Here is a 142,557-nt window from a genome sequence, read left to right as displayed (position 1 = left end):
TTTACTCATCAAATCCCATGTTATATCCATATGGATAACCAAAATTATAAACTTAAATTAAGTATTCATAAATAATTTTACTCTTCATTCCAATCTTACAAATAAAGGGTATATCTAATTATATATTAATTCACCATTCCTCTTCAAACAAGCTTCTTTTATTTCTTTGATCTATATATATCATTTTGCTTTTATATGAATCTCTTGTGACGACATAAAGATTTAATTAATAATAATTATGATAAAAAAATAACAAGATTAATCTTATTTTAAGACACATCTCTCTTGAGTTGGTGAGAAAATATTAGCTAAATACATATTTTACTTCACATACTTGTATGTTTTTTTATTTAAACATTCAAATTAATTTTTATTATTTTAATTACATATCTAAACTATATAATTTCGATTTCACTCTTGAATTTTTTATTATTTATTTACATCCTTGAACAATGTAATTTTGAATTAATTGCACATTTCGATAAATATATAATTTAATAATATAATTAAAATAATAAAAATTTTAAAAATATAATTAAATTGAAATTACATAATTGAGATGTATAATTAAAATAATACAAGAAATTTGAGTGTTATATATATATAAAAGTACAGAGGGGTTAAATATGTATTTTGTTGAAAATATTTGTTGGTTAATGATAATAATTGAAAGGGGATGATAAATAAAGTAATTATAGTCGTTATGCGTTGCAGAGGTTGCAATAATTAGAAGTCCGTACAAGGGGGGGCGACAGGCATTAGCCGAAAAGCAGATACATCGAAGTCTCCAATGGATATTAAGGTGGGCGGTCAGTGACACGTGTCGATTGTAAGGAGCACAACCAAAAAGTTGCGGAGGCTGCCCTCGCTGGCTGTGAAGGAAGATTGATTTTTGGGCCACTCATATCTCGACACGTAACTGACGTCTGTGACAAACACTGGCGTTGAAGATCCTGCTGATGAGCTGCCATTTTCGCAGTCCTGCCCCTGCCTGCGTGTGGGACGTTAATTGACTTTATTATTAATTAATTAATTACTTCATTAATGGCCCTTCCAATCCTCCAATGCAAGGCAAATTCATCAACAAGTTACCCACAAAAATAAAAATAAAAAAATGGATACTATATGGAATAAAAATTAAAAAGTAATATTTTTGAGAAAAATATAAAACTTGTAAATAAAAAATATAATATTTTTTGAATATAAAAATTATAAAAATAATTATTCAATTAAGCATATAAATATAAATTTCTTCATTGATTCAAGTAAAAATAAATACAAGTTCTTTTATTTATAAATATTGACTTAATAACTAAAAATAATAATAAATTTAAAGAAAAAACAATCAAACATTTCATCATCATTCTTTTTTTTTCATGATATGTAAACTTTATTTTTTTTTTAATAATAGTAACCGTAACACATAGACAGAAATCAATCAAACCTATAATACCAAAATTCAAAAAAATTATTTAGATTCCAAGAACATAACAAGAGAGCACTTATCAAATTACTCAAACACATATATTCATTCATAAATATACTTCCAATTATATATATATATATATCCTTAAAGATGGTAGTTCTTTATGGTCGGTAGTTGAAAATAAGAAGATGAATGGAGTTGTGATCATAAGTCAAAGAGCTTGAAAATGGTGATTGTTATAGTTTTCAGTCATTGACTAAGAAGATGGACAGATGATGGAACGACGAGAAGATAGAAGAGTGACGATAAACGATAGAATGATAATGAGAAGATAGAAGGAACGGTGATGACAGAGGAAGGTTAGGGCTATAAATTTTCCAAAAATAAGGAAGGAAGAATAATATTCGAGTTTAAACTCGAATCTTAATTAAAAATGAAATTTTTGCCATCTCTAACATGGTTACTAAATATAAGAAACTATTTTTTTTTTCAAAAATTGCCAAACAATCTCAAAATATTTTTAAAATTACGAAAATAGCTCAACACATTTTTGTTTTTGTTTCTTGAGGTTTAGGGTATGAAATGTTTCGAGAACATTGAAAAACATTGTTTTAGTGTTTTCGTGTATCAAAGACTGCAATAAAAATAAAAGGGTACGGATCTAGTATAAAATTGAAGAGATTTGTTGCAAAAGTAATTAATTAGAATATAGTGTAATTTGGATGTAAGAGATATTAGTATTCTTGTTATATCTTAGAATTATTCCATCAAAAAGCACAAATAAATTATAGATTATACATGGGTAATGATAATTGTTGTTTTAAGAATAATGATTATAAAGTATGGATAAATATATATATATATATATATTGTGCTTTGACAACTAACAAAATTGTTACAATCATTATTACATGCACATTATCTAAAAATAAGGTATATTTTTAGGATAACAATTAATATCATCTTTAAAAATAAATATAATGCATTTTATTTTTAAATAATATGTATTTATTACGAGTTTATTTTTAATCTCGAGACACCCCTATTAATTATTTTCTAATCATGGCTTATCTTGCTCTAATCAAATAACAAACAATGGTTGAAAGTACAAAGTTGGTCGCTTGTGTTTGTATCCTTTTTTAAGATCGCATGGTATAGTAGTTAAGTAATCCCATTTGTGATTACTCACTTAAACAACTTATATTTAGGGTAACTTGCACAGAAAAAGAAACAGTCAAACGGTACTAAACAAAAACTAAGATTGGTTGAAAGTGATGCATGGAAGTTTCATCCCATTAATTATTATTCATACAGGAACTAAATTCACACAAATTAAGCCTAGACATTGGTATATGTATACATTCTCTCTTTCTTTCTTATTTGCTGATATATATATATATATATTCACATTATATTATAAGAAGAAAGAACTTTTTTTTCCTTTTGCAGGAATATGTAGAAAGAACTTTCTCACAAAAACAAAGTGCCCCGGGAAGAATTTTATCTGATTCCAATTATGTCTTTATATGTATAATTGTGATTAAAAACTCGTAATTTTAAATCAGAGTTTAGGTTTGAAGGTACTGTCTTTATTTTATTCATTTAAAGTTGGTATAAAAGGTTAGAACTACTTCACTTCAAACTAAACAGGTGATAATTATCCAAATCATGAGCTCAATATGGGACTTTGAAAAATTAATTATCTTCACTATCAGTTCAGTTTTAAAGATAAAAAAGAAGAAGAAGAAGAAGAAGAAGAAGAAGAAGAAGGAGGAGGAGGAGGAGGAGAAATACAAAAGAATTAGCAACACCCCCACCCACCCCATATATATGTATAAAACGTGCACGGGTGTGGAAGCGACACGTGTGGCTATCCAAAAGCCTCAGTATTTAAGGTTTTAGCTGACATCCAGTAATCCAGTAGACATTACGATGTCTGTGTACAGAAGCAAGCAATACACATATATTAATTAACAAGTAAAATTATTATGTTCTGTTCGTGTGTGTGTATATGTATATATATATTCACCTTTGCTTTTGTTGCAATAAGGATTTCAGGTGATTGTACCGTAAGGCCTTTGCACTTAGTGGAAAACCTAAGCTGGTGTTTTTCAAGTGAACGATTGATTATATATACCCAAAACATATATAAATAGCATAGCATATATAGGACCAGGTAGAAGAAGGTAACCAAAGATACTCCACTGTCCACCTCATGGCCCTTTCCATTTCTCTCCCTAGCTAATATTTTTCCTTTTTTTTTCTTGTTTCCACTGCTCTTCACCCAGACACTTCTAAAAGTGGGTTCACTTGGTAACCTAGAGTGGGATAAATAGCAGGAGGGAAATAAAGAAACGAAGGACTAGCTTTTACTATTTTCTTGTGTGTGTGTGAGAGAGAGAGAGAGAGAGAGGAGAGAGAGAGAACATGGGAAGAGGGAAAGTAGAGCTGAAGAGGATAGAGAACAAGATTAACAGGCAAGTCACATTTGCCAAGAGGAGGAATGGGCTTCTCAAGAAGGCCTATGAACTCTCGGTTCTCTGTGATGCTGAGGTTGCCCTCATCATCTTCTCCAATCGTGGCAAGCTCTTTGAGTTCTGTAGCAGCTCTAGGTATCCCCCTCTCTCTTTTTCTAAAATTCGTGTTTGTTTAATCCGGCAAATTTTGCGCTGTCTGTTTTATTCGGGCTTGGGACCGAGGCAGATTTCTTTCTCTTATGAATACACACAAAAAAGAAACCCATGTGTAAATTTGTGTTGTTTGTGTATATGGATGTATTGTGAGTGTAATATATATATATATGTGGATATGTATGCGTGTGAAGCTTTGCTTCTGTACATCTTCTCTCCTAATTTGGTCCATCAAGTTAGGTTTCCACCATGTGCAGTTTTTGTTGTCATGTTTTCCTGCAAGATCTGTGCACTTTCCATCCTTCCAAATTTTTAGTGAATTTTCTTAGCCTATGCGTACATGTACTACAAATAGATCTGTTTCTATAGAAGCAGGTTTTGTAAGTTACCATCGGCATAGAAATAGAGCTTTTTGTGGTTGTTATTCGGAAGATCTACCTTTTCTTTCCCATTTCTTTTCACAATAATTAGAATTAATTAATTATTTCTATATCTTCTTTTGTGGAGTGTTTGCATCCATCTTGCTGAGGTTTTTTGTTGCCTGTTAAGTCCTAAATAAGATTTAGAGAAGCGTAAATCAGCGAACATTTTTTCCAATTATTTCTTCAATGAAATCTGCGTTAAGTTGATCCCTTCGTTAGATGATATGATGAAAGTAGATATAGTTAAAACACCACCAGAGTGTTTGAATGCTAAGATTTGATTTCCAGTGATCTAACCTTTTGCAGTGCAAGTCTGCGGAACTTAGGTGTTTAATAATTTAAAGATTAGTTTTCAAAAGGAGTGCAGGGAGAGAGACAGAGACAGACAGAAAATAGTACTGCTTGTTGGGTTCTAAAGCTGCAAATCTAACCCCCCAAAAAAGAAGAAAAAATACTTAAAAAAATTAGTATAAAATAATTTCATATGGCACTCATCTTTCCAGATCTAAATTATGACTGTTAGAGTAATTATCATATTCAGTTTCATATGAACGAAGCCATAAGAAAGGACTGCAGATAGTAGTAACAGGCAGTATATATTTTATTTTTGAAGAGTTAATGTCTGGGTGCATGAATCAGATTTCATGAATCATTTCTATCTTAGATATGCTTTTTCTTGTCTTAAATATATATATATATATATATATATCTAGGACTTTTTTCTATTTTTAATGTTTGTAATGACCTATTATAGAAATAAGGACTTCTTACCACTTTACAAAAAGAAAAAAAGAAATAATGGCATCTTATCTTCCTTGAGTACTATATATTACAGGTTTTAAAACATTTCAAGTCTATTTAGCAATATATGTGATGGCGTGGGTTTCTTATTGTTTGAGATAGGTCTAGCACTACTAATACACAATAGCATATTGCCTTTAGGTTTGCTGGAAAATACTGCATTGTTTAGGTCATCTTCTGTTGTCTTTCTTAGAGAATTGCAGACAAAGAATGCATAGGTATATGTGTGTGCGTTTGTGTGTGTGTTTGTATTTAGATAGTATACTGTTGGGGATGTGTTTCCCTGGTTAAAATAATAGATGGAAACATATAAAGAAAAATTAAGAACTGGAGATTTTCTAAACATGCTTTATTATTGTTTTAAGCTAATTGTTTAATTAATTGATAAACACTATGCTTGTTTACTTTGGAAAGGCAAACTATATACCGATCGGTTTTTCTTGTTCTTTATATGCATCTCAATTGAATGCATGCATTTCAAAGAAGATAATACGTGGAGTCATCTCAATCTGAACTGTCATAGCTAGGCAGTCTTGAATTGGTTTTAACCTTCTAAATCTCATAAATATTTGTGATGCTGATTTGTTTTCCTTTTTTTTTTCTTTTTCTGTGAGCCTAAGAAAGGCAGATTATTTTTTCTATTCTGAGAGCTGTATCATCTGTTTGAGTTATTATTTTTGTTGTATTTATATTTTTCTTGGACTCTGTAGGATGCTCTTGTGTGGGGGTTTGTGTAGAATTTAATTGAAATTATATTCCTATATAAGGTTGTATACTTTGATGCATAAATACATTAATTCCTATATTTAAAAAAATTATGATCTGTAGTTTTTTTTTTTTTTCTTGTGGCTTGATAGAGGTGCAGTTATTTAGTGTGAGAGGCTTATGTGAAGATATGTTTTCTTATACTTGTATAGTTTCTTCCCTTCAACAATTAGCATCCCAAATTATAGCAAATAGACTATATATAAACCCTAGATTGCACAAGTGGGAGTGGCTGCTCAAAAACCCTAGATTGCACACGTGATACCATGTTCAGTTTCTGCCTTTTAGTTTGATTTCTCTGTGGGGTTGTGGTATATTTGTGTTTTGTGTTTCGTTTATGCAATCCCCCATATGGTCTTCGGGGTTGTTAATGAGCGATGTCATGTTTTGGCTCTCTGAAACTTTTTCCTAAGTTAGTCTCAGTACATGTAATGATTGTAATCCCAATTAAAAATAAGGTATAGCTAATGTCTCAAAGTACAGTCGTCTTCTTCAATTCAGGTAGATATTGTCTTCCTGCTGAGTTTGTGGACTTGCAGTGTGCTTGTCTTCAGGTGATCTTTTACATGGTGCTTGTTTCTTGTTTTCATGTGTATTGGACTTAAAAGAGTTATCTGCTTGGTTTACCCTATTTGCTTGCTCTTTGAGTTGCTTTGTTTCTCTCTAGAGAAGTTTTGGCAGAAGCATTGGGTACTGTTGCTTCCTTTTTGAATTTGCATTTTAGGCATCTCCTACATTTTATAACCCCTAAAAGGGAAAACAGAAAACAAAACAGTAACCTATGATGATGATGATGATGCTTATATCTTCCTCCAAATTCAGCATGCCGAAAACTCTTGAAAGGTACCGAAAGTGCAGCTATGGTTCACTGGATCCCAGCCAACCTCTCAATGAGAACCAGGTATCCTATTATTATTATTATTATTATTATTATTATTATTATTATTATTATCTCTCGTAAGCATAATTAGATCAGAGCATGTCTAGTTCTGTTAAGTGCTATAATTATATATATATATATATATAATAAGGATATTTCTCTCTTTCTCATTTCCTTCAATCTTAGCCCCTTTTTGGTTCCATGAAACCGAGTGATGACAATTTATGTTGTATGGTTGTCATGTCCTGAAGCAAAATAGCTATCATGAATACCTGCGGCTTAAGACAAGAGTTGAGATCCTTCAGCGATCTCAGAGGTATTGATACCCTTTGCACTTGAACTGATGAAGTAAACTTCTTGTCTGCAATTTGATGTTTATATACTCAAAGAGTTAATTATATATATATTTGCCTAAGGGCATTTACCCACAAATTTTTTTTTAAAAAAAAGGTGAAGGCATTCAAGTCAATTATTCTTTATCTGCTATTGGTTGACGCAGAAACCTTCTTGGGGATGATTTGGCTCCATTGAGCACAAAGGAGCTTGAGCAGCTTGAGCACCAGCTGGAGACCTCCTTGAAGCAGATCAGATCAAAAAAGGTTAATTACTTCATATCTCTTAACATTGCATTGGGGGTATAGCTGTTGAACAGCCGTTGCTAATGTCAATATTAATTTGAAGTTGCTGTTATACATATACATATATTTATATATATATATATATATATGAATATGATTCTCCCTTTTGATACCTGTATATAGTGAAAGATTAAATTTGGTAAGTAATTAACATGAGACTAATAGAATATATACAGCGCTTAGCTGCTTCTCTTTTTTGTTTTTCATCTTCAAGTTGATCACGTTGCACCACTAAGAAGTACGAAAATGGTTTGAAAAAGTCATTTTGATGTTTCTAAACCGTTTTTCATTTTAAAAATGGTGAAGATGACCCGAAACGATTTTCAAGTCATTTCTATATTTTTTAAATTTATAATTTACTCTACAGTTCTACTTTTGAACTTTTTAAAAAAAATATTATTTTTACATTTTCATTTCGTATCGAAGACATACATGAAGAGATTCAAATACATGGAATGTGTCTTGGACATACTCTTCTTATAAGAACCCCTATTATTGGTGCATTCATGTTCAATCTAGGGGGTCTAGACCTAGCAAGCTTAGGGCTCAGCCTTGCACTGGCAATGACCTTTTCATGCCATCTTTCTCCTTTCAGTAGGACTTTAAAGCAGTTAATTCAATTAAGTCCATTTGTCCTGCGATGATTCTGAACCCACATATCTGTTTTGGATGCCTTCTCAGTTTCTATCCTTAATCTAGTTGGCCTCTTATATGTCTGGCCTTTACTTATGTGGGTTCTGGGTTATATTTTTTAATTGCTTTCTTAATGTTTTTAATAAAAAAAAATGTGAGAATTTATTTTTCCTTGGCATCCTTGTACATTAAACCTTAATTTACTTCAGAAAAAATAAGGAAAATCTAGAGGCTTTGTTTATATATATTTATACATATAATGTGCGTTTATTTCTTATATAAATGTGATGTAAATGACTTATGAGTTGCCATTTTCTTCAAAAAAAAATTGTTGCTGAGGTAAATATGGAACTTACAATCATCATAAACCTAGCCACATATAGGTATACATGTACAAGCACTTCAATGCATGGACCAAAAAAAAAAAGCATGCCTCATTCTAGGTATCATCTTTCTACAATATATTAATTCTTAGAAGATAGATAGAAAGCCTATCTTTTATATATCAATGAAATGAATAGATGGTTTTTAAATGATAAATTTAATTTAATAATAATACACACAATAAACTATAGAGTTGTTAAAATTTTTGTAGGTTTACACATAAAATTATACGTTCATTAAAAGGGTGAAATCCCACAAAATAAAATTGTTACAAATAAAAATCAGGGATTCGATGCATTCAAACCCTTTGAAATTGAGATTAGGGCCGAAGGGAAATCCCACAAAAAGAAATCAATACAAACAACAAACATAGTGTTACCATTCTTTATTTTTTTTTTTTTCCCTTTTTTACAGATGTGGAATTACCCACCAATATTAATTTTGTTCTTTGCTTGCAGACTCAGTTTATGCTTGATCAACTTGCTGAACTCCAGAGGAGGGTATGCATATATATTAACAAAAATAATTATATATATATATATAATTTGCACATGAAGTGATGGGCACATGTATAAAATTAAGCTTTGCTTCTTGCAGGAACAGATGCTTGCTGAGGCTAACAAAGCTTTGAGAAGGAAGGTACCATCTTCAATTAATTCCACACAAACATAAGTAGAGCTAATTTTCTGGCTAATTGATTAAAAAAAAAAAAACTCACCCACATTTGGAAATAATCTACGGTAAAGGTCTCCTATCATTTCTTTAGGATTACATGAATTTTAGACCTCTTAACAATCTTTTAATGTTTAATTGGTAGCATTAATTTCTTTGATGATGTGTTTCAGTCGCATTACATGATTGAGATCGGCTATATGAATACCTCTGCACCTTCTACTTTTCCTTAATTTGATAGTTTAAATTTCTTTGATGATATATGCTTGTAACCAGCTTCTATACCTGAATATCTGATCATTAACCAGCTAATTAAGTAATTTAAACCCGCAGTTTATGTTATATAATCCTGGATTTTAGATCATTTTTTACAGATTGGGATTAAACTAGAACATTTGGATTTCTGTTTAGTTGGAGGAAAGTGCCGTGGCAATGCCTCATCAACCACCATGGGAGGCTGCCGGCGGGCAACACATTACTTACAGCCACCACCTTCCTCCCCAGTCCGAGGGTTTCTTCCATCATCTCCCTTTGGGGCTCAACTCCACGCTGCAAATCGGGTATTTTTCTCAGGCTAAGTTTTAAAAATTATTGAACTCTTGTTGATTCCTACTATCACGACCCAATCCCGAATCAATAGTTTATTAATTACTTGATCCCATGCATCCACTCATAAGTCACCTTTTTAACTACTACTTTTGAGCGAGGAGGGAATGACTTGCTAATAAACACGATCGAGGTCTTTGGTTTCAGATACAATCCAGCTGTGGGAGCCGATGAGATGAATGCGATGGCGCCTCCACAAAATGCCGGCGCATTCATCCCCGAGTGGATGCTTTAATGGAAATTAAGATTCACATTTCCTTTCGGAATCTTCATCTACCATACATAAATAGCCTTCTTCTTCTTCTTCTTCTTCTTCTTCTTCTTCTTTTGTTGTTTTGGATGGCTGTAATGTATGTATTAAGCTACCTGCTGTATAAGACAATAAGAACTAGATTTGTACAAGTCCTTTTGGAGGAGGGCATCAACTCTTTTAACATATATGTAATGTGGGAAATTAAGCCCTACCCATGAATGTTTTGGCCCTGTAATTACAATTTAATCTTAATTGATTCCCTTAATTGCATGAATAATTAATATAAATCACCAAAAAGTATAAATGACATTTACCTATGGACAAAATGTTCACTTGGTCACATATATATCCATTGGAGTGTATATCATGATATATGCACCGATGTGTAATTATTGTAACAAATAATTGAAGTTGGAAATGACCTTGAACGACTTGGGCCCATGGTGTAACGAGTGAGTGGTGAATAGGTAACCTAACCCAAATAATAGCCAAGCCTAGCCCATTTTATTGGCCCAACTCCCGGCCCTGGGCTAGCTCATTAAGCATTGTTTGGTTGTCCCCATCATTATCAACCTAAATCCGAATTAAAGAATGGGATTTTTAAGTATTAATTATAGATTAATTAAAGCATAATAAACTCATTTAAAGGTCTAGCTAGTTACTGAGTGAGAAACCATGTCAAATCCAGCGCAAATGATTATCAAATAGAAATTAATATTTGTCTTTTGAAATGCCACTAAACCATCATTAATTGTTAACCTTACTCTTAATCCTAACAATTTCACTACCAGTGCAGGGGACGGTTTACAGATGAGTTGGCAGTTTTTGAAATGACTATTTTGCCCTTGTCCCCTTTTTCTCCCCATTTGTTATTGGAATTGTAGATTCATAAAATCTCTCTCTCTCTCTCTCACCAAAACAATAGCCACTCAAGAATCAAAATCTAATCTCCACTCACTCTCTCTCTCTCTCTCTCTCTCTCTCTCTCTCTCTCTCTCACACACACACACACACACACGATGGCTTCTCCTTTGAATTTTGTTCACAAATTTTGTATCGATTTTCCTTGCATTTTCGATAAGACAATTTCATATGATTTTGGTAATGGTTAGATATTGTTTAAGAGTGAATTTCATCTATATTCTGCATTTAATTCAAAGTTTTTATGACCCATAATTCATTTCTTTCACTTCTTGAAAGTTTTTCAGGTTCAGTATTAATTTTTTGTTTGTCTTTTTATTTACATGTAGTTCTTCAATCTGGGTATCACTTTTTTTTTCTTGAAATTTTAATTTTATATGCTTGTTTGAGATGAATATGACATTTCTAACCTTTGTCGATCATCTTGAACGCCAAATATTGCTAATTGCGCCATCGATTATGAGTTTATGTGCGTTGATGAAAAACACAGTGATTGACAGTGGCCGATTGGTTTGGGTAGAGCAAAAAAAAACAAATCACATTTTTTCACTTTTTGAACAATGTCCATACTTTCTATCTCCAACTTTTAATTTTAGATCTAAAATATCACCAGTTTATTTGGAGAATTTATTTCAATTTATCACATCTAATTAAGTGTGTGGATAATATATATATTTAAATTTGTTAGTTATGTAGTTAGCTATTTAATTATTGAAATAAAACTTATATGGTATTAGAATACATCAAAATGACCACCAAAAAAAGACCTATTGTTTATTTTAATATGTAAAAATTATTCAAATGCAATATTTACATTAAAAATTTAAGTGTATTTTGTAACAAATTATAGCATATACTAACTAATTGTATAATAAATTTGATAACAAAAATATTAAATTTATGTCTAATTAATAAATATATAAGTTCGAAAACACACCCACAGAGATATATATATATATAACTATATATAAAAAAATTAAAAACAAATTTGACAAATACAGGATCTGGACTAAGCCTGTCATTACGATGCGTTCTGGGTAGATGCTAGAATCTATCGTTGCAACCATTAATTCCAACAATCTGGAACCTAGAAAATAGCTAGGAGGAGAGCGAGGGAGGGGTGGTGACAAAACCTGGTTTAATATGGGGAGTCGTTCTACGGAGCCCGACGGGCCTACCAAACGAATCACAGAAAAGGGCAAAAAAGACGATTTTGTCGTCTCCCACTTTGCAAATTTGCAAAGCGGGCCACTACCCCCCTATCTGGTGTGCCTCCCCTGCTATGGCCGCCACCTCGCCTCGCCTCGCCGTCACGCCTCGTTGTCGTTGCCTCGCCTCGTATCCGTCGCCTCTCTACTATGGTCGCCTCGCCTCGCCCTCGCCGACAGTTGCCCCCTTTCAGTAAACCCGTCGATAAGCCCATTAGACTTTCTAGCATTTTTTTAATTTGGGTTTCAAATTGTTAAAACCCATCACTATAACAGTTGATTCCGGGAGTTTGAAACCTAGAGAGAGAAAAAGGCAAATCTTTTTGTGGTGTTGGACAACACTAGAAAAGACAATGATATCAAGCACTTGGACAATAAAGGACACTTCTTGGCGATGATATATAGCTACATTGATTAGAATTGTTATATATTAATATTATCTAATAATAATAATTTTATGATATATAAATTATAATTTATTTTTGATTTATTTTATTTAAATAAAGTAATAGTTATGAGATGAAAAAACATATCATTTGATTTAAATTTAAAAGGATATATTTTTAATTTTTAAAATTTATGTCTTTTATATATTAAAGAGTTATGACATTTTCAAAGGATAAGTGTATTCCTAAAAGAAATAATCTTTCAATAGGTCATGTTCTTTAGTTTTTGTGTCTATTAGTAGCATCCATTCAATATCTATAAATAGTGTAGACATTTGAGATGCAAAAACAAACAATAATCCATCTATTCTTTTTATTTCAATTGTTATTATCTATCTCTTTATTTGCTCTTTATTTTCTCTCATTGTTGGGTTGAGTTTTTGGTGGTAGAAGAGATCAAAGAGTGTAATTTTGACTTCTTAAAGTTAGGCATTGTATTCTAGGATTAGAGTTTTCATAAATCATTTGCACTTAATGGGGAAATTACTATCTTAAAGATAACTTTTTGGAAACGTGTTGCCTAACATATTCCAAATTCTTATTTTGTCTTTCCTCTATTATTATTATTTTTTATCATTTTCCTTAATTACTATAATAAATTTAGGATAGTAAGTTTTTCCTATAGAGTCTTCTTGCAAGCCACAAGTTCAAGAAGTGGATAGACTAGAGAAATTCAATGGCATGAATTACAAACGTTTGGAGCATGAAGATCATGTATCAATTGACCCCGACCAAAGTTCTATATGTCCTAACATATCCATATCCACAAGATGAGAGCAATGAAAGACCACTCACCCCGACACAACACAAATGGGTGGAAGATTATTTTATATGTTATTCTATGATCCTCAATACAATGAGTAATGCGCTATTCAACGTCTTCCACGAATGCTTCCATGCCTATGAATTAGACTGCAATTGGGTGGAGGTATATCAATGAAGATGCTAGTAACAAATCATTTTTAATTAACAAGTACATTGACTTTTAAAATGAGTGATTCTAAACTTGTTATATATCAAATCAATGAACTTAATTATATTGCCTCTCAATGTGATGATATTGGTGAACCAATTTTTGAGACTTTTCAAGTGTCTACTATAATTGGTAAACTTCCAATTTTATAGAGAGATTAAGTTAAAGCATAAAACAAAGTCTATAAATTTGGCCCCCAAGGCATAGGTCGTCAGTTAAGTGATATGTCAGTGTCAGTCGAGTGGGTCGTGAGTTTGATTCTTGCCCTACAAAGTGAGGTGAAGCCTCACACCTGCGATTTACCTCCCCTAGCGTAATCAATTGCATGAGCACGGAGGGCCGTGAAAAGATAATCATCCTAAGTCTCTAAATTTGGATCAACTAGTTCAACATATACAAATTGAGAATGAGGCTACAATGAGTGTAACACCTTGTTTTCCAGGCGTGTTATAACTTAGGACAATTCTAGAATAATAATTTTTTTTCTTTCAAACTAATGTTAAACCATATCATTCCTCTTATCTATCTCAAAATTTTCATACATCTATATTGAAAGAGAATTGTCATAAACATCAAATGCAGGAGCTAGAATCGAACATTAACTTTAGCATTAACCAAAAATAAGGTTATACATTATAATTCTTTAAAACATTCAGAATTCAAAATAGCAAAACCTTAAATACATAGGAACATGAACGCATAACCATTACATCATGCACTTTAATTAAGCGACATTACATGCCTCTTTCATCCTCATTCCTGCTACAATCTCCATCTGAAACGTTTGAATATTTTAGGGGCAAAACTCACATTAGATGTTGAATCATTTAAGTAAGGGTACATCATTTAATGCACATGTATGTATGCAATGCACATATCATCATTACTCTATATTTGGGTCAACCGTACCCAACTGTTGCCCGTTATTTTTACAGTATCCCTACTAGACCGAGGTGTATGGATGCACCTTTGGCAAAGCAACGATGCCAGTTCCTAATCCCAAACCCATGCGAAGTATGACAAAAAATCTCATCGTGCACATATGCATATTTCATCATCAGAAAATGTAAATGCATTCTATGTGATACATAATATATCAAGACATGATAACAAAACATTTGCATGCATGAAACAAAGTTTTTGGGTTAAACCACTTACCTTGAACGTATCTCATAACATCTTGATTCTCGTGTCAGGCTTCTAACTTACTCAATTTGGATCCTTAACGTACCTTGGTTATCATATTTATTCAAAAACATCAATATCTTATTTTTCCTAAATTTCTCATAATTTTCCTTTATTTCTTCATATTTTCCCTTAATAAATCCAAACTAAATATTTTTCAAATATTTTCTCAAATATTTCTATACAATAATTCAAAATAATTTTCCTGAATTTTTAAAATTTTCTAAAAAAATTTACTCACCTTAATTTAGCCTCTCAGTCTTCCTCAGTATGCGTGTCATGACCTCGAAACGTGTGCTCAAACAATTTCTTGGCTCATTCTTTGGCCCCAAATTAATGTCTAAAATATTCTGGAATTTCTCAAAAAAAAAATATTTTTTTATTTTTTTATTTTCTTTTTTTCTTTTTCTTTCTTTTTTTCTTTTCTTCTTCCTCCCCTACTCTTGCGCGACCAGCTTTGTAGCCACCCGCCACTTGTCTCCGTTGACCATTGTTTAGGCCTCCGTTGCCTGCCACCGGCCTCATTGGTCTTCGGGCCACCGCCGTCGTTGTTGCGTGCCTCGCCGGCAGTCCTTATCGTCACCCCTACTTCACTGCTCGCAACCATGGCCGCCCACTCATCTCTCTTTCTTTCTCTCATGCTTCTTCATCTCTTTTGCAATTGCTCCCATCCCCTTCCCTTTTATAGCCATTTACATCGCCTCTCCCTAGCTCATCCCTCTGGCAGCCCACTTGCAGGTACTTGGCCATCAAGTTGTAGGACATGGCTTCACACGTGTACTACATATATATATATATATATTACCCCTCACATTTAATTAATCAAGCCCTCAAATTTAATTAATCAAGCCCTCAAATCTTCCTACCTTACTCCATGATTCTTTCATATTGATTCCTCAAATCACGCTGCCCACGATTGCCTTGTGCTTCCAATTTGCACGATTTGCAGCCATTATTTCTCGCACATATATATTCACTTATATATATAACATATTTATATATAAATAAAAAAATTACACATTTTAAATCACACATTCCTATTTATTACATTTGAAAAATCCTCAAATCCCAAATACATCTTCAATCATCAAATTAATTCACATTAGGATATTGAAAATCCAAAATTAATAATTCAATACTTACTCGATAAGGATGATTTCATCTTTGTGGCCTCACGGGACTTTTGTTTCATCCCGAAACCACTTTAAGGTTGATCCTTACTCAAAACTAAAGCCCCCTCAGGGTTTCGCTGACTTCCTGGGAGTCCCCTACGATAATTTAGTTTTTCAGCCTGAATCGAAATTGTACCGAAAATTGTCTCAATTCTAATTTTTTTTAATACTATAAATCCTATATCGAGACGCTCATTAAGACCATATCATTTTCCTTAGACAATTACACTTCAGGGTATTCCCTGTAGACGCTTTGGTACTTATAACTGTAAGAAATTATACTTAAGTCTCAAACAGAGAGTTTGTCGACCCATCTGTGGGCTTGCCATTACACTACAAAAAATCAAGAATTTAGTGATTGAAAAATCCATCGCTAAAATTGGCGTCACTAAATTTTAGCGACGAAGCAATTTAGTAACGGAATCAACGACGGAATTGTCCTTGTCACTGTTCAACGACAGAATTTTTGTTGCTGAATCAGCCATGGAAAAAAAATAAAAGCAACACTTGCACTCTGTGCGGGTGATTAGTGGTTAATTTTGTAAAAATTTTGTTATAATTATACCCTTCTTTCGATCTTAAATATGGTTTAAATTAGATATTAATATATATTTTATGATTATATGCAAGTTTAAATTGAAAAATGAATGAAATGAAATTTTAAAGTAAAATTTAATAATAATAATAATAATATATAAAATTATATATAATACATATACATCATTATATGCATGCATGTAATATATATATATAATATAATCTAATATATATATGTTCCATGTGTAATACATATATATAATATATAATTTATTAATAACATTAAATTATTACTTTTTTTTAGGCATGAAGAATTCAAGCCCATGAAGAAATCAAGTCCATGAAGAATTCAAATCCATGAAGAAATCAAATCTATGAAGAAATCAAACCTATGAAGAAATCAAGCCCATGAAAAATTAAAGTCCATGAAGAATTCAAGCCCATGAAGAATTAAGGCCCAATTTGAGCAACCCATGGAAGATATTATTTGGAGAAGGCCCAAGGATTATTTTTAATCCTAATAAAGATTAAAAACCAATTTATAGAAATCTATTTTTATTTTTTATGTGAGAGCTTTATTAGGTGTGTTTTTTAGCTAAAATCCATTTAACTATTAGGTGGATATTATAGCTAAAATCCATTTAACTTTATGAGTGCTTTATTAGCTATGTATTTTAGCTAAAATCCATTTAATATTAGGTGTGTATTATAGCTAAAATCCATTTAACTTTAAGTGTGTGAGTGCCCATTAGATATAATTATGTCTAGTTGAATAATTGAAATTGTGTGGTTTGTATTGCATCTTGTGGCCTATAAATAGATCACTTGATTGCATTTGTAAGTGTGATTATTATTCTTGAATAAAAGTTTAGTTGCTTCCTTATAATTCTCTCTTTGAGAATTGTTCTTGTTCTTTCTCATTTTCTTTAGTACTTTCTCTTATAATTTTACTTTTTTCTTTCTTCTTTTAAATTCTTATGTCATTTATTATTACTTTATTATTCACCGCCTAAATGGCCGGTTAATTTGTGCCTTTAAATTCTTGCAATTTTAATTCTTGTATTTTAATTATCTACCGCCTAAATGGCTGGTTAGTTTCTTCTATTTTAATTCCTGTCATTTAAATTCTGTTATTTAAATTACGTCATTTAAATTTCTGTCAATTAACTTTCAAATAAAAATGAGTAGTTAAATCTAATCTTGGGTTAAGGCAAGGACAGTGTCCAACGCCAATGATTCCCAAAGAAAGCTGCGTTTTAAATAAGTAACATTAATTTAAATTTCAGTATGAGTGTGTATTAATTATTGAAAAATCACTAGGTTTGGATTGGAGCGTAAGCCTAACTTAGAGCTTTCATGCCATGTATGAGAGTTACTAGAACTGGAAACGCTATCATACCCAAACCCGGATGATTAATTTAGTTGTTTTGTATATTAATTGTAATTGGATTTATGGTAGTTGCTTAAATTAGAATCCCGCATATCATGTATGGGGATTGCTTAACCTAGAACTATCATCATCTCTAATTGCATTTAATAACAAACCCTCATATCTGAAATTAAATTAATGTTGCTAATCTTTTATGCTAAAATTTGGGAATCAACGGGTTGGTACTGAAATTGTCTTAACTCAAGCACTATCCAAATTCATATTTTTACGTTTAATGTTTATTTTAATTTTTGCCTTACTTTATTTTCTAGTATCTGTTGTCTAAAAACAAAACCATAAAAAATCTTGTTGTCAATTTGTCCAAATGCGTGTGCGTGTGTGTGACATTCTTTTTCTTTTGCCATAAATAAATCTCTCAGTGGACGACCTGGATTCATCCAGAAAATATAAATATAAATTTGGACTACAACTGCACTCGTACACTGGCGAGTATAAACCTCTCACTAAAATAAAAAAAATATAAAAGTTTTATTATGATTTGTTTTTATTGTGTTTTAATTGCAGGGTGAGAGTGCAGTCAGCGGGCGCTACGTGGCATCGCCTCTGCCAGCACTTAGCAAGCCCACCAACAGCCATGTGATGGCGTTGGAATTATTTTCTAGCGTGAGGATTTTTTTTGCCTTTCCAAGGATTGAACCCTAGACTTCCAATCTCCCCCTTCCATGCGCAACCAGCTGATCAAGTGCATAAAATATTTTTATAGTATTTTTGTTTAAACTTTTCATAATTATATTTGCACCCCAAAATTTTTCAAACTTATTTTTAAAACATTCCATCACTCATTTTGAATTTTATTTTAATTTTTTTCAGCAACTAGAATTTTTTATTTATTTTTTTTTTATTTCTTAGCAACATGAGTGCCCCGTCACTAAATTTTATATTTTATTTTTTTTATTTGTTAGCGATGGGTTTTACCCTGTCGTTAAATTTTTTATTTTTTATTTAATTTTTCTTATTTTTTAGCTACGGGTGTGACCTTGTGGCTAAATTTTATATTATTTATTTATTTTTTATTTTTATTTTTTAGCGATGGGTGTTACTCGTCGCTAAATTTTATTTTTTAATTTTTTAATTTTTTTATTTGTTAGCGACGAGTGTGACCCCGTCTCTAAATTTTATTTTTTTATTTTTTAGCGACGGGTGTGACCTCACAGCTAAAATTTAATTTTTTATTTATTTATTTTAATTTTTTAGGTACAAGTGTGACCCGTTGCTAAATTTTAAAATTTTATTTATTTTGTTTTATTTTTTAGCGATGAGACCCGTCGCTAAAATTTAATTTTTATTTTATTTATTTTTTATTTTTTAGTGAATGGTGTGACCTCGTCGCTAAATTTTATATTTTTTAATTACGAGATTTCTGTTGCTAATTCCATCGCTAAATTTAGTGATCGCTAATTCTATCGTTAAATTAAAAAAATATTTAAAAAAATTAGTAACGAAAATTTTGTCACTAATTAGCAACAGAATTCCGTCGCTAATTAGCAACGGAATAAATCTGTCGCTAAAAATTATTTTTCTTGTAGTGTTAAAGACGACAAGTCAGTAGCCAATGTCACTGATAATGAAGGGAAAGAAGGCAGCCGATGGCGAAGAAGAGGAAGATGGCAGGTGGCGGTGAAGGAAGATGTGGTGGCATAAATTATATTAATATAAAATATTATCCAAGTAGTGTATATGTAACACCCGAGAATAATTTTGACTATAAAAATGATATTTGATAAATGACATAATTGGAATTTTGAGAAAAATAAGACTATAGGGCACACTAACACAGCTTTGGACGACCGAATTAGTCAAATGGAGTACCTCGGACCCTAGATAGTCAAGGAAAATGGCATAGTATCGACGAGCAATTAAAATTATGATTTTTAGTAATAAAAGAAATAACATCGGGAACAGTTTTCGGTACAGCAAAAATACAGCTGCTAATTAGGTCATATTACCGAATTACTGTAAACGACGTCCAAAAAGTCAACGGAGAGTGCCAAGGACTAGTATTCGATGTATAGAACAACCCTTAAGTGGTTTTAGGTTGAATCGAGTAGATTTGAGGTCAAATAAATCAGTCGGGCCTAAGTGTAATTTCCAAAAATTGCTGGGAGGGCTAAACGGTAATTTTTCAAAAGTTTCAAGGGAGAAATGAGAAGTACTAATCTTGATGGTCTTAGTGAGGGTGTTAGAAAGATCAGGGGCTTGAGGTTAAGGGCCAAAATGCAAAAGAAAAATTTCAGGGGGCTAAAGTGTAATTTTCAGAAAATTGCTCAGAGATGGCAGATCTAGCCGAGATTTTGGCCAAAAAATTCAGCCATTTGGACAGCCTAGGACCGTCAGGGAATGGCCTAGGGAGGCCTAGAAGGTGTGGGGAAGAAGGCTTAGCCGGAAATCGGCCACGTGGGGGTTGTTTTTGGCTATAAATACCGAAGGTATTCGACCGAGAATGAAGCACCAAATCGAGCTCGTTTTTGAATGATTTTTGGAGCTTTGATAGAGGGCTTTTGGTCTCTAGGCATCAAGGATCATTTTGGGAGTATTTTGAAGCATTTTGGTGAGCGTTTGAGGGGGTTTCGAGTTTGGCCGAGGGTTTGAGGAGGTCTGCCTAGCCAGACCTGTAACCGACCATTTGAGCCATTTTTCGGTGGCCTTTCGGCCTGATTTTTGTGGCATCATGATCGATTCTCAAAGAGCTTTCGAACGGCACCGGTTTCATGGCCATCAGAGCAACCGCTGGCGACCGGCTAGAGGTAGAAGACGGTGGCGCGTGACTGCCACGCCCCAACAAATTTTGTCCAGCCACTCGCCCGCACGTGAGGGCGCGTGAGGTCTCAGGTAATTTTGAAATTTTTTATTTATTTTAAGAAAAATAAAATAAAAATTATGGTGGAAGAAAATTTTGAAAAATGTTGGAGAAAATGGTCATTTTGAAATTTTCAAGATAAATAAGGCTTATGAAAAATAGGAGGAGATATTGAAAAAAAATTTAGAAAATTCCAGAAGTTAGGAAATATTTATTTATGAATTGTTATGAAGAGAAATCGAGGAAAAATCTTGAGTAGGCATTTATTAGAATTTTTGAGGAGAAATATAAATAAAATAGGAAGAAATTATGGAAAAATTGAAAAAATAGATATTGATATGATTTTGAACAAACGTGATGACTAGGGTATCGTTGAAGCTCGAGGTTGAAGTATAAGAGCGTCGAGCGCAAGAATCGAGGTCAGGCACGCAAATCGAGGCGGGCACGCAAATTGAGGCGACTCGCGCTCTTCAAGAAAGTTGAGTTACAAGGTGAGTGTTCACCCCCAACTTTGTTTTGACTTGTGAGTGGTTCTACCCAAAAGGACCTTAAGTGATGATTAGTGGTTAATTTTATAAAAATTTTGTTATAATTATATCCTTCTTTTGATCTTAAAAATAGTTTAAATTAGATATTAATATATATTTTATGGTTATATGCAAGTTTAAATTGAAAAATGAATGAAATGAAATTTTAAAGTAAAATTTAATAATAATAATAATAATATATATAAAATTATATATAATACATATACATCATTATATGCATTCATGTAATATATATAATATAATATAATATATATATATATGTGCCATGTGTAATACATATATATAATATATAATTTATTAATAATATTAAATTATTTTTATTTTTTTTTAGGCATGAAGAATTAAAGCCCATGAAGACTTAAAGTCCATGAAGAATTCAAGTCCATGAAGAAATCAAACCCATGGAGAAATCAAGCCCATGAAGAATTCAAGTCCATGAAGAAATCAAGCACATGAAAAATTAAAGTCCATGAAGAATTTAAGCCCATGAAGAATTAAGGCCCAATTTGAGCAACCCATGGAAGATATTATTTGGAGAAGGCCCAAGAATTATTTTTAATCCTAATGAAGATTAAAAACCAATTTATAGAAATCTATTTTTATTTTTTATGTGAGAGCTTTATTAGGTGTGTTTTTTAGCTAAAATCCATTTAATTATTAGGTGGATATTATAGCTAAAATTCATTTAACTTTATGAGTGTTTTATTAGGTATGTATTTTAGCTAAAATCCATTTAATATTAGGTGTGTATTATAGCTAAAATCCATTTAACTTTAAGTGTGTGAGTGCCCATTAGATATAATTATGTCTAATTGAATAATTAAAATTGTGTGATTTGTATTGCATCTTGTGGCCTATAAATAGCTCACTTGATTGCATTTGTAAGTGTGATTATTATTCTTGAATCAAAGTTTAGTTGTTTCCTTATAATTCTCTCTTTAAGAATTGTTCTTGTTCTTTCCCCTTTTCTTTAGTATTCTCTCTTGTGATCTTACTTCCTTCCTTTCTTCTTTTAAATTCTTATGTCATTTATTATTACTTTATTATTCACCGCCTAAATGGACGGTTAGTTTCTTGCCTTTAAATTCTTGCAATTTTAATTCTTGTATTTTAATTATCTACCGCCTAAATGGCCGGTTAATTTCTTCTATTTTAATTCCTGTCATTTAAATTCTGTTATTTAAATTATGTCATTTAAATTGTTGTCAATTAATTTAATAGAGATGAGTAGCTAAATCTAATCTTGGGTTAAGGCAAGGACAGTGTCTAACGCCAATGATTCCCAAAGAAAGCTACGCTTTAAATGAGTAACATTGGTTTAAACTTCAATATGAGTGTGTTTTGATTATTGAAAAATCACTAGGTTTGGATTGGAGCGTAAGCCTAACTTAGAGCTTTCATGTCACGCATGAGAGTTACTAGAACTGGAAACGCTATCATACCCAAACCCGGATGATTAATTTAGTTATTTTGTGTATTAATTGTAATTGAATTTATGGTAGTTTCTTAAATTAGAATCCCGCATATCATGTATGGGGATTGCTTAAACTAGAGCTATCATTATCTTTAATTGCATTTAATAACAAATCCTCATATCTGAAATTAAATTAATGTTGCTAATCTTTTATGCTAATATTTGGGAATCAACGGGTTGGCACTGAAATTGTCTTAACTCAAGTACTTTCCAATTTCATATTCTCACGTTTAGTATTTATTTCAACTTCTATCTTGCTTTATTTTCTAGTATTTGTTATCTAAAAAAATCATAAAAAATCATGTTATCAATCCATCTAAATGCGTGTGCGTATGTGTGACATTCTTTTTTTTCTTTTGCCATAAATAAATCTCTCAGTGGACGACCTGGACTTATCCAGAAAGTATAAATTTAAATTTGAACTACAACTGCACTCGTACACTGACGAGTATAAACCTCTCGCCTAAATAAATAAATAAAATATAAAATTTTTATTGTGTTTTGTTTTGTGTTTTAATTGCAGGGTGAGAGTGCAGTCAAATTTTGGCGCCGTTGCCGGGGAGATTGAGGCAAAAACAAAAAGGAAAAACAAAATATAAGAAGAAGCATCTCCTGATAAATTCGGTAACTTTGTTTCTTTTTACTTTATTTTTGCATAGTGTATGATACTTAGGTCAGGTAAAACTGTAGAAAATCAGTCACTCATGTCTCAACACAATGAGAACATGCCACTTCCACAGAACATGTCTGCACGTGGTAGTGACCACGGTGACCCTGATCCCATTGATCAGGAGATGATCAGACCCCTTAAGGAGTATCTTCATCCTCCTAGGCAGACAACCCCATAATGCATTATTCTTCCCATCAATCATCATAGGTTTAACTTCAAACCTGGCACAATCTAATTGTTGCCAACTTTTCATGGCATGGATTCTGAAAATCCATATACTCATATGAAAGAATTTGAGGAAGTATGTAGCACTTGCATGGACCATACAACAAATGAGGATGTCATAAGATTAAAACTCTTTCCATTCTCACTGAAAGATAAGGCAAAAATATGGTTAAGCACTCTCCCACCTAGATCTATAGGAACTTGGAGAGAAATGCAAACAACTTTCTTAAAAAAATACTTCCCTGCCAACAGAACTGCTACTCTTCAAAGACAAATCATGAACTTTGCCTGTAAACCAAATGAGAATTTTGCGCAAGCGTGAGAAAGGTTTAAAGACCTTCTTCACACTTGTCCGCACCATGCTTTTGAGCAATGGAGAGTGGTCAGTTTCTTTCATGATTCACTCACTCCCCAATTGAAAATACTAGTTTCTACAATGTGCAATGGAGAATTCTATGAGAAGACTCCAGAAGAAGCTTTCCACTTCTTTGACACATTGGCTGAGAATACAAGGAACTGGGAAGTTGGTCCAACATCTGCTCTTGATTCAAGAGAAAATCCACAACCTAGAGGGAGATACCAACTGAGTGAGAGTGACGATTTAAATGCAAGACTAACTTCTTTAACAAAGAAAGTTGAAAACATGCAACCCAAAAAGGTGCAATCTGTTAATCAAGTGGAAGTAAAGTGTGCTGTGTGTGATGCAACAGATCATTCAACTGAAGAATGTCCTACCCTACCTGCTTTCAAGGAGGTATTGTATGGACAGACTAATAACAATCATTCACACAACTTTGAGGGGAGACAAAATCAAAATCAGAGTGGAGCCTATTATGGGAATAATCAGAACTACAATTCATACCATCCCAATAATAGAAATCACCCCAATTTTTCTTGGAGAAATGATTCTGGAAATCATTCTCAACCTCCCTTCCCTACACAACAACATACCTTCCAACAAAATCAAGGTTCTTCATCCAATACTTACCAACCTCCTCATAGGAGATCTTTGGAAGATACCTTGCACCAGTTCATCCAAAGTCAAACAGGTATCAATAATCAGGTTGCTCAGCTTGTCAAAAATCAAGACCAAACAAACAGAGCCATAGAAGACATTAGGAGCCAGTTGACCAAGATAACACAAACATTGAGTGTGAGAGAACCCGGGAGGTTTCCATCCCAAACTAATCCTAACCCAATTAGGCAAACCAACCAGGTAGAAGCTTCAAATAGTGAAACCAACACTCATGAACAAGTGCAAGCAGTGACTGCCCTAAGAAGTGGAAGAATAATTGAGAAACCAACTGATCCTAGGATAAACCAACATGTTGATGAAGAAAAAGAACCAAAAGATCATGAATCCACCGTGGAAAAAAATGAAAAAAATGAGAAAAATGAGAAAAATGAAAAAAATAAAAAAAATGAAAAACAAAAAGAAGATGAGAAAGAAATTCAATACAGGCCCAAACCACCTTTTCCACAAAGGTTGAATCATTTGAAAAAAGAGCAACAAAATGCAGATATATATGAAGTGTTTAAGCAAGTGAGAATCAACATCCCGCTGTTGGATGCAATCAAACAAACACCTTCATATGCAAAGTTTTTGAAAGATCTGTGCACTGTCAAAAGGAAAACAAATGTGCATGAAAAGGCATTCTTGACTGAACAAGTCAGCGCCATTCTCCAATTGAAAACTCCTCCCAAATACAAAGATCCAGGCTGTCCAACCATTACATGCATCATAGGAAGTCAAAAGGTTGATCGGGCACTCTTGGATTTAGGAGCTAGTGTCAATTTGTTGCCATACAGTGTGTATCAACAGTTGGGATTAGGTGAGCTTAAACCCACTAGAGTGACCCTTCAGCTGGCTGATCGATCAGTCAAAGTTCCACGAGGAATTGTGGAGGATGTTCTGGTACAAATCGATAAGTTCTACTTTCCAGTGGACTTCATCGTTTTGGACACCCAGCCGCATCAGGGGCCTCAACCTCCTGTGCCAGTCATCTTAGGTCGACCATTCCTTGCCACATCAAATGCCATCATCAACTGTAGGAATGGTGTGTTAAAGCTATCTTTTGGGAACATGACTGTAGAAATGAATATCTTTAGGGTAGCCAAACATCAGGACACTGAGAGTGAAGTGGAGGAGGTAGACTTGATCCAAACACTGACCAATGACTGTTTTGAAGAGTTCATGAGAAGACCCAAAGAAGGAAATCAAGATCTCGAAGAAATAAAATAAGTGGAAGTCATAAGCAAAGAAAGTGAGAAGCCTACATGGATGCCTGGTTTAGAGCCATTAAGGAACTTGGACAGTAAGCTCATGGCTCCTGATAGCCATTAGTCCACGCCTGAGAGAAAGCCATTGCCCAGTGATTTGAAATATGTCTTTCTAGGAGAAGGGGAAGCATTCCCAGTGGTGATCTCTTCAAGTTTGACACCTCAGCAAGAGCAACAACTGATAGAAGTTCTAAAAGCACACAGGAAGTCATTAGGATGGACCATTTCAGATTTGCAAGGTATTAGCCCTTTGATCTGTACTCATAAGATATTCTTGGAAGAAGGAGCAAAACCAGTTAGGCAAATGCAAAGGAGATTAAATCCCAACATGAAAGAAGTTGTCAGAAAAGAAGTGCTTAAGCTATTGGATGCTGAAATAATTTACCCAATCTCTGATTCTAAGTGGGTAAGTCCAACACAGGTAGTACCCAAAAAGTCTGGAGTCACTGTTGTAAAAAATGAGAACAATGAACTGATTCCCACGCGCATCCAGACAGGATGGCGTATGTGCATTGATTATAGAAAGCTCAATTCTGTGACAAGGAAAGATCATTTTCCTTTGCCTTTCTTGGATCAAGTTCTGGAGAGAATAGCAGGCCAAGCCTACTATTGTTTCTTAGATGGCTACTCAGGGTACAATCAGATAGAAATTGCACTAGAAGATCAAGAGAAGACAACTTTCACATGTCCATTTGGGACATTTGCATACAGGCGCATGCCATTTGGGTTATGCAATGCTCCAGCCACCTTTCAAAGGTGTATGATGAGCATTTTCAGTGAAATGGTTGAGCAGATTGTTGAAGTATTTATGGATGGCTTTTCTGTTTATGGAAGTAACTTTGAGGCCTGTTTGGAGAATCTGAAAAAGGTTTTAGCAAGATGTGAGGAAACAAATCTGATACTCAATTGGGAAAAATGTCACTTCATGGTGAAACAGGGCATAGTCTTGGGGCACATCGTTTCATCTAGGGGGATGGAGGTAGACAGGTCAAAAATTGAAACAATTCAAAAACTCCCCATCCCTAGGAATGTGAAAGACATCAGAAGTTTTTTGGGACATGCAGGGTTTTATAGGAGATTCATTACTTCCTTTAGCACCATAACAAGACCCTTGTGCCATTTGTTGTCTCAAGATGTTCCGTTTGAATGGAGTCCTGCCTGTCAAAATGCTTTTGATAAATTGAAAGATGCACTCATTTCAGCACCTATCATTCAGTCCCCTGATTGGTCCCTCCCGTTTGAACTTATGTGCGATGCTAGTGATTAGGCGGTAGGAGCTGTGTTGGGGCAGAGGAAGGATAAGAAACCTCATGTGATATATTATGCTAGCAAAACTCTTAATGAGGCACAAAAGAATTACACCACTACAGAGAAAGAGTTACTAGCAGTTGTCTTTGCCCTGGACAAGTTTCGATCTTACCTCGTAGGGTCACTAGTGATCATTTTTACTGATCACGCTGCTCTGAAGTATTTGTTCACAAAGCAAGATGCAAAACCCCGTTTGCTCCGATGGATCTTACTCCTGCAAGAGTTCAACATTGAAATCAGAGACAAGAAGGGAGTAGAAAATGTGGTGGCTGACCATTTGTCAAGGATTCCAAGTCAAGATCTCACACAATTTGATGAACCAATTCATGACAATTTCCCTGATGAGCAACTGTTTAAAGTGAATGTTATTCGTGCATCATCTGTTGTCCCTTGGTATGCCGACATTGCGAACTACCTGGCAACTGGTCTGATCCCAGACCATTGGAGTAAGCAAGATAGGCATAAATTCTTCAGAAAAGTCAGAACATTCTTTTGGGATGAGCCCTACCTCTTCAAGTATTGTCCTGACCAAATCATCCGTAGATGCATACCCGATCATGAGCAACAAAGTGTCATCAATTTCAGTCATACTCTTGCATGTGGAGGCCATTTTTCTGTCAAGAAAACAGTTGCAAAAATTTTTCAGAGTGGATTTTATTGGCCGACACTGTTCAAGGATGTATACAAGTTCTGTTCAAATTGTGATCGATGTCAAAGGTTAGGAAGTCTGTCAAGGAGAAACATGATGCCATTACATCCGATCCAAGTGTTAGAAGTTTTTGACTGTTGGGGTATGGATTTTATGGGCCCATTTGTCAATTCATTTGGTCATGAATACATCTTACTTGCTGTTGACTATGTGTCCAAATGGGTAGAAGCAATCCCGGCCAGAACAAATGACCATAGGACTGTCGTGAAATTTTTGAAAGAAACATATTCAGTCGATTTGGGATGCCACGAGCAATCATCAGTGATGGGGGTTCCCATTTTTGTAATAAAGTTGTGGCAGGATTAATGAAGAAATATGGTGTACTGCATAAGGTTGCAACACCATACCATCCCCAAACCAATGGTCAAGCCGAGCTAGCCAATAGGGAGATTAAGCGCATATTGGAAAAGACTGTTGCTGCTAATCGTAAGGATTGGTCCTTAAGACTAGTAGACGCTCTTTGGGCATACAGAACAGCTTACAAAACAATTTTGGGAATGTCTCCCTATAGGCTAGTATACGGTAAATCTTGTCATCTGCCGGTGGAAATTGAGCATAAAGTATATTGGGCAATTCATAAGATCAACAAGAGTCTAACTGAAGCAGGCTTATCCAGGAAGCTCCAATTGAATGAACTTGAGGAAATTCGGAATGAAGCATTTGAAAATGCACGATTGGCCAAGGTTCGCATGAAAGAGTTACATGATCGGCACATCATTCGAAAAAGCTTTCAGGTAGGGCAACGGGTACTCTTGTATGATTCTCGATTGCATCTATTCCCAGGAAAATTGAAGTCTCGATGGGTCGGCCCCTTTGTAATCAAGTCCATCTCAGGATATGGGGCATTTGAGATAGAAAATCCGGAGTCAGGACAGCTTCTAACAGTCAATGGTCATAGGTTGAAACCATACCAGGATAGTGTTGAGGAGAATGAAGGAGTTGTGGATTTAGATGATCCATCATCATCTGATGAGTAGGGAAAGTTTTTTATCGTCTGGGAATCTGACGTTAAAAGACCACATTTCCATTTAGGTTAAATGGATGTTTATAGATCTGAAAAAAAAAATAATAATAATAAAATTAAATAAAAAAAAGAAAAAAATAAAATAAAATAATAAAGAATTATATATATAAGTTGTTCATTTTCTGCATTACTTAATTAACTTTGATTCAAATAGTGTTTCTCTGTGTGCAGTCTAAATAAAATTTTTTTTTGCATACAAGTTCATGCATTGAAGACCACCAGGTATGCCTATCTTCTATCCTTTTATTGTCGATTGAGGACAATGCGCAATTTAAGTTGGGGGGTAAGGTGTACTTGATTTTATTGGTGTTTGAAACTGATCTATTGTGCAAATAATTTTGTTAGACTCGATAATATTGTCTTGTGTGGTATGTATGATTTTATTGGGCCCCTAAAACAAAACATTTATTAAAAAAAAAATCAAAAAAAAATAATAATAATAATAAGAATAAGAATAAAAAAAAATTAAAAAAATAATAAAATAATAATAAAAAAAAAATTTGAATTGAGAGAGACAGAATTGACGCTGGTGGTAGCTATCTTTTCTTGGGCAGTGCAATCACACTACCCTATAAAGGATAAGGCACACTGCCAAATGTTGAAAAATGAGGCACCAAGCGTTGAAAAAGAGACGCCAAGCATAACCCTGTAATTATGGCATGCCTCGAGCCGAGTGTAAAATAGTGATGGTCATTGCTCTATAAGAGACTCCATATCTGTATAAGGCAAGCCACCCTTCTTGAGCTCAGTCTTCTCTCTTTTGTGTTATTCTCCGATCAGGTACTCTCATCCCTTTTGTAAAGTTTATAGTTCTTTACTTTCTTCTTAGTATAATTTTTTTTTTTAAAAAAAAAAAAAATGGATCTTTATCTCTCAAAAATTCACAAGTACTATCCATCTCTCCCGCAGAATGATTTGAAAAAAATTTATGTTGCTAGGTGTGAAAGACTTAGGTTGTTGATGCTTAATAACATCCCTGAAGATATTCGTTGGCTGATCGAAGCAAAAGTTCGATTAGCTGGTGAAACTTCACCTAGTTTTAAGCATTTTCCAGGCTTAGGGAAGAGTAGTTTTGCGAAGAAAAGAAGAGCGAAAAGAGTGAATGGTTGTTACAAATGTGCTCGATGGACCTGTAACACACGATGCAAATCTGTGGGGTTTACGTCCATAAATCGAGAAGATAAAATTAGTTTCATAAAGGATGGACTGAGTAAGGAGTCTCTGGATGATATCCGATTGACTCTTGAGACGCATCCGTGTGGAATAGTGCAAAGAGAACTTTTTGCTTTATGGACCCAGTTCAGAAGTGACCACCAACGCTATAGTCTTAGGAATCTGACTAAAAACGACCATGTTTGCCAATCTATAAGAAAATTGGATGGGAAGCTTATCCCCACTTCATAGAAAGTGTTTAAGCCGTTTCTGGACGTAAAACCAGAGGAAGATGTGAGCCACAATCACAACTACTTATATATACGCAAGATTTTTGTTTGTATTTATTTCTTGTTGAATTGTTGTATAGCTACTTTTGATCTCCAAACTTCTTTTCAGGACATACAAAAGAAACAAACATGGAAGGGCAGTTCGTTCGTCAAATTAAAACCATATGTGTACTTTGTGGCTCTCAACTTGGGAGTGATATTTGTTACGCACTTGCAGCGAACGAACTTGGTAAAAAATTAGGAGAGAAAAAAATTAATTTGGTATATGGAGGGAGAAGTCGTGGATTGAATGGTTATGTTTCACAAGCTGTACATCTTGAAAATTCATCTGTGGTAGGTATAATGCCAATTCCTTTAGCTGAACCACATATTTCCGGGATTACACGCGGTCAACTTATAGAAACAACTTCTATGTCTGAGCGCATGGCTTGTAAGATTTATCAGTCAGATGCCTTCATTGCTTTACCAGGAGGTTTTGGAACACTTGAAGAAATCTTTTGTATAATCTCCTGGGCCAAGAGTAATCTCCATACCAAACCCATTGGACTTTTAAATGTTAACCATTTTTTCGATGGGTTACTCTCTTTTCTTGATCAGGCTGTGGACCAACAGTTCATTTCTCGTTCAGCAAGAAAGATTCTCATTTCTGCATCCACCATTGATAAGCTGTTAGAGAAATTACATGCTTATGTTCCACAGTACGATCCTCATGAGCCTCGGATAGACTGGTCTAAGGCAATTAGTAACAAGCGCCCAAGGGGTCCGATTAATTTAGATTTATCACTGTGAGAAATGCTCTTTATTAAGATGGCTGAGTAAGGAGTACTTTTTGTACTCTTGAGACGCATCTAGTTATTGTACAACTTGCAGGATTTTTTTGGTTGTGTTCTTGAAAAAAAAAAAAAAAAAAAAAAAAAAACAAAACTGTGGAATGTTGTTAGCAAAGTCTTTGATAAGATGGCTGAGTAAGGAGTACTTTTTGTACTCTTGAGACGCATTTTGCTTATCTTATGACTTGCATGAAATTTTTATTTTGGTGTGAAAATATAAATATATATCTATATGGTGTGCTCATTTGTTGTTTAAGTTTTAGCAGTTCACAGCAAATCTATGGACTTGTGGAGTTACAGGTATTCCTAACAACCCTGATTTATTACTGCAATTCAAGTTGGGGGGTGTAAGGTCTAGTCATGAATCATCTGGTTTATATTTAACTGTGAGTTTGTAATTACTAGTTTGTAGTCTTGTGGGAATTGATTATCTTTATCTGCTCTTATAAAAAAATAAAAAAATAAATTATTATGTGTTTTAAATAATGCTATTCCTAAAGCTTTAAAGTTATGCACTGAAAGCCGGTTAAGTTTGCAATACGAAACATGGATGCATTGATTTCTTATTTGAAAACGTATGTGCATTAGAATAAGTAATTTACATTCATCAGGGATTCAAAATTTAGAAATTGGTTATCGGTCATAAAGTCAAAGGTAACAGTAATTAGCTGATTAGTACATTGTATGATCCCTCAACAGAAGTGGAGACTATTACCCAAGCAAGTGTTTGAGCCTAATAACCGTTAATTCTGAGTGAAATAACACTTACTCTAAATATGCTCTCTTGTTTATCTTATCTTTTCAATGGCTTCAAAATATCAATTCGCTTTGAATGTCTAGTATGATAGCGGATGAATTTGACTGGTTTCAAACTATGAAATAGATGACTGAGAAGCATGATAGGGGGATCAATTTCTTTCATTTTGAGCCTATTTTTTTCTTTAAATCAACCTCTTATTAGCCCATTTGAGCCATTTGTAGTACAACTTCTTTCGTTACCCTTGTTTAACCCATAACCATATGAATTTTATCCAATCTGGTGTGATTTTGGGAATTAGTCTGTTTATCTATTTTCATATTTAAAAAGAAAAAGAAAAAAAAAGAAAAAAAAAAGAAAAAAAAAGTGAAAAAAAAGGGGGGCAAATTCTCTTAGTTATTCAGCATAACTGTTTCAAAATGAATGCTAAAAAAAAAAAAAAAAAAAATTCCCGACACACCCTTTGCACACTCTACCTTTTCTTTGACAACCCGTATTAACCTTATAGCCCCATTACAATCCAGTCTGGTCCCTTTTGATGCTATAAATCATGTGATCTCAGAATTCGAGTTTGGAGTAGGGAATCATGTTTAAATTCAGAAGTTACTCATCTAGAGCATTATTCCAATCATGAAGCTATGTCAATTTCCTTATTCTTTCATGAAAATACGTTCCTTGTATTTGGGATGGCACCGAGTTTTGAACTTGTTCTGCATTTACTCTTATAACGGTGCACCCCCTTGTGTGTACACCTGAGGAATCCTTTTTATTGGAGAGAAAATCCATAGTAAGATTTGAAGTCAAAACTTCGAGAGAGTAAGTCTGTGTGTTGGTTATCCTAATTTCCATTCCTGAGATTGTATGACCTTTAACCAAAAATCTGATTTAGAATACTAAATTATTTATTTAATTTTATGCATTTCGGTTTCGAATTTGAAATTTTTACATTCATACAGTTATTGTGAATAAAGTTTGGCAGGTGTATAATCTGATTGCTAAGGGACTAGCAATGTTTAAGTTGGGGGGTATGATTAGTGGTTAATTTTATAAAAATTTTGTTATAATTATATCCTTCTTTTGATCTTAAAAATAGTTTAAATTAGATATTAATATATATTTTATGGTTATATGCAAGTTTAAATTGAAAAATGAATGAAATGAAATTTTAAAGTAAAATTTAATAATAATAATAATAATATATAAAATTATATATAATACATATACATCATTATATGCATTCATGTAATATATATAATATAATATAATATATATATATATGTGCCATGTGTAATACATATATATAATATATAATTTATTAATAATATTAAATTATTTTTATTTTTTTTTAGGCATGAAGAATTAAAACCCATGAAGACTTAAAGTCCATGAAGAATTCAAGCCCATGAAGACTTAAAGTCCATGAAGAATTCAAGTCCATGAAGAAATCAAACCCATGGAGAAATCAAGCCCATGAAGAATTCAAGTCCATAAAGAAATCAAGCACATGAAAAATTAAAGTCCATGAAGATTTTAAGCCCATGAAGAATTAAGGCCCAATTTGAGCAACCCATGGAAGATATTATTTGGAGAAGGCCCAAGGATTATTTTTAATCCTAATGAAGATTAAAAACCAATTTATAGAAATCTATTTTTATTTTTTATGTGAGAGCTTTATTAGGTGTGTTTTTTAGCTAAAATCTATTTAACTATTAGGTGGATATTATAGCTAAAATCCATTTAACTTTATGAGTGCTTTATTAGGTATGTATTTTAGCTAAAATCCATTTAATATTAGGTGTGTATTATAGCTAAAATCCATTTAACTTTAAGTGTGTGAGTGCCCATTAGATATAATTATGTCTAATTGAATAATTAAAATTGTGTGATTTGTATTGCATCTTGTGGCCTATAAATAGCTCACTTGATTGCATTTGTAAGTGTGATTATTATTCTTGAATCAAAGTTTAGTTGTTTCCTTATAATTCTCTCTTTAAGAATTGTTCTTGTTCTTTCCCCTTTTCTTTAGTATTCTCTCTTGTGATCTTACTTCCTTCCTTTCTTCTTTTAAATTCTTATGTCATTTATTATTACTTTATTATTCACCGTCTAAATGGCCGGTTAATTTGTGCCTTTAAATTTCTGCAATTTTCATTCTTGTCATTTAATTGTTCACCGCCTAAATGGACGGTTAGTTTCTTGCCTTTAAATTCTTGCAATTTTAATTCTTGTATTTTAATTATCTACCGCCTAAATGGCCGGTTAGTTTCTTCTATTTTAATTCCTGTCATTTAAATTCTGTTATTTAAATTATGTCATTTAAATTGTTGTCAATTAATTTAATAGAGATGAGTAGCTAAATCTAATCTTGGGTTAAGGCAAGGACAGTGTCTAACGCCAATGATTCCCAAAGAAAGCTACGCTTTAAATGAGTAACATTGGTTTAAACTTCAATATGAGTGTGTTTTGATTATTGAAAAATCACTAGGTTTGGATTGGAGCGTAAGCCTAACTTAGAGCTTTCATGTCACGCTGACTGCACTCTCACCCTGCATTTAAAACACAAAACAAAACACAATAAAAATTTTATATTTTTTTTTATTTATTTAGGCGAGAGGTTTATACTCGTCAGTGTACGAGTGCAGTTGTAGTCCAAATTTAAATTTATACTGTCTGGATAAGTCCAGGTCGTCCACTGAGAGATTTATTTATGGAAAAGAAAAAGAATGTCACACACACACACACGCATTTAGAGGATGGATAACATGATTTTTTATGATTTTTTTTAGATAACAAATACTAGAAAATAAAACAAGACAGAAGTTGAAATAAATACTGAACGTGAGAATATGAAATTGGATAGTACTTGAGTTAAGACAATTTCAGTGCCAACCCGTTGATTCCCAAATTTAAGCATAAAAGATTAGCAACATTAATTTAATTTCAGATATGAGGGTTTGTTATTAAATGCAATTAAAGATAATGATAGCTCTAGTTTCAGCAATCCCCATACATGATATGCGGGATTCTAAGTTAAGAAACTACCATAAATTCAATTACAATTAATACACAAAACAACTAAATTAATCATCCGGGTTTGGGTATGATAGCGTTTCCAGTTCTAGTAACTCTCATGCATGACATGAAAGCTCTAAGTTAGGCTTACGCTCCAATCCAAACCTAGTGATTTTTCAATAATCAAAACACACTCATATTGAAGTTTAAACTAATGTTACTCATTTAAAGCGTAACTTTATTTGGGAATCATTAGCGTTGGACACTGTCCTTGCCTTAACCCAAGATTAGATTTAGCTACTCATCTCCATTAAATTAATTGACAGGAATTTAAATGACATAATTTAAATGACAGGAATTAAAATAGAAGAAACTAACCGGCCATTTAGGCGGTAGATAATTAAAATACAAGAATTAAAATTGCAAGAATTTAAAGGCATAAACTAACCGTCCATTTAGGCGGTGAACAATTAAAATACAAGAATAAAAATTACAGAAATTTAAAGGCATAAACTAACCGTCCATTTAGGCGGTGAATAATAAAGTAATAATAAATGACATAAGAATTTAAAAGAAGAAAGAAATGAAGGTAGTAAGATCACAAGAGAAAATACTAAAGAAAATGAGAGAGAACAAAAGCAATTCTCAAAGAGAGAATTCTAAGGAAATAACTAAACTTTGATTCAAGAATAATAATCACACTTACAAATGCAATCAAGTGAGCTATTTATAGGCCACAAGATGCAATACAAACCACACAATTTCAATTATTCAATTAGACATAATTATATCTAATGGGCACTCACACACTTAAAGTTAAATGGATTTTAGCTATAATACACACCTAATATTAAATGGATTTTAGCTAAAATACATACCTAATAAAGCACTCATAAAGTTAAATGGATTTTAGCTATAATATCCACCTAATAGTTAAATGGATTTTAGCTAAAAAACATACCTAATAAAGCTCTCACATAAAAAATAAAAATAGATTTCTATAAATTGGTTTTTTAATCTTTATTAGGATTAAAAATAATCCTTGGGCCTTCTCCAAATAATATCTTCCATGGGTTGCTTCAAATTGGGCCTTAATTCTTCATGGGCTTGAATTCTTCATGGATTTGAATTTTTCATGGGCTTGATTTCTTCATGGATTTGATGTCTTCATGGACTTTAAATCTTCATGGGCTTGAATTCTTCATGCCTAAAAAAATAATTTAATGTTATTAATAAATTATATATTATATATATGTATTACACATGGCACACATATATATATATTAGATTATATTATATATATATATTACATGCATGCATATAATGATGTATATGTATTATATATAATTTTATATATTATTATTATTATTATTAAATTTTACTTTAAAATTTCATTTCATTCATTTTTCAATTTAAACTTGCATATAACCATAAAATATATATTAATATCTAATTTAAACCATTTTTAAGATCAAAAGAAGGGTATAATTATAACAAAATTTTTACAAAATTAACCACTAATCATACCCCCCAACTTAAACATTGCTAGTCCCTTAGCAATCAGACTATACACATGCCAAGTTTTAATAACTGTATGAATGTAAAAATTTCAAATTTGAAATCGAAATGCATAAAATTGAATAAATAATTTAGCATTCTAAATCAGATTTTTGGTTAAAGATCATACAATCTCAGGAATAGCAATTAGGATGACCAACACACAGACTTACTCTCTTGAAGTTTTGACTCAAATCTCACTATGGATTTTCCCTCCAATAAAAAGGATTTCTCAGGTGTACACACAAGGGGGTGCACCGTTATAAGAGTAAATGCAGAACAAGTTCAAAACTCAGTGTCATCCCAAATACAAGGAACGTATTTTCATGAAAGAACAAGGAAATTGATATAGCTTCATGATTGGAATAATGCTCTAGATGAGTAACTTCTGAATTTAAACATGATTCCCTACTCCAAACTCGAATTCTGAGATCACATGATTTATAGCATAAAATGGGACCAGACTGGGTTGTAATGGGGCTATGAGGTTAATACGGGTTGTCAAAGAAAAGGTAGATTATGGAAAGTGTGTGTGTCGGGATTTTTTTTTTTTTTTTTTTAAGCAGTTATGCTGAATAGCTAAGAGAAGTTGCCCCATTTTTTTTCACTTTTTTTTTTTTTCTTTCTTTTTTTTTTCTCTCTTTTTTTTTTTTTCTCTCTTTTTCTCTTTTTCTTTCTCTTTAAATATGAAAATAGATAGACAGATTAATTCCCAAAAACACACCAGGTTGGTCAAAATTCATATTGTTTTGGGTAAAACGAAGGTAGCGAAGAAAGTTGTACTACAAATGGCTCAAAAGGGCTACCAAAGGAGGTTAATTTAAAGAAAGAAAAAGGTTTAATAAGCTCAAAATGAAAGAAATTGATCCCCCTATCATGCTTCTACAAAACGATGATACTCAGTCATCTAATTCAGAGTTTGAAACCAGTCAAACTTATCCGTTATCATACTAGACATTCAATGCGAATTGATGTTTTGAAGCCATTGAAAAGATAAGATAAACAATAAAGCATATTTAGAGTAAGTGTTATTTCACTCAAAATTAACGGTTATTAGGCTCAAACACTCACTTGGGTAATAGTCTCCACTTTTGTTGAGAGATCATACAGTGTACTAATCAGCTAATTACTGTTACCTTTGACTTTATGACCGATAACTAATTTTTAAATTTTGAATCCCCGATGAATGCAAATTACTTATTCTAATGCATATACGTTTTCAAATAAGAAATCAATGCATTCATGTTTTGTATTGCAAACTTAACCGGCTATCAGTGCATAACTTCAAGCTTTAGGAATAGCATTATTTAAAACACATAATTTTTTTTTTTTTTATTATTATTATTTTTTATTTTTTTAATAAGAGCAGATAAAAATAATCAAAATCACACAATACTACAAACTAGCAATAGCAAACTCACAGTTAAATATGAACCAGATAATTCATAATTAGACCTTACACCCCCCAACTTGAATTGCAGTAATAAACTAGGGTTGTTAGGAATACCTGTAACTCCACAAGTCCATAGATTTGCTGTGAACTGCTAAAACTTAAACAACAAATGAGCATACCATATATATATATTTATATTTTCACACCAAAATAAAAATTCCATGCAAGTCATAAGATAAAAAAAATGCGTCTCAAGAGTACAAAAAGTACTCCTTACTCAGCCATCTTATCAAAGACTTTGCCTAACAACATTCCACAGTTTTTTTTTTTTTTTTTTTTTTTTTAAGAACACAACCAAGAAAAATCCTGCAAGTTGTTCAATACTTAAAATGCGTCTCAAGAGTACAAAAAGTACTCCTTACTCAGCCATCTTAATAAAGAGCATTTCTCACAGTGATAAATCTAAATTAATCGGACCCCTTTGGCGCTTGTTACTAATTGCCTTAGACCAGTCTATCCAAGGCTCATAAGGATCGTGCTGTGGAACATAAGTGTGTAATTTTTCTAGCAGCTCATCAATGGTGGATGCGGAAATGAGAATCTTTCTTGCTGAAAGAGAAATGAACTTTTGATCCACAGCCTGATCAAGAAAAGAGAGCAACCTATCAAAAAAATAGTTAACATTTAAAAGTCCAATGGGTTTGGTATGGAGATTACTCTTGGCCCAGGAGATTATACAAAACATTTCTTCAAGTGTTCCAAAACCTCCTGGTAAAGCAATGAAGGCGTCTGACTGATAAATCTTACAAGCCATACGCTCAGACATAGAAGTCGTTTCTATAAGTTGACCGCGTGTAATCCCAGAAATATGTGGTTCAGCTAAAGGGAATGGCATTACACCTACCACAGATGAATTTCCAAGATGTACAGCTTGTGAAACATAACCATTCAATCCACGACTTCCCCCTCCATATACCAAATTAATTTTTTTCTCTCCTAATTTTTTGCCTAGTTCGCTTACTGCAAGTGCGTAACAAATATCACTCCCAAGTTGAGAGCCACAAAGTACACATATGGTTTTGATTCGACGAACTAACTGACCTTCCATGTTTGTTCCTTTTGTATGCCCTGGAAAGAGATTTAGCGATCAAAAGTAGCTATACAACAATTCAACAAGAAATAAATACAAACAAAAATCATGCGTATGTATAAGTAGTTGTGATTGTGGCTCACATCTTCCTCTGGTTTTACGTCCAGAAACGGCTTAAACACTTTCTATGAAGCGGGGATAAGCTTCCCATCCAATTTTCTTATAGATTGGCAAACAGGGTCGTTTTTAGTCAGATTCCCAAGACTATAGCGTTGGTGGTCACTTCTGAACTGGGTCCATAAAGCAAGAAGTTCTCTTTGCACTATTCCACATGGATGCGTCTCAAGAGTCAATCGGATATCATCCAAAGACTCCTTACTCAGTCCATCCTTTATGAAACTAATTTTATCTTCTCGATTTATGGACGTAAACCCCACAGATTTGCATCGTGTGTTACAGGTCCATCGAGCACATTTGTAACAACCATTCACTCTTTTCGCTCTTCTTTTCTTCGAAAAACTACTCTTCCCTAAACCTGGAAAGTGCTTAAAACTCGGTGAAGTTTCACCAGCTAATCGAACTTTTGCTTCGATCAGCCAACGAATATCTTCAGGAATGTTATTATGCATCAACAGCCTAAGTCTTTCACACCTAGCAGCATAAATCTTTTTCAAATCATTCTGTGGGAGAGATGGATAGTATTTGTGAATTTTTGAGAGATAAAAATCCATTTTTTTTTTTTTTTTTAAATAACTATACTGAAAAGAAAGTAAAGAACTATAAACTTTGCAAAAGGGATGAGAGTACCTGATCGGAGGATAACACAAAGGAGAGAAGATTGAGCTCAAGAAGGGTGACTTGCCTCATACAGATATGGAGTCTCTTATAGAGCAACGGTCATCACTATTCTACACTCGAGTCGAGACATGTCACAATTACAGGGTCAGGCTTGGCGTCTCTTTTTCAACGCTTGGTGCCTCATTTTTCAACATTTGGCAGTGTGCCTTATCCTTTATAGGGCAGTGTGATTGCACTGCCCAAGAAAAGATAGCTACCACCAGCGTCAATTCTGTCTCTCTCAATTCAAATTTTTTTTTTTTTAATTTTTTTTTTTTTTTTTTGGTAAATTTTTATTTTATTTATTTATTTTTTTTTTTTTAGTAGGGGCCCAATAAAATCATATATATCACACAAGACAATATTATCAAGTCAATCAAAATTATTTCACTAATAAATCAATAAGTACACCTTACCCCCCAACTTAAATTGCGCATTGTCCTCAATCGGCAATAAAAGGATAGAAGATAGGCATACCTGACGGTCTTCAATACATGAACTCGTATGGAAAAATTTTTATTTAGACTGCATACAGAGAAACACTATTTGAATCAAAGTTAATTAAGTAATGCAGAAAATGAACAACTTATATATATACTTCTTTATTATTATTATTATTATTTTTTTTTTTTATTTTTTTATTTTTTTATTTTTTTTTATTTTTTTTTTTTTCAGATCTATAAACATCCATTTAACCTAAATGGAAAGGTGGTCTTTTAACGTCAGATTCCCAGACGACATGAAACTTCCCTTATTCATCAGATGATGGTGGATCATCCAAATCCACAACTCCTTCATTCTCCTCAACACTACCCTGGTATGGTTTCAACCTATGACCATTGACTGTTAGAAGCTGTCCTGACTCCGGATTTTCTATCTCAAATGACCCATATCCTGAGATGAACTTGATTACAAAAGGGCCGACCCATCGAGACTTCAATTTTCCTGGGAATAGATGCAATCGAGAATCGTACAAGAGTACCTGTTGCCCTACCTGAAAGCTTTTTCGAATGATGTGCCGATCATGTAACTCTTTCATGCGAACCTTGGCCAATCGTGCATTTTCAAATGCTTCATTCCGAATTTCCTCAAGTTCATTCAATTGGAGCTTCCTGGATAAGCCTGCTTCAGTTAGACTCTTGTTGATCTTATGAATTGCCCAATATGCTTTATGCTCAATTTCCACCGGCAGATGACAAGATTTACCGTATACTAGCCTATAGGGAGACATTCCCAAAATTGTTTTGTAAGCTGTCCTGTATGCCCAAAGAGCGTCTACTAGTCTTAAGGACCAATCCTTACGATTAGCAGCAACAGTCTTTTCCAATATGCGCTTAATCTCCCTATTGGCTAGCTCGGCTTGACCATTGGTTTGGGGATGGTATGGTGTTGCAACCTTATGCAGTACACCATATTTCTTCATTAATCCTGCCACAACTTTATTACAAAAATGGGAACCCCCATCACTGATGATTGCTCGTGGCATCCCAAATCGACTGAATATGTTTTCTTTCAAAAATTTCACGACAGTCCTATGGTCATTTGTTCTGGCCGGGATTGCTTCTACCCATTTGGACACATAGTCAACAGCAAGTAAGATATATTCATGACCAAATGAATTGACAAATGGGCCCATAAAATCCATACCCCAACAGTCAAAAACTTCTAACACTTGGATCGGATGTAATGGCATCATGTTTCTCCTTGACAGACTTCCTAACCTTTGACATCGATCACAATTTGAACAGAACTTGTACACATCCTTGAACAATGTCGGCCAATAAAATCCACTCTGAAAAATTTTTGCAACTGTTTTCTTGACAGAAAAATGGCCTCCACATGCAAGAGTATGACAGAAATTGATGACACTTTGTTGCTCATGATCGGGTATGCATCTACGGATGATTTGATCAGGACAATACTTGAAGAGGTAGGGCTCATCCCAAAAGAAGGTTCTGACTTTTCTGAAAAATTTATGCCTATCTTGCTTACTCCAATGGTCTGGGATCAGACCAGTTGCCAGGTAGTTCGCAATGTCAGCATACCAAGGGACAACAGATGATGCACGAATAACATTCACTTCAAACAGTTGCTCATCAGGGAAATTGTCATGAATTGGTTCATCAAATTGTGTGAGATCTTGACTTGGAATCCTTGACAAATGGTCAGCCACCACATTTTCTACTCCCTTCTTGTCTCTGATTTCAATGTTGAACTCTTGCAGGAGTAAGATCCATCGGAGCAGACGGGGTTTTGCATCTTGCTTTGTGAACAAATACTTCAGAGCAGCGTGATCAGTAAAAATGATCACTAGTGACCCTACGAGGTAAGATCGGAACTTGTCCAGGGCAAAGACAACTGCTAGTAACTCTTTCTCTGTAGTGGTGTAATTCTTTTGTGCCTCATTAAGAGTTTTGCTAGCATAGTATATCACATGAGGTTTCTTATCCTTCCTCTGCCCTAACACAGCTCCTACCGCGTAATCACTAGCATCGCACATAAGTTCAAACGGGAGGGACCAATCAGGGGACTGAATGATAGGTGCTGAAATGAGTGCATCTTTCAATTTATCAAAAGCATTTTGACAGGCAGGACTCCATTCAAACGGAACATCTTGAGACAACAAATGGCACAAGGGTCTTGTTATGGTGCTAAAGGAAGCAATGAATCTCCTATAAAACCCTGCATGTCCCAAAAAACTTCTGATGTCTTTCACATTCCTAGGGATGGGGAGTTTTTGAATTGTTTCAATTTTTGATCTGTCTACCTCCATCCCCCTAGATGAAACGATGTGCCCCAAGACTATGCCCTGTTTCACCATGAAGTGACATTTTTCCCAATTGAGTATCAGATTTGTTTCCTCACATCTTGCTAAAACCTTTTTCAAATTCTCCAAACAGGCCTCAAAGTTACTTCCATAAACAGAAAAGTCATCCATAAATACTTCAACAATCTGCTCAACCATTTCACTGAAAATGCTCATCATACACCTTTGAAAGGTGGCTGGAGCATTGCATAACCCAAATGGCATGCGCCTGTATGCAAATGTCCCAAATGGACATGTGAAAGTTGTCTTCTCTTGATCTTCTAGTGCAATTTCTATCTGATTGTACCCTGAGTACCCATCTAAGAAACAATAGTAGGCTTGGCCTGCTATTCTCTCCAGAACTTGATCCAAGAAAGGCAAAGGAAAATGATCTTTCCTTGTCACAGAATTGAGCTTTCTATAATCAATGCACATACGCCATCCTGTCTGGATGCGTGTGGGAATCAGTTCATTGTTCTCATTTTTTACAACAGTGACTCCAGACTTTTTGGGTACTACTTGTGTTGGACTTACCCACTTAGAATCAGAGATTGGGTAAATTATTCCAGCATCCAATAGCTTCAGCACTTCTTTTCTGACAACTTCTTTCATGTTGGGATTTAATCTCCTTTGCATTTGCCTAACTGGTTTTGCTCCTTCTTCCAAGAATATCTTATGAGTACAGATCAAAGGGCTAATACCTTGCAAATCTGAAATGGTCCATCCTAATGACTTCCTGTGTGCTTTTAGAACTTTTATCAGTTGTTGCTCTTGCTGAGGTGTCAAACTTGAAGAGATCACTACTGGGAATGCTTCCCCTTCTCCTAGAAAGACATACTTCAAATCACTGGGCAATGGCTTTCTCTCAGGCGTGGACTGATGGCTATCAGGAGCCATGAGCTTACTGTCCAAGTTCCTTAATGGCTCTAAACCAGGCATCCATGTAGGCTTCTCACTTTCTTTGCTTATGACTTCCATTTCTTTTATTTCTTCAAAATCTTGACTTCCTTCTTTGGGTCTTCTCATGAACTCTTCAAAATAGTCATTGGTCAGTGTTTGGATCAAGTCTACCTCCTCCACTTCACTCTCAGTGTCCTGATGTTTGGCTACCCTGAAGATATTCATTTCTACAGTCATGTTCCCAAAAGATAGCTTTAACACACCATTCCTACAGTTGATGATGACATTTGATGTGGCAAGGAATGGTCGACCTAAGATGACTGGCACAGGAGGTTGAGGCCCCTGATGCGGCTGGGTGTCCAAAACGATGAAGTCTACTGGAAAGTAGAACTTATCGATTTGTACCAGAACATCCTCCACAATTCCTCGTGGAACTTTGACTGATCGATCAGCCAGCTGAAGGGTCACTCTAGTAGGTTTAAGCTCACCTAATCCCAACTGTTGATACACACTGTATGGCAACAAATTGACACTAGCTCCTAAATCCAAGAGTGCTCGATCAACCTTTTGACTTCCTATGATGCATGTAATGGTTGGACAGCCTGGGTCTTTGTATTTGGGAGGTGTTTTCAATTGGAGAATGGCGCTGACTTGTTCAGTCAAGAATGCCTTTTCATGCACATTTGTTTTTCTTTTGACAGTGCACAAATCTTTCAAAAATTTTGCATATGAAGGTGTTTGTTTGATTGCATCTAACAGCGGGATGTTGATTCTCACTTGCTTAAACACTTCATATATATCTGTATTTTGTTGCTCTTTTTTCAAATGATTCAACCTTTGTGGAAAAGGTGGTTTGGGCCTGTATTGAATTTCTTTCTCATTTTCTTTTTGTTTTTCATTTTTTTCATTTTTTTCATTTTTTTCCACGGTGGATTCATAATCTTTTGGTTCTTTTTCTTCATCAACATGTTGGTTTATCCTAGGATCAGTTGGTTTCTCAATTATTCTTCCACTTCTTAGGGTAGTCACTGCTTGCACTTGTTCATGAGTGTTGGTTTCACTATTTGAAGCTTCTACCTGGTTGGTTTGTCTAATTGGGTTAGGATTAGTTTGGGATGGAAACCTTCCGGGTTCTCTCACACTCAATGTTTGTGTTATCTTGGTCAACTGGCTCCTAATGTCTTCTACAGCTCTATTTGTTTGGTCTTGATTTTTGACAAGCTGAGCAACCTGATTATTGATACCTGTTTGACTTTGGATGAACTGGTGCAAGGTATCTTCCAAAGATCTCCTATGAGGAGGTTGATAAGTATTGGATGAAGAACCTTGATTTTGTTGGAAAGTGTGCTGTTGTGCAGGGAAGGGAGGTTGAGAATGATTTCCAAAATCATTTCTCCAAGAAAAATTGGGGTGATTTCTATTATTGGGATGGTATGAATTGTAGTTCTGATTATTCCCATAATAGGCTCCACTCTGATTTTGATTTTGTCTCCCCTCAAAGTTGTGTGAATGATTGTTATTAGTCTGCCCATACAATACCTCCTTGAAAGCAGGTAGGGTAGGACATTCTTCAGTTGAATGATCTATTGCATCACACACAACACACTTTACTTCCACTTGATTAACAGATTGCACCTTTTTGGGTTGCATGTTTTCAACTTTCTTTGTTAAAGCAGTTAGTCTTGCATTTAAATCATCACTCTCACTTAGTTGGTATCTCCCTCTAGGTTGTGGATTTTCTCTTGAATCAAGAGCAGATGTTGGACCAACTTCCCAGTTTCTTGTATTCTCAGCCAATGTGTCAAAGAAGTGGAAAGCTTCTTCTGGAGTCTTCTCATAGAATTCTCCATTGCACATTGTAGAAACTAGCATTTTCAATTGTGGAGTGAGTGAATCATGAAAGAAACTGACCACTCTCCATTGCTCAAAAGCATGGTGCGGACAAGTGTGAAGAAGGTCTTTAAACCTTTCCCACGCTTGAGCAAAATTCTCATTTGGTTTACAGGCAAAGTTCATGATTTGTCTTTGAAGAGTAGCAGTTCTGTTGGCAGGGAAGTATTTTTTTAAGAAAGTTGTTTGCATTTCTCTCCAAGTTCCTATAGATCTAGGTGAGAGAGTGCTTAACCATATTTTTGCCTTATCTTTCAGTGAGAATGGAAAGAGTTTTAATCTGATGACATCCTCATTTACTGTATGGTCCATGCAAGTGCTACATACTTCCTCAAATTCTTTCATATGAGTATATGGATTTTCAGAATCCATGCCATGAAAAGTTGGCAACAATTGGATTGTGCCAGGTTTGAAGTTAAACCTATGGTGGTTGATGGGAAGAATAATACAAGAGGGGGTTGTCTGCCTAGGAGGATGAAGATACTCTCTGAGGGGTCTGATCATCTCCTGATCAATGGGATCAGGGTCACCGTGGTCACTACCACGTGCAGACATGTTGTGTGCAAGTGGTATGTTCTCATTGTGTTGAGACATGAGCGATTGATTTTCTACAGTTCTACCAGACCTAAGTATCATACACAATGGACAAACAAAAATAAAGTAAAAAGAAACAGAGTTACCGAATTTATCAGGAGATGCTTCTTCTTTCTCTTTTTTTTTTCTTTTTGTTTTTGCCTCAATCTCCCCGGCAACGGCGCCAAAATTTGACTGCACTCTCACCCTGCATTTAAAACACAAAACAAAACACAATAAAAATTTTATATTTTTTTTTATTTATTTAGGCGAGAGGTTTATACTCGTCAGTGTACGAGTGCAGTTGTAGTCCAAATTTAAATTTATACTTTCTGGATAAGTCCAGGTCGTCCACTGAGAGATTTATTTATGGCAAAAGAAAAAGAATGTCACACACACACACACGCATTTAGAGGATGGATAACATGATTTTTTATGATTTTTTTTAGATAACAAATACTAGAAAATAAAACAAGACAGAAGTTGAAATAAATACTGAACGTGAGAATATGAAATTGGATAGTACTTGAGTTAAAACAATTTCAGTGCCAACCCGTTGATTCCCAAATTTAAGCATAAAAGATTAGCAACATTAATTTAATTTCAGATATGAGGGTTTGTTATTAAATGCAATTAAAGATAATGATAGCTCTAGTTTCAGCAATCCCCATACATGATATGCGGGATTCTAAGTTAAGAAACTACCATAAATTCAATTACAATTAATACACAAAACAACTAAATTAATCATCCGGGTTTGGGTATGATAGCGTTTCCAGTTCTAGTAACTCTCATGCATGACATGAAAGCTCTAAGTTAGGCTTACGCTCCAATCCAAACCTAGTGATTTTTCAATAATCAAAACACACTCATATTGAAGTTTAAACTAATGTTACTCATTTAAAGCGTAACTTTATTTGGGAATCATTAGCGTTGGACACTGTCCTTGCCTTAACCCAAGATTAGATTTAGCTACTCATCTCCATTAAATTAATTGACAGGAATTTAAATGACATAATTTAAATGACAGAATTTAAATGACAGGAATTAAAATAGAAGAAACTAACCGGCCATTTAGGCGGTAGATAATTAAAATACAAGAATTAAAATTGCAAGAATTTAAAGGCATAAACTAACCGTCCATTTAGGCGGTGAACAATTAAAATACAAGAATAAAAATTACAGAAATTTAAAGGCATAAACTAACCGTCCATTTAGGCGGTGAATAATAAAGTAATAATAAATGACATAAGAATTTAAAAGAAGAAAGAAATGAAGGTAGTAAGATCACAAGAGAAAATACTAAAGAAAATGAGAGAGAACAAAAGCAATTCTCAAAGAGAGAATTCTAAGGAAATAACTAAACTTTGATTCAAGAATAATAATCACACTTACAAATGCAATCAAGTGAGCTATTTATAGGCCACAAGATGCAATACAAACCACACAATTTCAATTATTCAATTAGACATAATTATATCTAATGGGCACTCACACACTTAAAGTTAAATGGATTTTAGCTATAATACACACCTAATATTAAATGGATTTTAGCTAAAATACATACCTAATAAAGCACTCATAAAGTTAAATGGATTTTAGCTATAATATCCACCTAATAGTTAAATGGATTTTAGCTAAAAAACATACCTAATAAAGCTCTCACATAAAAAATAAAAATAGATTTCTATAAATTGGTTTTTTAATCTTTATTAGGATTAAAAATAATCCTTGGGCCTTCTCCAAATAATATCTTCCATGGGTTGCTTCAAATTGGGCCTTAATTCTTCATGGGCTTGAATTCTTCATGGATTTGAATTTTTCATGGGCTTGATTTCTTCATGGATTTGATGTCTTCATGGACTTTAAATCTTCATGGGCTTGAATTCTTCATGCCTAAAAAAATAATTTAATGTTATTAATAAATTATATATTATATATATGTATTACACATGGCACACATATATATATATTAGATTATATTATATATATATATTACATGCATGCATATAATGATGTATATGTATTATATATAATTTTATATATTATTATTATTATTATTAAATTTTACTTTAAAATTTCATTTCATTCATTTTTCAATTTAAACTTGCATATAACCATAAAATATATATTAATATCTAATTTAAACCATTTTTAAGATCAAAAGAAGGGTATAATTATAACAAAAGTTTTACAAAATTAACCACTAATCACACGCATGAGAGTTACTAGAACTGGAAACGCTATCATACCCAAACCCGGATGATTAATTTAGTTGTTTTGTGTATTAATTGTAATTGAATTTATGGTAGTTTCTTAAATTAGAATCCTGCATATCATGTATGGGGATTGCTTAAACTGGAGCTATCATTATCTTTAATTGCATTTAATAACAAATCCTCATATCTGAAATTAAATTAATGTTGCTAATCTTTTATGCTAATATTTGGGAATCAACGGGTTGGCACTGAAATTGTCTTAACTCAAGTACTTTCCAATTTCATATTCTCACGTTTAGTATTTATTTCAACTTCTATCTTGCTTTATTTTCTAGTATTTGTTATCTAAAAAAATCATAAAAAATCATGTTATCAATCCATCTAAATGCGTGTGCGTGTGTGTGACATTCTTTTTTTTCTTTTGCCATAAATAAATCTCTCAGTGGACGACCTGGACTTATCCAGAAAGTATAAATTTAAATTTGAACTACAACTGCACTCGTACACTGACGAGTATAAACCTCTCGCCTAAATAAATAAATAAAATATAAAATTTTTATTGTGTTTTGTTTTGTGTTTTAATTGCAGGGTGAGAGTGCAGTCAAGTGACATGTGAATGGTTTACTGTGAATGTTCATCCCTATGGTTTGGTTTATTATGGTTGTCCAAACAGTTATTTACACATGCATTAAATTTCGTACGGTAAGTTACATACATTGAGATGTTGATTTTTATGCATGTTATGATTTTTCGGCATTGGCTTGTTTGTGTCGTCCATGTGGGGCGTGGGTTGGTAACTTGTGATGTAGCCCAGAGCGACAGCACTCGGGATGCGTACCTAGGATTAATGCTAGGTGACCCACTTGAGATGGGGCTGTGACAGACTTCACCCTACGGGACCCAAGTGGCGGGGCTGAGAGTGGACACCACCCCGGTTGTTGGCTCAAGTGGCGGGGCTGCGAGTGGACACCACCCCAGGTTCCTTTGAGCAATAGCATTAATGCCGTGGTGACGTTGATTCCGAGGATAGTGCTGATGTGGCACTCTTGGGGCTAGGGTTGCGTTGGGTTTTGGAATGCTTTTGAGTTGGAGCGTAAAGCCTAACAATGACAATGGGGTGATTCTCGGGTTCGTGTGTCGAGGTTGTCCCTCTTAAGCAGGATTGTGTTTGCCAATGGGCCGATGGGGTCGGGTCGCCTTTAGAGAGATTGCATTTTCCCCGATTAGGGTTAAGTGCTATGTGGGATTCTCTTAGGCTAGTGCATGTCGGGATTTATCGATTTTATATATGATTTTTCATATCTGCATGAAAACGTTTTTGAACTCTCACTTAGATGATTTAGCATCTAATTTGGACTATGTCCCTGGAATATTCAAACGTTCCAGGTGAAAGCAGTGGCGCCAAGGAAAAGAATGTCGTCGAGATGTAGCTGCTATGTTTAGTTTTCGTAGGGTTTGACTGTGATTACGATGTTCAGAGGTTATGTAATATTTTGATATTTTCATGTGAAACATCTATTTGGTTATTGTAAAGGAATTGTCGGTTATATATCATTGAGGTTTCGATCTTGCTTCCGCTGATATGATTGTTAATACCTGTCTTAGTTTATTTATTATTAAATTTGATATGCTAAGAAGGTACGATCGGGATTGACGGGAAATGATTATGATGAAGGTATATGTATCGAGAGACTTATGTTGTGTGTTTAAAAATATATATATATATATCCCCGAAATTTCGAATTAACGCTCGCTTGGGAAAAGTGGGGCATTACAGTATACACACAAGATTTTGAGGTTTGAGAGGTATAATAAGTTTTTTTATAACTTGAGGGACACAATAGATCCCCCACAAATTAATAGGCATAAGTGATTAAATAGGGTAGGGAGAGTCTAAGGACAAAAATATGTTTTTAACCTTTTTTAAAAAAAAAGCTAATGAACCATGTAACAATGAGGGTTTTAGAACTCACATAGACAGTGTCGGACCTAAGTTTTTGGGGCCCTGAGGCAAGATGTGAAAATGGGCCCCAAATTGTATAATAAAATATAAAAAATAAATAAATATTTATACCATAAGAATAAAATTAATTTTTTTTTAAATTATCAATTAAAAATTACCATAAACGAAACGAATGATACTACTATAAACGAAACGAAATAAAGAAGCAACTAATCGCTGAAAGTTGAAGTAGATCTGGAGTTAGAGCATCTGAGAAGCAGATCTAATCTGATGACCCAATCGGCAATCAAGAGGTAGCGAGCCACCGGCCACAACCCACAAGGGCGAGTGATGAAGGGCGATGGCGAGCCAGCGACCGAGCAGAACAGCGAGAGGCGATGCTTGCTGGGCGAGCGCTCGAGCAACGAGCCACCGACCACGAGGGCGAGACAAGTCGCTGAGGACGAGCCATCACCGATCGAGCAGCGAGAGGCGAGAAAGCGAGGGCGAGGAGCATCAAGAAGAGAGAGAGGTAGCGAGCTACCGGTGACGGAGCAGCAACGAGAGAGGAGAGCGAGGGCGAGGCGCGACGGAGCCAAAAAGGTAGGGCTAGGGCAGCGAGCGAAAGAAAGAGAGGGAGAAGGGTCACGAGAAGGGGATGGGCGGGCAGAAAAAGCATGGGGCCTTAAGTTGTGAAATTTTCATGAGCCCCTAGTTGTGAAATTTGCATGGACCATTTTCAATTTATGGGCCCCTAAATTGTGAAATTTCCATGGGCCCTGAGGTAGCTGTCTCATGGGCCTCATGGAAGGTCCGGCCCCGCACATAGATAGTTAATGATTTGTTCTTCTTGTATTACCTCCGACCCATTATTTTTCTTCTCTTGTGTTTCATCACATGGTTATAAGGGTTAAATTAATTAAAAAATACGTGTCTCACCACCATGTAATCAAATAATAAAAAATTTCAATAATTTATAAAAAAAAAATATAAGTTCAGAGTATAACAAATCGAAAATACCAACAACATGAGATAGCAACAGAGGCATGCTAGCCACACAAACCTTAGCTTCTGATCCTGAAAGCAACAAAGCAGAATGTAGTAGCTAGCTGGTAACAACAACAATAATATCACCACAACCAAATCCAAACAACTCAAAACTCAAAAGATGGAACATCTTAAACCCATGTATTGGAGGGTATATTTTGAAAAGAAAACGAATAAACAATGGAAAAGAAAAAAAGAAGCTAAAAAGTGGAGTGGTGCGGTGCGGCTTGGCTTGGCTTGGCTTGGCTGACCCAATAATAATGCATACATACATACATACAAGAACGAGATGTCTGGACCATGCTATTGGTTGTTGCGTCAGATTCTCTTACCATATTTGGCAATCGCCTAACCCCTGGCTTTGACATTTTTATAGTAATCCACTTGGTGGTGCGCAATCATCAATGCTAATAATATTTCCTTACATTTACATATCCTTAATTAATCCATCATATTATATACATTTGTCACGGAGGTTATTTTTACACATTTCTTACTGTTTACTTTCTATATGTCAAGTCTTTATTATTTGTGACTTTTCAAACGAACTCTTATCCCATCGGTTAAGAGTTTAAATGGAATGAATATGTTTAATTTTAAATTTTGAATTAAAAAAAAAAAGTAAAAATAGACCGAGTGGGCCCGATAAAGACTTTTAAACAGACAAAATATGAGAATATAGTGACCCAAAATATCAAAAATAAAGCTGCATAAAGTGCTGCAAAAATGACCTTAATTAGAAGGTCATTCGTGAACTACGAGATACAGCTAACCATAATAACAGCTACAAGACATTAATACTATCTGAATAAATTTACTTGTAAACTGTTCATTTCTTGTGTCTATTGTCTTAAAAAGACCCGTCCAAAAGATATACAGTGGGGGGCAAGTACGTACTCAAATTATCAGAAAAGATATTATTGTTATTTGATCTACTTTTCTTAGATACCACTTGAAGGTATCGTACTGACGGATCTACGTACCATTCAAAAGATTTATATTTTTATTAATATTTTTTTATATATTTGTGTTAATTTACCACTACAAATTATTAATCTCAAATTTAAATGTCTAAATAAATTTATCATTTGAAATATATTGAGAAATGAAATATCTTTTTTGTTAGACTTAATGTTAATTATTATCTTAAAAGATAAATAATTCAAAATGTGATGCATCTATCATTAATTAATAATTAATATTTAATATTTTTTTATTTATATTAACGAATAAAATTGGGCACGTGTTCAATTCAATTGCTTAACCCAATGTCATTTGGGTAAACAAAATGAGATTAAAACCAAATGAAATTAAAAAAGATCCAAATCAAATAAGATTAAATATTCTTAATTGTTTCTCATATATACAAAAAGTGTCATTAATATATCTATGAATTTTAAATCATAATAAGACAAGAGTAACTTTATCAATATTGTATTAAAATTTATTTTTATTTAAAATTTTTCTAAAAAACTAAAATTGTAGTCACCCGATAAACAAGTCCTTCATCTAGAATTTGAGAGGTTGAGAATGGCCCACGACAGGGCGAAGGAAAAGCCCGGGAACCCGACCCGGTAAGAACATTGAACAGTAACATCGTCCAATCAAAACTCGCCAGCGTTTTTGACGAAACCACCCCGGTTTTACAAAACCGCCTACGCTCCCCTCGTAGCGGCTTTCGAACTTTCCATACTCATGACTCACACAGTGCAAGCTCTCACAACGTTCTCTCTCGCTTTTCATCTCATGGCAATGTCGTGAAAAGTCCTCCCACTCGGAACCTCAGCGGACAGGAGATACACCCGGGTGAAAGCCTAGGCGGATTGCTTGGTTTTCTTTGCCGTGCTTGGGTTCCCAGAAAGGGAGGGAAAATGGGGAGGGGAAGGGTGCAGCTCCGGAGAATCGAGAACAAGATCAACCGCCAAGTCAGCTTCTCGAAGCGCCGTTCTGGGCTGCTGAAGAAAGCCCACGAGATCTCCGTTTTGTGCGATGCCGAGGTTGGGCTCATCATCTTCTCCACCAAAGGCAAGCTCTTTGAGTACGCCACTGATTCCCGGTTAGATTCCCCATTTCCCTCAACTCATTGTATTCTTCTTCCATTCACCCAAATACACACACACACTGTTGGTTTCTTTTGGACATCTTTTTTTTATAGTTTGGGTTGGCTTCTCGATGTGGCTTCATGCAGAAGCTATATTAACTTATATTATATTATATTATATTATTAAATTTGGAAAACGTGGAGACTGACCCGCATGTAGAGGTGAATCATATGCATATATTTTTGTAAACAGCCGTAAAGACATCGAGTGATGAGTGAATTAATGATTTCGAATTCTGAGATGAAATCTGCAGTGTGAGGTTGTGAACGAAATATCTGATTGGAACATGCCCCTTAAAAGGGGGACTATTGAAGCTTGCCAATATGTCGAATAGCGTGGCCACCAGTGATTGGGGTTTCTTTTTAGGGAAATTTATTCTAAACCTCTCTCTTTTTTGCCTCTTTTCGTTTCTTCCCTCTAAAACGTTGTGCTTTTTCTTTTTGGTTACATTTGTAGATTGAAAGTAATTTGGTTCAGTTGATTCAAAGTTTGGTTCTGTATCTACTTTGAATTGCGACCCTTTTCCGGGGTTTACTTAAAGAGTGAAATATACAAAATTTGTGAAGTAGATTTACAGATGGGTTTTCTCTTTCTCGATTTTCTCTTCAATGGATCGATAGAAAATTCTTCTTCATGGTTATTTGGAGAGAGGATGGTGTAAGAGGGGCATTCAACTAGCAGCAAATGCTCAAATACGGAAAAGCAAGAAAAGTCATACTCCCGTAGTACGACCGGTTGTGTGATTGGTTCATAATTATATGTTTTTCAGGCCTAAATTCTAAAGCAGCCATTTTTATGGAAAATTATAAACATTACCACCAGGTATTTTATATTTATAGGAACATACTACATACTACACACACACACACCTGTAGAACTGTTAAAACACTCTCACATTATACAAAACACAAATACATATAAAAAAGTGGAGAAATTATTTTGTCTCTGATGCACCATGTCTTGCAATTCTTGATAAAATTTGCAAATATAAATTATTAAAAAAATAATGACATGAATTTCCTTACTTTTTGTATGTGATAATAAATTATTAATTTAAAATACCAAAATTTATTTGGTGTCTCAAAAATATAAAATATTTTTTTTTTTATAGAAAACGATATGAACTATGTGATATATGTAACGCTTCCACTCTTAGCTTCTTTTTTTTTTTTTTTTTTGGATTCTTTGAATCCAGTCTCAGAGTTAAGCTTATACATTTCCAGTAAGGGGCTGGAAAGTTTTCAATGAACAGTTGCTTAAACATTGTCCCTGGCCAATAGTATCTGCCGCCGCAAAGAATCCAACGCTTGGACCTATTGGAAGTCTACACTTTCACTGTAGAATGTACATCAATATAAACTATTGGTTGCTCAATCTTTGTTATACGCTGAAAGATACACTTGATTCTTGTGGGGGATGGGATGGGATAAAGCTGGGAGGGAACGCATGATATATAGGCAAGGTGCAGTATTTGATATATATAAGGTGGGTGGGTGGGTGTACAAAGCTAAAGATAATTATATAAGGATATGTTTATAATTATGGGTTTTCTGCAAATCATGTTCTATTTAGTGGGCTTAAGAAAAATTTCAAGATTATACTGCACTTTCTTTTTTCATGTAGGACATGATCATCAGTTGACTAGTCATGTTGCTCAATTATTCAATTTTCTTTAGTCAGTCATTTTAAAAATATTTTGTGGAGAAATCTTGGCAATCATTGTAGCCAAACAAAGGTCGCGAATTAGAGACTTGGGAATTGCCATGGAAACAAGCTGTATGAAGAGTTTCTAAATCGACATATTATCCATTTCATTGCAAGTTATTGCTGATATTTTTTTCCTTTCACTTCTTTGACAGCATGGATAGAATCCTTGAACGATATGATAGATGCTCATATGCAGAAAATCAGCTTACTGCAGCTAACCATGAATCACCGGTTTGTCTCACTCTAGACTAAACAAGCAAGTGTTGGTGGCAATAAGTACTATTTGGCAATATATGGTAAGTGATGATTTTTGCAGGGAAGCTGGGCTCTGCAACATGCAAAGCTTAAGGCCAGGCTGGAGGTTTTGCAAAGAGATCAGAGGTATCAGGTTGCCCTTTCCGATTATATGCAGAATATTAGAATGTAAAAAGCAGCAAGAAGACAAATTTTGATGAATTTTGCAGGCATTTACTGGGTGAAGACATTGAGCATTTGAGTCTCAAAGAGCTGCAGACTTTGGAGAATCAGCTTGAGACTGCGCTTAGACACACAAGGTCGAGAAAGGTGAGTTAAGAAAACCATCTTAATGTACTTTTAGTGTGACAGCGCAAAACAAACTGAACGTTTTTCCTGCAGAACCATCTAATGAATGAATGCATCACCGAGCTTCAGAAAAAGGTGAGATCGATGCCGGTCCATGTATTTTTGTGTTGATTGTCTAACCAACCTGTCACGAATAAGCATTTGGTATGTTCGATCACTGATAATGATCATGATGTGTGTGTTTCTAAACGATTCTAATGACTCGAACACAAGTTTTCTCATTCATAACTAAAGCACTTGGCCATAAATTTAAACTTGGAAGCAAGATACTCAGTTATTTCCTCTCTTTTGTTTGTCATGTTCGATATATATAGGACAAGGCATTGAGGGAACAAATTATCTTGCTTGCGAAGAAGGTACTCCTTATATTCATGCTGTTTTGAAGATTATATTATCTGTGTTCTAATCATACTGGATAATGGTTCCAAGAACTCTTACATTTCATGCCAAAATAGATCAAGGAGAAGGAGAAGGAACAGGCGCAACAGGCTCCATCTGATGAGCAGCCAAACCCCGAACCGAGTTCCTCATCCTCTGGAGGCCAACCACTACCATTCCACTCCTTAAACATTGGGTTAGCCCTTGATCTGCCTCTTACATTGTGCAATGATGCCAATATAAAAGACTTGCCTTAACAAAAGAAGAAAATAATAGCAATACTATGATGAAAGGACAAGACTCCCCTATGGTATCAATTTGATAGATGGTGGAGGCAAACTTTAGCACTGATATTTCTTGGTTATAGAAGGCAAATATTAGATAAGAGGAAGGTTAATATATGAGGATGAGAAGAAAAAAAGACTTTCTACTGAATCTTTTATCTTAACTTGTATCAAGATGGTTGTGCATATAGATAATTGAAACTCTAGAATTCATATAGGTGATCTAACCTGTTGAAATTATGATTTGTTATTGTATCAAAATAAGAGAAGTATTCTAAATAACTATCCCAATTATAAACATTAAACTTAACTTCTACCTATCTTAATGCTATCAATCAATCACATTAATTAATGCCTTTATTTTTTAACAATTCATCTATATATTTAATTAAAATAGTATTTGTTAACCAACATATAGATCGAAAAATATAATATATGGAAAGCATTTCAAACTAAGGTAGTCACGTGACTTCTTATCTGGTATTTTTTAGATATGTTTATCTCTCTCTCTTTCTAAATAAATATATTTTAGACCTTGTAGATAAAAACAAATAACACATGTCCTCCAATGCATTCTAAACAATTTAACAAACAATTTGAAAAAAATCTTTAAATACTTTCTTAACCTTATCTTGATCATTTTATATTTTGATTTGAAAAATATTCTAATTTTATCTTACTCATTTTAATAAACACTATCTAAATATATACTTCTAAATATATATTCCTTCTAGAATTTGAGTTATGCCATTAGCAAAGAGAACAAAAACCCAATATCCAAAAGATCAAAACAAGGCAAAATCAAGTTCATAATCCAGCAAAAAGGCGCCATGGTTGGCTGTCAAACTAAATCTCTTTTCTCCACCTAGGAGAGCCTCTAATTCATTCTACCAAACCCTATTTTCCAAAAGCTTTTAACCTGGAAAGCTTAGTACGTTGGATATTGCTTCTTATTTTATGGCAAGGGTACTGAATTATGTCATCAAGTTGTTGCAGCGGCGCTTACCAGCAGGCGGCTGAAGAAAATGGAGGAGACGTTGAAGTAGCTCCAGTTTTTCAAATTCAACTGCCGCCATGGATGCTTCCCCATGTTAGTGGGTAAAGCAAGCAGTGTCTTCTGGCAACTACGCATTTTTTATCTTTATTGCTATATATATACATATATGTTGGAAGGTACTCCTTCCCTCTTCCTCAACCACTGCGTGTGGTATTGTGTGTGAGACCAAATAAACAGGGAAGAGCCTTTTCTTTGTTGTAAAAAAAAATCCTTGAAATATTTGGATAGAAGGCCTATTTATAGACAAAAGGTTAAACAAAAAATAAGTACAATGTATTAAATATTTTTATCAAAATTCTAAAAAAACTCTCTCAATTTTCGTGTTTCATGGGCTTCTATTAACTTCTTCTTCCATATCCATTCTGCCTTAATTTTCGTGCAAGTTTAAATAACATTCCTCTCCCCCCCCCCCCCCCCCCCCCCAAACTTGCATTTTCAAAATCTTGAGGTTTGCTTCGAGTAGTCACTCCGACCTTGTTTGAGATGCTTGAATGTTTCAAGTTTTAATGGCTTTGTTAAGATATCTGTTACTTGTTTAACAGTCTTCACATGTACCAACTCAATTTCATTTGACTTGATTTGTTCTCGAATATAGTTATAATACCTTGAGAGCCCAATATTAAGTTCAAGAAGGGACTCTAGAGAAGTTAGTATATATATCAAGAATAATAAGGAAATAAATAACACCAACTATATACCTTTTGAGCTGAATGTGAATAAAAAACTCTCGAATTAAGCGTGCTTGAGCTAGGGTAGCTCAAAGATAGGTGACCTCTAGGAAGTTCACGTAAACCCATTAGGGTAAATTGATTTGGTCTTTCCTATCGCTCGATGCAGGATGTTACAGGTGGTATTAGAACCGACCCTTGGAGAAGGCGATCCGATGAAGGCAAGGAGTGGCGCTGAGGCGCGAAGGCCTGAATAAGCAGCGGCTCCTGATAGGCTTCTAAGATGGCAGCCCTTTGGGGGAGAAAATCTAGGATCAGTTGTAAGGTCACATAATTAATAAGAACGTCATGTGCTCAAGGGGGGAGAATGTAATACCTCGAGAGCCCAATATCAGGTCTAAGAAATGACTCTAGAGAAGCTAGTATATATATCGATGATAGTAAGAAATGAAACAATACTAGTTGGATACCTTTTGGGCTGAATGTAGATAAAGAACTCACGAGTTAAGTGTGCTTGAGCTAAGGTAGTTCAAAGATGGGTGACTCTTGGGAAGTTCGCGTAGGCCTATTAGGATAAGTTAATTCGATTTTTCCTATCACTCGATGCAGAATGTTACAATAGTGAAATCTGAGTGTCAATATGCTTCGACCGTTGATGATGAATTGGATTTTTATTAAAGCAATGGTCAACTTGTTATCCAGATATAACTTTGTTGGATTAGTCTACTCTAATTTTAGCTCCTTCAATGATCTTCGTAACCATACTGCATGTCAAGCACATGATGCAGTTGCGATATACTCGGCCTTACAAGTTGAAAGTGCAACTATGGATTGCTTCTTCGATAACCATGTGAATGTTGTTACTTTAAAGTATAATACGTACCCTATCATGCTTTTCTAGTCATTAGGACTTCAGCCCAGTCATTATCATTGTATCCGATCAATTACAGATTTCATGATCCATAGAACAAGCCATGTTGCATTGTCTCTTTAATATAATAAAACACCTTATTTGTTACCATTAGGTGTGAGCCCTTTGGCTCCTCCATAACCGGTTTCCTAAGCCAACTCCAAATAGAATATTCGGCTTTGTGCAAACGAAATACCTCAAATTGCCAATCAAGCTCTTGTAGTATGTTGGATTCACTAATCTTCCTCCTTCTTCTTTGTTTAACTTGACTCCACATTCCACTAGGGTATCTATTCCACATTCCACTAAGGTGTCTACTAGATCATGTCAAATTTCTCCGAGACCTTATAGGCCCATCTTGTTTGAGATACAAATATTCCATTCCAAGACCTTGGTTTTGTTTTACCTTTAAGACCAAGAAATGTGCCATGAGTCCCAAATTTGTCATCTCAAACTCATTCTCCATCAATCTATTCAACTTGTGGATCATGACCAGATTGTCATCAGTGAAGACTAAATCATCCACATACAGGCAGACTAGTAATGTGTCATCTTTGGGGTTTGTCTTCTTGTATAGAGCATGTTCATATGGGCACTTTGTGAATCTAGATTGAGTGAAGTAGACATTGATCTTTACATTCCATGTTATTGGATCTTGCTTTAACACATAAAAAGCTTTTCTCAATTGACATATTTTGCTTTTTTTCCCTTTTTATCTAAATCTAGAGGGTTGATTCACATAAATCTCCTCCTCGAGGTACCCATTTAAGAAGGCTAACTTAACATCCATTTGGTATAGTTTTCATTTATTTTGAACAGTTGCTAAGATCATTAATTTGATTATCTCTAGGTGGGCTATTAGAGCGAACACCTCGTCATAGTCGGCTCCATGCTTTTGTTTGTAGCCTTTCACTACAACATTTGCCTTATGTTTTTTCACCTCTCCTTCTGCATTCTTTTTTGTCTTGAACACCCATTTAACATCAATTGCCTTGTGCCCTTGTGGTATCTCAACTAGCTCACAAGTTTGATTTTTGTTTATTATTCAAATCTCTTCTCCATTTCTTATATTGAGATGTCTCCTCGAATGTCAATGAATCAAAATATGCAAACAAACAAACAAAGATAAGTCTTCATCTTCTTCAATTCATAGGCCAGTGTTGTAGATGTCTTGTAGACTTCTTATTTTTCTCGTGGGTTGACTGCTTGATTCTTCAGTCTCGAGATGGACTTTAAGATGATCCTCAATTTGGGGTAGAGACTCATCATCTTTCTCTTCCACCACAACCTGTTTTTCTTTCCCATCAATCCAATTTCAGAATCATTTTTCATCAAATTTGACATTTATTGACCATACAACCTTCTTCACAATTGGATTGTAGAGTTTTATAGCCTCTCAAATTTTCTCCATATCCAAGGAAGATGCACTTTTAACTCTTGTTTTTGAGCTTTGTTCTCCTCTCTTCGAGCACTTTGGCATATGCCACACAGGTGTTGGAAGGTACTCCTTCTCTCTTCCTCAACTAGTATGTGTGTGGGTGTTATGTGTGAGATCAAATAAACAGGGAAGAGCCTTTGTTGTCGGAAAAAATCCTTGAAATATTTGGATACAAACCTTACTTATAGGAAAAAGTTTAAACATAAAATAAATACAATACATAAATTTTTTTTATCAACATTTTAAAAAAGTCCTCTCGCTTTTCGTGTTGTGTTCATGGGCTACTATCAGATCAGATCCATTATTCTTAGTTTTCGTGCAAGTTTAAACTCCAACAATATTTTATATATATACCTTGACATGGCCAACTCGTTTCTGTAAAAAATATCTTGTGACAACTATATTATATATATTTATATGTCGTAACTTTGTCTGCTTTTAGAATCCGAGGCACAGTGAAGTAGAAATAATGTTCATTTATATATAAGGAAAGGGGATCAACAAAGCAACCAATGTGTTTGTTATGTATCTAGAGATTTTGTGGAGTGTGATAATCCCTCCCCTTCTGCTTGGAGCTGTCTTCCTGATCAATTCTTCTGCTAGGCTCAGCTCTCGTTGGGTAGGATTGCTCCTGGCCATTAGAATGTCCCAAGAATTTTAAAGCTATTGACAATATATATATATATAGTTATAGTTATAGTTATTTTTCAGAAGTGGGTATTTGGAGATTAATTTTCTAAAGACAGCTTTAGAACCTAGTTCATAAATAAAAGTGTTTTCTTTTAAGGTTACCTCCTCATTTCAAAATTAAAAAGATGAATTTTCGATCTTCCAACCATAACCAAACCGTCTTAAAGGGTGCTAGAAAGTAGCACTGAAGACCACAATGCCCTCGCAAATTGACTTTTCCTTGATGGTCTTATGTTATGCCTTATCAAGTGGAACCTTTTCTGTGAGGTGCCAATCATCCAGAAATTCCCATCAAGTCCTGGGGTTACCCAAAGGTCAAGCTGCACTTTTTCTTTCACATTAATGAATTTTTGGACTCTTGTAACCAAAATATCAATCGGGTTTCAAAGAAATGGTTGGCTGTTGGGCACTTCCTCTACATGATATTGTTTTAGATTCACATTACAAACACGGCCCAAACATTTCCCAATAATCTTCAGACCCCATTCTGTTTTGGGCCCCATCTTTACCTAATGTGAAAAGATGATTAGTTTCAAAGCATGGCATAACACCCATCAAAAAGCCCAATCATGGGCTGTGAGACAAAGTCAAATGATTTGCATCTAAGTCGTCCAAATTCTTCTCTCATTCGTGAAGTTGGCCAAAACCAGTACTCAAATGGGATTTTAATCCACTTTGTAACGATCTTATCACTCAAACCTGCTGTGACCTACTACTTATAACAAAAGAAAGAAAAACCCAACCATTATTTGAATAGGATAAAAAAAAAGTTAAAAGGAGTAGTGTGAGAGGTGACTGAGGGTAGAAGAATATTGCCAGCGGGAAGGAGTATTTAATTCTGTCCGGCCAAGCACAGAGAGAGAGAGGGGGGGGGGGGGGGGGGGGGGGGGGGGCTTCCAATTTCAACCAATAGTCTAAGCATGGCCCTACACCTTCATGGTGGGCACGATGAAGCGCCCGCCCCCCCTCCCCAAAACCCCACGTTGAAAGACAATAGAAACAAACAAGAAACTGGTCGGCATGATCTCTTTTTGTCATACCAGAGAATTCCTATATGAAGTCCTATATCCCCAACCCCAGTGGCAACCAAAACCAGCATTCTCTGTCCCTTATAGCTAGCAAGTATAATGGTTCAAGGAAGTACCAGAATTTTGCCAGGTTTCTGCATCAGCCGGATGGCGGTTCGAGTTCGGGTCAGAGTCCGTGCCCAGCCTGCTGAGCAGTACAAGCAGAGCTATAACTCCATCTACAGAGATGAGTCTTCCAGTAACAGCATTGAGGCTAACTTCGACTGCAACATGTTGACATCACCGGAGTCAGAAGGGCGAAACAGAGTCATGGTTGTGGCTGATTCGAGCCACAAAGCAAAGGGTGCGCTCCAGTGGGCGCTTTCCCACGCTGTCCAGAGTCAGGACACAATCGTCCTCCTCCATGTAACCACCAAGCCCTCCAAACAATGTTTGCCTTCCAGTATGTGCTCAACTCTTAACAACAACAAAACATGCTTGCTGTATGAAGCTACAATGCTAGTGAATATCCAACAAAAACAAAATATTAAACTTTTATCCTATTATGTATATTCGGCTACTTGAATTCTAGTTTGCTAATTATTTCTATCCGTGGACTTAGCCGTGAATACAATTTGCTCTTTTGATTCCAGGAAGAAACCTCAATAGGAAGAAGGCTTATCAGCTACTTTATTCTATGAGAGAACACTGTCAAAGAACAGTGCCTGGGGTGAGTAAGACTATCGGTTTTACTTATTAGCTTTATAGATACCATATCTGCCCCTTTGGTCATGGTTTCACAAAATGTGTTCTGGTCTTAGAATCAAATAAACTTAGAAATGCGTTTGGTTCCAAAACTGTTTTCAAAAAGTTTGTCTCAAAACACTTCAGTTTTACACAATAATCGAAGTTATTATTTTTGGTTTGAAAACTAACAAAATAAAGAAAACAAAAGGACAGAAACAATAGATAAATGGGCTCTACAATTATCCCTTATTTGTTCAGGGCATTGAATCGTATGGTGTTCTCTATCAACAATAGGTGCATGTTGAGATAGCAGTGGTGGAAGGGAAAGAAAAAGGACCAACAATTGTGGAAGAGGCAAAGCAGCAACGGCTCTCGCTACTGGTTCTTGGGCAAAGGAAACGATCCATGGTTTGGCGGCTGCGGACAGTGTGGATGAGGAAGAGGAAGCGAATTAGGGATGTCGAGTATTGCATTCAGAACTCTAATTGCATGACCATTGCAGTGAGGAGGAAGAGCAGGAAATGTGGTGGCTATTTAATCACCACCAAGAGTCACAAGAACTTCTGGCTTTTGGCTTAGTGGAAATCAAGGCAATTCCTACAGCTTAGTTTGTAACTCCTGAAGCAGTTTCAAGATAGAAGTTAACTGAAACTTATACCAATCAAGTAAATACATAACAAATCTACTGAGCAGGCAAAGGAGAAAATTATTGTAAAAGAATTCTTACGATCCAAGTAGCTTGCTCGTTGGTTCTGATACTCCCAAGGACTTGCAATGCCATCCACAGAAACTGGTCCTCAGTTGGTCGATGGAATGAAAAATCTTTCGCCATCTTCTTTGGTTGATACTTCTTCTCCATCCCTATCTTCATATGGTATTACCATGTCATACCCACAAGCAATAGCAATTACAGGACTCGACATTAAAAGAATATATAAACCAGTTGTCACCATGCAGAAATTTTAGTGAGTAATGAACATGCCAAACAAAGCACAGGTTTTCATCATGGACGTGCAACAGATCTAGTTCAGTAGGCAAAAATTGAAATCATATTCACAAATCAAAGTCCATGTTGCTTACATAAAATTTCCTACTCATACTACATAACTGTCTTAGTCCCTTCCCAAACAACTCATCAATTACCACCAGACACATACAATGGCATAGTGCTTAGATGCCTAAGCGTTCTCGTTTTTCTTAGCCTTTGAAGCCATGGCTTCAGATGCCAAATTCTGTTAAAAGGAGAAAAGAAAGATTTCACTTACATAATCTTGTATGCAAATGCTATTCTTTTAATCCAAGCTGGCTGAAACCACCCATTACCATTGATGTCCACTGCCCACTGTATCCAGCCTTCGAGCATCAACCAAGCCACATTTTAGCTCACTGCAACAGAACACAATCAAACTTCACCTACTGAACTGTTCAGAAGGAACAAAATTTCGTGAGTGCCTGTGGAAAGTGATCAACTCCGAACACCAATGTCTTTTGCAATGAACCAGTTGACAATCTAAATTATGAAAGGGACACTCAACAAACTATGATTATTTGCATTCCATACACTAAAACTATAGAAGAAATAAATTGAGCATAATGCTTCTACTGCTTGACGGTTTGTCACAATTTAAAATCAAACCAGCAAATACCGCCGGTGGCCAAATAAATGAATATGTACAAATTAATCAACTATACAGACAAGATACGAGGAGCTTTCTCCTAATCTTTGTTTTATTCTTATTTTGGCACAATCAACTTTTAAGCAATGAATCAATCCACTGCCAAATCCTCCCGCGTGCACAGTCCCAAGCTGATCCATGGTGCATACACTTTAATTTCCATGTGATACAGATGAACCAGTTGAAGGTGGAAAAAAGAATCCGCCTACTTGCCACCTCTGCTTGTTTTGCATTTCATCTAACATCCCGAAATAATCAACCAATCACAGAGACCAATTTTTTAATTGTCAATTGATAACTATCCTTTCAGAGGGTAGAATCAATTTCAAGATGTACCAGCAAAAAATTTGTTATGCTATGCAAGGGTTTCACTTTGCCTTATGCTGCTCAAAACTGCGACCTCGTCTACAGCTTATTCGGTACAGCTGATCATAACCAGCAAGTACTCCAGCCCCTGCTACACCAAGAAGCATGTTTGCAGTAACTCCACGAAACAGTGCACTAAAGCCCTCATGATGAATAATTTCACGGAAGGCATGAATGGCACTGCGATACTTCAAAGGTTGTCCTGAAGTTAGCATCATTCTTCGTCGGAGGGTATCAAAGGGATAGGCACATACCCCAGAAACTGTTGTCACACTCCAACCCAACAAGAAACTAGCAAGGAAATTATCCTGCAAAATCAAATTGATAAGGAAAAGTCTACCTTGGACTAATCTGCAACATGTCAGTGAAAAGAACACTACAGAATTTTTTTACAGATTATGCCTCCACCAACAAGGATCAACATTGTCAGTGACAGCGATGAGTGTTCCCTCTAAATTTCAGAATGGTATATCATATTCATTTTTTTAAAAAGAAATGAAAATAAAAACAAAAGCAGAAAACATAATGGAAATACAAGAAAGTTCAGTAGACATGAACTTGCTCAAATGATATTTTTCCTCTTACCATTTTCCCCTAAAAACATGTGCAAAATCCTTAATCAGATGTTCAAACTAAAATCCACATTTTTGGGAAATTAAGCACATTTAGTTGGGAATTACATTGTGGGATATACAACATCAGACATATAGTGCATCCTTGGGGACTAATGCTTCATGTAAAGGAGCTTACCTGAAAAGGCCCCACTGACACTGCCAGAAAGTAAAGAGTACAAGTTAAATCCTCTTAATGGGGAAAAAACTGCCAGAACAGGAAGTGAAGGAGCATACCTGAAAAGGCCCCACCAAAACAATAGGTTTCATGGTGTCATAGATCCCAAAATACATGCCCCTATAGAGAGTAATTCCTATGATTGATGCCCCAAATCCACGATAAAGGCCCATAACCCCGTCAGTGGACAAGGTTTTACGGTAAACATCCAGTAACCCTTTAAACTGGCGTTGATCATTAAGTGGGCACTCCTTTGCATCTGTGCCCAAACGAGTACGGGCATAATCCAAGTGATAAAGAAGTACTGAAGTGATTGCTCCAGCAGCACTACCTGAAACAACATTTCCAGCGAACCACTTTATGTAGCCATCTTTCTCTTTTGAGCATCCAAATTGGCTCTTGAAGTAACCTTTAAATGCAAAGTTGAAAGCCTGCAGAGAAAACAATTTCCCTTCCATTATACCATTAGGCAGAAAGCCCGCAGAATAAAAATTGTGCACCACAAACAATTAATCTATGTTTTTGTCTGATTTCTCTTCTCATTTTCTCCACCAAGGGAGTAAATGTCTTAATCAATTGCAAATAATTACAAAACCCAACGTTTAGAACATACATCATACAATGCCATGCCCTGAAGAGGTAGGGTTGTGGCTCCCACATTATTATTATTTTCTTTTCAATGAGACCTGTTATGCATGTAGACAATGAGAATGCATGTTAAGATACATGGATAACTTAACTCAGAATAATTTGACTACATGATGTTGGCTTCATGGATCCATTTCCTCCAATTCATTTTTTTTAATTAATAAGTGAAATAAATGCATTAAGAAAGACACCAAGGTTGTAGTACGACTAACAAAAATCATAGACTCAAAGCATAAGATACTGTGCCCTTTCTCATTGTCTCGACTCACATTCTCTTTGGTCTTCACCTATTTCTTTTACTACCTCTTGTGCTAAACTAATTACTATTCTGTAGGATTGTTAACTGGTCTAATACGCACATGGCAACGCCACCTCCAAATCTCAGGTTGTTTTCCCTCATCAATCTCCAATCTATCTTATTATGAGATGATTCAGTTCTTTTTTTTTTTTTTTTCTCTCTTGTAACACAACTCATACAAAATATTCTTATCTCAGCTAAAACTCATTTCTTGAACATAACAGCTCAACACTAAAACATACATCATAATAGGTTTTATATAGCAGTACAATAAACTTCTCCATCAAACATTCACAACACTCCTGATGCAGTCATACCCACACTCCTCTGCATCAGGGGATCATATCCTCCTCAATCACTGCACCTTCATGAATAATTGAACCACAAAATCTCCATCATGATGAGGATGCAATTCCCTCTCTCTCTCTCTCACACACACACTCTCTCTCTTGGATCTATTAAAAAAACTGAACTTGTCTGCCCTGTAGTTGGCTATAGATTCCATCATTCTCATTTGTTTAAGGCAAGACTCCAAATTGTACAATAACATGAGTTAATTGCCTAGAGAACCATTTAAACACGAGCACAACTAGTCAAGTACTTCTACAGGACTTGTCTCCTTATTTTTCCTTTACTTCTTTCCATGTCTCTTTTCTTTACATCTTCTTCCTTAAGTCTACCTAGAGCAATATAAAGATTCTGTTTGGATAGAGAAATTACTTTAAAAAATGTATTTTCCCTGACCTCTTGAAGCCCATGTGAGTTCACATGATGTCAAGCTAGCCTGGCATATGATACCTAAGGGTCTTATGAGTGACATCTTCCCAGTAATTTTTTGTAATTTTCTGCCCTTTGGCCATTTATACCTCAATAACTCAAATGTGAAGCCCCTTAAACCCTGAAATATCACAATTCTCCAGTCCTAAAGCCTCTTTTTAATCAATCAACCCGAAAAACCTTTGCTGTTGCCCTAAACTAATTTATACTTTACCATTGCTACAATAATTTTGGCACATTATGGGTAGCCAGTAGGAGACTTTTCTCTAGCAGCAAAAATACACACACTAACTGAACCTTCAAAAAGACACAAAATAGAAATACTGGGAAAGAATTATTTCATCTGAAATGACTAAAGATGTAGCATATAACTCACTGAAAACAAAAAAGAAAGCTCACCAAAAACAAAATTTAAGTTTCTCCCTTCATCTAAAAAGACAATATTATCCAGGAGTGTAGAATTCTTTTTGTTCACCCATGGAACCTTCTAATCATTTTCCATTTCCTCGATGGAATGCCATGATAATTGCCACTTTCTTTGTCAGATATATTAATGATTACTAGGGAAGAGCACTACAGTTGAATGTTTCAGGACTTCGGGAAAATGCTCCCATTTACTAAGTTAAAGGCATCTCATAAGTTTTTATTACAAACATATGCTCTCTGCAAACAGTAAAGGAATTAGGAAAGGGTCCATTCCATTGAACTTCTTGTTTTTGTAACCCAAAAGATATTCTAAACCAATAAATGCTATTATGTGTTAAAAGCTACCAAGTCCCCCTATCACTGTTTGGAGAAAGAATATGTATTGCCTGCCCAAAAGAATGTGATCAAACAGACATGGAGGAAAACTACTGTACATGTTTCAGTAACTTCTAAAGGTTCTACAGGGAAGAACTGGATCATATCTCAAGGGAAATAGAAACGATATTATTACAACTTCTTTGGAGGTTTTTTTTTTTTTTTCCTAATTCTTTTTTACTTCAACCAATAAAAGCAAATAATGAATCACCAAAATGCACCAAATGCAATCAAATATGCATGATGAACACAAAACTAGCAACAAAAGCAGTAGTCCCTGCTGGCCAGAATCCCCAAAGGAATCAGCCAACATCAAGCCTCTAATTTGTGAAGACCAAACTAAAGGCTAAGGCAGTGTCACTTACATGTGCTTTCTACACTACACAAACTTTTTCTAACACAATTGTACACAAAACACAAATAATTCATGTCCAGGCAACCACGTAAACTGTCATCACGACTTTCCTTTTTATTTGGAAAAGTTCAAAGGAGTAGCTTTGTAAGGCAAGTTCTAACGTCTTTGTTGATTCTAAAACCCTTGGATCCTTGAATCTTTGGGTGTGTTTAGGGAAAAACCCTATTTTTGTGTAAAAGGTTATTATTTGTGACCTATGTTGAAAGTATTGTAAATCTCCTTTGTTTCTTATTGACTTGTATTGGATTCCTTTGGAGCTTCAAATAGGGTCTCTTCCACCCTATGATTTGTAAGGAATGATGATTTCCTTGTTATGGTTAAGGTCATGCAAGATTTGTTGTGGCTTGCTTGGTTTGTGAGTTTTTGAAAGTCATGTTTTTCGGGCTGCAGGATGCATTGGCAGTCGACAGTTTGTCTAGAGACTGTCGACCTTTTGAGGCGTTTGCGGGAGGGAATTGTCGATTGGTTCCTAAAAGTTGTTGACCATTTTCCAAACTGTCGATCGTCCCTGCCAACCCAACGATACAAAACCATGTTAATACTAAATGGTTTCCTTTTTTATTCTACATCATGGTTGGATGTTTCGAGGGGAAAATGTACATGCATGACATGATATTGAACTATCGTATACCCATGGGTGAGTTGATGCTTGAGGCATACATTATGCATATGGTTGAGTTAAATGGGCCCCAAGGATCGTGGATTGTATGGTATGAGTACATAGGGCCTTGGGTTGAGCAAGTTATAACTAGGCCCCAAGAGCTGCGAATGTGCACCTATGTGTATGAGTATATTCTTATAACTGGCATGGGCATATGAGCATATATGCATGTGTTGGTTTGTTATTATGCATGACATGGACATGTAGGCATATATGCATGTAATCTTCTTCGTGTTCATAATAAGGTAAGCTTGGTTGGATGAACATAATCTTATCAATGAGTTTTTATATTGTTAAAATCTATTACCTCATGTTATTCTATGTTACACTTGTTGGGCTTTACGGCTCGTCCTTGTTTTGCATCATTTCAGGTAAAGGCAAGGCTAAAGATGAGGGTGGTCCTAATACTACTTGATCTTTTGGGGTAGATGTGTATAGAGTTCTCTTGAAAAAAAAATCTTAGGTGTCATTGTGTTGATGTAGGAGAAGTTAGCTGGACTTTTGTAATTTAGGCATTGTGTATATCTTTTCGGAAGCTTAACATAATGTAAAGCAAAATGTATCTTTTGTATGCGAATGTTAAATGAATGTTAATGCAAGAAAATGGCTATGGATTTTATTGTTTATGAAGATGAAGTGGATGTTTTTAATTGAATTACATTTCGTGTTCATTCTTTTGGCACTCCCTCTTGATTTCCTTAGTTTTGGGGATTCCGAGAGTTGGATCGTCACACAAAATCAACTGTTAACGGAAGTTGCAGATGCGGCGAGAGTAGATCCAGCAAAGATGTGCTAAACGATTGGTTGAAGTGGCAATGGCCACCAGCAAAAGAACAATCTGCAAAAGCGACGAAGACCACCAGCAGAAGTGCCATTGGTGGCAAGGAGCAGAACAACAACGAGTCTTCATCAGTGATTTTAGGGAATTTTTTGGCATCTTCCTCTAGTAGACTGAGGAGTAGATCGAGCAGAGCTTTGTTGTGATTTTAGAAAAAAAATATTTATTTTTGTATTAGATGATTGATATTGTGTATATGGTTATAGATTTGTGTATTTAATTATTGGTTTTGTGTATGTGTGTATTGATTATTAATTTTGTTTAAGCGTGTATCTGATTATTTTGTGTATTTGATTATTAATTTATATATTTGATTAGTGATTTTGTGTATGTATAAAAAATTATATATAAAATAAAATAAATAGAATTAAAGCTTATTAATAAATAAATGAAATATGGAGTGAAATAGATAAGAGAATAAAAAGTGTGATTGAAGTACCCACAGTTTTCAAGATAAAATTATAATAGGGGTGAATTGTTTATAATATAATAGGGATTGAGATAGGGAAGTAGGTTGGATATGACCTAAGGCTGACTCTAACAATGATCAAGGATCCCTATCCACTCCCTACTATATTATAAATAAGACACGATGTGCTCACAAACAAGTCCTAGACAACTGGTAAATCTGAAGTTTGCAGCGGAGAGAAAGATAAGACTGAAGAGACTGTCAGTTAACTGTGTCATCTAGGCAGTTAAAGGAACCTGCACCAATATACAAAATATCATCTTACACAGGTCCTGCCAACTGGATAATAGAATTTGGTGGATTATTTGATTGCTATTCAAGGTTATTATTATTTTCATTGAAGCTGAAAAAAATTAGCAACTTGCACCTGGCCCTGATTCAGACAGTTTTAAATTTAAAACATTGCGAAGTGGTGTGTTTTAGCTTCAAACTTGTGCCTGGTTCAGAAGAAGTCAAATTAAAACATATATACTTGAAACATTCTTAAGTCAAAATTCCCATTATAGTGAATGGAAAACCCAAATTTAAGGAATATGGTAGAGAGTGACCATCAACTACCAAGTCCCAAGCATTGAAAAATCAACAAGCACATTAATCATAAGATAGGCAAGTAAAGGATTACCTGAGTTGGGAAATATCTAATGACATTCGCCTGGTTACCTCTCCAGAAGGCCAATAAGCCCTCCTCTTTAAAGACCCTTCTGAAGCCATCACCAACTCCTTTATAAGGTTTCTTGAGCAGTCCTCTCCTCAACAACTCTCCTTGATTTTGCAACAAAAGCTTCACCCGCTCAATCGGTGCTGCAGCACTCTTGGATATTACTGCTGCCACCCCTCCCATCATCAAATCTGCTGAAAATCTTTCTGATTGCGTCGCCATCCCCTAACCAACCCTCTCTCTCTGGCCTTGCAGAAGAAATCACAGACAAATTCAAAAAGGTACACAGAATTTCTGGCTATCATATTTGAATTCAAGAATATTCCCCATCTTTATAACAGCAACAAACTAACAGGTACACATACATATCAGGTTATTTTATCACAACTAGAGGCTAAAATTCTGCATAATTTATTTATGTAGCAATCTAATAAACGATCAAATTCATTAATCAGAGTCTTCATGCTTCGTATCTTTTTATTTCTTCTGTACTCCTTACAGCCTGGAAAACCCATAACACCCATGCAAGTTCACCAATCACTCAAAACATCAAATTCATGCAACAGAAAACACTTCAATTTCATTCCCCGGAAAAACCAAACCAATGGCATCAAGTATTGAAGAAATCCAACACTACCCACATAATCTACATCATTCAATTGCCTCTTCCTATGCCAACCCATGTTAAAAAAAAAAATCGAAGAAATCAAACGCGGTTGGTGAACCAAATACAGAAAATACGTGTGCATTAAGCGTAGGTTTCACCAAAATCTATCCAACATATATAATCGTCTCAGCAATAGCCCAGACCCTGCATTAATAGCAGGCCAACGCTCCTCAAGATTTAACCTTTTTTTCTTCTAATTCTACCCCCAAGTGTGGTTTTCTTTCTTTCTTTCTTTTTCTGTATTCAATTTTCCGAGAGAAACAAGAACGAAAAGGGGATAGAAAGGGAGAGAGTTGCGCGCACCTTGCTGGTTGATTCTTGAACAGAGCTTAGAGAGTGAAAGAGAATGGAGAAGGCGAGGCCGAGAAGTTTTTATGTAATGTGGAATGGCAAAGGCATATGAACCCATCAAAATGTGAAGTTCTAAAAATTCATAAAATTAATTTGATTTCATGAATATATTTTCCTTCATAAAATCTGATTGTCTCTTGTCGCCATCTTCTTTTCTTATTCTTTCTTTTTGCCTTTAAATTTCTTTTTTGAATTAAAATTTAAATTAAACTATGACTTTTTCAATTTCGATCAATCAAACCTAATTTTTAATTTGTGCCCTTGTTAGCCCTTCTATTTTGTAGTCAATTAAACCCAAAATAGCCTTCCCAATGCGTGGCATTCACTAGGTTTATAGAAAAAAATAATATTTTATTGTATTAAAATAATTTTTATAATTATTTAAAATATATATATAATTTTTTATAATGTGCTGTATTAAAATAAATTTTTATAATATTTTTAAAAATAACTTTTGTATTTAAAATCTAATTTTTTATTACAACGTTGTCACATTGAACATAATGATATATGAGATAAAAAATAAGAAGAAGAAGTTGATATTCTTGATATTGACTCCCAACCGATTATAAGTATATCACTAAATTTAGAATTTAGGGATTTAAAATTATTAGAGTGGATTTCACACACCTCTTATTTTTTTTAATTTTTAACTCCTTCATTAATAAAATATTTATAAAAAATTAGTTTAATACACTAAATTATTTTTTTCTTTGAGCCCATTGAATGTTTGGCTATTTTGGATTTAAATGGCCATAAATTAAAAATATTAGGATAATAAGATCATAAATAAAAAAGTGAGTCCAATTACTGATTAATAAGGTTATAAATTAAAAATTGAGTCTCGACTATAATTGGAAAAGTCATATAGGTTGATCTAAACTTTAATTCTTCTTTTTTTAATCTCAATTTAAAATTTTGCATTGCTCTAAATATATTGTAAAATCAATATTATTTCCAAACATATATTGTATTATTTTGTCCTAAAACTCATTATCTAATATATAAAATTAAAAATTAGGAAAAAAAGCAGACATTATTGATATTTGCTCCCAACGATTATAGGTTTATCACTAAATTTAAATTTTAAGAATTTAAAATTGTTGGAGTGGATTTTACGCACCTCTTATTTCTTTTAATTTTTTAACTCATTCATTAATAAAATATTTATAAAACTTAGTTTAATACACTAAATTATTTTTTTCCTTTGAACCGATTGAATGTATGGCTATTTTGAATTTAAATGGCCATAAATTAAAAATATTAGGGTAATAAGACCATAAATTAAAAAGTAAGTTTAATTGTTGATTAATAAGATTATAAATTAAAAATTAAATCTCGATTACAATTGAAAAGGTCATAAGTTGATTTAAACTTTAATTCTTCTTTTTTTTAATCTCAATTTAAAATTTTGCATTGCTCTAAATATATTGTAAAATCAATATTATTTCCAAACATATATTGTATTGTTTTGCCCTAAAACTCATTATGCAATACAATATATAATAATACATATCTTATATTAAAAAAATAATATTTATATAAAAAAAATTAAAGTTGCCGCCAACCAACCATACTACCTATTCTGCTCCCTATTATGTTATAAATAATTCACTTCTTATTTTTTTTTTACCTCGAAAACTATAATTGTTCCAATCATACTTTTTATTTTACTCTTTATCTAACTTCCTATTTCATTTATTTTATTAATAAATTTCAATTTTAATTTTTTTTTCTTATCCATCATTTTTACTACTATAAAAATTTAATATTTATTTTATAATTTAATAATAAATATTACTATATTACATACACAAAATAATCAAATACATACATATATAAAATCAATAATTAAATACATAAATTAATAAATAATTCTCCAAAATAATTCTCACTCGAAGCTACTGCCACGAGTGTTCCCCTCCCACCACAACGTTTGTTGGTAGTTGTCGTCGCGTCTGCTTACCTTTTGCCACTGAGTGGTTGTCTTATTTGAGTTTATTCCTCTTTTGATTATCATTTCTAATTGTCTGGACTTTTGTCTCCAAATCAGTTGCAAACATGGGCCTCTTCTAACAATAAATTGGCTTGCATCGAAGATGGCAATAGTTTGCAGCGATGATTATTATAGGGGCGCTAGTTGTTGAGATGGTTGTTGTGAACATGGCGAGGGTTGTTTGGATGGGTTGAATATCCAAATTTGGTGAGGTTGACAAGTAGCGTTGGACTTATGAAATCGATTTGTCTAGTTAAAAATTTGATTTGGCGAGGGTTTTGACGAAGTGTTGAAGATAGCCTAATATGTCTTTTATCAAACTTTTAATTTTATTAGGTCGAGTTAGTACTTGACAACACATTTATTCTTGAAGATGCTAAGAAAAAAATGTTTATAGAATTTCACTCAAAATTAAGACAAAATATTGTATCAATTTCTCAATAAAAAAAATTATAACTTAAGCAAGGAATATTAGTATCAATCCTTCAATTACAATCTAGTGGAAAGAATGGGAAAAAATTGCAGTGGAGAGATCTTTAGTTGAATTCTTTTAATTATAATCAAGTGAAACATGTGCAAAAAATTTCCAATAGCACAAATTGTTAGAAATTCTAACACTTAGGAAGAAAAATATAAGTAAAATAAGTCTTGTGACTCTTTATTAAAACAGAAAATGAGTATAATAAAAATTTAAATTAATTTGAAGTTTTTTTAGGTTTAGAGTTAGACCTAAATTTTAGATTGAGTTGAACTTAAAAAGCCTCGAGAATCTCTTATTTATCTTAAATAATTTAAAATTTGTTTTAAATTTTATTTCAAATTCATTTATATGGAAGACATAAACTTATTGTATTTCAATATATATTTAAAGTTTGAATATTATAAAATAATATGACAATAAAAACCCTTAATTATAAAAACTCACATTATATCGAAACAAGTCCCAAAAGTCCAATAAATTAATTAAAAACAAGTCTATAACTGAGCATTTAAACAAGTTTATTTACAAATTTAAATGAGATAAGTGTTATCAAGTTCAACTTCAATTTATTTACTAATCGAACTTAAAAATTAAAATAAGTTTGAATGATCCCTGATAGATTAGAGTTTTAAGCTGCCTGTGAATTTTTTATTTATTTATAACCATACTCTCTATTTTTTGAAGATTGAATAAGAATTGTTTTTATACATAACCCTAATAATTTAAAAAAATGTATTTCCATTAACTTATCAATCCCAAAAACCACAAGTTTATCCCGAATAATGGATTGCTCTAAAGAACCCCCAAAAAGGGTGTAATCTATGTGCTAAAGAGACACTTGAATGCCCACCCAATGGATGGAGCACGCAAAGATACAATTCTGTGAAGCCATAGGAAAAATTGTTGATTCAATACTATCTGCTTGAGATGGCACATGCTCACATGTGCCAACCCCACTCTCCTTTATGGGTTGCTTGCTCTGGCCCGACTCGCATTTCCCTCACATGATATTCATATTCTTACATCCATTTGGCGACCTGTGCCGTTCACATTCAAAAGAATTTTCGCCAAAAAGCTTCAGTCCCCTTCACTCTCCTTAACACGCAAAATCTCAAGTTTACTTCTTTTTTCTTACCCTTTAGACTTGTCTGCAACACTAAATTCCTAGTTGTTTTGCTCCTATTCGAAGTTTGCATTTTGAGGAGATCCATTTTGATTGCTTTCTCGATCCAATTTGAGTGATGTGATGTGATGGGTCGCCTCTGATTCTTGATTTCGTTAATTGCGGGGCCTCTTGATTTGGTGCTCTAAAGACTCGAATTTTAATGCTCCCGGATCCAATCTGAGTCATGGGTCGCGTTGAATTCCATTGTCGGTGGTGAATTGTGGAAGGAGCCGGCAAAGATGCGTCGGCGGCCGGCCGAGTTCCGGCGCCCGGTGAGGAGGAGGTTTTCGTGTTGGATCTGGACGGTTTTTGGGTTATTGTCAGTTGCTGGATTTGTGTTGTTTGTTGTTCATCACCATCATCTCGACGAGGATCAGGTTGAACACCCAGTACTGGTAAGATATAGGAAGCCCAGATCCTAGTTTAATTTTGTTTCATCGTTTGTTTCTTTCCATAATTACCACGTGTTCCTTGAATTAGGTGTTTATGAATTTGATATGTAGTAACGTCGCTTGAATGATCCGTTAAGATGAATTTTGGAAGGAAAACTTGTTCTTGGATATGGTAACTTCTACGTTTGAACCTCATAAACGCCGTCATTCAAGCTGCACCAGCTGTGGAGATTTTGTTTTTATTCTATGATGGTCCTTCAGAGTGATCTTTTGGTTTTTTCTCTTCCTTCATTCCAATCCATCCTGCCGTGAATCCTAATCCCATCTCTGGCTGTTCTATCTATTAATGTTAGATGGGATATCACTTGGGAACTCTACCTTATTAGAGCTTGCCTATGGCAAGAACTATAGGAAAGCTGTTAGTTGGGAGAAGTGGAGTTTTAGTTGTTAAGTTGTTTAAGTGGTTAGGCTGTCAGATTGATTACATTCTTAAAAGGGAACTTGATAGTTTCATCATCAGAAGAATCATTGTGTTTTTAAGGTCATCTGGTTCTCGTTGAGGAAAGAAGGATTTTAGTATTTAGTTTGCTTAAAATGATTGAGAATATCTATTACCAACTGCCTTTGTTTTCTCTTGGTGGATCCCTAATCTCTTAGAGCATTATGGAAGTATGGATCTTTTCCAATTTGGTTATTGACTGGAAAGTTGCATTTTCACAGCTAAAAGTCCACCTCTTGTCCAATGCTTGTTCTTGGGCTTGCCTTGGAGTGATACCTTCATACCTCACTAGTAAGGCACATATGCGTTTGTTAATCAAGATATGAGGTGGAAAAGCCAAAATATGGGATGCATCCCGGACTTCTATCATTTCTAACATGTTTGTTAAGCTTATCTGACTATTTTTGAAAAAATCATTAATAACCTCTTATCTTGAGTTTTTAAGATATGGATATCTCTCCTCCCCCTCAAGATAAGCATATCTTGGTCCCTACATATAAGGAAAAAATGACGTCTATGTGCTCTAATGCATTCCAAAGAATTTAACAAATAGTTTGATAAAAATTTTGGAATGTTTCCCAACTTTATCTTGACCATTTCATATCTTGATCCGAAAACCATTTCGGGTTTATCTTGATACTCCTTTATCTTGCTCATTTAACAAACGCTAGCTTAAGTAGGCACCTTGGGGGTAGGGTGGGGGAGGGGGTTAGGACAATGGCATAATCCAATTAAGATTTATCATTTGCTCCCTTTTCTTCACATTCTTTCATTATTATACACGCATCTGTAAAACTTAACCTCAACTTCTACACATTAAGACAACAATGTACCAAACCTTTATCCTAACATATGGAGTTAGCTTCATGAATTCTAACTCTTCAGTCATTTATGTGTACGTCCCTAATAATTAATGTTATACCTAAGTGTCTCCCACTAAGTTTTTCTTGGCCTTCCTCTATCTCTTTTGCTAAATATTTGCTCCATTTCATGCACTATCCTCATAGAAGTTTCTATTGGTCTTCTTCTCACGTGAACAAACCATCTTAATCTTGTCTTACATATCTTATCTATAATAGAAGCTACTCGAATCTTATTATGAATAATCTCATTTCTAATTTTATCTTTTTTTTATATAGCTGCACATCCATCTCAACTTCCTTATCTCTATTATACTCATATTTCGCACATGTTGGTGCTTTACTACCCAACATTCTATGCCATACAAAATGTTGATCTTATGACTGTTTTTATAAAATTTTCTTTTAGCTTTAATGGAATCTTACTATCACACAAAATGTTGGATATAGCTTCCCCCACCTAATTGATTTAAGGCTTGGTGTTGTCATTATAGTTGTAAGAATCATTATTCACTTTAATGTATAGAAGATATTAAATGGAAGCAGCCTCTTCACAAAGCGAAGGTAAGGCTGGGTACAAAAATGACCCTCCCTAACCCCCGCAAACTGAGGAACCTCATGCATTGGGGATGCCCTTTTAACATTTACCCATGTTCTGATGCCCTTGATCTCAAGAATTAAACAAACTTAATTCTTCCCTCATATTTCACTCTCTTTTTTCCATCACCTACACAAGGCTGAGTCATTCAAGAAGATGCTAAGAGATTTTCTTGGACTGGGGCTGGAAAGGAGTTTGGACATCATTTTATGGTTTCAAAAGTCAATATGCAAGTCATTTTTTGGCAAAGCTCTTTTAGGGAAGTAGCCTAGAATTTGGTTGTGATAGAGGCAAGTGTTGAACTGAAGTGGTGATCTCAAAGTGACTTGAATTTAGAAGGATGGATTCCTTTGGAGGTGTTTGTAGTACAGGGGAGAGGGCTTGAGAAGGCTATTCATGCTTGGTGATGTGTTGATAGACATCAAATTACTTTGGTTGGAGGTGGGGAAACCATGAAATTTTAAACTCATGGAACTTGTACTGAGGTGCCATTAGAGGCGGTCTTCTTGTGATTGTTGTTGTTGTGATAGAGTTCTAGTTAATTGCTTTTAAGTCTAGGATTAAAACAGCATATATGGATTTTAGTTTCAATGGAGGGTTGGATTTGATTTGGCATTAATTTAAATTCGATTTTTATATTTGGATGTATTTGATTTGATAGTAAGGAAGTGGGTTGTCCTTGGTAATTGGTAAATGAGTTTCTGTGGTAAGCTTGGGTACCATGTATATGATCATATATAAATCTGCCGTAGTAGAGGCCCGTTGAAGTGGATAAAATTTTCAGATTGTATCTTATGTTGTGGTTTCTTAATATGTGATTGCTAGGGTTTTCAAGTAGCTATAGCTTATGGAATTTTGAGCCTCTATCTGCTGGCTGAAATCTGGGTACAAATACAGAAGAGGCCAAATTGCATTATCTGCCACCCTCTCTCTCATTGCTGCCTTAGGCCTCCTCCAGTCTTCACTCCAACAAGACTCTAGCATTCCTACTGGTTTTCAACAGCAGCTGTGTGTGTGCCTTGGAAGGATGTAACTTTTCTTTATATAAAGACTAAGGGTGAGTATGGCCAGCATGTGAGGTGGGGGTTGGACTATGAGATTGGTCCAGTGCACTAATGGAATTTTAAAATTCATGGTTCCTAAATTAGCATAATCTTTTTGCATATAAGGCTAGTCTGGTGGCACCTGTGGTCCCCTCCCAAGAGCGAGGTGTAGATTAGTTATGAATCCCATTAAGATAATGGACAGATTTTTAGGAAAAAATAGTTTTCTTTAAGTGCCTTTCTCTCAATTTCTGGTTGATGAGTAAGTTCCTCATACTAATACCGGCGGGAACCAGGCACCTAAGCAATATCCTTACTCTGAGCCTCCAGTTTACAAGTCTTATAGTGTCCCCATTAGGAGGAAATTAGCTTCAGGTTCTTCCTCAGACCCATAGTACTCAAAATCAAATCATCCAGACTAGATTATGGAGGTGACAATGCCATGAGGGGTGCCAAGAAGATCCTACACGGGGAGATGCAAGAATACACTTGAAAGGACTGGCACTGGAGAGTGTAAGGAAATATTGAGGCCCAGGTGATGACAAAGGAGAAATACAAGACTAACTCTAGAGAGCACAAGGAGATAAGTTCTATCAAAATTGGGGTTGCTGTGTGTTTTCCTTTGCCCAAGCCAGTTCTTTTGAGGAAACGAGTACGAGGGTGTCCCTATATAGGCTTGCCCAATACTTAGGAACCACATGGAGAGTCCAGCAGAGAGGCCTCATGCCTTTTGCTACAAGCCAAATCATTCATCTTAGAGAGGAGAAAATTGAAGTTCCCCAAGGAGATTTGGAGGGGCAACATGTGGGAAAGTTTAATGCATGCACCCACACGATTGAAATTATTAACAAACTCTTTTTAGATATCTTTCTCTTTTCCTTCCAATTATGTAAAATAAGAAAGAAACCAAAACATACCTTATACACCTGATACATATCATTGAAGGAATAGAGCCCTGTAGTAGTTGATGGATGAAGAATCCCAAAATACGAGCATAACGGAGAGGAGAAGGAAAATTGTACGTATTGCAGGTTATTTGAATTAACACATTCTCCCTTCATGATTTCACATTCAGGTCATCTGCATGTATTGTCATTTTTGGACTTTTTTGAGATTGAAAAATGTGAGAGGACTTTAACATCAGCCTTTGCCAAGTGAGGACATTGCCTTATTAGTATAGTATTGGATAATATTAATTAGAAAAAAAAAAATTATTGGATAATATTAGTACTTCTGCTACCTGCTTTCTCATATATTTTTGTATTTGAACTTTTTATTGTTATTGTTGTTTAGCTTCCCCCTTTTTTATTTCGTAAGTTCTCGAATGATATGTTCTTATTAAAAATGTTCAAGAATCAATTTGGGTATTGGTTACATTCACAAGAATTCTTAACATCTGAAGGATTAACCACATAAGCCATGCTTGATAGTGTTTTTGAAGTTTCTGAACCAATAGAATATCTTATTTGAATTGGGATATATTCATGACATATTGGGCACATTTTTAAAAATGTCCTGAACTTTCAGTATCCAACATGGAAACGTTGCCTCAACTTACTGAAAAATAGGAAAAAGAAAAAAACACAGGAAAGATGACTTCCTAGAAAGTGTCTTAGGTCCTTTCCTTTGCATGCTTGTATTTGTGCATGGATTTTGGGGGTTTGGTTTTCAAATATGACCCTAGGTTGTGATGAAACATGGCAAGCTTACTCATATAACTACTGAAAAATAAAGGTTTACCTCTTTTTCCATTGAAACACTGAAACAGTTTCAATAATCATCATAGCTGTCTTTGGCAGAGTTGGCACAAGTGATGAAATACAGTGCCTGTAGGTTTTGCCTCTCTGACTAGAAAGAAGTGTTATCAAACTTACATCTGGCAGAGCTGCATTTTACCATACTCCTATTTTATAAACTAATTATAGCAGTATAATTATATGATAGATTGTAGTGGTGCAATTAATTGTATGAAATGTAGTTACCTCGGCATTTGTATATGTTTGTATGACATGGGACCTTTGTGTACTTGATGCTATCCTTTTATGGCTGATTCTCTGTCAACACCGTCCTATTAAGTTGCCTTTGGTTACTGATTATGTTGTTTTCTCTTGATGTTTCAATTGCCATTCAAGAACTAAGCCAGAACATGGTGGTATCTCTTTTTCAGGACAAAAGTGAAAAAAGTGAGCATGTTACCAGTGCAGGTGTAAATTTTACTGAAGAAATATTAAGTGCCAGTTCATATGCTCGGCAATTAGCAGAACAAATGATACTTGCAAAAGCTTATGTCATTATTGCGAAAGAGCATAACAACCTAGACCTTGCTTGGAAGCTCAGTTCGAAGATCAGAAGTTGCCAACTTTTGCTATCTAAGGCTGCCATGAGGGGTGAGGCCATCACAACTGACGAAGCTGAGCCAATCATTAAAAGCCTATCATCTCTAATTTTTAAGGCACAAGATGCCCATTATGACATTGCAACCACCATGATGACAATGAAGTCACATATTCAAGCACTTGAAGAACGTGCGAGTGCAGCAACAGTTCAGAGTACAGTGTTTGGACAAATAGCTGCAGAAGCATTACCTAAGAATCTCCACTGCCTGCATGTCAAACTCGTTGCTGATTGGCTCGTGAAGAAGTCCCTGCAAGAGCTTGCGGATGAGAAAAGGAACTCCCCCCGCCTTGTTGACAACAATCTCTATCATTTCTGCATATTTTCTGACAACGTTCTGGCTGTTTCAGTTGTTATCAACTCAACTGTCTATAATGCTGATCATCCAACACTGCTTGTTTTCCACATTGTGACAACTGGAGTAAACCAGGGGGCAATGCAGGCTTGGTTACTGAGCAATGACTTCAAAGGATCGACAATAGAAGTACAGAACGTAGAAGACTTCACTTGGTTGAATGCTTCTTACTCTCCTATTGTCAAACAGCTTCTTGAAACAGATAAACAAGCCTACTATATTGAAGGTTCCCAAGATGCAAAAATTGAGCCGAAGTTCAGGAACCCAAAGCACATATCTTTGTTGAATCACCTTCGGTTCTACATCCCAGAGATCTATCCCCAGTTGGAGAAGGTAGTTTTTCTAGATGATGATGTTGTTGTCCAGAAGGAACTGACCCCTCTCTTTTCACTGGATTTGCATGGAAATGTGAATGGAGCTGTTGAAACTTGTCTTGAAGCATTTCATCGCTACTACAAGTACCTAAACTTCTCAAATCCAATCATTAGCTCAAGAATTGACCCTCAGGCCTGCGGGTGGGCATTTGGCATGAATGTTTTTGACTTGATTACATGGAAGAAAGCGAATGTGACTGCTCGGTACCACCACTTGCTGCAGCAGAATGTAGATGGGTCACTCTGGAAGATGGGAACACTTCCTCCGGGCCTTTTAGCTTTCTATGGGCTGACTGAGCCTCTTGATCGTAGATGGCACGTGTTAGGATTGGGTTACGACCACAATATTGATGACCGCCTGATCGATAGCTCGGCTGTAATCCACTTTAACGGGAACATGAAACCGTGGCTCAAGTTAGCTATTGGCAGGTACCGGCCTCTATGGGAACGGTACGTGAACCACAGCCACCCATATATTCAATACTGTGCCACAAGTTAAAATCATACTCCTCGGTTATGGGTATTTTATGCATTCTCAGTATCTGAAATGTAACCGCGGTATTGTAGAGTCGTCAGACGTAGAAAATTTTGGCCATTTTAGGACTTTTCCCTTTTTATCATTATTTTCATTTTGATTTGTTGAGAAGGAATATACAGTAGAAAGCAGCATTTTTATTGCGCAAAAGGGTTTCGGGGGATCCAATTTTTTGCCGATGGGGTTTTCTTTATCCCCTTCTGCAAGCTGTAGAGAATTGTTTGTTCTTTAGCAGTTCTTGTAATAATCTCTCAGCTCTTTCAGATTAATTGCAATATGTAGTTGAACCCATATACTATCTCTATAGTTTGTAGTGCTTTGTTTGTGCTCACTTCAAACCAGATAATCTGGTCATTGTGGAATCATATTTGGAACGCAAGCTTTTACCATATTTTAAGAGAGAGCTCATATTTGCTGTATTTTTAGATTGAATTTCTTGGGCTCCACTAATGTCACTGGTGAAATGAATCTTGTTAAGGGGGCTTTGGAAGCTCTTGTTTCTTCAGTTTGTGATCATTCTAATACATTGCCTGAACTGCAATTGCGGGAATGCCCTGAAAAGCACCCTAAAAAGGCATCTTGAACTAGTGATAAAGAGGCAACTGTGACTCCTCTCGATTCGGGTTTAGATCAGACATGTTTTTTGTGTGTTTATTTGGTTTACATGATTTATAGGCTATCGCGTTCATTTAGTACGTTTATCTTGTACACGATCAAAAGAATAATGGATTCAGCCATACAAGTTCTTATTAATTACAGAAAATAAAAAAGAATATTCCCAAAGCACAAGTAACAAGAGTGTTTGAGTTTTTACTTCGTGCATGCACAAAGATTATGAATTCTTATCAATAAAACAAAACTTTAATGCACGAAATTAGTTTTTACTTCTCAAGGGCTAAGAAAAAATTATATTTTTAGACAATTTTTCATTTTTTCGGGGTTAAAAAGACTCTTCCACACAATCACATTTTACTGTAATCCCCTCAAGTCTGTAACTCTTTAAGAATGGATTTAACCTGCAATCAGAATACAAATACAATTTAGATAACTGTACCCTAAAAAATTATAATTACCTCCGAGGGCTTATTATAATTGGTTTAAAAGGTTATTCTGTCCGAAAATATAAAACTAAATTATTTAACTGAATTTATTCTTTGGACTGGCAGCTTCGAGAGATTCTCAACCTCCAGTCTCTCTGGTGATAGATCTTAATGAAGACAAGTTAGAGAAGAGAAGGGTACGTGTCGTCTCAGCTTAGGTTCAAACTGAAAACTCGATGCCCTTAAAATACTGGTATCGGAGTTCTCGGCGGAAGCTGCCGGAACAGTGCATGCATTTCCGGGAAGCTGTGAAATAAAGAATTAAACAATGAGTTCCTCGAGCAGAGATTAATGTTTCGATGCAAAGCCATGTTGCTCTCACGTGTGTTATTCTTTCTAATTAATGTCAGTCATCGGCTGGCTCCTCGAAAGTTGACTTCACTTGCAGAGCACATCTTTTCGTATGATCCATCTCTGTCTGCAGATCCCAGTCAGAGAGTGGAAATTCAATGAGCCACAGTCGACTGATATTTCATGCCTTCGTCTGTCTTACCGTGTGAGATCTTAATCAATAAGCTAGAGGAAAGAAGGTGACTTTGCATAAAAAGATACATACAGTTTCAATTAATGCATTACCATGAATCAAATACGATAAGAGATTTGCCGGTAAGTGAATACAAATAGACTATGAAGGCCCTAATTAAGTCTGACCTCTGGTAACTAAGATTAATTAAAACTGAGATAATTCTCACTTTGTGATTTACGCTTTCCACTGGTTACTAGCTAATTAATGTCCAGCAAAACAACTTGGACGGAATAAGAAATGGTCAAATCTTAGGAATTGACGAGGTAATGTATGATGCACTGCTAACAATATATCCGTGCTTCGAGGAACAGATTAAAGACTGAAAATCTGTATTCATGATGACAGTTTACTTGGGTGTGCCTAGAAAGGTTTTTCCATTCATAAATTAAAATTGGGCATTCAAGATATATAACATTGGCAAGTGTGGGACAGTAGTGAAGGTTGGTACTCAAATTGAGGGCATGCAAAAGACCATGATTGTATTTACCGATGCATAACATGTATCTAGAGGCATACGTGTAGTACAAATTTATATATCAAAGAGTTTTCGGCAAAGTTGCATTTTTGAAAAAATATTCATTGTAAGTGTGATATTGCGTCAATATATGCTATATATTGTGGTATCACAAAACTAATTATATGTTATCATAAATATATGGCATAGATGAGGATAAAGTCTATATTTAATGCATAAAAGAATTAATAATGATTATTATTCAAGATGGTAATGCTTATAATTGACTTTCATATTCTTCTCTATATGATGATATAGTACCACAATTACATTAAATGTTTTCTCTTCCGCCTCTGTGATAGGTGTTGCCTTTCATTATCTTTCTTGGGAGTGAAACAATATTTTGTTGATCATCATCCCAAATTTATTTGGGTTGCATGAGAATATTTAGCTACATTTGATAATTAGCCTTATGCAATTTTGGCATTAGGATCTTTGTGTGTTAGTGTTACGTAAATTTAATAGATTCATAAGAAATCTTATTTTTTCGTCACGTGTTCTACTATTAAAAGTGTAATTTTTATCTACATAACTTTGAACAATTTTACTTAATTTTTAATGTTTTAATTTAATTTAACAAAATTTTCAATCAATTAATATATCGTATTTTTACTAAAGTTGCCACTTGCAGAGGGCTTTTAATATATATACACACACACATACCAGTTTCATTCTCAAGAGGTCGTCTATACAAGGGAGCTAGCTCCAAGTCTAAGATCACACAAAGCGTTGCCTCAATCGATCTCCTTCCATCTCAACAGTCTTAATTCTCACTTCTCAGCATGGCAGTTTCCATTGCTTCTTCTCAGCAGCACCACCTTCCCAAAACCAACCCTAATGCTGAACAAGAACACCAAGAAGAATATCAGAAAACCTACCAAAAGTACTCAGATTTGCTCCAAACTCTTCCCAGAGCCAAAGGCTGGATGACTGAACATCTTGTGCAGTACCAAGGCCACTGGCTAACCCCCTGCTTTGCCCTGAAATGAGCCTTGTTATTGAAAAACCACTTCAAGGCCAAGCCCTCCCACATTTTCTTGGCCACCTTCCCAAAATGTGGCACAACATGGCTCAGAGCCCTCATCTTTGCCACCATGGACAGGTCCCTCTACAACTTATCCACACATCCTCTGCTCACCACTGGCCCTCATGCTTGTTTCCCTTTCTTGGATGCATCCATTTGTCAAAACCTTCCCATCCATACCAATCTTGAGCTTCTTTCTTCGTCGTCTCGGCTCTTTTCGACCCACTTCCCTTTCGACCTATTGCCGGAGTCTATGACAGCATTCGTCTATACAAGGGAGCTAGCTCCAAGTCTAAGATCACACAAAGCGTTGCCTCAATCGATCTCCTTCCATCTCAACAGTCTTAATTCTCACTTCTCAGCATGGCAGTTTCCATTGCTTCTTCTCAGCAGCACCACCTTCCCAAAACCAACCCTAATGCTGAACAAAAACACCAAGAAGAATATCAGAAAACCTACCAAAAGTACTCAGATTTGCTCCAAACTCTTCCCAGAGCCAAAGGCTGGATGACTGAACATCTTGTGCAGTACCAAGGCCACTGGCTAACCCCCTGCTTTGCCCTGAAAGGAGCCTTGTTATTGAAAAACCACTTCAAGGCCAAGCCCTCCCACATTTTCTTGGCCACCTTCCCAAAATGTGGCACAACATGGCTCAGAGCCCTCATCTTTGCCACCATGGACAGGTCCCTCTACAACTTATCCACACATCCTCTGCTCACCACTGGCCCTCATGCTTGTTTCCCTTTCTTGGATGCATCCATCTGTCAAAACCTTCCCATCCATACCAATCTTGAGCTTCTTTCTTCGTCGTCTCGGCTCTTTTCGACCCACTTCCCTTTCGACCTATTGCCGGAGTCTATGACAGCATTCGTCTATACAAGGGAGCTAGCTCCAAGTCTAAGATCACACAAAGCGTTGCCTCAATCGATCTCCTTCCATCTCAACAGTCTTAATTCTCACTTCTCAGCATGGCAGTTTCCATTGCTTCTTCTCAGCAGCACCACCTTCCCAAAACCAACCCTAATGCTGAACAAAAACACCAAGAAGAATATCAGAAAACCTACCAAAAGTACTCAGATTTGCTCCAAACTCTTCCCAGAGCCAAAGGCTGGATGACTGAACATCTTGTGCAGTACCAAGGCCACTGGCTAACCCCCTGCTTTGCCCTGAAATGAGCCTTGTTATTGAAAAACCACTTCAAGGCCAAGCCCTCCCACATTTTCTTGGCCACCTTCCCAAAATGTGGCACAACATGGCTCAGAGCCCTCATCTTTGCCACCATGGACAGGTCCCTCTACAACTTATCCACACATCCTCTGCTTACCACTGGCCCTCATGCTTGTTTCCCTTTCTTGGATGCATCCATCTGTCAAAACCTTCCCATCCATACCAATCTTGAGCTTCTTTCTTCGTCGTCTCGGCTCTTTTCGACCCACTTCTCTTTCGACCTATTGCCGGAGTCTATGACAGCATTCGATTGCAAGTTTGTGTACGTTTGCCGCGACCCGAAAGATGTGCTTGTTTCCAAGTGGCTCTTCATGAACAAACTAAGGCCTAAAGAGCTGCCACCCCTTTCACTAGAAGAAGCTTTTGAGTTGTTCTGTGAAGGGGTTTCACACTATGGACCCTATTGGGATCATGTCTTGGGATATTGGAAATTAAGTGTTGAAGTCAGGTTTTTCTAGATACTCCTAAGTTAGATTAGAATATTTGTAATGATATTTGGCTGTGGAGGGTTAGTAAAAAGGAATGGATGTCCTTGTTTTATGGAAAGTTTTTTATAAGGGTTGCTAAAGGGAAAGTTGTAATAGGTATGGCTCCTCCTTAAATTATGGGATTATGTCTTTTGTGTATATATATAAGCAAGTATCAATGAGGCATTATCAAGTTCTGAAAAACAGGAAAGTGTGCTCCTTCCTTTCTATGCTATAATTCTAACAAATGGTATCAGAGCTGTCTTCTTGAGGGATCTGTGAGGAAAATTCTGAGAGTGTTTGTGAGGTGAGAGATCAAACACTTGAGAGAGTGAGATGGCTTCCAGCAATTTCCTAGGGACGAGTCCTCCAATGTTTACAGGAGAAAATTATCACATATGGGTGATAAAGATGAAGGCATACCTCAAGGCTTTAAATTTGTGGGATGCAGTGGAAGTAGGAGCAGATCCTCCGCCTTTGCTGCCTAATCCAACAATGGCTCAGATTAAGAATCATGAAGAACAGAAAGCTAAACAACCAAAGGCTCTCACATGCATTCATTCAGCACTGTCAGATGTTATCTTCACCAGAATAATGACTTGTGAAAGTCCTAAGGAAGCATGGGAAAAGCTAAGATCAGAATTTGAAGGAAGTGACAGGGTAAGGGCTGTTAAACTCCTAACTTTAAAACGTGAATTTGAAATGCTAAGGATGAAAGAAGGTGAAACGGTGAAAGATTATTCTACTAAGCTCATGGAGCTTGTAAATAAGATAAGGCTGTTTGGAGAGACTTATGAAGATAGTAAGGTGGTAGAAAAAATTCTAATCAGTTTGCCAGCAAGATTTGAGTCCAAGATTTCAGCCATTGAGGAATCTTGTGATCTCAAGACTTTAACAATTGCTGAGTTGATTAGTAAACTGCAAGCACAAGAGCAGAGAACAAGTATAAGGGAGGAAGAAGTATCTGAAGGGGCATTTCAAGCCAGGCATAAAGGGAAACAGCCTGCTAAAGACTCAAAACAGCCTACATCAAACAAAGGAGGTAAAGGAAAAGGTATTATGGGGTCCAAGGAATTTGGAAAAAATGGCAAGTTTCCACCGTGCAACACTTGTCAAATGACCAATCATCTGGAGAAGGATTGTTGGTACAAAGGAAAACCTCAAATAGAATGCAAGTTTTGCAAAAAGCCTGGTCACATAGAAAGAAATTGTAGGGCCAAGCAAAGTCAATCTCAAGGTCAGTCCACACAACAAGCAAATTTTATAGATGAGCAGGAGAATGAATCTGCTAGTCTGTTTATGGCTTTCCAGGAAACACAAAACTCCTATAAGCAGACTTGGTTTATTGATAGTGGCTGCACTAGTCACATGTCCAAAGATGAGCAGATTTTTTCCAATTTAGATAGGTATGTGAAGACAAGAGTAAAGCTTGGAAATGGACAGGTGGTTCAAGCAGAAGGAAAGGGTTCAGTGGCAGTATACACTAAGCAAGGTACTAAATACATTCATGATGTGCTATTTATACCTTGTTTAGCTCAGAATTTATTAAGTGTAGCTCAAATGCTTGCAAATGGGTACTCATTATCATTTAAAGGGAAATTCTACTATATTTATGATCCTCATGATTGCTTGATTGCTAAAGTGGTTATGGTTGACAAGGCTTTTCCTTTAAACTGGAATGTTGTTGGTGATAGTGCTAATTTTGCAAAGATAGATGAATCTGTGGTATGGCACAGAAGGTATGGGCACTTTAATTTGGCTGCTTTGAAATATATGCAAGCAAATGATTTAACAAGGGACCTACCTGAAATCCAAGTGACTAGTGATGTGTGTGGTTCTTGTCAATTTGGAAAAATGCATAGACAAACATTTCCTGCTAGTGCAACATGGAGAGCTAAGGAGAAATTAGAGTTAGTGCACACAGATGTTTGTGGACCAATGAGCACAGAATCATTAAGTCAAAACAAGTATTTTGTGCTCTTTATTGATGATTTCACTAGAATGACTTGGGTATATTTCTTGAGAAGCAAAGGGGATGTCTTTTCTGTGTTTAAGAAGTTTAAGACTATGGTTGAGACTCAAAGTGGATGCAAGTTGAAGGCTTTGAGATCTGATAATGGGAAGGAGTATACTTCTCATGAATTTGAGAGGTTTTGTGCAGATTTGGGTGTTAGTCATCAACTAACAGTGAGCTACTCACCACAGCAAAATGGAGTTTCAGAGAGGAAGAACAGAACTGTTGTGGAAATGGCAAGGTGCATGATGGTGGAAAAGAATTTGCCTTTGAATTTCTGGGCAGAGGCTATTCATACAACAGTGTATTTACTCAACAGGCTGCCTACTAGATCAGTGGATGGGAAGACTCCAGTGGAAGCTTGGTCAGGGTTAAAACCAACAGCCAAACACTTGAGGACATTTGGTTCAATTTGCTATGTCCATGTGCCCTCTGCAAAGAGAAGCAAGCTAGATCAGAAGGCTGAAGTGGGAATTTTCTTGGGCTATTCATCCATGTCAAAAGGCTACAGGATTTATAATATGCAAAGTCAAAAGGTTTATGTGAGCAGGGATGTGGTGATTGATGAGTCTCTACATTGGAATTGGGACAAAGGTCTTGCTGAAAAAGACAAAGTTTTCTTGCAGAAAACTGAAGAGAAATCTGATTCACCACAACTTTCTGTTTTGACTTCTAGAATGAATTCTGACAAGGCTGCTGATTCCCCTCCTGATTCTCCTATTCTCAAGACAAAATCATTGTCTGAGGTATATGAGAAATGCAATTATGCAGCCTTGGAGCCTTCCTCCTTTGCTGAAGCAGTAAAGTATGAAGAATGGAGATTGGCAATGCAGGAGGAGATTGATATGATAGAGAAAAATCATACTTGGCAGCTTGTGGACAGACCTGGAGTAAGAAATGTGATAGGGGTGAAGTGGATTTTCAGGACAAAGTTGAATCCTGATGGCTCTATTCACAAGCACAAGGCTAGACTTGTTGTCAAGGGATATTCACAACAAACTGGTGTAGATTATGGTGACACGTTTGCACCAGTTGCAAGGCATGAAACTATAATGTTGCTATTAGCTTTGGTTGCTAACTTGAAATGGGAAGTGTATCACTTGGATGTAAAGTCAGCATTCTTGAATGGTGAGCTGCAGGAGGAGTTATTTGTTGAGCAACCAGAAGGGTTTCAGGTTTCAGGGATGGAGAACAAGGTTTACAAGTTACAAAAGGCTTTGTATGGCCTGAAACAAGCTCCTAGAGCCTAGTACAACAAAGTAGACTCACACCTGCTGCATTGTGGTTTCACAAGAAGTGAAAATGAAGCTACACTCTATGTTAAAAGGTTTGAAACTGGAGAATTGTTAATCTTATCTATCTATGTTGATGATATGTTAGTAACTGGAAGTAATTCAAGGCTGATTGCTGAATTCAAGAAGGAAATGGAAGCTGTATTCGAAATGTCAGACTTGGGGCTTATGACCTACTTTCTAGGGATGGAGATTAGCCAATCATCAGCTGGCATCTTCATTTCCCAAAGAAAGTATGCACTTGATTTGTTGAAGAAGTTTAATATGGAAATGTGTAAATCTGTTGCTACACCTCTGGCTCAAAATGGAAAGCTGTCAAAAGCAGAAAAGGGTGAAGATGTGGATCCTAGCCATTATAGAAGTTTGGTGGGAAGCCTCTTGTATTTAACTGCTTCAAGACCAGATATCATGTTTGCAGCAAGTGTGTTGTCCAGGTATATGCAATCACCTGGTCAGGTTCATTTAGGGGCAGCTAAAAGAGTCCTAAGGTATGTCAAAGGTACTTATGATTCTGGAATTTGGTATACAACAGCAGAAAATGGAAAGCTGCAAGGGTTTTCTGATAGTGACTGGGCAAGATGCCTTGATGACATGAAAAGCACCACTGGTTATGTATTTTCTATGGGTTCAGGAGTTTTTTCATGGGTTTCAAGGAAGCAAGATGTTATTGCTCAGTCAACTGCAGAAGCAGAGTACATAGCTGCTGCTACTGCTGCTAACCAAGCCATTTGGTTAAGGAAGGTTTTGGCAGATTTGTTTCAAACTCAACATGAAGCTACTGTCATTTAAGTTGACAATAAATCAGCCATTTCAATGACTAAAAATCTAGTGCAACATGGGCGTACAAAGCACATAAATGTCAGGTTTCATGCCATCAGGCAAGTTGAAAAAGAAGGTGAAGTGCAGCTGATTCATTGCAGCTCAGAAAACCAACTTGCAGACATTATGACTAAGTCACTTGCAGCTGGAAGGTTTGAAGATTTAAGGGTCAAACTGGGAGTCTCCAAGAAAAATCATGAGGAGGAGTGTTGAAGTCAGGTTTTTCTAGATACTCCTAAGTTAGATTAGAATATTTGTAATGATATTTGGCTGTGGAGGGTTAGTAAAAAGGAATGGATGTCCTTGTTTTATGGAAAGTTTTTTGTAAGGGCTGCTAAAGGGAAAGTTGTAATAGGTATGGCCCCTCCTTAAATTATGGGATTATGTCTTTTGTGTATATATATCAGCAAGTATCAATGAGGCATTATCAAGTTTTGAAAAACAGGAAAGTGTGCTCCTTCCTTTCTATGCTATAATTCTAACAGTAAGTTTAGAATCACCCAACAAGGTTTTGTTCCTCAAGTATGAGGATTTGAAGAGGGAGCCATTGGCGAACCTTAGAAGATTGGCTGAGTTGATGGGCCAGCCTTTTACAGTGGAGGAAGAGCAAGAAGGGGTAGTGGAAGCCATAGTTAGACTGTGTAGTTTTGAGAGTTTGAGCGGTTTGGAGAAGGGCTTGTTGTCGATAACCGTGAGTTCTTTAGGAAAGGAGAGGTTGGAGACGGTCGAAGTTACTTGACCAGGGAGATGATGCAGCGGCTAGACCGGCTGACGGAGGAGAAGTTGGGTGGTTGGGGTCTGAGTTTTGGTGCATGTGCATCTCCGGCACCGTAGCGGGTTGTGAGAAGATTTTTCTTAGTAGTTTTCATGTAATGGCTTCTCGTTTTCTCTTATTTTTTATGTTCAAATTTCTATTTGATTGACATTTCCCATAATTCAATACACAGAAGGGAGTAGTGATTTGATAAAAGGAGTGCCGAATGCTTCAGTCATGCACGCACTTCATTTATGCTTCAGTCTACCTCCTCGACCTACCGGATTTAATACAGTAATTATTCAAGACATTAAAAAAAAAAAAAAAAAAAAAACTTACTAAGAATCATAATATCTCCTCTTTATCAGTTTTAAAGTTATAAACCATAAGACAAACAACTATTCAAATAATTATTAAATATTAAGACTTAACACCAAAAAATCAAACTTTTTAATGTTTTTTGTGATTTTATCTAAAAAAATTAATTTTGATAATAAGGTCTTAATTTGATTGACTGGTTTCAATTTTATCCATAACTTCGATCCGATTTGAGAGGCATATGCGTCCGCTAACATGACATGTCACATGAGGTTGATCTAGAAGGTGGAGACGGTGATGGAGGCCAATCTAGAATCTTGAAACTTGATGACCAATCGTTGACGTTGATGGAGCCGGCTTAAGCCACCGATGACGAGGGCGAGATAGCCAACAAATGACGTCATTGGCTAGCAAGAGCAAAGGATTGTCGATCGCTTTCTATGAGGTGGTCGTGAGCAAGAGAAGCCCAAATCGATGGTCGATCCATCTTTCAAATCGATCATCATTGCCGTGAGTAAGAGATGGATGTGAACAGGAAGACGTCCAGATCAATCACCACCTCTAGCTTCTACATCAATTGTCACCGTTGTCATTCTTGTCTGCTTCATTCTCTATGTGTGTACATATATGTTATATATATATATATTTAACATTATTTTATTTTTTTTACATGTGTGCATGTCAAATTCACTCAAAATATTTTAAAATGTCAGTTGGCGTGCCACGTAACGAGCGCACCCGCACACGCCTCTTGAATCAGATTCAGATTTTAAATAAAATTACAACCAATCAATCAAATCAAAATCTTATTACCAAAATTAAAAATTTTAAATAAAATCACCAAAACACAAAAATATTTAAATTTTACGTGCTAATAACCCTAAATATTATACTTGTACTTAACCCTGAAAATTTCCCCATCTTGGGTGGCCAAAATTCATTTTATTCATGCGCCTCATTGCTACGCACGGAGGTAAATGAATACCACCTGAGGGTATTCATTGCTAAGCATCATGAAAAGTAATAATATACTCACCCTTGAAAAGATTCCTTATTAGTTTTAAGTAATGCAAACATTTCAACCTACTCAGATAATTGATAGTTTATCTGAGTCCCTTTTTATTTACCTATAATAATAATGATATAAATTAATAGTGTATTAAAAATATTGAACATATTTATTACTTGAATGAGAGTAGTCCCTATTGGCTTAACAACACTTGGGATTATCTGGTATGTTTTTGAACTAATCCACGTTAACACTACTATACTAAAAACCTAGAACATACCGAGCAAAAAATAAAATAAAATCTTGAACAAGATATACCTCTACGGATCAATGTTGCAAGCTAGGTAATTTTAGAAGTGACATCAAAAGTAATGCAGATATACTATTGCCCGAGTACAGGCCTACGTGATATATTAATCTTTATTGTGATTGCCAAGCGACATTGCAGGCGGAGAGAAGGAACAAAATTTCATCCCCCTACTATGGATGCAAGGTAAATTAAGATAATTCCTACCCATCTATTTGTCGTTAACCTAATGGATGCTGCACTGAAGAGATTGGCCGAGTCAGGAAAGTTCACCAAAGTTGGATTTTTCAGCATCTAGAACACCCTGGCATTAAAATTAAAGAGAGAATTTAGTTAGGTGAACTGTGCAGAAAACGCAACACGGATGCTGTGATATTATTGAATTGCGTCTGTTTCAATCCAGAACCTTAATGATAATAACAGCCGCACCCTTGTGCAAAACCTCATTGTATTCATGACAGGCTAGACTCTGTAACATTTCAAAACCTATGAGTTTTTAGTTGCCCAGTATGTGAAGCATGAGTTTAATCACATAAAAGAATGGTAAGTTCACACTGACTTGAACACAATTTGGGCAACCGGTATCTCCTGAGCAGCAGCACGATGTTACGAGTTCCAGAGCAGCAGTTAATAGTTCAGTGAAAAGCGGCTGAACCTGCGTGCATTATTAAATCATTAAACAGCAGAGCCAACATTAAATTCTGGTCTGTCATTTCATAATTCATAAAACTAGAAGCTGGAATCAAAATCTGCGTGGCTCAAGCATCATGGGTAGCATAGCACTCCATTTAGAATGTAGTTGCAGTCGCATCCTCATATACATAATATTTAATGTCAAGAAGCTAAAGGCACCATCATCTTATCAAAATGAAGTAACGTCCAAACAATGACTTAGTTCAGTTAGCATAAACAGTTCAGAACCAAAACCGACATTCGTGTACCAAATCAAACTAAGCTATGCTTTCAAATCTGTGTCATTTCTTCCCCTGTCAATCCCCCTCACCCAAAAAACCCACACATACACAAGCAAGCAGAAAAGGGGCCTCCATAGTGCATGAGACTCCCGCTTTGCAAGGGTTGAGGAAGGTCAATTTTGAAAACAGCCTTATCCTTGCTTTGCAAAGAGGCTGTTTCCAACAACAACAACAACAAAAAGGAAGAACAAAAGAAAGAAAGAAAGAAAAATAAAAAGAAAGAAGAATCACCAACTCACTTGTGCTGAAATGCCAGTTCCTCCAGGATGCTGATCATATAACAGAATTCTTTCGGGAATATAGCGGGTATCATGAGGGTTTACACACTCGGCAGCCAAGTCTGACGAGTTGCAAATTATAAACCTACATACCAAAGTATCATGAAGCAGACAGGTAAACAAACAATAAAGATGACACGTCGCATACTTGCTTTCTATCCAGCCACTTCACACTTATGACCTATACCATCCCCAATAAAATAACAAACAAATACTTCTGAGCCTTTAACTTTAAACAATTAAATATCTCAGCATCCTTCACAATAATGATAATAACAGATTTAGTTAATTTCCATTAACTATGAATGAACTTACAGAGGCACCACATTAAGAAGAGCATGGCCTGCAGCATGTAAGCCTGCACGGAAGGACACGTTTTCTATCTCTACAGCTGCTTTAATAGATTGTGGGACTCGAATCCACACAGCCTGTTTACATGTAAAGGTAAAAATTAAAAGCAGAATCTGACATATGAATTGATTGGGCATAAATGCAACTGTCCACATACCTGTGATTCATATGAATACTTGGGAAGTAAAAGATCAACTGTGTCAAAAACTTGGTTGCTTCCCCTCCATATTCGGTAGAAACCAAACCAAGTAGTTGTTACTTGGCAAGCATTTGCCTGGGCAGTTGTTCTTGGAAATTGGATCCTGGAGATCCTCGCAGGGTAGGCCTAAACAATGGTAGGACATGCAACTGGTTACCATTGAACATTCCAGTATCAGAAAGAGAAGTAAAATCGTTGAAAGGTACTATATTCTAGCCATGATTAAAGTACAAGAAAAAACAAGACAGTGTTAGTCTCCAAGATGGCCATGTCTGCCATCCTGTAGAAAGGTGAGGGCTTCTCTATTAAAGGCAGCCAATCCAAGCTGCTTCAATTGAGTTATCTTGCCTATGTGATCCATGTTCCAAAATTTCCCCTATGTTTGTAGAGAATAATTCCAGGTATTCTGAAGTTGCATCACAGTCTAACTCAATTTTGTGGGAAAATAGATAAACAATGTAAAAAAATTTGCATTCCCTGAATTTGAAGAGCTATTAAAGCTGCGTTATTGATTGCAATTGTCAACAAAATTCAGTGACTACTTGCTACTTATTTATATTATTTGTTGCCAACAAAGTACAGAATGAGTAGGAATTTGAAGAAACAGAATATGAAGTTTTTGGTACATAAGAAAAGCCTAAAACATAGAATGTGACACACAAAATGTACAAAAATTTGAACATGCAGTATATATCAAAAGGAAATCACAAACTTTAGCCTCTATCAAGTTACTGCCAGGATAGACATATTATGCTACTACTACATGCTCTGTAACAAGTATGTTCAGATAAACCTATAGACAACTTCAAGAGCAAGCGGATAGGTTGCTTAAAGAATAGCAAGTAGGAGAAAGTCTTAAGGACCAATCTATGATTTACCAGGGAGGAATTTAGACGGTACTAGTGTACATCAAGTTTAGGTTTTGGGAAAAGAATGAAGAGTGAAGTACAAAATTAGTCTGCAAGGGTATATATTTAGATAATAGCAGCCACATGATCTGGGTAAAGCACTTAAGCACACACCAGAACTAAGCAGACTTGCTCTTACTAAATCCGAATTGATACATAACTAATCAATATGGATTCTTTTCAATAAAAAATTCTTCACAATTTCAATTATAACAATAAATAGAGTACCAAGCTCGGATTCTTATCTATGTGCAAGCCTAACTATTCAACACAAGTTTATAAGACAGTCGTGTAACAGTAGAAGCACATTTTGAAGCACAAAGAACTAAAAGCCTACATACAATTTCACCACCAATGACATGAACATCTGTGTAATCACGAGTCTTTGTGTAATACTTCAAGTCAGCCACATGGCAAAAAGCAAGTTTACTTGATATATCTAACTCCTTCACCAGATAGGTTTTGCCTTGATGCATGTACACAGCACCTTCATAGACCTGAACAAAATAAAATCATTAGCGAACTGTTATAATACATATTAATTTTTTGAATACCCAAGTATGATTATAACTTCAGGTGAATAGCTACATGAGATCAGATCACCAGTAAAAAGACATGAGAACACGGGAAGGCAAAAGGAGACTTAAAGGCATGAATGCAATTGGCTCAGCCACAAAATAAATAAATAAAAAGTCATATAAAAACATTGCACATATAAAATGTAAGGGTAAAGGAGATCCATCAAGAGATAATTAGAGACCAAAAGATGAAACCAGTACACAAAAAGCACTCTTAAGATTAACAAAACACAACAAGGCAACTGTTTTTACTATCAAACCGAAAGTGTCATACATCAACATATTTATTTTAGTGAAAATTCATCATTTTCAACCTGAAAGAAAGCCTTGCTTTCCTCAATCTCTTCAAGGACTTCATTCCTTTGCTTGTCAATTACTTTGTATCTCTCAGTCTCTATTGCCCGTATGCTAACAGCATGAGAGGGGATTTTCTATTGAGAAGAGTATTAAAAAGCAAGAAGGGGTAAATTAGTGAATTAACTGCTATAGGATTTTATACACAATCAAATATTTCATAGATTGGGATTACAGGGAGATCAGAAATGGACTAAGCAAAAAAGTAACATACCTCATGCCCGATGTAGCTCCAAATTCTGACAGAAGAATCACGGGAGGGATCAGAAGTCAGGTATCCCTTACTTTTAAGTGTCATTATTGCATTCTTTAAGCGAGGACCAAAATAATTCTCATCATGAAGCAAGCTCAATGGGTGTTCAACAGCAGCACAGATCAGGTGCTGCTCAATCACCTGTAACACTCCAAAAATTGAGAAAATGGAATATCTGCAAGGTGAAGTCAACCAAAATACAGTTCAAACAATTTTTACGGCTAACAGACCATTAAAGAAAACAACACTGTTAGGCATATTTAACTGCTCTAACTCCAATTTCTTTCTTTCTCGTTATTATTTTTTGGGTTTTTCATCTTATCTTTTTTATTTTTTGGGATGGGGAAGGAGACTGCTAATGCTTTGTTTACTTTTCTCATCTCAGCATCTTTTCTTCCACAGCTCACCACCAGACCACAACCACAACTAATATGCAAGCCATTTCATCACTCACATTTTTTCTCTTTAACTATTTTATCTCTCTACCCAAGATCCCCAAAATCAGCAGCATTGCTATCAGGGCCAACTTATTTCAAATAAGTTCTCTCCAACCAAAACCTTGAAGCTGTGCCTCTACTGCCTTTTCTCATATCTTTTTCACTTAATTTCACTATTCACCGCCTAAGCAAAACTGTAAAAACCACCAAAACTACTATTAGCATTCAACAACCAGCCCAGTTTTCTAAGTCCATCTAAAACCACCCATTTTTAGCTGGAAGAAAACTATGTGCTTTTTAAAGAACTTTTGAGATTAAAGATACCTGCTGATTTTGAGCATCAATATGACAACATTCAATTGGAGTCCCAAAGAGTTTCTGGGGAAATTTCATAAAATACTGATCAAGAGGCCCCTCAAATGCAACATATATAGCAAGTGATGACTTTTCCCTTCTCCCAGATCTTCCAGCTTGCTGCCACAAACTAACATTGGACAGACAGGAAAAGTTGGGAATAAACAAATGGAAAAAAATTATTTCTTTGACAAAAGCATAAATGTTTACAGTTTTATACCTAGCTATACTGCCAGGAAAGCCTAGATGCAGAGTGACATCAACATGCCCAACATCAATACCCAACTCTAAGGCATTAGTAGCAGCAACACCACAAAGTTTTCCACTAAACAGTTCACTCTCAATTCTCCTTCTGTCCTGCTCCATCAATCATCTAATGTCAAGGCTCAGACACTGCTGAGTGGGCCAAAATGAACCATACATTGCTGGTGATAACACAAACATCAGCAGAACCTCAAAAGGAACCAAGTTATACAAAACATAACAAATGGATGCTCTGATTGTATAACTCTGTTACATTGTTTAACTGTTTTTTTGCATTGACAGAATTAAACAGCAAAAAAATTATTGTGGCACAAGAATGTCCTGAAAATTAAGCACACAACATATTGGTGCAGTTGCATCATTTCTGCCCTTGGGGTAAGAGACGATGACTCAATGCATTGGCAGCAAATAAAAATATCTTATGCAAAAACGAACACCTGGAAATGTAAATTAGAGACACTAACAGTAAACTTCTTTAAAAATGTATGGTGAAATAACATTATTAAAAAATAAATAAATCATCAGGAACAGAGAAACATTGATTCAGTAGGTAAAAAACTGGCAACATAAATGATAAAAAGGACAATAAAATTAATATAAAAGACAGGACAATATATATGTCATGAACCTAGGGTTTGATAGGAAATTGGATGAATTCAAGGGAGTTAGAACCGAGAACAGAGAAGATTGGAGGGAGAATTAGAATAGAAAGAGGGAGATAACATACAGAATTGAGAGGGAAATGCAGATAGAACAGAGAAAGAGAGAAGTAGATGGAAACGAAAGAGATCAGAGAAGTTAAGGGAGAAGGGCAGTAAGATCCGAGAGGGAGAGAATGTAGAGAGAAAATCAGGAGTCTCAATTTGATATATTTCACAATGATCCTTTCTTTATAGTTCCACTAGCTTTATATAGCTACTTCTCTTGGGTAAGTATTTCTGTTACAAAGTAAGAGAAAATATGACATAAAAAATAACAAAATAACTACTACTAAAGTACTATGATATCCTTGGGATCATGACAATATATAGCAATTTTGTAAATTTCCATGTTCCACATATGATTACATGTTTCTTTTTTTAAATAATTTTGGACATTCTAGTTTGTATTTATGTAGCAAATTCAAACACATTGCTAAGTGGCAGCAATTAAAGAAAACGAAAACGAACACACTGTTTCCATAGTGATTAAACAAACACCTAAATAATCAAGAATAGTGTGCTAAGTTACCACTTGTCCCAAAAGCTTAAGCTATTAGGAAAGGAGTGCAATAATGCATATCAATCTTTCCAATACTTCCCTCTTGTGCAAACTTGCACATGAACACAGGTTAACTAACAAATGCAGAGCAAACACACGAAAAGAATTGAACCCAACCTTCTAGAACTAATTTTCACACACTGATTTGGGGGTTAAATTCCACATCAGTGTCACCACAAGCATGACTGTGATGTGACGCAGACAGCTGCATAGCATGCTTACTGGGAATGCGGGACCAATTACAGGACTGACTGCATAGATGATTGCATGGCAAGAAGACCAAGATATCTCTCCCTATTCTGGAAGCTTCTGGAAGACTCTAGAGTGTCCTAGTCTATTCTAGGGTTGTCTTATGTCTCTTTGCATGCCAATATTCTAGAATGTTCCTATAAAATATCTAGGGTAGGTGAATAGCTAAAGATCACCTCTGAAAAGACACTCAGTGTAAGCCATTAAATCGTTTAGATCTCAGCTGTATTTTTTGCAGGTAGAGGCCTGTATAAAGCCTTCCCATCCTCATCTTGTAATCATCCTCCAAGTAATTGAAGTTGAGATTCTCTCACTAGAAAGCTTTCCTAAGCGTTTCTCTCTCTAAAAGGGGTGGGTTGTCTTTTCCTCAGGCATTGGGGGCGCAAGACTGACTTAGCTACTAGGAGGGGCCTAGTTTGGTGATGAGTGTCATACATCTGCTCTGGGGAGCATTTAGGGCATGACACAATGCTCTGATACTATGTTAACTTACTAATTCTCCTAAAAGCTAAAGTTATGAAGGAAAAAGGCCCAATAATATGTATATCGAACTTTTTAATATAGCGAAACATTATTCAGAAGGTCAAAAACTGGTGATGCGAAGGATAAAAGCAAAAATAGAAGTAAGAAAAGAAAAGAACAGGATAATAAATATGTACGTAGAAATGACGAAGACTTGCACATTCCTCACCTGATTGCATTTTTTCTTTTATGCATTTATTTTGACATCCTTGTCAATTATATTTATCAATCAAGCTTCATCGCCTTGCCCAGTGGCAGCAAGGAAAGAAAAGAATCTGTGTTTTAACAGCACAGAGACAGTGCCTATCAACCAAACAAGGGTAGTTTTATGGAACGGTGCACACAATATTTAGGACAAACATGAAGAAAAAAGAGAATTCTATAAAGGACTTGAGATTTCTTATGCACAAGCTCATAGCATATTAGATATTGGGTCAAGAGATGGCATATCCAACCAAAATTTTCCCTTGTTGGACAAAGTTAGCCATGGACAGAGGGACAATAAGATTTAGGAAGTTGTTCGTGTTTTTTTATGTATAAGAAGGTAAATTGAGCAAGAGAGAAACTACTCTGAATGACTGGAGGCTCATATCCATGGTCAAAAGGAATCTTAATTCTTAAGCACATCCCTTGTGTTCTTAAGTTATGACTATTTCATTTTCATTTTTTTGTTTTGTTTTGGGCATTTCAGGAAATTTGTTCACTCCTGCAGATCTATTGTGGTGCATTTCTTGTTCGTTTTGAATGCTGAAAGTTTAGGGGGCATTCGCATGGAAAAGGATTGATCTTACTTTACAGCAAACAGCAGCAAAGGATATGATCATAATTTCAGCAAATCAACATGGGTACAACTTCAATTAATCCCAATTCAAAGAGGTCATCATACCAACTGATGTTTGTAAACATGCTGGTTCAACCATGAAAACAGCCATTGGACGTTGTATCAAAGCCAAGTAACAAACTAACAGATTGGACATGAAACTGCAGCAAAAAGTTGATAGTCCATACAGAAACATTTGATATTCCTTTCTCCAGTGCCTCAAAGCTAAATTCATAATCCACAAATTAATTAAGGGGTTAAAGCCCTTTAAATCAAACTATTTATTGTCTCTAAATGCTTATACAAATAACAACATAAACTGAAGAAGGTTCAGTTCTAACAGGTCACCCACTACTATATCCAGAACATTATCAGTTGCAACAAGAACACTGTAAATGGAGCAAAGAAATGCAATACTTTTCAGCTAGACCTTAAAATGATATTAACTAACATATTTTGCTACAACCCAAGTTTTCTTTATTTTTATTTTTTTAATCTCATCATCATTGTTAACAGAAAATAAAGACAAATGCTGACCTCAGCAATATAGCCAGCACGATAAGCACATATAGAGTCAACTAGGCCAGGTGCTGTCTCCTGAAGAATCTCCCGCCTTATTGCAATTATGGGTCAGATTACACAATCCTTGTAATTCAAATTCAAAATTAATAAAAAGTAAATAAAATGGGGTAACATCACATACGTATAGCATAAGACCAGTTCACAAAGTTTCCGTGTTTTGCAGAATGCAATGCAACGAAGTCCATGCTGAACAATTTCTGCAAAGAGACGTGAAACTTCCAAAATTGGGCTGCAAAAATAGGAATTAAATAATTCAGATGCTTATATCCTGGTCCCAAATATTTAAGTACAAGTCTTCTTTTATCCATTATAAATCAATCATATATCATGATTATACACAACATCTTGTGAGCATGAAAAGAAAAAAAAGGGATAGATGCATTGCAGAACTGAAGCTCACAGAATTGTAGAAAGGAAGAAGATACTAGGGACAGGAGGAATGGGAATACTAATCTTTTTAGAATTTACAAGTCTTCAAGAATATTCAATTTGACATTTATTGCAACATTACAACCGATCATGCAATTAAGGTTAAGAAAATAAAAACTTAGGAAAGCAGATACTGGAGAACTGACGTTCTGACTCTGAGAATCAAATGCAAGGAACTTTATACTTGGGACAGGAGGAATGAAAAATCTATCACAGACATCCCTGCAGATATGATGTGTTTAAAAAACTTGTTTCTTAGTGCACTGTTCAAAAAACACTTGCCTGTTATCCTGTATCAATGCTCCAAAGATTTTCCTAATTACCCACTCTTTGAAATTAAAAAAAATTGAAGAAAGTTAAGCCTGTATACTACTCATTTTAGAACTTTTCCTCAAGAAATCTGGCTGAACATGTGTTGGTTAGTATAACCAAATAGATGTTAGTATAACCAAATAGATGCAAGTAAAAATCATCCCAACTAATCTTCTTCTATATTCTCCAAGGTTAACCAAGATAAGAATACAAACATAACCAGTTTAAACCACTACCACCTGACAATACAAAGTTTGATTCAGTAAATGAAATGCAAATTATAATTTGCTTATGATAAGCTCCAAGATGTTCAGGTTGCGTTCTCTTTGTATTTTAATTTTTTATATTGAATTCATTTTTAATTTTTTATTTTGGTAATCTATTTTCGAAAAACTAAAAACGCATTCTATTTGTTATTTTGAAAAACTATTTCTCAAAACAAAAAACTAGAAAACACGTTTTATTTGAAATTTTGGAAATCCAATTTTTAATGATATTTAATTTAATAAATTATAACCATTTAATTGGGAGTTTGCAAATCTTCAAGTCAGATATATAACATGCCTATATGTTAATTTTTTGCAAAGCTTCTCGAGGAAGTTGGGTTTAAAGAAAAAGTTGTTAGGCACCTTGTTAGTAATTCGACGTACAAAAACATTTAGGAAGATAAAAATACAATTACTATTCGTCTTGACATATTTTAAATATAGTCAAACATTTGCCATACGAAAAATATTCGAAATAGAATTAATTCGTGTTTAATACGTTTTAATTGGATAAATTTAGCAATAAAAATTTGACATATTATATATAAATAATGCTCCAAATATATTTTTTAATTCATGTATATAATATATTTACAAATATAATTTTATAAATATATTATTTTATAATTAAATAATATATACATTATATATATATATATAGTAACTACCCTCATCAACCCCCACCTTCCCCAAAGAAACCCCACCTTCCCCAAAGAAACCCTCTTCCTCTCTCTCCCCTTCCCTGTGCCTGCAACCCACCTATTACTATTCTTTCCAGTAAGCAACCCATCTTCATCTCCTCTTCCCTTGCCACCGACAAGGGCAGCAACACCATTGACGGCAAAGAAGCAGCGCCGCTGCTACGAAGCGTGAAGACGATGGCAGAAGGCGATGCTGGAGAACGGCGGTCGTGGGCGCAACCATGGCGAAGACGAAGGGGACCGTTTGACAACTGCCACAGGAGACCCACCGCGAGAGACAGGTCGCGGAAGGCCGACAACAGTGATGGCCAACACAGGAGCGGCGACGGCTACTGCGACAGGCTGGCGAAGTCTGCAGGCCAGGCGAGCGACAGGCGTGGCTAACGAAGCAGTGGCGGTGAATCTGGCCTTGAAGAGAGGAAGAGAAGGAAGCGATGGCGGCAGTGATGGCTTGAAGAGAAAAGAGAGGAAGAGAAAGTGAAAATGAATGTATTTTCCGTGTTTTGGAGGGTGAATTTGTTTTGGCTGAAAACAGCCAAAACAACATTGTTGTTTTGGATGTTCTTTGTAATTTTATTTTTTTTTGGGAAACATGTTTTTGAAAACATCAGAGTAAATATACTTTCATTGTTTTAAAAAATCGAAAACTAAAATGGGTTGAAAACAAGAATGAGAATGCAACCTAAATAACTCATAAATATCTAGACGACAAGCAAGAACATCAGGGAAGATATACTTTCCATGACAATAAACACAATGATCGACCTTGCACGTTTTAGAGTAACATTTTCATAGGAAGACTCCCCGGCATCCCTGCTATTTTTTGTTCTTTGCATGACCTGCAATTCAGTGGTAGATAGTAACTTCCCAGATAACAATAACTACTTCTAAAAATGCAGCACCAGAATAATAGAAAACAACATACAGTTTTTTCATATAAAGGAGGATTCCAGAGGACAAAGAGCTTTCGACCAGAAGGGCTACCATCATTCTGAATCAACTCTATTGTTGGAAGGTTAGCAAGTTCCTAAAGAATAAGAAATAGGTATTCTGAGACTTAATATGTTCTCAAGGAATCATCAAAAATTCATATTTGATCTTAGAAAGATAACATAAATACAAAGTTCCACCCATAGAAAGCAATCTTGCATCACTAGTACCATGAGAATTTGACTATGAACAATAGAGTAACAAAATGGGTAAACAGTAACTCAGATTGCTGGATTTATGAATGTGTACATTAAAGTTGACCATTACGCAAAAGAGGTATGCAACAAAAATACTAGAATTAACTATATGAATAATAACACCCCCCCCCCCCCCCCCCCCCCCCCCCCCCCCCCCCGGGGGGAAGGCAAAAGAAAACACACACAGAGAGTCAGTATCTTACCATAGCATGTTCACGGGGGTTAGCAGAAGTGGCAGTACAAAACACAAAAGAAGGATTGCTGCCATACACTGCAACCAGTAAGCAGCCCAAGATGATGTATTTGCAGGAAAGAGGAAAGGAAGAATTAAGCAGAAGTTTTATCTTTTATTAACCATAGAGGGAAAAGGTACCATGAGAACAAAGCCGGCGAAGTCTCCTTAATATAAGAGCTGTATGACATCCAAATGCTCCTTTATAGGCATGGGCTTCATCAATGATGACAAACCTATATCATGTTATCATTAGAAGCAAATTGATTATTTTCTCTATATAGGAAATGCATTTTGAGAATTCAAGGTAACAGGCCAACAGGAATTATCTCCACCACTCCACAAACAAGGCTAAAGATCACTGAAAGACAGACATTACCTAAGATTTGATAAGATCCGCCTGAATTGTCCATGGAAGGGCAAGATAGACATATGTAACATATCTGGATTTGTGATCAACTGCACGAGTAGACAGATTTCAGCATAAAAATAGGAGCTGAAGGAAAACCATATTGTCTGAGACCCATAACGTACTAAAATACCAGTCTAGCATTATCCCGCAACCAAATCCTGTCCGCCTGACTAGTGTCACCATCATAAATTCCAATATTTAAGCAAGCACTTAACCCGTTTGTCATGGATAGCAAGGCTCTTAGCTGATCTTGAGCTAAAGCCTGCATACATTAACTATTTTAATTATGTAAAGACAGCCAAAGAAGATAAAAAAAAAAAAAAGGTCACATCACCAACAATAAAAAAACAAAACTAAAGATAAAGGTCTAATGCTATGAACCTTAGTTGGAAAGATATACAAAGAACACGCTAACAAATTTTGGGACAGCACTTCTAGAACTGGAAGATTATAGCATAGAGATTTCCCACTGGATGTCATTGTTGCCACAACTACATTCTTGCCAGCAAGGGAAGCCTGAACAGACTCTAACTGCAGATACCAAAAAAGTTAAGAGGCTGCTTAGTTGTGGAAAATAGCAACAATATCCCAAAAAATTACTCCACAGAAAATGAAAATTTGTTCAAATATGGAGTTTTTTTAAATAGAAAATGGAGATTTAGGAAAAATGCAGTTCTCCAAAATTGAACTGAACCTTGAGAACTCCTAAAATGAGTTTTCCAAATTTTCCTTACTAATTTGGAGATTTGGAAAATACAGTTCTCCACAAAATTTTCCTCAAATCATTAACATCTCCTTCTCTAACACAAAGTATACAAGTTTCCCAAATCTCTCTGTTTTCTGAACATATGTTCCCATTTTCTAGATTGAAAACTAGTAATCTGTACTTCAAACATTTGAACAAATTTTTCAGATATCTTATGGAAAATGAAAGCTAAAGATTTTATAGAAAATTGGAGACAAAAAAGTGGAAAACATTGTCTAAAAATAAACATCCCTAAGAGTGCATTCAGAATTTGAACAAGAAAAAGGATAGCAGGTGCAACAACCACACCTGGTGTCTATACAACCTAGTAATTCCAATACATTTGAGAGCAGATCTCATATTCTCCGATAGTTCACTTGGGATTTCAACATAATTGGCAACTCTGGCGCCAATGTCTTCAACATGCACTATCTGCATCAAAATAGTCTAGCACTAAGCACAGCCTCCACGGAAGAGTTCAAATATAGGATGGTATTGATACCCAATCAACTGCCAACAGGCCAAGGAGGTCTGGTGTGGTTGCATGTTCCTCAGTTTTTCCTGCTAACAACCACAAGAGAGAAGGAAAAACTAACCACAAAGGAAAAGCAAAAAGGATGAAACCTGTTCACAAGCTCCAACGCCCCTTCTGAGATGTTCAACCATTTCCACAGGTAGCAATGGGTTTGTTTGCTACCAAATCAAAGGTTGTTAAAATGGATGTTAAGAGAGTATATTGGACTTGGTTAATCCGAATAATTACTATACTGTAGTAAGAAAAAAAATGAGATTATCAAATATCAGCCAAGACTAACAGTCCAACAGTACGAAAACTGACAATACTTGCCATCAAGCATCAGATACTAGTTTCTAACAATAAGCTAAATTTCATTTAGACAAAAGGTAACATACAGAAGAATTCTACTATCTGTAGTCCCTCCTTTGCAATATGTTATTCCATCAATGCCATGTTGCAGTCTTAAAGATAATACCATTGAGGAAAACTTTCACAAATAAATTATTCAAGACGGTATTTAGAACTACCATTCTCCATCAATCTCCATGAAGATGAGATAACTAATGCCACATAAAGATGCATGGAGAAACTCCCAAAAGTTACCATACTCAAAAAAAATTAAAGTTCTTCCAGAGACAGACATGGAATGTTTACGCTCATTAATCCCATGGAAGATGCTAAAATGAAAAAGAGGTGGTGGATGGGGAGTGGAATATAAAGCACATCATCATATGAACTACAACCAAGTGATTGTCATAATCAATAATTTATTTAATTTCATTTTCGGTTCTTCTGAATTTAGTTCAATGTCTAGCTGGAATAAATGCCCCCACTTAAGATATGGACACAGAGAAAATAACTTGGCAAGCGAGAAATCATGTAGACAACACACCTAAAGGGACCAAGGCTTTTTGTGCTGTTTCTGTTATTGTCATATTGCTAGCAAAGCTTTTCCTATTTATGCTTGCTACGTTTCAGGAGTCAGGCTCAAGCCAAATAGAAGTGAAGACACTCATATCTTATGGTGTCTAGATTTGCTAAATATTAACTGTAGAGGTAGAAAATGGATCCTATTTTAGAATTTTTTAGCAGAATAGCATTAAATTTAAAAATAAAAAAATCCAAAGCACCATTTTCAAATTTTTACCAAACTAGCGTCCATATTGCCATGTCACATGCCACAGAAGAAGGGTGGCCTGTGTGGCAATGCTTGACAAAGAACTGTTGATCAAACCAATAGCTCTTTCCAACACCTAGAAAAATTTTCTAAGTGTAGAAAAATTAAGGAGGTTAAAACCTAAAACTGCTGGTCCAAACCAGCACCTTTCAACTAGTTTTAAACTAAAATCATTGGCTCAACCAGCAGTTTTAGCTTGTAAAGCACTGGTTTTTCAACTAGTTTTAAAATAAAACTGTGGGTTGAACCAGTGGTTTTTGAACTTCCTTAACGTTTCAACACCTAAAACATTTACCAAGTGTTAGTGAACTAGCTATTTTAAACCCAGTAAAGAATCACCAGTTGAACCAGCAGTTCTTTGTCCGGGATTGCCACACAGGAAACCCTTTTTGTGGCATGGCAACATGGAAAAACTCCCTAATTTAAGTCATGTTATACTGTTTTGGTTTCTATATCTTGCATAGAGCAGATCTAAAATAGTTTTAGCAGTACAAATACGAAGCATCTAGCAGCATAAACAAACTTCTTAGATTAGTACAACAGAGAGTAAATCCTTGGGCTGAAATTTGAAGGGCTCAAATCCTGCATGAGGAACTTTAGATTCATTATATCATCGAAAAGGGCTATGATATGAAAATGCCATGCATAGCCCTCGGCATTTAAACTTATATATTACCAATTTCTTCTTTTCCTTTCTCTCCCAATCTTCTTTTTCCAATTATTAGTTAGCAGTTTTGATATAGAAACATAGCAATCACTAGAAATGTAAAAAAAAAAAAAAAAGAAGCAACCTACGTGGCATCGTGCTTCAAATGAATGACGACTCAAAGTCTCGGAGCAGCTTCTCCGTGCCCTTTTTACTTTATTTTCACATGCAGCAGCACCACTTTCCTTCAGAAACATGAGCAGATCCTCCACTGAAAGGAACCTTTCCATCTCATAACCATGCTTCTTCTGCACTACATATCTTGTAGTTAAAACAGCCCAACTATCATTGGCATATTGTGAGACATTTTTTTTCCCTGTGGGTGCCTATTTTAGGCAATAATTTTCACATTGTAATACTGGCACAGGGTAACTAACCAATTTCAAGTTTATGAGGATGCTGAAAAATGGCAAAAGCATGTTGTCTCACTTTTTTCAGCTTCTTTTTTTTTTTTCTTTCTGTTTTTATTTGTTTTAGTTTTTGACAAGCTAGTTTTATCTCCTCCTTGCCCCTCTCAATTACCTCCTCACCGTTACCCCCCATGTCCACCAGGACCCCAATGCTGCCTGTCACACTCCATTTCAAAAGGTGTCAATCCCTAACATCAAGTGCTAAGTTATATAGATTTTGTAACTTATTTGCTTTGAATTTATGCACATAGACAGATCAATTATTAGAAGAGAGTCAAGCATGTCAAAAAAAAATAAATAATATAACTACAAATCAAGAAACTAGTTTTATTTCCCCCTTTTCTCTCTCAATTACCTCCTTACATCAACCCACCCCTGCCTCCCCCCCCCCCCAAAAAAAAAAACAAAGACCTCCAATGCTGCTTGCCACAATCCATCTCAAAAGAAGGTTGGAGTCAATCTGTTAACATCAAGAGCTAAGTTATATTGATCCTGTAACTTTGCTTCAGATTTATGCAAATTGACAAACCAACAATTAGAAGAGTCAAGGATGTCGAGAAGAAATGTATGTTTGACGTTCAAACAACTAGAGAAAAGTTCATAGCCAGTGAACATACAATTAATAATTTAACAGCATGCCAGAGATTTGTTCTGAATGAACGTTCCCTTTTCTTCATAGCTTTGACAATCTTTGATTTTGTCACACGAGTCTGAGATACTGAAAAGGATGGCAATCCAACACTTAACTTTTGGCAGGAAAAAAAACTAGCAGTCATTATCAGCTTGGAAGTAAGTGGAAATTGAAACTATCATCTATATACCAGAATTATACGTATCTTCAACTTGTTGCATCTGTTTCTCAGACGAATTGATAATAACAAGGGCATCAGGGAAATTGGCAACAGATAGTTCATCATTAACAAAGCTTACAACCTGTGAATAAAACACATATATGCTTCAATAAAATGAAAAGTCAGTGCAAAAGCACAAAAAATTAAGTACCTGAGCAATAACATACGTACAGCAATGAGAAATTTACAAGTTTACAATTTAGACTTGAGAGGAGAGCAATAACATATGTACAGCAATGAGACATTTACAAATTATGTACTTGACCAATAGCATATGCATTACGGTCCTGGTCACTCATAATGTTGAACATATAAATTGATTGCAGAGCGTAAAAGGGGAATGAGGAAAAGAGATTGATTATTCTAGATTACAATCAACATGACAAAAAATATTTACTATGACCTCCTTAGACAACAAAACCATCCAGGAAAAAGGTATACTGTGCCCAGAGCCCAACTCATTGACAAAGCCACCATACAAACTAATTGAACATGAATGGTTTACATATGGGAAAATATTTGTATGCCAACTTTCATAGACCACCAAAAAAAACCACTTTAACCTATCAGCAATCATGATTTCAGCATACAAAATCACAATAAAGAATTGTGAAGTAGCAGTTGTGCAGTTGAAATCATCTAAAGATGTGAAGGCACTATGAGATGGAACAATCACATGCATCCTCTCTATGACAAAAACCACTCAAGCAGAAGGATAAAACTCTACCAGATAATTGACTTATCTGTGAAACCACCAGACACCTTTGTCTTCTCTTGAGAAAAGCACCTCTGGATATGAATTGAGAACCTTGGGGTCTACTCAGTTATCATTTCAAGCTATCTGCTTTTATTGTTCATGTCTTTCGGGAAAAAATAAATAAAGGAAAATTCAAAAACAGCATGGAATCATATCATTTGCACTTCTTGTACAAGAAAGGATTACAGAAATTTAGGGAACTATCCTTTCTTGCAAAAAATCTGGGGTGCTCATGTAAATTTCCCAAAAAATCCAACCAAGATCAGATCAGTTTTTTTCATTTTCAAGAATATCAAACAGATTCCAGGAAAAAATAAATAAATACACTTTGTTCTAACTGCAAAAAGAAAAGGAAAATATCAATAGACTGATTCATGCAAAAGAGAGGCCAACTTAAAAATGACAAGGAAGGATGCCTGAGCACCAAATAATCTACAGTCAAATGAGTGCAAAGAACAGAGTGTTTATGAAATAAATTATCCTTTAGCTGTCTTATCAATTGAAATATGAAAAGGAATATCTTAAAAAATGCAATGTTAAATATCTGCCATACTCCAACACTGCATGTACCAGTCCTAAAAAATGACATGAAAGGGAAGCCTGTGCACCTGCATATCTACAGTCAAATGAGTATAAATCAGAGAAGACTATTGAGGAAGAAATTATTCTTTAGCTGGCTCATCAATAGGAAATTTGAAAGGAGCATCTTAAAAAAGTGCAATGTTAAGCATCACTCATGCTCCAACACCCCATTCACCAGTCTTATAGACAAAGCAGTAAAGTAATACCTACAGTTTTCTAAAGCAAAAACAAAAAAGTATACAAGAGGTTCAAATTTTAAGTCCCCTTAGCTTGCCAGCATGACCAAGAAACAAAAATGGATTCAATACCCCAAATATTTCACTAGTCTTCAAGAGCAGACCATAGTTGCATTAACTAATTTCTTTTACAAAACAGAAATGATGCATTTTTTGGACCAGCCCATCAACACCGCAGCTGAAGATAAATACATAAGAACATTGTTCATGTCATGCATCAAGCTATATTCGATTCAAACATATAAAGGCTCCAATTTGATTCCTTATAAATACCAGCCCCCCCACCATACATTAGTGGAGATGACAAGAGTAACTATGCCAATCCCCTGCAAAGCATGGAAGCTTTGGACGGGAAAATGCCACTTAATACCACATGAGTAATAGGTGTATTTATGTACTTACCCACCTCCCCCTCCCCCTTCAAACACCCAAAGTACAGAACATTGTTCATTTTTTTTAACTTTAATAATGATTGGAGAAAATATTTTTAGAAATTCAATCAACTACCTTAGGAAAAAGTACAGAAAGATGCTCCAGATCAGCAATACCAACTTGAAGTCCAAATATGCTAAGTTGGTTCAGTGCTTCTTTCAAACAAGTTGAGGTGATTTTTTCCCTCTGCAATTGCAGATGCCCCGAATAAATATTTAAGAAATAAAATGCCTTCATCATGTTCCTCAGCCAACTGGGGCAAAGGCAGATATTGTCCTTATTTGCATGTGAATTTGCATCACAATCCTCTAAATGCGCCTCCTTTAACATGCAGCTCCCAGAATGTGAGTCAGATAAACAATTCACTGATTCCAAAACCTGCATAAGCCTTTCACAGTTCCGCTGATCAAGCAGAGTGTTCTCAGACGACTGCAATATACTGATAACCAGGTTGTCCAAATGACCTTCCTGTTTATCGCAACTGAACCTTTTCTTGACTCTGGTTTTTGAAGATTGATTAACGGCAGACTTTCCAGTCACATCATTGCTATCCACAGAATCCACATGTTTAGATTCAATGTTTTGTTGATTTCCCTTTCTTGTTATCTCACATAGAAAAGAAAGGTCCTGCATTGTATCAGACCATAGCGAATCAGCAGCACGTGAGGTCGAGCAATCATTTTGGCCTTGCAAGCATGTCGCAGCTCTGTCAACCTGCTGGGTTTGTTTCTGGCTTTTCTTTGTATATGGAACTAGAACCATGAATTCTCCTAACTCAATTGAATGGCTGGTTATCTGACTCTGCAACCCTAATTTTACACCCTGCTACCAAATTCAGCAGACAATGAAAATCAGAAAGGGACAACATAATCAAAAGAAATAAACTACAGTAGAATTGGGGGTGGGTGTAGGGGAAGGGGGGGGGGGGGGGGGGGGAAGGAATCATTACAAACACAGAATTTTCAAGACTCAGAACAGAAGTTGACTCATAAAGTGTGAACGCTTCGCAAAAGGCATATATTCTCGGAATGAATACGTTTCAAACCAATCGAGTCAGTTTGTGATGCACTTGCAAACACAGGCAAGCATTAGGGTTTCTCATATGCAAGCCAAAGGTACGAGAATTTGTTGCCCTGAGGTTAGGATGTGTGATTCCACTTCTTCCCGGCCATGAAACTCGCACTAAGGTCCACCACGTCTTAGCAAGTTATGAATTACCAAAAGCGGATTCCCACGGGCAAGGCAGGACAAGAACTGAAGTCGAATGAACTCGAAAGAAAAAGTTCCGGATACGCAATAATTCCATCGAAATTCGAAACCCTAATATCGGTCCAGTGGCCAACGATGCGATCAACTCGTTTCCTTATAATTCCAAATCAAATTTACCAAAAACTAATGTAACTTATGCATCAAAACGTACATGAGACGAATAAAGAGAGGAAGAAAGAGAGGTGCCTTGAGGAAGAGGTGAAAATTGGGAGAGGTAGCGGGAGGGAACATTTGCGAGAGCAGGAGTTTGAGATCTCGGATGGTTTTGCTTGGGGAAATGGAGACGGTGATGGATTCGCCGGAGAGGCTTCGGACTTGGATTTCTCTCTCGCCGCCCTCCTCCATTGGCCCTTCGACTCGCTTTCCTTTCGCCGTGCCGATCGATCACCCTCCCTCACTGGTCCAGACTAGGGTTTCGATAAAACCTGCAAACGGAAATGAGATGGTGATTTGGCGGGCTTTATGGTTGCGAACTTCCGACCAAATATATATATTTTTTCTTCCCGTGCAATACATCCATAAAATAATTCTTTGAAACACTATTACTAATTCTCCCATAAATTAAAATGGAACCGACTTAAGTTGGATCGAATTAAATCGGTAATTTTGATTAATTTCATTTAAAAAATTTAATTAAGCCGAAATTTTGTTTATTCTCTAACCTTCAATAACTAATACCCTATAAATATATATATATATATATTAATACGAAACAATTAATTATTAAATATTCTAAATAGGTGAATAATTTTGGAAAATGTATCTAAAAATATAAACAAAAATGGCAGTATAATTAAAAATTAATGAGAAACCTTATAATAATTCTATAAAATTTAACTTTATAATATTAAATAAAAAAATTTGGAATTATTAAAATTTAACAAATATAATAAGCAATATTATAATATAATTTGAAAATATTAATAAAATATTATTCATAAAAGTAAACAAAAGCTAATGACGTGGCATATGGATATCACTGGCTTATAACTAACATTTGAGTATTTTATGATTTTAAGGCTTAATTTGGCTAGGCTTTTTCTTAACAGCGTTTAAGCTGGGTAGTGTTTAAATCATGTAATAGCGTTTAAATTAGGTAACGTTTAAGCTGATAATCTGTTTGGATAAATATGCTTTTAAGCTATCAATTAATAATTACGTGTTTGGTTTGAAATAGCTGATAAGCTATTATAACTTGATAAAAAGACAAAAATAGACATGTTATTTGAATGGTGTAAAATTTTATTATTAAATGTTAATAAATTATATATAATTATTAAAAATTATATTAATACAACATTATTATACATATTATATAACAATAATATATATATAATATCATTATATATATAAATGTTTACTGTTATATATACATATATACACATACATATATATATACATCGCACAGACAGCAACGGGGACGGGGAGGAGAAGAGGCGAAGTAGGACGGCGACGGGTAGCGGCCGATGGAGAGACGGACGGCCTGGCACGGCCGACAGTGGCCTGCGACGATGGGAGCAACGGTGGGGCGAAGGACGACCTGCGACGATAGGAGCAGCGGTTGGGGCGAGGGCAGCTTTCGTTGCCGATGGGGCGACTATTGACGGGAAGCAGCGGGTGGGGGTGACTGCAATGGCCGACGATGGCAGCCGGAAGTGCTGAAGAAGAAGGCGGCGGGAGGCGGCGGAAGGCAGAGGTAGAAGATGAAGGGTATGGCTGAAAATCAGTGAAAAGATAGGGTAAAATGGTAAATTACTTGGTCAACTCAGCTTTTAAATAAACAGCTTTTTGCAAAAGTTATCTCCCAATAGCTTTTGCAAAACGCTATACCAATGGCGTTTAAGCTATTTAGCTTAAACGCTGGTGAGGTGTATCCAAACACCTCACCAGCTTTTCTTAACAGCATAAAAGCTGTTGATACAGCTTATAAGCGGTCAAACCGCTTTGCCAAATGAAGCCTAAATTTTATACGTAATTCTAAGTCATATCTTATTTAATTATTAAACCAATCATGTGTGAATGTCTCTTAACCTATATCAGGATGGGAGGTATAGAGGTGGCTTGGAGGAGCCCATAAGAAAATGGGACTTTTTATCTTGTTTGTATGTAAATTTCATAATAAACATTGAGGGTACATAATATCTTAGGGAAATTCTATCTGCAAAATTGCTTTTAATAGCCCACATTTTGTCAAAAATTTTATTAATTTTAAAATTTGTATTTTACCTTCACAGTTCACTCTCTACTCCGACTACCCTTGATCATCGCCTCACCTCTCTCTTTCTCTCCTGCACCATACACACACAAACACATACATATATATACACACACGTGCAGTAGCTATGGTTGGCCTTAGCTACCAACCCACGCTCACTCACTCTTATTGCGAGATGCGAGGCGATGGGCGACAATCAAGGGTGATCAAAGAAGAGAGTAGGTTATGAGAGTAAAATAAGTATTTTAAAATTATTACAGAATTTGGTGGGGATGTGAGTTATGAAAAATAATTTTGCGGAATGTGAATAGAATTTTTCAATATCTTATTGTTTTTTATTTGGGAAGTAAGGAATGGAAATAAAATATATTTATAAATTTATTTATTATTTTTGTTATTATATTTTTATTTTAAATTAAGAATAAAATTATAATTTTATTTTATAATTTATTATTATCAAGATATAATAATTTAAATTTATTTATTGTGTGGTAACTTAATGAGCTGTCAAAATAACACAAGAATCCCATTAGACACCCTGTTTGATCCACGAGAGCCAAGGAAGGAGACGATTGTTTTGGTTTGCTTGGTCGAAGAAGGCTTGATTCACTTATAAATAGAGCTAGAGAGGTCAAAGTTGTAAAATAGTGACAAATGACTCTTTATCTTCTCAAAGAGTCTGTAATCAACTCAGTTCAATTAATTTGATTTAACCAAACTTTTGTTATTCCTAAGGTAACGTTGGTTAAAATAAGTAAAATAAAATTATATTAAAATAATTTATTCATAAGTTTAAGATAAAATATTCAAAAAATAAATAAATTTATTTTAAAATTTTAAAATAAAAAATTACATAATTTTTTAAATAAATATAATAAAAAAAACTTTTATTTCAAATATTTTTTATATTTTACTTCTTTTATTTATACCTTAATTAACAAAACTCTTTGAGACTAAGGATGAAATTTCTTATCTGGGAACCTCGCAGCTCAACTCTAAGATTTTTGCAGGAGGTTAAATTATGGAATCTAGTGTCGAGATTCGAATACAAAATACTGCACTGACTATATAGTGACTAAATCTAAGACTCTTTAAAATTAATAATTAATACATATATAGTTTCAACCGCTAAACCATGCTTTGGGGTTTAATTAACAAAACTTTGGCTAAATGTATTAGGGCCAAAGGAAAAAAAAAAGAATAATGTTAGATGTACATTATTTTTATATATCTTAAACTATATAAAGGGGTATTATGACTAAAATATTCCTCGTCTCCATATACTTCACATGTTTCTATGCGCCTCATAAAATATATTTTTATCATTGATATATTTTTATGTAGTCTAAAGTGTACACAAATATGTACCAATAATATTATTAAAAAAAAAAATTGTATATCAGGACCGTGTTTGAAGAGGTGAAAATGCTGTTTCGGCTGGTACAGCGAACCAGCAGAGAGATGGTGACGCTTGTGGTGGCAACCACCGTCGACCCCGCGTCCATCGGCCCAGCCTCCACCCTCCTTGCCATGCCCGGCTGGCACCCCGGCCCCCCTGTCCAGGTTCGCCATCTCCCCCGCCTCGCTTCAAGCACTCAATTTGGTTGACAATTACCCGAATCCACACTCCGGTTTATGCCGATTCAAGGCTAAATTTTTCTGTTTTCTTTTTGGGCACAGGACATGTCGAGTTTCGTGAACAGGGGAGTGAGGTTACTGAAGCACGATAACAGCATTGTGAGAGAGGATCACTTGGACCGGCGGTGGGAGGCGGCGACCGGCGAAGTTGTCGACGAGGTCATATTTATGAGCAAGCACACGGCGGCTTCGAACCGTCCTGCCCTCACTATTCATCCAATCGGTACACAAATTATGCTGGTTTATTGCTTCTTCTTCTTTTTTTTTTTTTTTGTTAAGTTACTGAATTGTAGAGCTGATTGTCTGTAGTTGTGGATAGGCGTGCCTCATTTATGCGAAGATGAGGTACCCCCGGCAGGTGGAAAGCCTGGGTGGGCGGCGCCACCGAATCCACGAATAGGGCCTTGGTTGAGACTCTTGAAGTCAATTGCTGAATCTCATAATCTCACTCCTGAATTTGAGGTGCCACGTCTTTTTATTCTTTTTTTAAAAATCGCTCATATTTTGAGAACAAGCCTCGGTAAAGTTGCTTTTTTGTCAGTTGGGGTTCAAGTTATGGAAATAACACATTTACAAAAACAAATAAGAAGAAGATTGCACATAAACACAATCATTTCTCTGACTCTTAGAAAATAGATTCTCGTATATTAAGGCCCTGTTAATGTATTAGAATTCTTTGGTATCATGTATATTCTACAGTTCTACCAATAATGGGCACACTTTTCCTGTTACTGGTTTTCTTGATTTACTTAGAACTCCTTTAGTCATCATGACTCCCTGTACTTCACCGTCAGGGGAAGTTCCCTCTTTTGTCCCGTAAACACTTCAACTGTCAATACATTTAACGGATCTTTTTTATGTTTTTGCAATGTATCTTGCATAACTTTTCTTCTTAGGTAGCTACTTCTCTTTTTGTTCCCTTTTAATATCCTCCAGTGCTCGAGGACACACATTGGGTGGTTTTTCCCTGTTTGCATTGCTCAGTGTAGGTCACGTTGGAAGCCACTCATCACGGCCCTGAAATTTATTCACCTACCATGTTCGTTGAAATTGGTATGCTTCTGTTCACAGGTCATGTTGCATTTTTTGAAGTTAAAATTATGCTTGTATTTGATCCTTTTCTCTACTCATATTTGAGATTTCAATATGCCGCAGCTTTTTAAAAGAAAAACTAAAACATTGACTTTCATTCTGGTTTATGAAACTGTAGATAAGGCACAAAGTTCAGAGGAGTAGCATATTTCACTGGAAGAGTTATCTTTGTTAATTTAATTTCCACTTGGATATTTTTATGATTGATTCAATTTACTTTCTTTTGTGTGTTCTAGGTAGTACAGAAGAGTACTGGAAGAGGCAGGATGCTGCCCAGGCTATTGCTTTAGTTGAGTATCTTTTCTATGTAGTTGGAAGAAGTGACACACACACAAATATGCAAGCATATGTTCCCCTGATTAGGTGGATATCCTTGTTCGAGCATATACCATTCCTTCATGACTACTGCTCGTACTCTGCCATTTGTGTGTCTGCAAATTTTCCTCTTGGTTTAGAATATCAGAAACTTTTGTTAGTTTGCTGGCTTTTTGAGATCAAACTATTATTTTCTAATCAATTGTCATTAAAGTTCAGCGGCCAAATTTCAAAAATTTGTATTCTTCAGTTGGAAAGTCTAAAAATAATGTCATGCCAATCATGAGGACTAGTGTTTCATCTAGTTGGGTTTGGCTCAAAAATCCTTGCTGCTTCCCCCTAGTCCACTAGAAAAAAGGGGAGGGAAGGAGGAAAGAAAGAAACAATCACAATGTAAAGTGATTTGCTCTCAAGATTTTCAACTGATTAAATTTAGTTTTCGTGCATGTATCGTTTTGTACTTCAGACCACATTCACCATAGCATGTTAACTTATTCCAGTCCTTCAAATGATCTGGGGACAATTTTGTGTGGATTATACTCTTTATTCCCCTCAGGGAAGAAATTGTATTTCTATAGATTAAGAAAGAAAAAGTTATTCGAAGGATTAGTTTGCTAAAGTTTTATGCAGTTTCATTAATATAATTCATTTGTCAAAAAATAGCTTATTTTGACAAAGTTGTCGTTGTGATGACTAAAGCTAGTGTGGGAAGGTCTAGGACTTGGTGGAGGACCTGCAGTGGGAGACTGGAGCAGGTATGATCTACATAATGCAGTTTAATTGCCAGATTCAATTATGACCTTTTCTATAGCATTAGTGGACATATCTGAAAACAAGTAAATTATTTATCTGTTGCTTGTACAAATGGCAACAAATTTGCATAGAAGTTACTTCCTTTTCCAAGAAGGTCCCTTTTGCTTACTGGAACCTCACCGTTGTGGGCAAATCCCATCATCCAAACTTTGAATAATATACCAGTCAAATTGGTTTTTTGGGAAGAGAATCTGATCTAAACTGTGTTAAAGTGGGGGGAGGAGGGAGAGAAGAAAAAGCAAAAAACAAAAAATTAAAGATCAAAAATCGATGTGATGATTTGGCAAGATCTATTCCAAAAAGTATCTTTATGCACTTTGTGACCAACATATTCATCAGAGGCTGTTTGTTAAACTATAAATTGTATAAGATCCATGCTTTTAGAGACAGCTGGTCCTTAAGTCTACATTCCTTTCTCTTGGGCTCAGTTTGTTTTGTTTAGAATATCATACAGGCTAGTGGTTGCTGATTGAAATGTAAACAAGAAGAAACTAGAATGAGCACAAAACTACTTCTGCCACGAGCATTTTATTTATAGGAAGGGTTATAGAAAAATAGAGCTTACAACTTTTCTCTCGCTTGCAATCTTGTACAAAATGCTGGGCAATCTTTAAGGCAAAAGCCTTTTTTTCTTTTGGTTGGAAGAATAATTGCTGCCCGGTCCAGACTTTTTAACAATGACCAGATATGCATACCTCAAAGAGAACATTTTTCTATAAAATGCTTACCAATCTTGGAGGCAAACTCCTTTTCTAAAAGAATAATGATATCTGCGTCTAGACTTTTTACTCATGACCAGATTTGTATATCTTGTAGAAAGCATTATTATTTCTATAGTTTTTCCTTCCATGTGTACCCCTTCAGTGAGACATAATGTTTGTATATTGGTATCTTATTTCTGGAAATGTGGTAGCATGGTAGTAATGTTTGGGGAATTGTTACCAGATTTCCTTTTTGCCGATTTTATCAGTACCAAAGACTAACAATAGCTTTGCTTGAAGGAGCTGCTCCCAAAATGTTTTTATTTGGCTGACTTGTTGAGGAAAAAAGTATTTTATCTACTGCAAATTTTTAATGATGCAGGAATAATGGTCAAAACAAAATCCTCCTAGGCATTGGCGGCGGGCATTATGCACCACGGCATATGGATATTGCTTTGTAAGTCGCCGTATTTGCTGACTTCCAAATGTTCCATTGGTTTTTAATAAATTACACGTTTGTTGTATCAAATTGTCATTATAAAATAAGTCCATTGTTCAAGCCGTGCACATTTTGATCAACGCATTATGAAATCGAGTCAACCTTAAGATTCCTATGCGTAAGAACTAAGAAATCTACCTACTATTTATTTATGTTTAACCTAATTCCTACATATATATCCATTGGGTTTTTTCTTTTCTCAATGGGTGCTACCTCTTATCAGAAAATTGATGGCCTTACTAAAACCAGGCTCCTTACTCAAAGAAAGACTTACATTAGAGAGAACAAAAAAACACTCAAATGCATACACAATGAGAACAATTACTATTCTGTTGGCTGCAGAGCCGCTTTCAACGTGTCGCTGTTTTGAGTAATATAATCCTTAAGCTAAATTCTCTCAAAAATTTAAAAAGGCGAAAGAAAATGTGAAAATGGTATTCAGCCCGAGAAGAGCTTGCATCACTCTTAATGTTTTTACCTGACGTCATTATTCTGTATTTCATTTTTTTTTTTTCCTTCAAGTTTGTTGCAGTTGCTACAAGGGAAATTTTGGTTAAATTGCTATCATGGTTGATTCTGTTTCTATTGAAGTTAAAAATATTTCGGTCCAAAATTTTATGCTAAGTGCCTATACTAAAATATATTGGTCTTTCACTGAATATAAAGTTCCATTACTTCTTCTTCTTCTATCTTTTCTTATCCAGGAAAGATGGTGTTTGGGTGGGGCACCTGCTTTCTGGGTATTCATTGCCAATGGAAGATCTGGGTCAATCTAACCTGAGGACTGTGGAGGAAGTTGGTGGAGCTTGGAGAGAGGCAATCAAAGTTGCGTTTGAGACTACTAAAGCTGCCTTTCCCGGGGGTCAAGTTCTGGCACATATCGATCACAAGTTAGTCATTCCCAAAAATTAATCATTTTCATCACTAGTGGTGCATAGTTCTTCACATGCTAATGGGAAGAATCAATGCCCAATGATATTTGATTGAGCCCAAGGATCATGGGAAAGGCACTTGTTTGTTGGTTCTCCAGATGATCTAACTAGTCTTTAATTTATACTGGTGGACGCAGGAGCTTCAAAGGTTGGCAAAGAGCTGCCATTACGGGGTTCTTAGCGGAGCAGACCATAAAAATTGGCAAGCCTTGTGACTTCTGCTGATGTTCTTGATAGAATCACTGGTGGTTGAGTAGTTCTTCAGTTTTTCTGTTGTATTCACACCCATTTTCATTCTTAATTTGTAAAGAGAAAATTTACTGGATCCTGCATCAAAGTTAATTGTACTGCACATTTTTATTGAGATCCTCTGCTTCACCACCTAAAACTCTGCATTTACTTGCTGATTTATTAAGACTTCCATACACAGAAAATATTGAAGGTAATGGTAATGTACACGACATCGGTGGTATTGGAGTTCAATGATATGTTCTTAGGTATCCAGATCATGAGTATATGGTATTCGAATGTTCTGTTATTTTTGATGAATTTAATTAAAATGGGCTTTATCTTTACTAACTATTATGTATTCACAATCTGAATATATGATAATATATGATTGAATTGTGATATGAATGTAACATGATAAAGTGAGTATCATAATTACATTAAATATTTTTTCCTTAACAAACCCAAGATCAACCCATTTTAGTATTAAACTTGTTGCTACTTTAATTCTAATGTTTTTGTGAAAATTTTAATAAAATTGAACATTTTTTTTTTTTAATCAATAAAGTGCCAGTTACCATGTATAAATGTTATTTTCACATTTTTCTCTCCCCAACACAACCTTGAAGAGCAATTACAATGGTTATTAGTGATAAAACCATTGTAACTTCTCCATTAAATCTCCTTTTTCAAATTCAAAATTCTGCCATTCCCTCACTCTACATTAAATATCTTTTTTCAAATTCAAAATTTTGCCATTCCCTCACTCTTCATTAAATTTCTTTTTCAAATTCAGAGATATAGATGATTCTCTTTGTCCCAAAAGAGAGAAAAAACAATGTGCACTCCATGGACTAGGAGAGACTTGACCAAATATTTCCTCTCTTGCAGGATTCCTTTAGGTAACATTTCTCCTCTTATATCTGGTTTAATTTTTCTTTGCTTATGATTAATTGTTTAGTTTATTGGGTTCTTTAAGCTTAAAATTCAAGCTTGGACAATCGAAGTAAAACAGTATCAAACGACAACAATTTGTTTTATGGGTACTAATCCAAATCATTCCTGCATAATTGAGCTAATAAGTATGTATGCAGTGGTAGATGAAGAAGAAGCAGGAACAGTTTGCCCTTCATCATCATCTCAAGCTCCCAGAGTAGCCAATGCGATGAACACAGCCGCCTTACATGGCAACCACAGCCAACAAGAGAAAGAACCAGTCTTTAGTTCAAGGCATAAGTCAACTCTCAGTAGCAGAGTAGAAGAGCAGGAGATTGATGAGGATTATATTGTATTATGCTTTAGAGAGGATGGAGCAGTCCATGTGGTGAAGGATGGGAAGCCGGAAGCATCATCTAACCATGCTGATGGCGCGAACAAGAGTTCAACACGGCACAGAAATCGAGAGGTTAGATGCAGACCATTCTGTTTGACCATGTTTTAGATATCGAGTAAGCCGGTTCCAATGCTAGTAATGCTTTTATTTTGGCTTTGGTTTTGTGGGAACAGCTTGTATATGGTAATAGTGCAGAGAAAGTGGATACCAGTTGCCATGGCTGTATGCTGCTGGATGAAGATGAAGGAGATGTTAATCCATCGAATAAGGGAGATAATGTGATCTCTACCAGAAAGGTGTGAGATAGCTCCTCAATCTCTTGTTTTTTGTTTCATTCAGAACTAAAAACATTAAGGGCATCACTATTTCATAAAATTTTTAGAACCAAGAAAAACCTCCTGGATCCTAAAACTAGGGGCATTTTGAGGCCAAGAAATAGTTCATCAAACACAAGTAATTTTGATTTCCATGGAAATGACTTGAAGGCAAAAAAAAATGAGAAAAATTTCGTAGGGGAAAGAAAAATGGAGAATCAATTTGCATACAGCATCTCCTGCAGTGGAGCACAGAGGGGAGGACCACATTAAGGAGGCTGAAGACTCTGTAATGGAGTTTGCTGAATCAAGTGATTCCAATCAATCAGACAGCAGCTCTGGTTCTTTTGCCTTCCCAGTGTGAGCCCTATATATAAATTTGCTTCACGTTTGCGGTTCTTAGTTTGGTGGTCTAGTTTGTAAATAGCATATTGATAAATGAAATATGCAGGTTGAGATGGGAAGGGATTGGCAGCCCTGTGCAAATGCCGAAACCAGATGCCCTCCAATTAAGGAAGCCCAAGGCCAGGGATTGGCAGCCCCGTGCAAATGCCGAAACCAGATGCCCTCCAATTAAGGAAGCCCAAGGCCAGGGCTGTGAGGCCTCACTGTTGTAGATTTGAAAGTTGCTCTCTCTCTCTCTCTCTCTCTCTCTCTCTACTCTCAATTATGTAATCTTACATTATTTTGCTGAAAAAACCCTTTTTATAAAGGTTCAAAAGAAAAAGAGACAAAGCAGTATAGTGCAATACGAGACTCAATTCTTCTAGATTGTCATTTTTATTATAATCATAACTTTTTTTCCTAAAGAAGCTCTTTTACATAATAAATCCAATAAAATCATAGCAATTACTCAAAAATAGATTTCATTGTACACAACATATACAATGGCATAGATAAGTCACACAAGAGCTAGTCCAGTCCAAAGAATTGGATTACTCAAAACAATTAGTCCAATAAAAGAAAACCATTATTTCCTTTTTTCTACTAAAGGAAAACAATTATTACAAAGTACAAACTCACAAACTTGATCCATCACATCTGAAGCAGTATTCCCCAAATGCTCAAATAGGCAAAACATCATCATTTGGTTCATCAAGGAAGTTTATCTAGCAGCAAGCAAAAGCCCCTTCATCTAAGCCTTCTATCTCAAGCTCAGGTTTGCTGGACAACAATAAGAGGAGAAAAAATAAAGAAATAAAAAGAAACAATTATTTGAGTCATTTTAATAAATTGAAAAAGACCCTGTATTTGTTCAAAGTTTTTTTTTTTTTTTTTGGGCGGGGGGGAGGGCAATAGAAACACAATGCTGCTGCAGCTGCAACATGTGGCTTTCAATGAAAACCAGAAATATATTATTGCCAAAATGCCTCAATAATACAAGTGGACAAGTTTCGATGGAGAAAATGAAGTGGCCAACTTGAGAGAAGCTCCAAACATATGTTTAGGATTAAACAATTGGAAACCCATGATATGAGAAAGATTGTATGACAAAGAACTCAATCTTGAGTGAATAGTGATATATTTACCAACAATAAGCCACAGACACTGTCATAGTGGGAGCCTGCTACAATAACCCAAACAGCATACCCTTTTATCACTAGGAATCCCTACTAGGGATTACTTATCTTGCTTGGGTTTACACGCTGGTCCTGAAAACAAACGATTGAAGACGCAATCTTGCACTTGCAGCAGCAGCAATGGAATCTTCATCTTGCTTTTCTTTTGCAGCAGCAACGGCATCGACATAGGCTTCTCTAGCCTCCTCTATCTTCTGCATCTCTGTCTGGTCAAAATCATCCTGTTCAAGCTTCAAAATTTCAAGCTACAAATTGCATAACGACCAAGATAAGTTGATAACTGAATGGCTGACATCAGCTACTATTAAGACCTTCAGAAAACTTAAAAGCTAATTGCTTCTGACATCTATTCAATGTTTGTTTTAAATACTTGATAGAAGTTAACTGCAAATCCAGAACTGAAAATACACAAAACATGTTGACAAATTCCGAGAGCCATTGAACTACACAAAAAAAATGTTACTGAGCAAATACAATATGCAATAATCCAATATGAATTTACTAAGCATGGTAATATATAGTAAATTAATGGCAACTACAAAAAGCTAGACAAAGTTATCTGCCAAAAAAAATGCCTATGAAAATTTAAGAAGAGTGCAACCAGCAATTGAAGGGGTGTTCCTTTTTTTTTTTTTGGGGGGGGGGGGGGGGGGGTGGAAGAGTGGAAAAAGAAAAAGTGGTAATGATGGTGAAAGTTAAAAAAGCTTACTGTTTGGGGAGAATGATTGGAATGATGATGGGTGATATCATAGTCTTCAGGAAGCTTGGTAGATGAATTATTTGTCAAGCTGTCAAATAACAACATAAACGATGAAATCTCTTCTTGCATAGAGCCTAGATCCTCCTGAAGCTTTTCCACTTTTCTGTTGGAATTCATTGCTTCCCACTGCAGTTTTTCCACTGCTGCCTGTTTGTCAGCCAGCTTAATCTACAAAAAGACCAACTATTACATCACCTTCAAGTTTCAACCTTGGTAGGTAATGTCATCTTTGCATCAAAATGAGTTAATAGGTGATTTTGAGGCTAAACTTAGAAATTTTTAAAAGGTTTATGAATTACTATTCTATCAAAACAATGATATCAAATAGTATGAACCAGTCCTTCAATCTCTAGATAAAAAAACTGAAGCAGTTGAATTTGATTGAATAAAATACTGGAAACATAAAAAACTATGTCTAATTGACGTAAGCTATTCCTAAACTGGGCTCTGATACTTGATTAAAAATAAAATGTGTAAGCTCAATCACAAATGGATTACCAACATTGAAAGAACATAAATATTACATGCATACCTTTGCATCAGAAAGCTGTAGCTGAGTAGACTTCAGTAAAGAATCCTTTTCTGCAGTCTGGAGTTTCATCTCCTCCAGTTTTGCATGAGTGGAAGAGACCTGGGTCTTTGAAATCTCTGCTGATTTCAGAATTTCATCTTTCTCTAATAATCTCCTTTGAAGATCTTCCACTTGTTCTCTCAATGTAATCAACTCTTCGTTTTCCATTTGAATTGCACTTGAGGAGAAAATTGAGAAGTTGTCAGAACCTCCATCTCGATTATCATTTAAATTCTTCCCTTGGTGCTTGTCTGCATGGTCCCTTGGTTTCTTTGGTGGAAGAGACTGAGCTGCACTTTTCCCTTTTGGTTCTATTATCTGCACAAATATAAGAATCCAACATCAGCCCACACTTGAAGGACCTTGAACAGAAACTCAAATCGCCTGGCATGAGACCAAATCGAACAGACAACAACAACAAAAAACACAAGACTTTCTCCCACTTGAAGAAAAAAATAAGTATTGAAATCAGGACATATAAATCAGAAAAATATTGAAAACCTGACCTGGTTATAGAATGTTAAGACGTATCACCAGTGAATTCCATTAAAACTGTTTTTAAGTGTTCCACTAAATTGATACCAACTTTCCACATAATTTCTTAACATCTCTTTTTTTTTTTTTGGCTTAGTAAGTTCTTAAGATCCTACTGCATAAACCAAACATTTTTTAGCATGCAATTTATCTTTTCTTAAACAGACAACCACTTGAAGAACAAAGTCTGAGGTAAAGAAAGAAAAGTAGAGTGGCTTCAACAATTTAGATCTTCCCAATTAGCCATAAATCACTGTTCATTGAGGTGGGGCATTGGAGGTAAGTTTGTATATTAAATGATGACAAAGAGAACATATGATCTAAGGTGCACAAGCATCAAATGCCACATTTAATTGACAATATAAATAAGTTCCATATCTAATAGTTTAAGCTTCTAGTGCAATCTATGAACATAACAGAGTACCATAGCAAGCACCACATCTAAACAATACACCTGCTTACTTCCTATCCAGGATTACAAGTCATACAAATAAACTATATGGCGCATATCAATGTGATGGATACAAACTACAAAGATTAACCAAATTAACAGAGAATTGTCAATCTCTTCAAATGAGGTAAATATGTAAATTAGTTAGTTGAAATAAGAAACATCAACTGCAAATAGCCAAATAAATTCAATGCACAATATGTTACTTCATCATCATAATTAACAAAATAAGTAAATAAATTTGAAGAAGGAAAAAAAAACTTCAAAACCTTTCTTAAGTACTAGTTATCTTGCTTTATGATTAAATTCACTTGTAACACAAGCTAAGTTTGGTACCCTATATAATCCAAGTCACCTGAGCAACCCCCCAAAGCCTTACTGGGAGGGCCTTTTCTTTCCCCCCTCATTGTCCTTCGTTCTACACTTTCAGGTCAGTTCAATTGTCTCTCAGCTACCACCACTAACAACCTTCCCCTATGGATGACCATGAGCCACTACCCCCTTCTCCCCTTCTCACTTCACTGAGCCCCATCTCTGCTTCTGAGCTCTGCCAAACTCCTCTCTTTCTGTGCTCTGTCAAGTTCCCCCTACCTGTTGCTCTTCATCCTAATTTATACATGTATACGTGTGTGTGTGTGTGTGTGTGTGTGTGCAGATGTGGAAATATTAGTGAAATTAATATATTGGTCCAGTGATATAAGAATAAAGAGGAAGTCCAGTGATATGAGAAAAACTCTTCCTACTCAATCAAGTTCGTCCTTGAATATTTCTATGGATAAAATTCTTTTAAACAAAATTTAGTAAAATTTCCTAGGGGTGAAAATAAAATAAATTGATTCAAGGAAAAATTATTGTAAATGAAATTTAGACAAAATCCTAAATTTTTCATTTCAACATTTAAGTGAAGATTAAAATAGACTGCTTTGAAAGTTAATTGAACCTTTGAACATTACAGAAAAAAAAATTGAGGGGTAAAACTACATGAAATAAAATCAATTGAAATTGGCTATGGGCTAATAAAATCAACTGCATGTAATTAAAATTTAGCCGATGAGGTGCTTGAACCCCTGTTATATGCATATATATAGTATTTTTATGGCTCCTTTTTAGTTTTTTGCTCAGTCCTTCGTTTATTTGTTGTTGAGAAAAGTACATAAATCAAAGCCCCAAATAAGAAGTATTACCTTCTTGGATAGTGATTCTCGAGATGGTGTCTTGGTGTAGATCATTGAACCACGACGAGTATATGATGAATTCGCTTTCCGATCCTACAAAATCCACACATAAACCCAAATTTGTCAAACGCGACCCTATGATTACACATGCTCCGTTTGGTTACTGAGAAAACTGAAGACGAAAATGAAAAGAGCCTCAAGTTCTACTTGTCTAAAACCCCAAAAGGAATCTTGATCAGCAAAAACCTAAACCCCAATGCGATCTAGAAGTTTCTTACTTCGGCCCCAAACAATAAAACAAAAATAAGAAATGTCCGTCAAAATTGTGCCAGAGAGTGCTCACTATTAGAGACTGAACGAGGGGGACCATCTCAACGAGGTCGTTGAAGAGGACGCGGTCTACGTCTCCGGAAGATCCGGCGGCGGTGGAGAGAGAAGAGTGAGTCCGGCGGAGAGCCGGAGAGGTGGGGTGATCTTCGCCGGAGAGCCATGACTTCGGGTCCCCCAAACCGGAATTGTCCTGTAAATCTACGAAGTGTTGGGGCTCGTACATTGCCCTTCTTCAAGAACAAGATCAGTTCGAAACTTTGAATTCAAGAAAGAAACAACAATAAGTTTATGATTTGGATTCGAAGAATTGAGAGACAAAGCGAGAGAGAGAGAGAGAGAATAGGTGAAGACTTGTTTTTGAAATTTCGTCTTTTTCTTGACAGAGACGTTGCAATAGAAAGGCCGAGAGATCCAGAAATTTACGTTGATGCACCTTAGTTTTCTTTAAGTTCTTTTATGACCCCATATCTTTGTTTCGATGCCATGAAGGCCTGAAAGTTTGATCTATTTGCAAACTCTCTGAGGGCAGAGCTAATTGTTATCTAAAACTTAGTAATGACAACGAGGGAAGTCAGGGGCGTAGACTCAGAGAGAGTGTTAAACACCAATTCTTAAATTTATCTTCAAACTTTAAACCAAATCCCTTAAGAGAGATGAAAGTATACCAAAGTTAAATAAGTGTACTGCCGAACAAATAACTCAAAAAACGTGTTAAAGGAAGCATAAACATGTTTATTATTTAAACCAACCCACAGGCTATCAATTTCCGGAGAAAGTAGCCGGGCAGTCACTGCTCCGACACTGGGACCAAAGTAGCAATTAACAAAAGCTTCATAACTGCACAATTCATGATTGAACTGTCTGGTAATCATGGCTTTCTTGACCAAAAGCTCGCTGAAAGAAAAGAAGGAAGCATTAACACTTTGGAATTCATATAGTGCCCCTTGAAATCTTCACCAATGTACTTTCGCTTTCTTGCACAGCTCTTTGATTCTCCCAAATGTTCCCTCTGCCTCTACTGTGGGAAGCTCGAATGGCCTTCTTCATGTGGGAGACTCCCCTTTTTTTTATCACCCAAGTGGGTTGTTCTTTATTCTCTGCACTTTCTTCTTCTTCTTTCGTCTTCCTTTTATGGGTCCTGAATTTTTGTGTTCTCACTGAATTAAAAATGTACTTCCATTTGATTGCTTGATTTATAATCATTGTATTTTGTTTTTTGACTAGTTTTTGTTATGACATTTGTAGGTTGGGAATGAGATGTTGATAGCGTGTATCTGGTTTTTATTGATCTGGGTTTGTCTTCAACTTTTACTCAAGTTGGGAAAACTAGAAAGAAGAAATTTGGCAATATTGTTAATTGGAACCAAATTTTCTGGAACTTCAATTATTAGTTTCTCAGAAAGAAACTTTTATGGCTGTAAGTTCTCAGAAAACTGTAAATGGATTTGCTCATGAATACTTGATTATATGTGACACTCAGATGGGCAAAAGTGTCCAGGAACACTAGATTGAAAGTTGTAATCCACTTAGAAGATATTCTAGGGTTTTTCTTTTCCCCTTTCAGATTGTTAGCTCTCCTTTTCATGGATTTCCTTTTCTTGTCCCATTTGAGGCTATCTTTGCTGAAATATAGATTAACATGCTCTGCACTTACTTTTCTCATTGAGTTCTCCTATGCTTTTAACCATTTAGCTTTCTTTAGTTTCTCGGTGGTACTCAAGTATTCATTCAATTATCTTTGACCTTTAAGGGAGAGAGACTTTACCTCTTAGAACACCCTATTTAGTGCTTCATCACAAGCGAAGATTTGGGTTCTGCAGTGTTGAGCTCTTAGCTCTCCTACTGGTTTTGTCTGTCAAACCTGTAACCGGCAATCGCACATTGCGGGTTCATCCAGCCATGGAAAACTATACAGCCAGAGAGGGAATTTGATCCCTCTATTAACGTCCAAGTTGCAAGCGTGATGTATTCTTCAGTCCTGGTACTTCACTGGAATATTAGCTTTTCATCTTCCAACTGTCTGAATCTGCTTTATCTCAATCAAGTATTAGCTATTTTTGCCGTACTACTTCTCAACTTCTTCAGTTTCTATGGCACGGTTCATTCCTCTTCTTGTTATTAGATTGTTGTTTGTTTCTGTTCAGTGAAGTCTGAAATTTGCTCTGTCTTCCTCTCATGTCACTGCTTCCTTGTTACTTGTATTCTTGAAATATTAAAGGTAAGGAACATTTGTCTGATTATGCGTCATCTGATATAGGAAAACAATGATTTTAGATAATATCCATTTGTCTACGAATGTTGTGTGCGTATACAAAAGATCTAGGTATATATATTGGTCGAGGACAATGCCTAGTGATCTGAAGGAAAAACACACTCATGTTGGTGGACTGTCTATTTTAATTGACATCCTACTTCCTAAGTTTTGTATTTGTCGAAAATGGTTGCAAGTTAAGCAAAGGCATGGCTTATCTCCCTCATTTAATTAGCCACCATACTTTCCCATCTTTAATCCCTTGCTTTTTGATAGTTTACCAGTCTACATGCCTTGTAATCTCTTAATAACAAGTATAATGCCCTAAGCTACTGTCCTTGAGCACCAGGGTATTGACGAAGCTATCAGTTGCATCTAGATTAATATGCTCCTTTTTTTCATATGACCCTTAAGGAGAACGCAATCTTTCTCTCTGTAATTAACGCTTTTTCTTTCTATTTTCTATTATGCACTCTTCATCCTTTAAGCCTCCATGTTTTATTCCTATTTGCTGATGCCTTCTTGTACAAGTGCTTTTGTAAGCAAGATGTTTCATAAGATCTTTTCCATCTTGGATGTGTTTAGACATGAAATTCCAGCTTATGAACTAGCTTGGAACAATTTGTATAGCGCTGGATAATGAACCCTCCTCGTTTTAACATTTAATTCCAGCCAGTAAGCCCGATCTCAATATTTTCAAGTCCCATGACAATCCTGAGATGGAAGGTTGTAAGTTGGAGAAAGAGACTAACTTTGAGGGTGAGAATAAAGGCACTTGGCATCTAGGGAGGCAGCAGTACTATCAACTTGATTCTGATTCCTTCCTGGAAAGCAAAGGAAATAGAGATGCAGCCAGGAACTTGATGGAATTGAATGGTTTTGTGGCTGGGGACGATCCATCTGATGGAAGAGGAGAGCATACGGCCCTTTATGCTAAAAGTCAACTTGAACCATCAGGCTGGAGGGAGGACAGAACAAGCCTTTATCGCGACGTGCATGTTGTTTTCCCCCGAGAGAGCATTCAGGTTGTCCAGGGCGTTTGCATCAACAAGGAAATTTCTTACAGGAGTAAATGTTCTATAGAAAATTGTCGGTTGGATGATGATAGTATCTGTGTCTTACTGAACTCTTACATGGACATGTACAGTAAACCAACTGAAGAAGCACCCAACACAGTGTCACCTGTTTCTTCTACTGCATCAGAGTCTGTCCCTGAACGCGACGGCGCAAACGATTCCATGAAAATCGTGATGGATCAGAAAGAGGCTCTCTTTGCCAGCATCAAGGTTGCAGATGATGGCTCCAATAAGAAGAATGTAAGTGGGAGCTCGCCAATGGTTGAAGAGCTTGGCACCAATTACTGCCGCTTGCAGTTAACCGATTCAACCAGACACAAGGATGAAGAACAAGATAACAAGGTAATCCTACTCTGCAGCGATACGATCGTTCTTCTTGCTTCAGGTGTTTACTTTCTTCTGATATATATCTTTTTATTTAACCCCCTCTAGCATCCTTTGGGTGAAAGAACTATAAACACTTGAGAACTGGATTGATTTGCGTTTGTTTTCATGAAAGGTTGGGGAAACAAGTGAGGGGGCAATGTTGGCAACCTCCATGCCATGCGCTGCCACTGATGCATCGCATAAGAACTGCTATGCCATGGAGTCCGACTCCAAATGTGATGCAGAGAGTAGAAGACTCATTTACGATTATGCTTCAACAGCAACCATGTCTAGAGGCTCGGAGAGAAGCCTAAAAACTTCAGATCTTCAACCTGCCCCGAAAATTGTAGAGACATGCAGGCTTGACAATGAGATGTCAGAAAGCTTGCGAGTATCGAGCCAGACCTATTATAGCGGGGAGTCCAGTTTCCCTGCCCTCGATCCTCTTTCAGGTCCAATAGAACAACAATCCGGGCCATTGTCATATTCCGGCAGCATCTCTCACCGGTCAAACAGCAGCAACAGCACGCGATCCTTTGCTTTTCCCATGTAAACTTCTCTTCACCTTTATTTCAACTGCTAGCAATCACAAATTAATTTAGCTGTCCATTCCATTTCCCCTAGTGATGGATCTTGCTGCTGATGAAACAGATTGCCCTCGGAGTGGAACGGCAGCCCTGTAAAGATGGCGGAAGCCGACCGGAGACAGCTGAAGAAGGGTAAAGGATGGAGGGTGGTTTTCCTCTGCTGTGAATTCTAGTAGTTCCAAGTTATGGTTTCGTGCAACTCATTGCTCTGTTGACTTGACAGTATATGGCTTGAGATGGACCCGCTTGAGATCACTGTGATGAGTGGGCTTGAGATCACTGTGATGAGTGGACGAGTGAGTTGTTCAAGCTTGAATTGGGAAAATTAAGGAGCCCTTCGGCTTGTTTGTGTTTTGAGCCCATGAAATCTTGTGAACTTGGTTGTGGCGAATGCTTGAATGCATCATCTCATAAGCCTTGTGCTTTGATGTGAACCACACTTCATTAGGCATAAATCATATCCATGCCATGGAAGGTTGAACCGTCAGACATCGTGATGTAGCCTATAGGCCCACACCATGTGCCCTAAAAAGCCCAGGCAACAAACATCAACTAGTGTGCGTTTATATATATATATATATATATATATATTCGGTACAAATTTGGTAATTGGGTTATGTTACCTTTTAGTCAATTGGGTTCATTTCATTTTGGACCATTTTGAGTCACATCACATTCAAGTCCATAATAGTCCAACCCATGCTCATTAGTCCACCATTCTAGCCACAAGCCCATATAAAAAATCTCCAAGTTGGCCCAAGTACTTGTATCCTCTCAAGTTCACCTCACTAATTCAAGCGGGTATCCTCATTTTTCCATATTTTTTTATTATTTTCATTTTTCCTGGAATGAAAGAGTAAAATTAAAAATTGTTTGAAAATTATTTAAATTATGAAAAATGAAAAAATTTGCTTCTTTCTTTTGTATGAGTGGACTTGTTCCAAAAGCTTGAATTTAGCAAATTAAAGGGGCTCTACCCCTGTGGCTTGAATTATATTGTGAAAGTTGAATGCATCATAAACCTTGCTGTGAATAACTCCAAAGGCATAATATATTTATTATATCCATGCCATGGAACACTGAACTTTCAACATTGTGATATATAGCCAGCCTACAGGCGTCAAACATAAGCAGAGCTCTATAATACCAGTGTCAGTCACAAATGTGTCCAAATCCTATTTTTAAGAGTATAGGGGAAATCAAAGGCGCGTGGGCGAGGGATGGGAGTGGGCAAATCTTCTGGTATCAGAGTACTCCTGCCGTCCTGCCCCTCTTAAGGATCATCACGGCAAATCGTACTCGCAGGGAGACGGGTGGGTGGCGCACGTCGCGTGGGTTCGGATAAGGACAAACCGACCCTACCCAAGTCCGTACCAATCACATCAACCCACGTGCCCATAAGTGCGTCTGCCCGACGCTTCCCGCATGGGGACTTGTCACCTCCACCCACCCAACCGACCATTCCCCCGTGGCCAATACCACGGTCCCCATTTCACTGTAAATAATTCATTCCAAATGATTTATTATAATAATAATTAATCCCACAAACATGCTTAAATTTGATAACAATATTAATAATGACCTCTTACAATAAAGTAGTTAGGATTATGTCACAGCTTGAATTGTTTTTTGTTTTGTTTTCCAAGTAAAAAAATACTAGCAATGTAATGAAAAATACGACCACCCAATTGAACAATATTTTTAGTTCATACATCAAATGAACTTTTAATTCATAACGACGGGAATCACCGCTTATTCAAACTGGGAATCAAAAATTTGAACTAAATCTGTGCTGTGCTGTGCTGTGATTATTACCTACTGCCGGATTACCACTGATACTCATACAATCACAGAGCTTTTCGTCGACGGGAATTGTGAATTATCAAACAAAACGGAGAAGAAGAGGTACTAGAACACAGAGATAAGACTTGGCATTCATCTTCCATACAATTAAAGATCTATAACCGAGAAACCAGAAAACGGAAAGAAAGTTAGTTCAAGATCAACATTGATCAAACCTCAAACACCTTCCAAAACCACTCCACAAAAGGAAGAACAAGAAAAACAAGAAACAGATTTACAGAGAGTGATTCGTTCTCATATTCTTCTTTCGTTTTTCTCTGTAATTTTTTTAAAATTTTTGTTTAGGGATTAGATAGAGATAGGAGATATATATAGAAAGAGAGAGAGAGAGAGAGAGATTAGGGGGGATACAGAGAGTTATCAAGGTCAGTCCACTGAGTCTGACTCCAGTATGCTTGATCTTGATCGACGTTTCCGGCGAGATCAAACAGGCCTTGATCTCCGCCGGCTTGCCAGTCAAGTGCCCCCAGTCCAAAGTTGCTACCATTGTTCTCTCTGTAATGGAGCCCTCCTCCTCCGGGAACTTCTAACTGAGCCGTCTGATCCACGTACCCCGCCGTGATCTCTTCCATCTTCACGTCTTCCGGCATCGAGCTTGTCATCTTCTGTGGTTGCTGCTGCCACTGTTGGTTCGGACTCTGATCGTGTACGGCGATTGCGTGATGCTGTTGCTGCAACTCGTACGCCGACGCCGGAATGTCGGTGATGTTGAAGCCTTGAGGCGGCGGATCGGCGGATGAGGATGTCATCAGGCTCGTGAAGGTTCCGATCTCGGCGAAGATCGTCCCCTCCGTTGGCTGATCGATCAGCTGCGGCTCCAGGCTAGGGTTTGCCGTTTGCGGCATGTTGAAGAACCTCGAGTCCTGGAAGTTGAATAATGCCGACGCTGAGGTCGACGAGCTCGCAGACGCGACCTCAGTCGTGGTTGCGGCGGCGGTGGAGACTCTCGTGGCCGCGGTGGTTGAGGCGGTGAGGCTGGAGCTCTCGCTGCTAGAATGAGAGTTGGATTTGCGGTCCTGAGGCGGCGCGTCCGAGGAGGAGGCCTTCGGCTTGGACCGCTTCGCTTTCCGGCAGCCGCCTCCGACGGGAACGTTGCGGAGGACGCCGCCCTTGGTCCAGTACCTCCGACAACTCTTGCAGAAATGGCGCGGCTGGGAGAGGTTGTAGTTGTTGTAGTAGCAGAACTTGGTGTTGAGTGAGTCGCACCGCGGGCACTTCAAGGTCTGGTGGTTATGGTGGTGGTGCGGCCTCAGCCTCCGGTCCCCTCCCCCGGTAAACAACCGGCCTCCTCCCCCTCCGATTGAATGTATATCTTGCATTTCAAACAAACAGCTCTCCAATTCTTCAATCACTCTAAATATCAAAAACAAAACCAGACCAACAGCGTCGTTGAAGAGAATATCAGGAGAATAATCCGAGCTTGAGTTTTCCGGCGAAGTACTCAGCCGCAGCTCACATTCGGCGAGCGTGGAACCTTTCTCGCCGAATCACCGATACGTCTGCACATGTAAGAAGGTTAGCAGCTTCAAAATACAAAATCTCCAAACATATCTCCCATTGCTCTTAAAACATTCTAGTACTATAGAGGAGCTGGATTTACAAAATTGACCCTATAACAAGCACAAAATGACCGTCCAATCCTCATGTCTTTTCTTACCCCAGACGGATGTAATGCAATACAATTTTCTAGTTTCTAGTAAGAAGGGAGTAATAGATTCTAATGATTTTACAGCTTACTAATTAATCTAGGAATAATTACTCGTTTAATTTTTGGATTAATTATTATAGAATCCTATATATTTTCATCATATATTTTGTGCTGAGTTATTCAAAACAATGTCAATAATTTTAATTAATTACATTATTTTACTTTCTTCAGTATATATATTTCTATTTTTCAGAAAAGATAAAACAAAAAATTTAATTTTAACGAAAACAATGTTTGGCCTTAAATCCTTGAAGTGAAGGTAAGTTAAACCACAATCCACAATATATACATGAAAGAAGCATGTCTCCCTGACCTTTTGTCGGGTCTCCCAACCAAATATTTGTCAGGAAAAAAAAAATGAAATTTGGTCTAAAATAATAATGGCTTTATTTAAAGATAAAATTACAGGAATGGGGGGTTAGAGTGGTTAGGGACTGTTGAAATGACCATAGCATAGCGTTGGGGCGTAGCAGTAGCAGTAGCAGTAGCAGTAGCAGTACTAGGAGGGAGGGAGAGAGAGAGGGTATGGGAAAGCAAGGGGTGGGGGGCATCTATTTTGTGTGCCTCTCTCTCTCTCTCTCTCTCCAATTAATAGATAGTTGACGGGGGCATATCGTGGGGAATGGGACTAGGCCGTACGTCTCAGTGGGATCGTCCGTCCATGGTCGACACGTGGACGGCGGAGAAGGTGGAATTCCTGCTGTCCACAAATCAGGCCCTGTCGGCTTGTCGGCCTCCTATTTTTATCCCCTGTGCCCTTCTGCATTCTTCCCCGGTCCTCGTCCCGCCACGTTGCTCCCCCCCCATTGGCCCGCCCCTTCCCTTCCTCCCGACCTGTAGTCCTACGATTATTTCCCTCTCAACCCTCGCCCCCTAACTCTCAGTGTAGGGTTGCTGATCTCTCCTCTCCCCTCCTGAGCCTGAGCCTGAGCCTTGAAGAGCCTGGGAACTGCAACTTATGGCAAACTGCGCCTCGTTCGATGGAGCAATTTAAGGAACTGTTTGTCCCTGCGGATTTCATTTGTTTTCTCGGGGATTTGAGAAAGTACTGCCCCCTCCCCATAATTCAAATTTTTATAGGCCTTCCTAGGTGGCGTTGCAGTTCAGCCTAATAATTATATATATATTATTATAATATGCAGTTCAGTGGGAATGGGGTGGTTCCGGCCGGCGTTTGTTGAGAGCTAGCTAAATTCGCGTGTGGAATTGACCCATCAGAGGGAGAGAGAGAGGGAGAGAGAGAGACTTCGAGCTTTGAATGGAAAGGTTTGATTTTGTGTGTTTCCAAACGGGGTTGTACCTTTGCCCTCTCCGCAGTAACGTCGATCTGATGGAGCTTGCACGATCCGAAATGAGATGTGTGTGGGGGGTGGGTGTGTTATTGAATTCAAATATCTAATGATACCAAAATTGGGTGTCGAAAACATTCATAGTATTGGCATACTAGAAATGGAGTTATCTCAAATATGGTACTTTAGTCGGATTTTATTTTATATTATCGTTCATATTCTGTTAAAAGGACTTGTGTTAGTAAATAGATGATCTCATATACAATGTAAACCAAGAGAGAGTGGCGACTATATACGATGAATTGGAGAAAATAAGGAAAGAATTGAAAAGAAGGGTCGAGAGAGAGAGAGAGAGAGAGTGGGCGGATATTTTGAGAGGCAGAAGGGTGGAGTGACAGTGAGAACCCAAGAGTGTATCTCACTGTGGGAGTGGGAGGATGTGTCAATTCTGTAGCACAGTAGAAGACGTGATCCATTTAAAGATATGGAGGAGCGATGGGTTTCTATTTATTGACTTGCTCTTTTTAATTTGATCTTGACATCCAACTGACCCTCCGCACCAAGCAACCGCCCAAAAATCTCCAGTGCCAAAGTACACCCCCAATTCCCCTTGGTTTTCGCTGCACAAACCCTATGGGTCCAAATCCAACTACAATTGCTGCGTCTCTTCCCTTATGCCCCTCTCTCTCTCTCTCTCTCTCTCGTGACTAGTTTCATGAAGTCTGATTTGGTTTGCATTTATTTAGTTAAATAAATAATCTTTCAATTTAGTTTCTGAGTTCAATTGATAAATAGGTTAGATTTGAGTTTAAGGAAAACTCCACTCATTTTGATCTATAAACAACCTTGTCTAAGTATGTATTTGATTGATTGTGGATTTGTTCCAAAATAATATGTTTTGCTAATGACAATTTTTTAGTTATATTATTTAAACTTTATACATTAATTTCATATGTTTTATATAATAAGCTTCAAATTTCATTTAAAACCCATTTAATATAAATTATCAAAGCTCGGGCTCATTAAAACTCTAAATAAATGAGCTCAAGTATAGATTTTGAAGTTAAGTTTGAGTCCTAGCCCAACAAAATTTTAACCTTTGTGGCAACGCAATCAAGAGTACATACTGGTTGCGATGAATAAATCAATGGGCAATTGGGCACTGGATCCAACAGTGGCATTGACAAATGAGAGTAGATTGGTCCCATATGTAGTTGATTTTGGGGGGTGGGGGGTGGTGGTGGCACACTTAGGAGGGCGTACAAGAGGCCATAGCCTCAACAACAAAATCGATGACACTTGGGTTGGTGTCAAAACTGTACCCAAAATTTGGAGTGGAAAATTGGGTTGGAGTTGAAAGATTGCTTGAGTGAACAGGTAATTGATTGGGGCATGTTCACATGCACATGGCCCTCTGCCTGTGGGGGCTCCAAATTTAGCCCCTCCCTCCTCACACACATTGTATGGATAGAGTATACCTACATATCATAAGCATGAGGCGGCCTCGATGTGACATAAGCAAATCCCTATTCATGTTAGGTTTTAAAATATTTACATAAATTATGGCTGTACATTTGACTCAATCAAACAACTTTTGAAGGAGTTTTCACATGGGGGGTAGACTTAAAATTTAAACTAAATCAACACAATTGAGTCCATTTTGTTTGAAATGCTTTCCTTAGCTCAATTTTATTTTCAAATTTTCGATAAAGTTATTAAATTCAATTAGACCCAACTAATATCCTAAGATTATCCTTCTTTTCCATTTGTCTTAATGTTATATACATTATACTCTATATTCAACTTAAATTCAACGGTTGAATCAATTCTATTTTCTTAACAATTCGATCACTAATAATTTTAAAATTTTATATCCAACCATGACTGATTTAAATTTGAATCAACACATTAAATATCATCACAACACACGATGTATAAACTATGGTCACCTCCTCACCATCACAAGTGAAGAAAACAAACAAACGCAATTAGAACTTGAAAGTGGCGTTACCCGTTAATACTGTTTAATTAAGGCGTAATCAGAAGGCAATGTTTGAGACCAAGACAAATTAATCAATTAAGAGGGGAGGGAGGGGGGGGCCAAAGACGGGCTGGTTTGGGAACTGGAGAGTGGGGGTTGGAGGCAGGTGGATGGAGACAGCAGGGAATCGATTCCAGGCAGTCCTCTCTCCCTCTCACCCATCTCCATCCACGAGATTGGGGGAAGATATATTGTGGGGGTGGGGCCCAGGCTTGAGGTTTTGCATGGTTAATGGGTGTCGCTATCCAAAGCCACAACAAACATGGGCTCGGCCCGGTTGGTTGGTTGGAGTGGTAACGTCTCCCCCCCGGGTCCCACCACCCATTTTGTTGGGTCTCTCTCCCAGGCCCACTCTTCACCTCTGCCTCGTGGAGCCCGGCCCATTCTCCCCCACCCCTTATAAGGTACGTTACCCCCCTGCTTCCCCTCTTCCCAAATGAATACTCTTTTTTCTCCATTTGTAGTGATGAAGATGTTCCTCTCTCTCTCTCTCTCTCTCTCTCTCTCTCTCTGTGGTAGAGTCGATCTCAATTTTGGGAAAAAGAAGAAGATTGCATTCTATTGGTCGATAGTCTGTGTAGAAATTTTCAATTTTTTTGAATATGATTTTTGATGAAAGATTGGATACTTAGATAGATGAGAGGGTTTCACCTTTGGAGGGGTAGCACTATAGATGAGAATCTCGATTTTGAATTCATTGAGATTGAGTGATTCGTTCGTAGTCATATGTAGCCTCCCATCATTTTTAAGTTAAAGTTTAAAGAGTGAAGAAACTAATGATACTGTTAGTAAAGTTTAATAAAAATGTTATTTATAATATTATAAAAATAAAATATTTTTTATCAAATATACTTAATCTTATGAGTAGGTCAAAGATTAGGCACCCTTTCCGCTTAAGAGTTGTTTTAATTTTTAAATATATTAATAAAAAATAAATAAATAAATAAAATCTAAAAGTTGTGAATTGTGACTATGATTGTGCATGGTATTTTTACTCACACATCATTACCCAACACACAAAACATAACTAAATAATTGCAATTAAAACAAACATGTTGGTTGTATTCACTTTTTAAAATAAATAAATAAAAAGGGAATCGTTTTCAAAGAATAACACTAGTAGTTTATAATCCAAGGCAGGAACAGTGATATGATATTGGAGAGGTTGATATTTGATTGATGGCATTTGTGCTTCAATTTGTTTCCACAACAGAACAAACAAAAGGAGAAGGGGAACAAATGAAAACCAAATCAAAGGCAGGCTAAGGTAGGGTAGGGTAGGGTAAGCTAGGCAAGGGTAGGGTAGGGTAGGCGATATTATTGTTGTCATCCCAGTCCAGTCCAGTCCAGTTCCTTGTCGCCATTGACCCACACCCACTTGACAACACCAAATGAAAGTGCTCCTTTTTTGTTGCTTTCCATTACCTCAGCTCCTCACCCACACCATGACACACCAATGTGTTCCTCTCCCCCCTCACATCCACTTCCGCTTATTTTGTCACGCTCGCACTAAGTTCAGACCTAAAATGTAAGATTTTTACAATGCTCACCCATTCACAAAATAGGAAGGCTGGTGCATTCCAAACACAAAATTACCCTTTTATGTTGGGTATGGTATGGTGGCATTAATTGTTGATAGATGTAAAAGATTAATTAATAATAATAATAATAATAATAATAGGGCTGGCCGAATGGTGTACGTAAGTAGTAAGATGGTGGCATTGATAGGATTGTTTGTGTTTGGAGAGAGGCACAAGCAGAGGCAGAGGGCATTGAGATGTGGTGGGACTCCTCACATGCAGCCCAACCAAGTACGAAGCCGACGCATGCACCTGCACGCACTACTCCATTATCTATCTATACACATATTAACCATTGATTATTTACTATT

The 142,557-nt window shown here is 36.0% G+C and overlaps 12 protein-coding genes across 24 annotated transcripts; 8 read left to right on the top strand and 4 right to left on the bottom strand.

The window, feature by feature from the left end:
- The first annotated feature begins 3,659 nt into the window (after nt 1-3,659).
- Nucleotides 3,660-10,321, top strand: LOC127793061 (agamous-like MADS-box protein MADS2). The gene is made up of 8 exons (XM_052323828.1): nt 3,660-4,038; nt 6,867-6,945; nt 7,176-7,240; nt 7,424-7,523; nt 9,038-9,079; nt 9,177-9,218; nt 9,663-9,811; nt 10,005-10,321. Exons 1-8 carry the CDS (start codon nt 3,854-3,856, stop codon nt 10,090-10,092), a joined length of 750 nt encoding a protein of 249 aa, XP_052179788.1. The 5' UTR covers nt 3,660-3,853; the 3' UTR covers nt 10,093-10,321.
- Nucleotides 10,322-53,006: 42,685 nt separating this feature from the next.
- Nucleotides 53,007-57,789, top strand: LOC127792805 (truncated transcription factor CAULIFLOWER A). Its single transcript, XM_052323401.1, has 8 exons — nt 53,007-53,388; nt 55,294-55,372; nt 55,458-55,522; nt 55,606-55,705; nt 55,778-55,819; nt 56,059-56,100; nt 56,200-56,318; nt 57,403-57,789. The coding sequence occupies exons 1-8, from the start codon at nt 53,204-53,206 to the stop codon at nt 57,506-57,508; spliced, it is 738 nt and encodes a 245-aa protein (XP_052179361.1). The 5' UTR covers nt 53,007-53,203; the 3' UTR covers nt 57,509-57,789.
- Nucleotides 57,790-62,121: 4,332 nt separating this feature from the next.
- Nucleotides 62,122-64,061, top strand: LOC127793102 (uncharacterized). The gene is made up of 3 exons (XM_052323888.1): nt 62,122-62,639; nt 62,830-62,906; nt 63,218-64,061. Exons 1-3 carry the CDS (start codon nt 62,297-62,299, stop codon nt 63,500-63,502), a joined length of 705 nt encoding a protein of 234 aa, XP_052179848.1. The 5' UTR covers nt 62,122-62,296; the 3' UTR covers nt 63,503-64,061.
- A 431-nt stretch (nt 64,062-64,492) lies between these two features.
- Nucleotides 64,493-72,406, bottom strand: LOC127793101 (ADP,ATP carrier protein ER-ANT1). 2 transcript variants are annotated; one of them, XM_052323886.1, is made up of 4 exons: nt 72,290-72,406; nt 71,284-71,562; nt 65,814-66,185; nt 64,493-65,273 (listed from the first exon to the last, which is right to left on the bottom strand). In XM_052323886.1, the coding sequence occupies exons 2-4, from the start codon at nt 71,539-71,541 to the stop codon at nt 64,968-64,970; spliced, it is 936 nt and encodes a 311-aa protein (XP_052179846.1). In that variant the 5' UTR covers nt 71,542-71,562; nt 72,290-72,406; the 3' UTR covers nt 64,493-64,967. The 2 variants fall into 2 exon arrangements, with proteins under 2 accessions (XP_052179846.1, XP_052179847.1); XM_052323887.1 differs by having other exon boundaries at nt 71,284-71,567; nt 72,290-72,394.
- Nucleotides 72,407-75,515: 3,109 nt separating this feature from the next.
- Nucleotides 75,516-83,448, top strand: LOC127793223 (hexosyltransferase GAUT11). The gene is made up of 2 exons (XM_052324028.1): nt 75,516-76,374; nt 81,539-83,448. The coding sequence occupies exons 1-2, from the start codon at nt 76,219-76,221 to the stop codon at nt 82,991-82,993; spliced, it is 1,611 nt and encodes a 536-aa protein (XP_052179988.1). The 5' UTR covers nt 75,516-76,218; the 3' UTR covers nt 82,994-83,448.
- A 3,108-nt stretch (nt 83,449-86,556) lies between these two features.
- On the top strand, nt 86,557-92,846 carry LOC127793125 (cytosolic sulfotransferase 17-like). The gene is given in 5 exon segments (XM_052323909.1): nt 86,557-87,088; nt 87,169-87,325; nt 87,482-87,850; nt 92,496-92,680; nt 92,683-92,846. Coding segments are annotated over 5 exon segments (1,407 nt in total).
- A 1,625-nt stretch (nt 92,847-94,471) lies between these two features.
- LOC127792955 (uncharacterized) lies at nt 94,472-114,453 on the bottom strand. Of its 2 annotated transcripts, XM_052323643.1 has the most exons (27): nt 114,191-114,453; nt 112,811-113,557; nt 110,699-110,810; nt 110,495-110,595; nt 109,557-109,715; nt 107,692-107,760; nt 107,377-107,499; nt 106,704-106,853; nt 106,453-106,584; nt 106,290-106,369; nt 106,052-106,146; nt 105,882-105,949; nt 105,417-105,518; nt 105,257-105,330; nt 102,905-103,012; nt 102,739-102,814; nt 99,307-99,443; nt 99,057-99,216; nt 98,257-98,436; nt 98,003-98,119; nt 97,452-97,607; nt 96,161-96,328; nt 95,968-96,080; nt 95,614-95,737; nt 94,960-95,055; nt 94,807-94,869; nt 94,472-94,704 (listed from the first exon to the last, which is right to left on the bottom strand). In XM_052323643.1, exons 1-27 carry the CDS (start codon nt 114,347-114,349, stop codon nt 94,660-94,662), a joined length of 3,714 nt encoding a protein of 1,237 aa, XP_052179603.1. In that variant the 5' UTR covers nt 114,350-114,453; the 3' UTR covers nt 94,472-94,659. The 2 variants fall into 2 exon arrangements, 1 of the variants encoding a protein (XP_052179603.1); XR_008021248.1 differs by lacking the exons at nt 94,472-94,704; nt 94,807-94,869; nt 94,960-95,055; nt 95,614-95,737 and having other exon boundaries at nt 96,161-96,351.
- A 3,181-nt stretch (nt 114,454-117,634) lies between these two features.
- LOC127793086 (D-aminoacyl-tRNA deacylase-like) lies at nt 117,635-122,594 on the top strand. 2 transcript variants are annotated; one of them, XM_052323866.1, is made up of 9 exons: nt 117,635-117,782; nt 117,900-118,080; nt 118,177-118,319; nt 118,847-118,910; nt 119,186-119,238; nt 119,964-120,019; nt 121,161-121,235; nt 121,982-122,167; nt 122,347-122,594. In XM_052323866.1, exons 1-9 carry the CDS (start codon nt 117,645-117,647, stop codon nt 122,432-122,434), a joined length of 984 nt encoding a protein of 327 aa, XP_052179826.1. In that variant the 5' UTR covers nt 117,635-117,644; the 3' UTR covers nt 122,435-122,594. The 2 variants fall into 2 exon arrangements, with proteins under 2 accessions (XP_052179826.1, XP_052179827.1); XM_052323867.1 differs by lacking the exons at nt 118,847-118,910; nt 119,186-119,238 and having other exon boundaries at nt 122,347-122,592.
- A 652-nt stretch (nt 122,595-123,246) lies between these two features.
- Nucleotides 123,247-124,829, top strand: LOC127793087 (protein BREAKING OF ASYMMETRY IN THE STOMATAL LINEAGE). Its single transcript, XM_052323868.1, has 5 exons — nt 123,247-123,339; nt 123,532-123,842; nt 123,944-124,066; nt 124,284-124,444; nt 124,536-124,829. The coding sequence occupies exons 1-5, from the start codon at nt 123,276-123,278 to the stop codon at nt 124,699-124,701; spliced, it is 825 nt and encodes a 274-aa protein (XP_052179828.1). The 5' UTR covers nt 123,247-123,275; the 3' UTR covers nt 124,702-124,829.
- An 83-nt stretch (nt 124,830-124,912) lies between these two features.
- On the bottom strand, nt 124,913-129,841 carry LOC127793085 (protein MICROTUBULE BINDING PROTEIN 2C). 4 transcript variants are annotated; one of them, XR_008021261.1, is made up of 6 exons: nt 129,499-129,841; nt 129,165-129,248; nt 126,957-127,313; nt 126,374-126,592; nt 125,614-125,909; nt 124,913-125,248 (listed from the first exon to the last, which is right to left on the bottom strand). XR_008021261.1 is itself a non-coding variant. In XM_052323863.1 (5 exons), the coding sequence occupies exons 1-5, from the start codon at nt 129,706-129,708 to the stop codon at nt 125,724-125,726; spliced, it is 1,056 nt and encodes a 351-aa protein (XP_052179823.1). In that variant the 5' UTR covers nt 129,709-129,841; the 3' UTR covers nt 125,511-125,723. The 4 variants fall into 4 exon arrangements, 3 of the variants coding, with proteins under 3 accessions (XP_052179823.1, XP_052179824.1, XP_052179825.1); XM_052323863.1 differs by lacking the exon at nt 124,913-125,248 and having other exon boundaries at nt 125,511-125,909; XM_052323864.1 differs by lacking the exon at nt 124,913-125,248 and having other exon boundaries at nt 125,511-125,885.
- Nucleotides 129,842-130,271: 430 nt separating this feature from the next.
- Nucleotides 130,272-134,324, top strand: LOC127793267 (uncharacterized). 7 transcript variants are annotated; one of them, XM_052324102.1, is made up of 5 exons: nt 130,272-130,567; nt 130,731-130,902; nt 132,409-133,154; nt 133,312-133,727; nt 133,830-134,324. In XM_052324102.1, exons 1-5 carry the CDS (start codon nt 130,445-130,447, stop codon nt 133,936-133,938), a joined length of 1,566 nt encoding a protein of 521 aa, XP_052180062.1. In that variant the 5' UTR covers nt 130,272-130,444; the 3' UTR covers nt 133,939-134,324. The 7 variants fall into 7 exon arrangements, with proteins under 7 accessions (XP_052180062.1, XP_052180064.1, XP_052180066.1 ...); XM_052324103.1 differs by having other exon boundaries at nt 130,430-130,563; XM_052324107.1 differs by having other exon boundaries at nt 130,438-130,563; nt 130,731-130,778; nt 133,830-134,322.
- Nucleotides 134,325-135,671: 1,347 nt separating this feature from the next.
- On the bottom strand, nt 135,672-137,277 carry LOC127792761 (dof zinc finger protein DOF5.4). The gene has a single exon (XM_052323333.1). The coding sequence runs from the start codon at nt 136,945-136,947 to the stop codon at nt 135,967-135,969; it is 981 nt and encodes a 326-aa protein (XP_052179293.1). The 5' UTR covers nt 136,948-137,277; the 3' UTR covers nt 135,672-135,966.
- Between the last annotated feature and the right edge of the window lie 5,280 nt (nt 137,278-142,557).

This window comes from Diospyros lotus, unplaced genomic scaffold (assembly GCF_014633365.1).
Source record: "Diospyros lotus cultivar Yz01 unplaced genomic scaffold, ASM1463336v1 superscaf1, whole genome shotgun sequence".
NCBI classification, from domain to species: Eukaryota; Viridiplantae; Streptophyta; class Magnoliopsida; order Ericales; family Ebenaceae; genus Diospyros; species Diospyros lotus.
This window is presented reverse-complemented; position numbering and strand designations above follow the sequence as displayed.

Excerpts from the sequence above, each read along its gene's own strand:
- LOC127792955 (XM_052323643.1), bottom strand. The coding sequence starts at position 114,349 with ATGGAGGAGGGCGGCGAGAGAGAAATCCAAGTCCGAAGCCTCTCCGGC. Across the intron at positions 98,120-98,256 it reads GGAGCTACATCGGGCATGAG|AAAATCCCCTCTCATGCTGT; the intron begins GTATGTTACTTT and ends TCTTCTCAATAG. Across the intron at positions 96,329-97,451 it reads ATGTCATTGGTGGTGAAATT|GCCTACCCTGCGAGGATCTC; the intron begins GTATGTAGGCTT and ends ACCATTGTTTAG.
- LOC127793086 (XM_052323866.1), top strand. The coding sequence starts at position 117,645 with ATGCTGTTTCGGCTGGTACAGCGAACCAGCAGAGAGATGGTGACGCTT. Across the intron at positions 118,320-118,846 it reads ATCTCACTCCTGAATTTGAG|GTCACGTTGGAAGCCACTCA; the intron begins GTGCCACGTCTT and ends TGCTCAGTGTAG. Across the intron at positions 121,236-121,981 it reads CGGCATATGGATATTGCTTT|GAAAGATGGTGTTTGGGTGG; the intron begins GTAAGTCGCCGT and ends TTTCTTATCCAG.
- LOC127793102 (XM_052323888.1), top strand. The coding sequence starts at position 62,297 with ATGGTTCAAGGAAGTACCAGAATTTTGCCAGGTTTCTGCATCAGCCGG. Across the intron at positions 62,640-62,829 it reads CAAACAATGTTTGCCTTCCA|GAAGAAACCTCAATAGGAAG; the intron begins GTATGTGCTCAA and ends TTTTGATTCCAG. Across the intron at positions 62,907-63,217 it reads GTCAAAGAACAGTGCCTGGG|GTGCATGTTGAGATAGCAGT; the intron begins GTGAGTAAGACT and ends TATCAACAATAG.
- LOC127793101 (XM_052323886.1), bottom strand. The coding sequence starts at position 71,541 with ATGGCGACGCAATCAGAAAGATTTTCAGCAGATTTGATGATGGGAGGG. Across the intron at positions 66,186-71,283 it reads TTAGATATTTCCCAACTCAG|GCTTTCAACTTTGCATTTAA; the intron begins GTAATCCTTTAC and ends TTTTCTCTGCAG. Across the intron at positions 65,274-65,813 it reads TTTTGGTGGGGCCTTTTCAG|GATAATTTCCTTGCTAGTTT; the intron begins GTATGCTCCTTC and ends TTGATTTTGCAG.
- LOC127793223 (XM_052324028.1), top strand. The coding sequence starts at position 76,219 with ATGCGTCGGCGGCCGGCCGAGTTCCGGCGCCCGGTGAGGAGGAGGTTT. Across the intron at positions 76,375-81,538 it reads AGGTTGAACACCCAGTACTG|GACAAAAGTGAAAAAAGTGA; the intron begins GTAAGATATAGG and ends TCTCTTTTTCAG.
- LOC127793061 (XM_052323828.1), top strand. The coding sequence starts at position 3,854 with ATGGGAAGAGGGAAAGTAGAGCTGAAGAGGATAGAGAACAAGATTAAC. Across the intron at positions 7,524-9,037 it reads AGCAGATCAGATCAAAAAAG|ACTCAGTTTATGCTTGATCA; the intron begins GTTAATTACTTC and ends CTTTGCTTGCAG. Across the intron at positions 9,080-9,176 it reads TTGCTGAACTCCAGAGGAGG|GAACAGATGCTTGCTGAGGC; the intron begins GTATGCATATAT and ends TGCTTCTTGCAG.
- LOC127792761 (XM_052323333.1), bottom strand. The coding sequence starts at position 136,947 with ATGCAAGATATACATTCAATCGGAGGGGGAGGAGGCCGGTTGTTTACC.
- LOC127793267 (XM_052324102.1), top strand. The coding sequence starts at position 130,445 with ATGTACTTTCGCTTTCTTGCACAGCTCTTTGATTCTCCCAAATGTTCC. Across the intron at positions 133,155-133,311 it reads ATGAAGAACAAGATAACAAG|GTTGGGGAAACAAGTGAGGG; the intron begins GTAATCCTACTC and ends TTTTCATGAAAG. Across the intron at positions 133,728-133,829 it reads CGATCCTTTGCTTTTCCCAT|ATTGCCCTCGGAGTGGAACG; the intron begins GTAAACTTCTCT and ends CTGATGAAACAG.
- LOC127793087 (XM_052323868.1), top strand. The coding sequence starts at position 123,276 with ATGTGCACTCCATGGACTAGGAGAGACTTGACCAAATATTTCCTCTCT. Across the intron at positions 123,340-123,531 it reads CTCTTGCAGGATTCCTTTAG|TGGTAGATGAAGAAGAAGCA; the intron begins GTAACATTTCTC and ends GTATGTATGCAG. Across the intron at positions 124,445-124,535 it reads GGTTCTTTTGCCTTCCCAGT|GTTGAGATGGGAAGGGATTG; the intron begins GTGAGCCCTATA and ends TGAAATATGCAG.
- LOC127792805 (XM_052323401.1), top strand. The coding sequence starts at position 53,204 with ATGGGGAGGGGAAGGGTGCAGCTCCGGAGAATCGAGAACAAGATCAAC. Across the intron at positions 55,373-55,457 it reads CAGCTAACCATGAATCACCG|GGAAGCTGGGCTCTGCAACA; the intron begins GTTTGTCTCACT and ends TGATTTTTGCAG. Across the intron at positions 55,820-56,058 it reads TCACCGAGCTTCAGAAAAAG|GACAAGGCATTGAGGGAACA; the intron begins GTGAGATCGATG and ends CGATATATATAG.
- LOC127793085 (XM_052323863.1), bottom strand. The coding sequence starts at position 129,708 with ATGTACGAGCCCCAACACTTCGTAGATTTACAGGACAATTCCGGTTTG. Across the intron at positions 129,249-129,498 it reads CCCTCGTTCAGTCTCTAATA|GATCGGAAAGCGAATTCATC; the intron begins GTGAGCACTCTC and ends TGGATTTTGTAG. Across the intron at positions 125,910-126,373 it reads CCAATCATTCTCCCCAAACA|CTTGAAATTTTGAAGCTTGA; the intron begins GTAAGCTTTTTT and ends TGCAATTTGTAG.